Source organism: Mirounga angustirostris, unplaced genomic scaffold (assembly GCF_029215605.1).
Source record: "Mirounga angustirostris isolate CCGP_5_RB_7025 unplaced genomic scaffold, mMirAng1.0.hap1 SCAF_5, whole genome shotgun sequence".
In the NCBI taxonomy this organism is placed as follows: domain Eukaryota; kingdom Metazoa; phylum Chordata; class Mammalia; order Carnivora; family Phocidae; genus Mirounga; species Mirounga angustirostris.
Window position 1 is genome coordinate 30210886 of NW_026991713.1, and position 144179 is coordinate 30355064.

Here is a 144179-nt window from a genome sequence, read left to right on the forward strand (position 1 = left end):
CAGTGGCTTGCCAAGAGGCAGAGGTTAGTGGGGGTAGAGAGGGTGTACACAACTACTTTTTTTCTTTGCAAAGTACAAAAGTTGCCTTTTCTTTGGGCCCAAATATCAAACATGTTCCTAATAAAAAATAAAGCCTCTGCTTTGAGATTCTTCTCCTAATAAAGGAGATTTCACAACAAAAGCAGTAGGAGAAATAGCTCACTCATCTAAAATTTCTAAATTTTTAAAGGAAAAGGTGTATGAGAGGAAAAAATTGGCAGAAATGCAAACATAAATAATTGGGAATATCAACAGCTCAGAAATAGAATTTTATTAATGCACAAAACTAGTAGGGCAGACTTAACATGTGTACAAAGAACTATATGGAAATATAAGCAGATTTTCTTTTTTGTCCAAGTGTATTTTTAAACAAAATTTGACCATGTTCTGGACTACATGATATAAAGGAAGTTACAACACTGTATTCCATATATCCAGAGAGCAAATCATAAAATTAGAAATAACCAAATAAAATGCTTAATCACACAGAACACACGAAAAAGAAAACTTAAACTCCTCAATAATATTTGGGCCAGTAAAGAAACCCCAAAATGTAGTGCAAATAGAAATGCAACCTGTCAAATTAGATGGAATACCACTGAAACAATGAAAGCATGAGCCAAGGATCTTCCTAAAATTGTAAGAAGCAACCGTAATAAAGTGAAAGGAAAATATAACAAAAGTTCACATAAAAAAATATGGAAAATAGTTTGCTCTTCGAAAATTTTAAAGTTAATCATTAGCCAAAAGGAGAAGAAAACTTGTTTTAGTTCAAAAGTAATTAATAAAAATGTGGCTGACTTAGAATTTGGTCCTTCGGGTTACCATTCACTGTTTTAAAGTAAACGTCCGCCACTAAGCGGAGTGGAAAAATCGGAGAAACAAATGTAATAGGAATGTGATTCATGTAATTGCTTATTTCAAGATTCTTTTCGTGGCTCTTGAGTCGAAATGTATGTATACTTTTTATCTAGCCTTGTGTTGACAGGAGATGGGTATGTCAGGCTTTGACACAAATCCTTTTCTTGACATACTCCAATCCTTCTGCAGACTCCTGGTTTGGCATAAAAAGCGTGGCTAGGAGAGCAGCACATGGGCCTCTGTGAGCAGGAAGGGTATTTCTTAAGAGCATTTCTCTTTTGTCACATACTTGGTACAAATGTATCATTAAGAAAATTAATCATCTGCCTTGTTCTATAACCTCTGTTCCTTTCAGTGACTCAAAAACATGACCTGGCAGGATGAGAATGGCACTTACTGATTTTTAAATATCTATTACAAAATGATTTTGTGTTAACAAAAGGATACCTGTAAAACCTTTTGAAAGATACAAAGGGGAAAAAAAAGGCAGCACGTCATTACTTTGGGATGAGACACCTCTGTGTTTGCCCAGGATCTTCCTGTGGCCTGGAGAAAGATCAGTTTCAGATGGGCAGGGGCTGTGGAGCTCTCAGCTGGGTAAGAGGGAGGAGGCCCAAGACTGGGGTAAAGGGCTTCTTGCTCAGTTAACTCCAGGATACCTTTGCATCTCATAATTCTAATGAAACACTAATCACCACCTTAGGTTGTTTCCTCTGCTTAATCCCCAAAGGAAATCCCTTTGCTTTTCAGAGATAAAAAGTTAGTAGAACAAAGAGAAAGTCAGGGGAAGCGCCTGGGCCCTTTGCGATAGAATTTCACTGAAGCCTTTCCAAGCCCCAAGGATAGACCCCGAGGGCTATACCGTTTAGTCCTACACCTGGATTGAATATCAAGGTCTGTGAGAAGATGAATCATTTAGAAACCTGATGTCCTTGTAGGGGACTGTTGCCTTTTTAGAACTCATTTAACAACAACTGTGCCGAAGGCAAAAATCACGTAAAAAGTTCAAAGTCGTTAAATCCTCTTTCTGCCCTGCTTTCAGCGAGTGAGAGTCAGAACTGCTAAGCACAGGGGCTCCCTGTCACCCTGATGTTGATCATTCTTTCTCTGAAAAGGAGAGATTAAAGACCCAGCATTAGCAGCATTGAAGAGAACAAACTGTTTAAGGTGGCAGTTTTTACCCCAGGGAACACCTGTTTAAGACTTTCATCATTTTCCTTTCCGGTTTCTCCATAAACCGCATGAGTCAGGCAAAAAGACGCAGGATGGGGATTTTGGACCAGGTAGGATCATGAACGATATAAATATGAAAGGAGTTGTGGCCAAGGAGGGTCCTGACTCATTGTTTCCAACACAGCACATATTCAAGAGAGCACCTGTAAGCTCAGGGGATTTGGGAAGAAGCAATGGGAAGTCCTTATCCTGCCGATGGGAGAAACCAGAGGCGATAAAATCCTAATATTTATTCACCATTAAAATACGCATTTGATGTCTTAGACTTATGGCAATAACCTAGTCGCTGTATAGCCAAAATGTCTTAGAAGCAGCTCCCCAGAACGCCCTTGTCTATGTCCTTGAATCTGGCGTTGGTCAGGTTGGCCGCTGCTGTTGCTGGAGTGGCCAGTCGGCTCCGGGCAGGCCTGTTTTGCTCCTCTGCGGTATTTCGAATTAAGTACCGACATTTAAAAATGAAACAAGTTCACATGAAAATCCAGGTTTCTGGGTTCTGTTCAAAAACGGGAAGATCTGGTACTCCGTGATGGTCATTTATCATGTATTCTATGTTCTGTTATTACGTACGGCACGTCCCGTGCCCAGGGCAGCACCTTCCAGTCCCCCCTGTCTGCTTGTCTCTGTGACCGGTCGCTGCTCCGTTGAATCGGTGTCTGAACAGTGTGGCTTGTGTGTCTCAGGGCACAGCTCTCATGATCCCGTGGACTCGGAAATGGTAGAACTGAGGAAACAGCTCTTTCTCTTGAGGAAACGGAAATGCAGGATGAATGTGAGCCAGGACCCAGGCCGTGGCCAGCCCTCTTGGCTCCTGAGCCAGGCCCTCCCCTAACCCCCCACCCCCGCCCCCGCCGCCTCCACTGTTCTCTGCTGCCTACTTGGTATTTTCGTTCAAGACAGTAAATGTATTTCAAAAACCATCAAGCTTTAAAATAATCGTATGTTAAATGAGAAAAAAAACAAAGAAAGGCAAATCATTCTCTATGTACCATACGATTAGAACAGTAGTACATCGTGCATTGGGAGAAGACTTTGGGTGGGGGCCTTAGGAAATGTTTTTTCTTCTGTTTTCCAGACTTCCTTTAATAATGACGTATTAATTTCCGTAATAAAATAAAACTCTCATTTTAAGCATTCTAAGTGCGTTGAAGCAGATGCCTTGCCTGGTCATGACAACCCCTCTTCCCTTGGCCAGAAACTCACTTCCTTGCTTCCCTTAGAGCTCAGACTGGCCCAAGTGTCTCTTTCCTGACTAATGAGATGGCAGGGGACGTCTTCTGGTGGCTCAAGATTTTCAGGACTTGCAGTCTTAAACATAGTTATGTGAAAATGTCAAGCAAAATTCTGGAGGAAGAAATACAGATTCTAATCTTGAGTACTGGGCAGGGAACAAGGTGGGGGGGACAGACCCCGAACCCAGTTTTAGATACTGCAGTAAAGAATGTCCTATAGTTTATGTAATTATTAGGTTTTCTATTACTTGCAGCCAAAAAAGTGGATACACGTAAGAACACTTATATTTTTTTTCAGATAATCAATTTAAACACATTATCTGGAGTTCAGATTTTTTTTTTTAACTTCTTTTCCCAGTACTACCTAAGTAAATTGAAATGAGAGCCAATACTTTCGATAATCTCATCCAGCGAAAAGGGGTAGTCAGGAGATGAATAGAAGGCTCCACACCATATTCCCTTTAAGAGAATGCAGATAATCATCCATTTTAATTCAGTTCACAGGTTTGGTTCTAACAATCCTTGGGTTTCATGGGGCTGATAAAGTAGGGAAATCTTTCCACTGATCATTCCAAAAATGGAAAGAAGATGGACATTTGATTTCATACAAGTATTTTGCTTATGCTGGAGACACACAGGACACACTTAGGATGGGCTGCCATTTGATCTGCTTCATTTGTGATGCTGGCTGTTGGAGGTGAGGAGGAGGGACTGAGAAATTCAGAGAGGGGAGATGGGGCGGAGAGAAGCTGAGAAGCGGAAGAGATTGGAAGCCATTCCATAATGATGGCTTAAATGTTCAGAGATCTTTATCTTGGAGGAGAGAAGACTTGGAAGATGTGAGAACTCTTAGTTAAATTCTGTGGGTTCAAGGCTTAGAGATTCATTTGGTTTATTTTAGGTGACGCAGAAATTTTTAGAAGACTCTATGTGAAAATACAGAAGGCAAGAATCTCAATTACAGTGCCGGGCAATATGGCAACCCAGGAAGAATCATAGTCAAGTTTGTTGGGAAAGAGAGGAATTACGGTCTAGCCGGGCCTACCTGAGCCTAGTACTTAAGATCTAGTGCAGGATATGAACTGTATTGTTAGAGTCCATCACAATTATAGGTAACCCGTCGTACCATACCCCCAACAGCAGAACTCTGATTCTGGTGCTTCATCACTAACAGGAATTGGCGATTTTTGTTTTGTCTCTGCTTTGCCGATGTTACCTTCTGACTGACCTCTCCCCATTTTTCTAGTCCAGATGCTTGAGAGAAACAATTTCATTGATGAATTAAATCATCATCATCCCTAGCAAGACAAACACTTGTGAGGCGCTTCCCATAGGCCAAGGATCAGCCCATAGGTAGACCAGAATGGCGGCGCCACACAGAACATGGCCATTCAGGTACCGGGAAGTATGTTGCTTCCCTCGGCTGGGCATGGTGGAGAGGGCAGGCCCGCCTGCTCGAGCATACGATTCCTTTATACGGAATGGCAGGCTCTGGGTATAAGCTGCTAGAGAGAAACCCTGGGCATTTAAAAAATTCTTTCCGAAGGTAGAAGGAGGTGGAAACGACAGAAAGGTAGGCTTTAACCAGATCTAAGGAATACTTTCAAACAATTAGTACTCTCTGAAAGCAAAATGGACTTCCTTGAGAAATAGAGAGTAGTTCCTTCCTGGAGGTGTTTCAGAGAAAGCTAGATTACCCCTTGGCAGGGAATTTGTAGCTTAGAACAGAGAACAGCACATTGAGGATCTGACCCTGAGACTCTGATCCTGTGGTTTACCTCTGCCGAACTGGTAAACGCAGAAGGAATTCTGGGACCGAAGGAGTCTCACACATCGGAGGCGGCCTTGCAGAATTCTGAGTCTCAAGAGACTCTCAGAATTGTAAGGCTCCGAGTCTTCTCTGAGGCAGATATTTGACAAACTATAGGCTGTGCAGGGTCACTTGTATAAAATGACCCTAAAAACTCTCCAAGCAATTCACCTCTAGGGATGATTTAAGAGAGGAGCAAGCACTTGGTGGTGAGGAGAAAGCCTGGGATTCTCAGCTCTTACCACTATTTTGCATTGAGGTGTCGAGGATCTCACATTAAAAATGTGTGTGTGTATGTGTGTGGGGGACATGACATCCCTTACCACATAGTCATTTATCAAATGAATTAGGCAGTGACCTAATTATAAGGGGCTGATGATTTCCAGAGGGGCAAAAGGAGAGCGACCTGTAGGAGTAACTTGTTACATTAATTTATTAATTTTCAGTGAGTTCTTGGATCTCTTCTTCTGGGACAGTGTTCTGGGGGAAGGAAGAGACAGGAGAAGCAAGGGGAGAAAGAACACCTACCTGAACATCTGTTGTGGGTCAGGCACTGGGCACTTTCCTGTCTCTCATCTTTGGGTGATGAATGAGGGATGGCGCACGTTCAAAGCCAGCCAGAGGCGTGTGAAAGCACCGTACTTGTGACATTAACTGTGTCACAGGGAAAGCAGGGAAGCTTGACCTGTGTTGATTTCTGATCCTTGTGTGCCCTCGCTCAACTAAAGCTCCAGCGGTAGCCTCACGTCGGAGCGTTCTTAGCGGCGGCCTGGCTGACCCACACTAAGTTACTCACAGATACTTGAATTCACCCAGGCTCTCTGGAAATTACTGCCAGCCAGTGTAAGAATGACACATTGTTCAGTTCTTAGCACTTGGTGAGAACCTGTCTCGAGAAGGATTTTGCTTCAAAATTATGAGGCAAAAGGTTGAGATTAAGGCTTAAAGGAAATAACCTTTGGAATTCAACATGCAGAGGGGGACCTGGAGAGCAATCTGCATTCAGTAGTCTTTTCAGGAGTGTCCTGAAAAGTTGTGCTCCTAGGGGCCAGGGCTTGTGGAAATCTGGGTGGCGAATTGTGGGAAAGCATGGGAATAAATAAAGGCAACAAAAATGCACAAGGCACCTCCATACACTGGTACGCTTATCCTTCGCTCAGGGAGCAGCACCTGGGTGGGCCTATCTCTGCCCCTGGCCTCCACCCTGCAGCCTGCGGAGGAGGGGACTACACACGGGTGCCCCTTCTTCCCCACCCCTGGGACAGCCTCACCTAAGGTATAGAGCTGCCTGAGAAGCTGCTGGTCATCTGGGATGCTCGGGGTAAGGAGAGGTTTACCTGAGTGGGGCACAACGCCCTCAGCTCTCTGATGTTGAAATTCCACTTTGTGGAGAACCTTCTGATACCCCCCACCGAACATCCATCCTGTCCGCCTCTCCTTCATGTGGCCCCCAGGTAGGAGTTGGACCCTCCCAGCCACAGGGGTGAGCCCTGGCTGATTTCCCAAGATCTGGTGATGGATCCAGGGTCATCTGAGCCAGGCGACTATAATCTGTTCTTTGCCTGGCTGTGAAGCGAGGAGCATGAGACCAGTTGCCACTCACGGGATCTTGAAATCGCACGAGTTGCATGAGGTAAGTCACCCTGTGGATAAAATGGACACAGGCTAAAAGGCAGAGCTGTGAGAACAACAAATGTCCTGAAGCCCAACTACCTTTAGGTGGTTCCCTTCAGCCTCCCGAATGGCTCACACAGCCTTGGGGAAGAAGTAAACCAGGAGAAACACAAGTGTCACCGGATGTCATGGGATCGGTGTTAAATGGGAGGGAAAGCCTTCCATGGCCAAAAATGTCTGCAAAATATCAAGTTACACAAAATGCAGTCATTTATAAAACATTTATAATGCATATTGTAAATGTCCTGGAAGTTTGTCAACTATACTTAAAACAAAAAAACAAAACAAAACAAAATCTACTTAAAATAAATAAGTAACTGTCCAGGAAGGAGCTAGGGTAGGAAGCATGATATAGACTCCTTCAATCCAAGGACCAGATGGGGTTTTGTTTTTGTTTTCATAGAACACGTGAGTCTTTTGAGGAACATAGTTTAGGAAGCTCTGCTGAGTCATTCATTTTCGGGTTTTACACCTTAGTGAGTGAAACAGCATGCGAGAGAAGACAGGAAGCCGAATTTCTTCCTTCCCAGACCTACGCAAGACCTCCCAGAACTGGCAAGACTTGCTTAAAGGGGGATGCACCATGCTGGCTGTGAGCCATCATCCCCCCTGGAAATGCTAGAAACAGCCCCGTGTTCTGATTCAGCAGGTCTGCTGGATCCCAGGCCAATCACACACATCTACATATATAAGATAGATAGAAAGAGATAGATAGATGCTGTCTATATCTTATATAGAATAACATAGATACAGATATTTGCCATTTGTGTTATGGTGATTGTGAACATTCTCACTTTAAGAGTAATAGTAAGTAACCTAATGACTCTTGCTTTACAATACTCTTTAATATTTCTCTTTTTTTTGCTTTTTATTTTGAAATAATTTCAAAAGTTGAAAGAATAATAGGAAGCCATATACTTTTTTTAAGATTTTATTTTTGAGTAATCTCTACTCCCAACATGGGGCTCGAACTTACAACCCTAAGATCAAGAGTCAGGGGCTCCACTGACTGAGGCAGCCAGGCACCCCAAAGCCATATACGTTTTATCCAGGATTCCAAAGTGCTAACATTTTGCCACTTTTGCTTTATTATCATCTATGTATCTATCATTCTTTCTATATCTACCATTTATCATCTATCTATTCACCCATCTTCTATCCGTCTATCATCTATCATCTTTCTACCCCCCGCCATGATAAGGAAAATCTGTGTCCTAAGATAGCAAACTGAGCCAGCGAGAGAGTCCCAGTCCTTGCCCTGGGGCTCTTCCAGGTTCTTTTCCCTGCTCTGCTTCCCGCACGCACCAATCCGGGTCCTTCTCCCTGCCCCGCTTTGCACGCGCGCCAAAATTGCCAAATATGCGGAAATTAAAGTGTAAAAATTGCCCCCTTTGTTTGTGCTCAGGGCTCAGTCCTTTGGAGACCACTCTCCTCTGAGCCTGCCGCCGTTAAATAAGCCTCCCATCCTCCAAGATCTCTGGGTGCCGCTTGGTTCTTCCATCGGGCGATCCAGCCCAGGTTCTGTAACATTTGGTTACCTGACAGGGAAACCCAATTGCGCTGGGCCATTGTTGCCACCAGTTTGGGGGCAACAGCGGGGTGGTGATGGAACGAGGGATTGTAATGGAGAAGGTGCGCCCTGCCTAATTTTCGGCAGTCTCCCGCCCCGGTCGCCTCGGGCCTGCCCCACTCTGCTGTTCCCACCGGACTCGAGGAGACTTGGCAGGTGAGGACCTGGTCCCGACGTCGGATTCTGGTAAGGCCTGAGGCCCCAGGACCCAGACAGGCCCACCCCTACTGAGGTGGAAGGGGAGCCTGATCACCTCCCAGAGACCTCTTAGAGGTCCCACAGGTAGGGATTCCCAGGGAGGGAATGTAATAACTTCTGGAATGAATGTGCGAATGAATGTGCAGTCCGACCTGGCTTGCTTAAGCAGACTGATTCTGTGACTCCACAGGCGAGCACCTTTAAGGTCCCCAGAAGCCTACAGAGTTGAGTGGGCCCGTCTGCGATTCCGTGGTGAACGGCATACAGTCTAGAGCGGCATCGGAATAGATTCTGATCATTAAGTCACAATGCTGAGACCACTACGGCTAAGTATCACCTAAGCTCCTTCAGGACACGGCCAGACGGGCATCTGATTGGTCTCATCATCTCAGGAGACACCCGCCCTTTGTCTGTCTCTGCACCACCACACATGGGGACATCACCATGGGGTCAGGGCAGAGTAAACCTACGGTTCTAGAGACCATGATCAGAAATTTCAAGAAGGGGTTTTGGGGAGACTATGGAGTCAGGATGAACCCCGGCAAGTTGAGAACCCTATGTGAATTCGAATGGCCCACCTTTGATGTCGGGTGGCCTTTAGAAGGGACATTGGATGTCCCAACGATTCGTCAGGTATGGTGAGTCGTAACAGGAGAACCAGGACACCCTGACCCAGTTTCTATACATTGACTCCTGGCTAGGAATTGCCCAGATCCTTCCCCCCCGGGTGCTATTCGCTTGCAATAGACAGGGACAGGCCAGAGTCTTAATCATCTCATCCAAGCGACCTAAAGAAAATCAGCAAAAGCCCCTGTCTCCACAAATCCTAGCCAGAGATCCTGAGGACGAACCGACCCTGCTCTCACCGTACATACCCCCAAGACTGCCTACACCTGGCCCTTCAGCTCCAGACACTCTGCCGCCATTGGTTTCACTAGTGCCTCCAGGCCCAGAGGATCCACTGGCACCCCAGACCCAAAAAATCCACCTTCTCCAGGACCAGCAGCTGGGCTACGGCCTGTGCCCTCCAAATGCTGGTACGAGAGATGAGAGACACGGGAACCTGAGAGACACGATGAAGACGGGATGGTGAAAAAGAAAGTCAGTGTCCTTGCTGCCACCCTGAAAGAAAAGGACAACACAAAGATGGGGAGGCCCCAACCAGCAAAAGGGGGGAAACCCAGAACCCCCTTGGCAAGGGATCAATGTGCCTACTGTAAAGAGAAAGGGCATTGGAAAAATGAATGTCCCCCCCGGGGAAAGGCTCAAAAGCCCAGCCACTACAAGGAAGAACCCCGAGAGGAGGACCTCATAGGCTGAGGGCGACTGGGCTCTTTCCTCCTTGGCCCCCATGAGCCCATGGTCAAAATGAATGTGGGGGGCCAACCAGTGACTTTTATGGTTGACATTGGGGCCAAGCACTCTGTTGTCACCTCCCCAGTGGCACCTTTCAGCAAAAGGACTGCGACCATCCTCAGGGCCACTGGGACACAGGCAATACAAAAGCCCTTTTGCCAGGCTTGCCAGTGCAAACTCAGGGGCCACAAGGTCCCACATGAGTTCCTTTATCTGTCCGATTGCCCCATCCCTCTCCTGGGCTGAGACATACTCTCCAAGCCCACTGGACACACTAGCCTCCGATTGAACCCAAGGCAAGAGGAGATGGGGTCTCTAATACTAGCAATTACCATGCCAAGGGAAGAAGAATGGAGGCTATTCTGTGCCCAGGCCCAACCGAGCAGCCCGCTGGAGTTCAGACTCGCCTTCCCTTCAGTATGGGCTGAAAACAACCCACCTGGACAAGCCCGGAATCGGGCCCCTATCATTGTTGAACTGATCCCAGGAGCCCAACCTCAGAGGCAAAGGCAATACCTGCTTCCACAAGAAGCTAAGATTGGCATCCAAGAACATCTGACCAAACTCAAAGAAGCAGGTATTCTAGTCGAGTGCCAGTCGGCCTGGAATACCCCACTCCTGGCAGTCAAGAAGCCAGGAGGGGGATACCGACCAGTTCAAGACCTGCAGGCCATCAATAAGATGACTATCTCTCTGCACCCAGTGGTCCTGAATCCATACATCCTCCTTGGCCAAATCCCCAGGTCGGCCAGATGGTTCACTTGTCTAGATTTGAAGGATGCCTTCTTCTGCTTCCGCTTAACTCCCCAGAACCAGCCACTTTTGTCTTTGAATGGTCTAACCTGATACAGGGCGCCATATGCAACTGACTTGGATGTGCCTCCCACAGGGGTTTAAACACTCACCAACCCTCTTTGGGGAGCGCTGGCTGCGGACCTCGCCAGCTTCCCAAGAGAGGAAGTGCACACAGTGCACCCTCCTCCAGTATGTGGATGACCTCCTCCTTGCCAGTGACACACAACACTGCACAAAAGGCACAAAGGCCCTCCTACAGCTCCTGTCAGACTCAGGATAACGAGCCTCATGGAAGAAGGCACAAATCTGCCAACAACAGGTCTGATACCCTGGTTTCCTCCTCACCCAAGGGAAAAGAGAACTAAGGCTGGAGAGGAAAAGGGTCATTATCTCCCTGCCAGAGCCCCAGACAAAAAAGGGCCTATGAGAATTCCTGGGGGCTGCAGGATTCTGCCGCATCTGGATCCCTGGGTTCTCGGCAATAGCAAGACCTCTTTATGATCTCTTAGTAGGACCAGAGGGAGAATCCCCTGCCTGGACTGAGGAAGCAGAAGCCGCCTTCACAGAGATAAAGACCGCCCTGGGCAGTCTCCAGCCCTGGGCCTACCAGATGTAGAGAAACCCTTCAACCTCTTTGTGCATGAAAAGGAAAAAATAACGCTCAGGGTACTCACCCAGACTGTTGGGCCCTGGCAATGGCCAGTTGCTTACCTGTCAAAGAAGCTGGACCCTGTGGCAGCCGGATGGCCACCGTGCCTCAGGGCGCTGGCAGCCACAGGCCTACTCATCAAGGAGGCGGACAAACTTACCCTGGGGCAAGAACTTAATGTCAAGGTCCCTCATGCAGTTGTGTCCCTCATGAACGCACAGGGACACCGCTTCCTTTCCAACTCTTGGCTGGCACAATACCAAGGTCTCCTCTGCAAAAACCCGTGGGTCACCCTCGAAACAGTAAGGACATTAAATCCAGCAACTTTCTCCCCACAGAAGAGGGGGAACCAGACCATACTGCTCCGAGGTGATTGATGAAGTCTACTCGAGTCGTCCAGATCTGCGGGATCAAGCCATAAAGAATCCAGAGCTCATGCTGTTAGCGATGGCAGCAGTTACCTACAAGAGGGTGCCTGGAAAGCGGGTTATGCGGTAACCACAACCACTGAAGTCCTAGAAGCTAAGGTATTACCAGCTGGCTGGTCAGCACAACGGGCTGAACTATATGCCTTAGTCCGAGCCCTCACCCTCATCGAGGGCAAGCGAGTCAACATCTACACCGACTCTCGGCACGCCTTTGCTACTGTACGTATACACGGAGCCATCTACAAGGAAAGGGGCCTCCTAACCGCAGCAGGAAAAGCTATCAAGAACAAGGAGGAGATCCTGAGACTCCTCTAAGCCATCTGGCTCCCAAAGGAAGTAGTGATCCTGCACTGTAAGGGACACCAGAAAGGAGACAACCCCATAGCGTGGGGAAATCATCTGGCAGAAGAGGCAGCCAAGACCGTAGCCAGGGAGGACATGGACAGAGCCCCTTTCCTCACCATGGCCCTGACACCCCCGGAAGAAGTCCCTCTGCCCAGTTACACTGAAAAGGAAAAGGAATGGGCCATGGCTGAGGGAGCCACCCTGACTGAAAAGGGATGGTGGATGATGCTAGATGGGTGCATCTTTGTTCCAACAGCAACTGGAGGGCATCTAGTCAAGGAACACCACCAACTCACTCATCTGGGAAAAACTGCATTAGAGGCCCTTCTCAAGAAGCACTACTACATCCGTCAGCTGCCAGCACTATGCCGAGCAACGAGTGAACAATGCACAACATGCACTAAAAACAATGCTCGGTCTGCACCGCGGCCCCTGCCAGGTGTCCAGAGGATGGGAGCAACCCCCTTCGAGCAGGGCATTCAGATATCTCCTAGTAATAGTATGCACATACGCTGGGTGGGTCGAAGCCTTCCCCACCAGGACAGAGCAAAGCCAGGAAGTAGCTAAAGTCCTCTTGCGGGAGATCGTGCCCCAGTTCGGCCTGCCATTAACAATCCATAGTGACAATGGACCCACATCTGTAGCAGACATTGTACAGGTCTTGACCAAATCTCTCAATATCACCTGGAGACTCCACACAGCTTACTGGCCCCAAAGCTCAGGGAAAGTAGAGCAGATGAATGGCAACCTCAAGGGAACCTTAGCAAAGTTTTGTCAGGAAACTAACCTCCCATGGCCGGATCTGCTACCCCTACCTCTCCTGCATGCTCAATGTATGCCCGGGACATCAGGTTTCTCCCCATTCGAATTAATATATGGATGGCCTCCCCCATGCTTGGGAAGCCTTCCAGGAAACTTGCATCAGGTTGGAGATAAAGGGATAAAGGAGCAGCTTCAGGCCCTGGGGGCCACCCTAAATAAATTACAAAAGTACACCATTCAGAGGGCCCCAATCTCCTTAGGGTCTCAGGTACATTCCTTCCAGACAGGGGACTCAGTTTGGGTCAAAGATTGGAAGAAAGACCCCCTCCAACCGCAGTGGACAGGGCCCCACACTGTTGTTCTAATCACCCCTACTGCCCTCAAGGTCTCAGGTGTCACCCCATGGGTCCACCACTCCAGAGTGAAGAAAGCTCATCATTCAGATGAGGAGCCACGCCAGTGGAGAGTCCAGCCAGACTTCGCAAACCCGCTCCGGCTTCACCTTCGACGAGACCCCAATGACTGATGGACACCTGCTCACTGTGGTCCCTGGCTCTCATTGGCATGATTTCCCTCATCTTGTGACTCGGACTCTACACTGTTGCCCCTCCTGACTGGACTTTCCCCCAGAGACTCACTATTGTCATTGCTTATTGGGTGACCCTAGGGTGTATTACTGCACTTACTTGTCCACAGGTTTCATCTGCTGTCGGGTTAGCCACAATGGCTCCCTCTAACTAAGGTCATAGAGCCCACTTTTACTGGCCCTCTGCTGTCTACTCCTGAGCACACTTCACCGTGGTTTTCCTGGCCCCAGTCAGTCCCGGTCTTTTGCTGCCTGGTGTGCTATTCCTCCGCACTGCCTCTAGCTTGTCCGGCCAGGCAAGGGGGGCAAACTCTCATATCACCGCTACTGGCAAATGGACTTTCCAGCTTATCCCCCTCAGTCCCGTACCGGCACCCCCACTGACTTCTTCCACCTGGGATGGACACCCACCAAAGGTTAACCTCCATTTTGATGGATGCCAGCCTTTTTTTTTTTTTTAAAGATTTTATTTATTTGCGAGAGAGAGAATGAGAGACAGCATGAGAGGGAGGAGGGTCAGAGGGAGAAGCAGACTCCCTGCCGAGCAGGGAGCCCGATGCGGGACTCGATCCAGGGACTCCAGGATCATGACCTGAGCCGAAGGCAGTCGCTTAACCAACTGAGCCACCCAGGCGCCCGGATGCCAGCTTCTTGATACACCCTGGGAACCTCACAGACGGTGCTCACTCAGGTTACCAGCTGGTAGATATCTCCATTTGTGGGGGCCCTACGCCTCAACAGCCAAACACCTGCCCTCAGTTCTGCTCACAAGCTGGGGGATGTGAGTCATGGGTGGCAACTTGGCCGGGAATGGAATGATGGTCCACCAGGTGGTGGCACCTCAAACAGCACAGTGACATCCAGATTTTCTTGTCTCACAACGCCACGTAACGCCACCCCATCCTCTTGCTCTAACAATCACATGTATGTCAGTCTTAGAACCCAATGCCACATCATGGGCTACAGGAATCGTTCTCCTGTTGGGCCAATATCACCCTATGGGAACCGACCCCATAGCCAAATTTATGATTAAGTCCATGTTCACTCCAAGCCTTACAGTCAACCCCCAGAGTCAGACAGAAAATAACTCGCCCTGGCACATCCCCGGGTCCCCCACCCACATGCAGCAAACATCTATAGCGCAACTGTTAGGTGTGATTAATGCCTCCCACCAAGCACTTAACCACTCAAACCACCCCTAGCGTCTGACTGCTGGATCTGTATAAAGCCCAGTCCCATCCAATACCTAGGTGTCATCCTCAACCAATCTACCATGTCACCTCCCACCTCGGCACTGGGGACCTCAGATTATCCCTTTCTGGCTCTGGTACTGCTGTATGGAAACTCTTCCTCTCCTGTCATGGGTCACAGTCGGGTCTGTGAGCCTAACAACACTTTTCTGGCTTGTGATCAAGGTGTATACATCTGCATCACCCCGCGCAATCAGTCATGCATGCTTGTCAGTCTCTTACCCAATCTTTCAATCCTCCCCAGGAGCGATGCCCCACTTATACGGAGACTTCCTAGCCGCCCTCGATGCTCCTCTGCGGCCATCCCTCTTATCATGAGCCTGCCGGCTGCATCAGGTGTTGTCCTCAGCACCACTGGCGTTGGGATGTCTCAGGTTCAGTACCAGGGGCTAACTCAACAACTCACAGAGGATTTTTCTGCCCTCACTCAGTTGGCCCTGGCCCTGCAGCACCAACTTGATTCACTGGCTTCAGTGGTCCTCCAAAACAGATGCGGGCTCAACTTGCTCACGGCCACGCAAGGGGGGCTCTGCCTCTTCCTACAGCAGGAATGTTTTTTCCTTGCTAATGAGTCGGAGGTGGTCCAAGAAACTCTGACCCAATTACAGGAATGAGTACATTGCCGGTGGGAATCACTCCAGCCCTTACTGGGTTTATCACTACTCAAACTGCTAAAATCAGACTCCAGTTACTCCTTATTATCGTCCCGTAGAAGATGAAAATGATGCCCTCTAATCTAGGTGTTTAAAGGGGCATCAAAGTGGGGGAAGATAAGCAAAATCTGTGTCCTAAGATGGCCAACCAAGCCAGCAAGAGAGTCCCAGCCCCTGCCCCGGGGCTCTTCTGGGTTCTTCTCCCTGCCGTGCTTCGCACACACGCCAAAAGTGCCAAGTATGCAGAAATAGAAGTGTATACATTGCCCCCTTTGTTTGTGCTCGGGGCTCAGACCTTTGGAGACCATTCTCCTCTGAGCCCACCGGTGTTAAATAAGCCTCCGATCCTCCAAGATCTCCGGGTGCCGCTTGGTTCTTCCTTCGGGCAATCCAGTCCAGGTTCAGTAACACCCACATCTATCTATTTTCCCAAAACAATTAAAAGTTGCAGACATGATGCCTCAGTCCCACTAGAAATGCCAGTGTGTATTTACTAGAAGACAAGGACATTACCTACATAACTACAGGTCAGCCCTCAGATGAAGGAAGCTGACATATGGTACCACCACGGAGTCCACCTGCCCCATTCAAATTTCACCTATTGTTCTGGTACGTACGGAAAAAAAATTTCTTTTCCCTTCTGTTTCTGGATCCAATCCAGGATCATGTGTCACATTTACTTTTGATGTCTCTGTAGTATTCTTCAACCGTTCTTTATCTTTCATGACTTCAATGTTCTTGAAGAATTCACACCTTTTTTTTTTTTTTTTTTTTTTTGTAGAATCTCCCTCAGTTTGGGTTAGAATGATGGGTTTCTTTATGATAGTATATGCATTTTGCCAGGAATATCACGGAAGTGGTGCTCTTCCTCTGTGCGTGTCATACCGAAGGGCACATAACGTCAACCTGTCCCGTTTTTGACAATGCTCATTTTGATCCCTGGTCAGAATCAGGCAGGTATACTTATAATAAGAAACGAGGTTATTGCAACCATTGCAGGCATGAGAGGTACCTTTGCTCCAACCCCTGCATGAGAAGATGAAAAAAGAATCCAGGCTGAAAAGAAAAGCCTAAGAAAGTGTGCTACTGAGGACAACCAGATTTTCTCATTTAGTAATTTCCTTGATTGTGAACGAGAAGAAAAATACGGTTTTCCTTTTTCTCCCTGCTAACAAAAAAGGGTGTGTTGTGGGGGCGCCTGGGTGGCTCAGTTGGTTGAGCGACTGCCTTCAGCTCAGATCATGATCCTGGAGTCCCGGGATCGAGTCCCACATCAGGCCCCGCTCAGCGGGGGTTCTGCTTCTCCCTCTGACCCTCTTCCCTCTCGTACTCTCTGTCTCTCATTCTCTCTCTCTCAAATAAATAAAATCTTAAAAAAAAAGAAAAGGTGTGTTCTGCCTGACACATTCAGGAAGTATCAAATTTGCTGTTAAACAGATTATAAGACATGTTTTTGCCATATCAAACCATGAGATTATTCTAGGTCATGTTTTTATTGCTGACTCAGTCATCCATTTGCATGAATCAATTTTAACCTCCAAACTTATCCAATATAATCCAAACATGAATAGTGCATAGGTTACAAATGGATCAGAGAAATGCCAACTTGGGGCTGGAAATCTGAATTCTGGAACAGCTGTTTCAAAGAGAAGTGGCGCATTGTGGAGACAAGGCAGATGGCCTCTGAAGAGTCCTCAGAAGCCCCGTGGGGGCGGGGGGCAGTGCCAGAGTCCCCGCAGAACAGGGGTCCTGGGCAGCAGTCTGGTTAAAATGGGTGGCTGTGGGTTGTCTTAAACCTAGGTCATAGGCAGCTCACTTTTAAAACGTAAAATATGTACAATAGGTCCAAAAAGTGGTAAAGTTCTCTATGCTTTTATATCCACCTTATGTACTACTGAGAAAATATCTATTATATATATCAAATAAGATGATTATTTTTATTTGTAGCAAATGGCCCCAATCAACCTGATCAACAGAGATTATGAGGTTCTTCCTGGTAGTGCAGTTTCTTCGAACTGGCCAGTCAGCATTATTTGAGCCCAACCAGTTGGTGGGTCATGATCCGAGCAAGTCTCAGAACAAATAGGTCAAACATATGCACACAGGGGCACCTGGCGGGCTCAGTCAGTAGAGCAGGTGACTCTTGATCTCAGGGTTGTGAGTTTAAGCCCCATGCTGGGCATAGAGTTTACTTAAAGCACAAAGCCAAAGCCAACAGATGCACATATTTTAGCTAGCTAGCAGGCAGGCAGGAGCACTCATGGCTTTGGACTGCTCCCTAGCTGTGGCTCTCCGGGTCAACCAGCATCCTACCAGAAAAGCATCTTACCTGGGGTCCTCTTCCTGACATACTCACAGGAGGAGTGTATAGGTAACATTTGAGTGAGACCAGGCAGGAAGGGTCGTCCGTGGAGTGGAGGGACCCGGGGCTAAGAGACCCCAGATCTGAGTGGGTGTGGACTGCTGAGCCCATGAGCACGTCACCCATACAAGGTCAATGGGTCCTGTTTCACCACTGCTAACTCATAGACAAATGTAACTCCAGTCCCGGGCTCCTTCTCCTGTCTGACCCCTGAACTCCAAATCCCACTGCCCCTTGACATTACAAATACAACATGTCCAAAACTGAACCCCCAGTCTTCCTCCCGATCTGCTCCACCTATCTCAGTCAGTGGCAACTCCAACTAGGCCAGAAACCTCGGAGCCTTCCTTCATCTCTCTTTATCTCTCAGAGTACCCATCCAAACCTGCAGCAAGTTCCGTCAGGCACACTGTCAGAATAATTCTAGTCCCTCACCACGGTCACCATCTCTCTGCTCTGAGCCCCCAGAATGTTTTGCCTGAATTATTGAAATAGCCTCACAGCTGGTCTTCTTTGTGCCCTTGATCCCCTGCACCACCAGAGTGATACCACTGAAGAATGTGCCAGGTTCTAGAAGCCTTCTGCTCAAAATCAGACGATGGCTTTCCATCTGAGAGTAGAGCAAACTTCTTGAAAAGACCTTTGAAATCTCACATAATCAGTCCCATTTTTTACAGCAGGGATAGATCTTGATGGCATTATGCTAAGTGAGATAAGTCAGACAGAGAAAGATACTGTATGAGATCACTTATAAGTGGAATCTAAAAATGCTGATAGAGGGGCTCCTGGATGGCTCAGTCGATTAAGTGGCTGCCTTCTGCTCAGGTCATGATTTCAGGGTCCTGGGATCGAACCCCACATCATACTCCTGGCTCAGCGGGGAGCCTGCTTCTCCCTCTGCCTCTGCCCCCTCCCTCTGCTCATGCTCTCTCTCTTTCTCAAATAAATAACATCTTTAAAAATAATAATAATTTAAAAATAAAAATGTTGATAGAAGAGGGGCTAGAGGGTAGTTACCAGGGGCTAGTGGGTGGGGGGAATGGGGAGATGTTGGTCAAAGGGCACAAGCTTCCAGTTATAAGTTCTGGGGATTTGAGGTGCAGCATGGTGATTATAGCTAATAATACTGTGGTATATACTTGAAAGTTGCGAAGAGAATAGATCTTGAACGTTCTCACTCCCCAAAAGAAATGGTAATTATGTAACATGATGGTGTTAGTTCAAGTTCTACTGGTAATCACTTTGATATATATAATTTTGCAAATCAACACGTTGCACCCCTTAAATTTATACAATGCTTTAGATCAAGTATATCTCAATAAAGCTGGGGAGGGGAAAATCACCCATAACCACACTATCCAGAGAACCATCATTTAAATGCATATAAACTCACCATTCTTTCTCCTGTAGTCATATGTATTTTTGGTGGGGTCACTGTAGACATAGTTTTAAAACCTGCTTTAAAATTATTTGTATGCATATAATTTAGATTTTAAACACATAGCCCCATATAGCCTTTAAGAAATACCAAGCTTGCTGGGAATTTATGAGGGTCCCTTTTGATATCTTCTCCTCGAAAACTCGATCTTATCAGATTTGTTGTATATATAATCCAACCAATATAATAAGTTTGACCCTGATCTTGAAATCTTTCTTAGCTGACGACTTTCAGTGGCTTCCCGGATTCCCCTGTCACCTTAATCGTTTGTCACTATAACACACACACACTTCCTTCATCCCTAATAATTACAGGGATCCAAGAGAATGAAAATTGAAGTCTTGCTAGAGAAAAATTTCAGAATTTGAGAATCTAGCTTGCTAAAAACTGAAAGAGCCTAATAGTTTGAATTAGGATGCATGGGTTAGGATGCATGAATTAGCCAAATATGGACACAAGCTATTATTTCCTCGTGGGTATTTAGGCAACCGTCATAAACCATAGCTGTGTAGTCAACGATTGTGCGTCATATGACTCCAGAGGGTTCCATTTACACGGGCAACACTGAGAGGTCGCCCCTTGGAGTTGGGCAATGTGGTGCCCCCCCCCCAAATCTGGCTGGATTACACTTAATTCAGTTTTAGGAATCATTTCTAAGATGTTTTCTTTCTCTGGCTCTGCCCCCTGGCCCAATCATCATCTATTCAGCATTTGTCTAAGGAAAGCAGATTTTCTATTATGATAGCCAATTTTTAAAAACTCTCCTTTTAGACCCTTTCTTCGGTGGACAGATAAGGGGATGCAAACTACACAGTCCAGTTAAATGACCAGACACGTCTGTCAAATGAGTCTGCTAACAGGGTGCTGTAGGAGAGTTGGGTGGAGAGCTAAGAGCTGAACTCTGAAACCTGTCATCTCTAGCAGGTCAGTCAGCATTTGGTAGGCTCCATGTGTTCCTTCTCTCGCTGGGGACTGGAGGCCTTGCCTGCTTCTCCTGTATCCTCCATCCTTCAACCCCGAACTCGGGCCCTGTGATGGATGTGATGGGTCTTCTGTATTTGAACCTAATCTTTTCCCCTTGCTGTAAGAACTTTTTTTAGACCTGAAGATCCTTGTCTACCAAATTAGGAATTTGACAAGCCCTTACACAAAATGTTAGCAAACAAAACAGGTCAAGGCTGAGCTGCTCTGGCTGAAAATGTCCTACATCTCCCCCGATGGGGCTCTTTTTGAATCCGTAGGTCTCAAGGAAGCAGAATCTGAAAACCTTAGACCTCTGCTGGAACTCCCAGAAAGGACCCTCCCTTTCCTCCCATCCCCACTCTGGCTCTGCTAGATTCCCCTGGAGGCTAGAGTGAGGCTCTTGCCCAAGGTGCAAAATTTTAGAGGGGGGCACCAGAAGAACTCAGCCATCGACATAAAGATTATTTTAATGTAATATTTTAAACAACCAAAATGAATGCAAAAAAATCCACAGTTAACAAAATATTAACACGTTAAATAAAGAGAGAAGCTGCAAGAGTGCCTTGCTGAGCCATACTAGAGTCTGAACCAAAGGGAAAAGTTAGTCATAATGATACCGTCTTTAGCACGAAAATATTCCTCATCTCGGTTACTGACATTTTGGTGTCCTTTTGATTTTGATCCGCAACTGAGTGCCTCACTCTTCTTGCCTGGCTTTCCTAGTACCCTTTACTTCCATTACTCCATTGTTGTATGACCGGCTGTTTTTCTTGTTCCTCATCCCCCTTAGACTGATGCTCCCTGAAGAGAAGGATCGTGTCATGTTCGGCTGTACCCCCAACATATTAAGCACATGGTAGACATTTAATCAACCTTTTCTGAATAAAATGAATGGAGCTGGAAACTATTGGCCATGGGTTTTCTTTTATCTAGCTCAATCTCCAACGAGCCTATAATCTTGGGCAAAACAAGGTCTCCGGCTTCAGCTTACTCACCTGTGAAATGAAAGACGTGGCACTTTCAAATGTCCTTCTGTACCTGTCTCTAGGAGGCATCAGTCTGTAGAAGCCCACGTCTCCCAGACAGTCCCTGCCCGGTGCTTGTCAGCTTCAATATAGCAGTGGCAAGAGTGCTGGTCTTTCTCAAAAGATTCAAGAGCAAAGCTGTGAAGCTTTCTGTAAACTGCCCTTTTGGCTAGGGGCGCCTGGGTGGCTCAGTCGTTAAGCGTCTGCCTTCGGCTCAGGTCATGGTCCCAGGGTGCTGGGATCGAGCCCTGCGTCGGGCTCCCCGCTCAGTGCGGAGTCTGCTTCTTCTTCTGCCAGCCGCCTCCCCTGCTTGTGTGCTCTGTCTCTGTCAAATAAATAAATAAAATCTTTAAAAAAAAAAAGATGGGACTTTTTTGGTGCAAAATGGTGTTTTTATTATGGCAGGGGGCAGGACCCGTGGGCAGAAAGAGCTGTGCTGTGATTGTGAGGACTGACTGATTATATATTTGGGGGAAATCTCTAAAGGGATTCCCCTACGTTCAAGAAGACTTAGAGGATCCTGTTTGTCTGGCTATTGTGGAGCTAAGGTTGCTTTAGTCTCTAGCAAAGCATTAACATTAAGGCGGTTATGAGCCCCTTGAGGAATGTCCTGCTCTGCTGGTCTCTGGTATTCATCAATGGCCTGCAGGTTGTAAGGAAATTTAATTTTATCTACATTTCTCTTGCCTTGGCTCTCCTCATCACCACCACCCTTGCTATGTTATTGAGAAGGAGGAAAAGTCACACAAGCATGAAGCAGGTCATCGCAGGTACAGAAACACATGGCGACCAGCACCTACGTCTCTCTACTCTGTCAGAGGGATCACCTCAGGGGGAAGCGTATCCCACGTGGTTCCTGTCCTCACTGAGTTTTCAGACCGTTCCAGGAGTGAAAATGTGAGCCAGCAGGTGCCCTGAGTTTGTTATGTAATCAACTGCCAAGACGGTAAGAACAGTAGGAGTCAGAAAGGTGGGAGAAAAGGAAGAAGCCTACTGTGGGAGGACTTGAAAAGCTTACCTCGTGTAGTCTTGGTAACTATCTCGCTGAGTTAGGTGTTAACCTCTCTAAAGTACTGATCAGGACACTGAGGCTGAGAGCAAAAGCCAACCAGAAAGCATTATTGGCTTTCCCTGAGTGTTCACGTACAAGGTCTAATGTATTTGATAGGAATTACTTGACCTGGGAACGGGGAAGTTTAACTAGATAAGGAAACGTCTTTCTCTGCCTTTCTCCCCCTCATGATGCAGGCCTTGGGTGAGCACCTGGCTTTATTTATTTCACCATCTCATTCGTGAAGTGTCTGCCTGTTGGAAGATCACCTGGGTTTGCAAAGTCCGGCTGGGGAACTTAAAACAGTCCATTAGTTTGATTTCCATACTACGTATGACCTTGCTAGGGAGCCATCAGAAACAAAGGTCTCCAAGCATCATGTGGTCATTCTGAAAGCTCTGGTTTCCGTGGCCAAAATTCCCCCACCTGGCTCCAAGCTCCAGGATTTTTCTTTCTTCTTTCCAGAGGCAAGCTAGCTTCTGGCTGTTTCCACCAGAGTGCTCAGGTGGAAAGATGCCTCCTCTGTCATTCTAAAGCCATAACCTTGAAATGACAGCTTTGGAGTGGCAAAGCCTGTAAAACTTGTTTGGTGCTTTCTCCCACTCTCTCCATTTTTTTTTTTTTTTTTTTTTAATGAGTTTGCCCTGTTGTTGCTATTCTAACTCTCCTCCCTCCTCCACCCTTGACCCCAGGCAGTGGGAAAAGGGGTTAGGATTTAACCATCCATGAACAATGGCAATTTTGCAGTCTTGGAATGGGGAGGTCTTTTTACCTAGAGGTCAAACGGGAGGCCAGAAGCAATACCCACAGCTCGTGCCTCAGCCTCCCTCTGAGGCATCCAACCTGCCCGCTGGGAAGCAGGGGGACTCCACAAAGCTCTCACAGGTTTGTAAGATATTGGCCTATGTGCCCACGAAGTATTTCTAACTTTAAATAAAATCAAATGGATCAAGAGACAACAGTGACCACCCAACATTTGCGATGTTTGAGGTAGCTAGCAATCACATCAACAAAAAGGGTGCTTTTAAGATCCTACTTTGAAAAAATGATGACTTTGTTTCTGTAGGATGATGATTAAAACTTCTATTCCATATTGCTCAGTGGATTTTTTTTTTTATTATTATTATCCAATGAAACCCTGATGGAATTATTGGGGCAGGGATTTTGAATATAAAAGGCAAATTATCATCACAAAGGCTAAGAATATGAAATAGCAGAAAGCTGGTATTTAATGAGGACTGTGGAACTTTCCTGGAAAGTGCTTTGGATGGTTCCTCCATGGAAGCAGCACGTACGTGCTTTGAGTCAAAGGCATGCATGTCTGCCTGGGTCTCGGGTTGCAGCGGAGAGCACGCTGCATCTGTCTACGGCCACACGGTCTTGCTAGTGCTGGTGGACAGAGCGCGCGGGGGCTGACTAGTGAGTCAGCAGTGTAGCCCAAGATGGTGGAACACACTCTCTGGAAACACTCTTTAGTGCTTTAGCAAACACTAGGGACAATAGCAGACCTGTGGGGAAGGAAGCAAAATAAGTAGAAACTGTGGTCCCTAGAAGAGCTTATAATTCAATTGCACGAAAAGAACCCACATTCAGAGACCTTCTTATCAGCAGGTAGAAGATTCCTGATAAACCAAGCACGGGGGGGGGGGGGGGGAAGCGGGGGGGCCAAGGGGCCCGTCGTATCTGTCTCTGACCTGCACCACCTCTTGTACAAATCGGCGTGCCTCTCCCCACCTCCCTTTACCTGCGTAACTCCCACTTATCTGAGCTTTTCCAGGAAGCCTCCTGACACCCCAGAAGATGACAGTCTTTGTGCTTCCACCTGTCTATCTCCATCCTTGCCCTTAGCGCCTTCTATTAGGCTATCTTTTGTGTGTGGACTGTGACCTCCATGAGGACAGTGTCTGGGGACTTACTCACCACGGAGCCCGTGGGACTGAGCCTCCTGCTGAGCGTAGGAAATACCCAGCAGTAAGAGCGCCAATCAATGGGCAAACAATGGCTAAGGGTTTGCAATGACAAGGAAGAAGGACAGGGTAATCAGGGGACGCTTCTCAGAGGAGTTGAGCGTTGAGTAAAATTTTAAGGGTGTGGAACTAATTGGATTGGTGAGAAGAAGATAGAGCGGAGCATTTATGGGTACTGTCAATAGCTGCACTGTGCCACTCTCAGGGAACAGGGTCCAGGGCATTAATGAGAAGAGGATCAATACACGAAGGAGGAGGGTAGTTGGAGGACTTGAGAGCACTTTGTATTCTGGATTTGATGGGCAGACCGTGTAATTCTTTCTGCTGCCGCAGAGGAGAGGGTAGCCACTACCAAGCAGTGCCCTGATCCGATTCTCACCAGAGTCTATATTTGGATTATTTAAATCCCACTGTGCCTTCAGTTTAATGCAGCATTTCCTTCGTTTCCTGCCCAAAATCCTTACGCATATTTCAGTGGTGGCTGTGGATGGCTTCCCTGCCTACAGTAAACTATCTCCAGAGAGGTCCAAGCCGACTCAAGTTTTTCCTTAAGGCTACGCGTTCTTTATCAGCAAGCAACCTTAATCTCACATTTACTATGACTCAAGCATCATTTCTCATGTATTCTCGTGTCATGAAAGCCTTACTTGAGTCCTGCAATCACAAGGGCGCCATCAGAAAGAGGAAATGAGCAAGGTTGTGAACCAGAACACGCTGTACCTTTTTAAACATTAACCATCGTTCAGGTCTGCAGACGTGGCTGCTAAAGGAAACGAGGCAAATCAGGAATTAAATGCAAAATAAGATTCTACCTATGGAAAATTTTAGAGTTCTCAGATCTGCCTTGATTCACTAGTTTTATTTTATATATATTATGTGTAATATATATATAACATATATGTTATGTATAATATATATAATTTATATATTGAAGAAATAAAAGTATAACTAAATTGACCTCTTCTCTGAAAATAGCTCTGTCTGACCCATGTCATGTTCAGAAGAATAAAGTCATTCCGTGTGACCGCATTCAAGCTAGGATGACATCATGGCATTAGAACATTACTATGGAAAGAGCTTTTGTTCCATGAGGAACTTTGTTTTAGGAATTAGAAAGAATTTGATAATCTTCGATACTTGCCAGCATAGGCTAAGCATATATATTGGTTATCATTGATTTTCATAATTCAAGGAGCATTTTTTGGTGCTGTCTTGCTTTTATTTATTTTTTCTGTAAGTGTGAATCATGGAAACCAGTATTTAAAAGATTCTATCAGCCATGTGATGGCTGCAATCATCATCATGGTTGTCATTTCATTATTGAGCGTTTCCTACTCTGTGCTGGATACCATGCACATGATTTTAATGCATTGGTTCACAGAACTTGGTGCTTACTTCTGTTATTGTATTTCTCAAGGTGAACTAAAATATGCTGTATAAGCATCTGTCTCCACCCTATCCTGCCTCCACTACAGTCTTCTGAATACAGAGTCTGTATCTTCTTCATTCTGGTATCCCAGCACCGTGCACATCCGGGTCACTTACATAAAGCAAAACAACTGAGGTAACAAAATCATAGTGTTTCCAGGATCTTAAAAAAATTTTTTAGGGTTGTACTACTTTGATACAGTGGTATTTTTAACAACAAAATCTGGAAACAAACTATCTTCAAGCTATAGGGGAAGAGTTAACATATAAGCAACAGTACAACTAGTCTGTGACATTAGGGTGACTTTAGAAATAAAGATTTCTGGAGAGAAACCTTTAACCCTGAAAAACTTGCGGCAATGTCAGGTAAAATGTCCTGGTACTCAACTGTACATACAGTTTGTATACAGGTTGTATATATGCAACCCTGGGAAAGAAGGAATATTATTCGTAGAGATGGAAAAAGTACCTGAAATAAAACCCCAGAATTCTGATAGTCAAGGTTGCATAATTATGGACACTCTCTTCTTCTTTTTCACGTTTTTTATTAAACTTTTATATTAAAAATGTAAACAGCTTTTTTTTTTAAGATTTTATTTATTTGACAGAGAGAGACTCAGCGAGAGAGGGAACACAAACAGGGGGAGTGGGAGAGGGAGAAGCAGGCTTCCCGCAAAGCAGGAGCCCGATGTGGGGCTCGGTCCCAGGACCCTGGGATCATGACCTGAGCCAAAGGCAGGCGCTTAACCAAATGAGCCACCCAGGCACCCCCCTGACTACCTTTTTTTTTTTTTTTTTAAGATTTTATTTATTTGACAAAGAGACACAACGAGAGAGGGAACACAGCAGGGGGAGTGGGAGAGGGAGAAGCAGGCTCCCCACTGAGCAGGGAGCTCAACACCGGGCTCTGTCCCAGGACCCTGGGATCATGACCTGAGCTGAAGGCAGACACTTAACTGACTGAGCCACCCAGATGCCCCTATAAACATAGTTTTAAAAGAAAAAGAAAACAGCAACGTTATCATGGGTTAATGAAATAACGGGTGATAGTTATTTAGCTGGTCCTCACTACCTAAATCTTTCACCGTAAACATGTATACCTGTTTGATTAAAAAGTTTTCTGAAATAACACAGCAAGGACACTTGGCACTAAAACCATTAAAATCTAAGACCCCTTTGGGTCATAAGTATCAACATCTCTGTAGAATCCCTCAAGATCAAGTTTGGTCTACATGATGGCATGCAGACCGTGATAAATAACACCACCGAGAGTCTGGTTGTTTAATTTTAACGCCAGTTATAGGAAGACAGGAGCTTTCTTCTGTCCGCTGGATGCAAACTGTAGGGTGCAGTTGGCCACGCTGCAGAGAAGAGGAGTTCCCAGAGGACCAACACCCTGAGACGCTTAGCGTGACAGAAACACATTTACCGAGAAAGTGGCCACCAGGCAGAAATATAAATGGCCTGTGTGTTGGGACAGCCTCCCCTTCTGAGCCCCTAGCAGGGTTTCAGGTCAGAACTTTCTCCAGGCTTTGCCCCTTCAGATGGTCTTTGCATTGAGCGTTCTTTTCTTGTTCAACCCGCCCAGCCACTTGCATTTTATTTTATTTTACTTTGTTGTATTGTATTAATTTATTTTATTTTTTTTTTATATTTTATTTATTCATTTGACACACAGAGACACAGAGAGGGAGAGAGAGAGCATGAGCAATGAGAGAGGCAGAGGGAGAGGGAGAAGCAGGCTCTCCGCCGAGCCAGGAGCCCGATGTGAGGCTCGATCCCAGGACCCTGGGATCATGACCTGAGCCGAAGGCAGACGCTTAACCATCTGAGCCACCCAGGCGCCCCTGTATTAATTTATTTTAAATATATATATTGTTTTGCTTCTTTCTCCCCACCACTCTTAGCCTTCCTAGGTACTGTGCTTCCTGCTTATTTGTTGCCACAGTTCTACAGAGAACAGTGTTATCGTTCCCAGCAAGGTGTCCTGTTAGCAGACAGTCCCTGTCTTGGTTTGAACAGCCCTTTTTTGTGTGTACTTTACATAGCTCCTGGATTCAGTTGACCCTCATTGTCCAACAAGAGAGCTGCCCAGACAATTTTTGGTGGGATAAAACTGGACCTTCCCACTGCGTAACAACAAAATAATAATAAATACATGCACACCCTAAGGAAGCATTTGCTTGGTTCTGCACAAATCAGAAGAGATTATTTGCACCCCTCAGGATTAATGATCAATGAATTAGCAGAATTCCTGATCCTATTAGAAATGCTAGTCCTGTGAGAACAGAGAGTGCCATTTGTGGAAGGGGCTGAGCTGTCCAGGCTGTGCCTGTCCCCATTGTCCTGGCTGTGTGAAAAAGGAAGGGAAAGGGGAGCAAGAAGAATATTTGTTCAGCACCTACTCTATTCCAAACTTCAAGCAAGGGGCTCTTGCACACTCTGTGTGGTTAATCCTCACAGCAATCCTTCACAGCAGGATAATGACCAGTCTTGTTCCTGATGAAAAACCCGAAGATCAGTGAGATTAAGTTACCTGACCTGGACCACACAGCCAGGAAGTGTCAAATTTGGATGTGGGGACTTGAACTCGGGATTTATGAGTCCAAAGTCTATCATATCCTCATGGTAGCAGTTGCAGACGTTGGTTAGTTAGCTGGCGGCAACATCTCAGGCTATTAAAGACCAAAAAGCAAGGTACAGGTTGACTCTTCGAGGCTGACTCCGGTCCCCTGCTGTCACGGACTCCAGGACTCACTCCCACACTGACTGGCTGGCACGTGGCAGGATGAGAAGTCACGTTATCCCTGACAGACTCCAGGCACTCATGACCTTAGGAGTCAGGATTTATGGCCACTGCCCTAATTCCGACTGGTGGACGTCGTATCGTTTGAGAAGCGGCCGGCCCAATGAGTAGAAAGGGCTTGAAGACCACTGGAGCCATTCTTTATTCCTAACCAAGTGCTTCTTGTTTGGGGAATTCTACTATTATAAAATCACCCCTTAGGATTCCAAAATATCCTGTTGAAAGACATAGACCCTTAAAAAGGTATCATCTGAAATTCCTTTATAACCCAGCATCCTTGCAGGAGGTGTAGGATGAGGCCCATAACGGCTGGTGCTGGAGTGGAGAAGCAAAGAGAGGAGTTCTAGAAGAGAAATTTCGCCTTTACCACATGAACCCTCACCTCGTGTTCAGTCCTATATGTGTCAGTTTTCCTCCTGGTCAAATATCAGTAATAATGGGACATTGGGATGAGGAGCTGGAGCCAACCAAAGTGGAAACCTGACATGGACTCAGATGATTGCTTTCACAGAACTATGAGCCAAACTAACTTCTAACATTTATTTTTTAAGGAGCACTTAATTTTGGAATAGTTTTAGAATTATAGAAAAATGGTGAGGATCGTACAGTGAGTTCCCATATTCCCCATTTCTGGTTTCCCCTACTGTTAATATCTTTCAACAGCATGGCACACTGGTCACAGCTGTGCAAGCAAAAATGATACACCATTATTTACTAAAACCCATACTTGATTCAGATGTCCTTAGTTTTTGCCTAATATCCTTTTCTGTTCTTGGGATCCCACCCAGGACACCATATCACCTCAGTTGTCTTGTGTCTTTTGGCTTCTCCAGACCGTAGCAGTCTCTCAGACTTTGTTTTTGATGACTTCGACAGTTTGAGGATTACTGGTTAGGTAATTTACAGGATGCTTTTCATTGGGTTTAGCTGATGTCTTTCTCATGGTTTGACAAGGGTTGTGGGTTTGGGGGAGGACGCCTACAGAGGTAGAGCGGCCATCTCGTCACATCAAAGGTACATGACGTAGCACTATTGACTTAACACTGATGTCGAAAGAGAATATATCACGTGGTAAGCCAGTCTGAACCGGAACGGGACCTGCACATTTTCTAAAATGATCGAACTGGTGCCAAATCAAAAGGAACCGATGTTTCATTCAGTCCAAGTCCCTGGTAGCGCGGTTTATGCAAGCTCCTTTTGCAGACAATATATGAAGCTCCTAAGGAAAAACAGCTGTCTCAAATATAGGATGTAGCTAGGATGCCACGTAGGAAGAATTTTGCTGAACTGAGAGCCAAGTGAGCACTGCCGATCCAGAACACCTGCTGTGGACCCTGCCTGTCTAACCTCCAGGACTCCAGTCCCTAGAAGACATTAGCAATGAACCAGACTTCCACATTTCCTGCCTCCCCTTACTTGGAAACATTTCCAAACGGCGGGGCTGCTCTGAGAAGCCAGTGCCTTTACTTTGTAGGGAAGGCACTGGCAGATTCAATTTTCATTTGTGTTACATAAGAACATGATCATCATTTCAGTGATTTAACCCTGATTAAATTTAGCTGTCAGCCTTGAAAGTTCTCTGAGAAGCTTTCAAATTCGGGAAGGGAAGGGGCCAGCCGGCAGGTTCTCTGCGATCGCTTCCCTCTTACCTTCCTGCAAGCTCCTTTCCAAGCATCTGGGCGAGGCTGGCGTCCTTCGGAAAGCAATCCTGTGCCTGGTGGGAATGGATTCTCCCACCCAGCAGCCCTGCGGGAGAAGGGAGCCCTGTGCTGCCTGTCACTTTTACATTGTTCTACTTTTTTTTTTTTTTTCAAGATTTTATTTATTTGACAGAGAGAGAGAGAGTGAGCGCGCACAAGCAGGGGGAGCGGCAGATGGAGAGGGAGAAGCAGGCTCCCTGCTGAGCAGGGAACCTGATGTGGGGACTCTGGGATCATGACCTGAGCCGAAGGCAGATGCTTAACCGACTGAGCCACCCAGGAGACCCATACATTGTTCTACTTTAAATTGCCTCCTTTGCTTTCTTGCTTCTCAGGTAAATGCCTCCTGTGGGTTTTGTATTGATGTGATGTGTATTTTCATTGATTTATTTTTCTGCTCTTTCCATTTTTCCTTTCTTGGCCGAGCCATCTTCTGTGTGGGTCCCCCCACCCCCAGCCTCATGCTTTCACTGAACACACAAGGACTGTCCCCCCGCCCCCAGGAGTGCCTTTCCCATGCTGTCCGATGCTGCCGTCCTGCCATCCTGCCATTAGGGAGAGTGAGGAGGCGGGACAGGAGCGGGGATGCGGTGGTAGCTCAGCCTTCCTTGCAGGAGAGGGCCGAGGCAGCCCCATCTAGAGGTGGCACACACAGTGCCGCAGGCCTCCTCCCACACCCCTTTTTATGTGTGATTTTTTTTTTTTTTTAATAATCGCAAGGGGCCTATTGCTGCAAATTGCATGTCAAAAAAGTCAGTGTTCGCATCTTGTGCTTTCTGTGCGCTGACCATGTGGAAAACTAAGCAGAACTTCAGAATGACCTGAAAAGAGATCCTAGCAATCCTTGGAGGGGACTGTGGCCATTACGGACAGCCCTGCCATCCACTTAGCAGCGTCCTAAAAGGATGTGTAAGAAGGTGTTTGTCATCAGGCCCATGGGCTCCGGGCTTGACTGATGATCAGGACAGATTGTAGATGGTACACAGTCGACAACTGCTTTGATCTTCTCCCTCCTAGTCGGTATACCCAGCTGGATAAATAACATTAGTCCAAGCGCAGCTTCCCGGACAAATGATTAAAACTGATAATGTCCTACATTTTTTTTCCCAAAGCGCCGTTGTTTCGGATCAATGGGGCTAATCTTGTGGAAACAACTAATACTAAGCCTTTTTGTAAGACAAAGAGCTTTTGTGTTTACAGGTTCAGATTTGGGAGGTAAAATGAGTTTTCTGGGAACTAAAAATGTTCCTTTTAGAGCTAATGGATTGTTAACATCCAGTGTGGTTATTGAGCTCCTTTTAAAAAAAAAGAAGAAGAGGAAGACAGCCCAAACAACAAAAGTAATAAAATCTGCATTATCATCATCAGCTTATTACAAGTTAACTTTCTGCTTATGAGTTTTTCAAAGACAACTCCCCTGACAGCTTGAGAAAAATATACTCTTATGAAACAGATAATCCTTCTCCAGGCTCGCTCTTCTCAGAACGCATCCAAGTGGGATCGGGACTCCTGCTGGAAAACGGCCCCTTTATGGTTGTTTAGAAATATTTCTTTTAATTGAGTAAATGACCTCATCATTAGATTCATGAGCATCGGTTTGTCAGAACCCCACTCTCCATGGCATGGACTCAACTCCCACTCTCCAAAGATATTCCTCTGGAAATTTGCAGGCAAATACCGAAGACTCTTTCTAGCTTTTCTTGAGTTGGGAGAGGCCACGTGGAAGCAAAGTCTCATTCAGTTGGTGAAGACCTATTGTATGACTTTAAGCAGACCCTTCCTCTACCAGGACGTCTGTTGCCTTGTGCCTAAAATAGGGAGTTGGGTGAAGGTCTGACTCGAATAGTCTGTGCCCGTAATTCGAACGGCTCCATCCCTGCGTAGATTTGTATTGTTGAGCACACAGGTCCCCTTTGGAACCCCAATTTCCTCATCTGTAAAACTGTTATGATAGTAGTTCCAACCTGAACAGGTTGGGATAAAGATGGAATGAGAGAATTACATGAAACACTTAGCATAGACCCCGGCTTACAATAGGTGCTAGATAAACGTTACCTTTCATTAGTAGAGGCCATATGATCATTCTGTGTGCTGCGCAAGCGAGCACAGTCGAGGCCATGTTATCACAACAAAGGTTTACCTGCGCGTGGTTTCTATCCTACTCTCATGAAATTAATCAATTTTTATGGGGATGGATGAATCAGGCCAATGGGTCATGGAAGGCCAGGACTCTTACTGTTACAAATTCAGAGGAAATGTTGCTGCGATGAATAATTCTAGTGTTTGATGCAAAACAGTAATTAGGTTCGTAGTGTCCTCTCTGGATTGCTCTGTGTGACCATCCCTGCTGGGAAGGCCAATGCCCCACTGGCAATGGGGTTCTTTTCCTCAACTGTCCTCTGAGCCAGGCAGAGAAAGGTTTAAAAGTAGTAATTTTTGACCAACGATGGTAGCAGATTACTGGGTTATGTACTTTCTAGGAGTGTGTGCATGTCGGGGGACATGTTCTATGTCCCAATCAAAATACCGTGGCTGATCCCGATCAAACCCACACTAGCAGAGGACTTTGTGCCAGATGAAAAAGATGGTGACGAGAGAGGCAGAAGAGAAGTGAGGACCGTGGCGCAGGCCAGGATGGGGGGCAGTCCGGCTGCAGTGAAGCTGGCTGGAAACACTGGGAGAGCTGAGTGAGCCTCCGTCTTCTCGTCTGTGAAATCAGGGTAATATGTGTGCAGCCCTCCTCTCATGACCAAATGAAAGGGCTCTGCACAAATCACAGATCATTCTACAAAGGCAAGGCGCTTGCTAGATTCCAAATGGGCCAAACAAAGAAATACTGAAATACGTCAGTGGAAGTAAGACCTTCCCTGAAAGTCTTTCTTTGAACTTACTTGCCATCAACAGTTGCCTGGTTTGATCGTTTCTGGCCTGAAGCGTTTGTCCTAATTGCTCCTTCACACAACCATTTCTACCTGGAAAGTCAGGACATCAGAGTCCCCTTAACCCACTGGCTAGACCCAGGGACTGCCTGGGCGCCAAGCAGGTCTGAAACTGTGTTTGTTTACGTCTCCCTCCATCGGATTAGAAGCTCCCCAGGGCGAAGCCCCTTGCCCACCTCGTTTACCAGTGCCTGGTACAGATTATAGTGCTTGGCACGTACTAAGTACTCAACAAATGTTGACTGAAAGAATATACGGAGACCCTGGGCACTGGAGTAGCACCTGCAGTGAAAATAAACAAATTTTATAAAGAAGAAATTTTACCCGATTGAGGAGGGCTCTGGTAAATGTTTCAGGAGCCTCCTCTCCTATGCACGCCTTCCCCCTTCCTTCCCTAACCTCCAGGAGGAGAAGGTTGGGTTATTGCTAATCTAGGATACTTCGCAAACCCAAACTGAAAATAACTCCAAAAGCATGTGACATCTTAGGGATACAAAATGCCAATGCCAGGAGATGTTGCTTATAGGAAAGTAAAATACAGTCTCTTTTCTCAGTTTGCTGTCGTGCAGAAACCGTGGTTCCAGCTGACTGAAATTGCTGCCTAAATGAAGGACTGAGGATCTTCTGGGAAATGCAGGTTCCTAATGGAAGGTTGCGGTTTGAAAAGGTGCCCACACAGTGATTTTTTTTTACATGCCTCTTGACCTAACTGCAGTGGCTACTCTTCCATCATAATCTGTTATATAATTACCATGCGGCTTTGGCTCTGCCTCTTACAAGACTGATTTAAACTTCCCACCTAGACCAGCACCACTGACCTTTTGCTAGAATCTGTGGGGCTTATTGGAATTACACTGGCAGAAGTAGAGAATCCGGTGATTTCAATCAGATTAATCCTGAGAAAATGGGGTTCCTTTGCCTTCCCAGGCTTGTGAGAATTGTCATAAAGCCAACATGGGATGTGAATGGCTTGAGAAAAATTGAACTTGGTGCCTTAGTGAATGTTTGACCCTAAGTGACTCCCCCCACCTCCCAAATTTTGACCTTTAGCATTGCATATTGGAGCCTGTAGCATTTGAGAAGCTATTTTAGTCCAAATTCTGTGATGGAAATAACAGAAGCTAAGTCTGGATATCGTAAATAAACAAATGAATTTATTAGAAGGATATAGAGTAGCTCACGGAACAGGAGAAGCTGAGGATCTTCATAAAAGTGTCAGGGAAGCTCTAGGAATTCCAGTGTTAGGAATAAGGCAGTTTTCTTTGGCCGATGCTACCAGAGTAAATGATCTGGGACCATTCTGAGTTTTTGTGTCATTTCTCTTGACATCAGAATTCCAGGTCAAGAGCATCTGATAGACCTACTTTCAATCATGTATGCATCCTCCCCTTGGCCAGGTTAAGGGGAGGCACCATGATTGATAGTCATTTCTCCTATCAGGGAAGAGTCCTTCTCCAAAGAAAAATGAAGCCTCTCTGTCCTCAGGCTACTATGGCACCATGGCTCCCCTTTGGCAGGGGAAGAAGTGGTGTAGTTTTGCAGGGAGAGGTGTGGAGGTGGCTCACACTATTTGTAGCTCACCGTCTTCCGGCTCTACCCCATACCTTCTCTCTCCTCCAAACCATGAATTAGCACACTCAGCATTCCCACACCAGGAGACCATATGCACAATCTGCCATGTGTGAGCAGCTTAGAATTTGGGAGAACAAGAAAAGTGGGCAAGAGGAGTGAGATTGGAGACAGAAGTGGGGATCATGCCCTCCTTTTGAGCTGTCGAGTTGATTTTATGTCTCCTCAGGTCAACACGGTTCTTTAAATTATTATTATTATCTAATTTGAGAGAAACTCAAATTATCTTTCTACTGCAGTACCTTGAGTTTTTTGTGATTTCTTCAATGAGAAAACAAAAATACAGTCATTGTCAATGTTTCTTTAATTCCTTTTTCTAGAACCAACCTTACTATAATTTTTATTACATCACATAATTAATTATACCATACCTAATTTAACATGTTCTTTTATTGATGAGATAAATTTAAAAAAAATTGAGCATTCCAGAGGAGTGGAAAAAAGTTAATGAGCAGAGAGAGCCCCCTCCCCTACCCCCACCCCCCAGGCAACGTGCTCATTTGAATGCTTGCTGACTCTCCAATCCTAGATCTATTCTCTCTTGGGGTTTCCATATGAGTGACCTCTCTGCTGGTAGTAGCTAGCAACTTAAAATACACTCAGAACTTCATCCCAGTGGAACAAAACAACGCCACACTTTAGAGAAGAAATCTCTTCCAATGTTATGCCTGTGCAGGTTCCAATTTGTGGAATATCTAATTCTGTTGTTTTAGAAATATATATGGGCTTGTTTCTCCCTTAAACCCACTTAAAATTTTTTAAAAAGATTTTATTTATTTATCTGAGAGAGAGAGAGAGAGTGGGAGGGTGAGGTAGAGAGAATCTGAAGCAGACTCCATGTTGAGTGCAGAGCCCAACTCGGGCTTGATCCCACAATCCATGAGATCATGACCTGAGCCCAAACCAAGAGTCAGACGCTCAACTGACTGAACCACCCAGGCACCCTAAACACTTTTTAAACTTTGCTTTGTTGTATATAGTTTGGTGAAAAGCTAATAATTGAGTTTGATTCATGTTAGAGCAAATCATTATGTTCATTCGGCTTTTCTCTCTTTTTCCTTTCAGTTCAAATTACCTATTCTAGCACTGCAGATTTCTCTCATGCCTCTGTCACTGTAAGCCACCAAAGCAGAATGGAGCTGATGTTCACTGAACACCTGTCACGTGACAAGCATTTTGACAAGTGTTTTTGCATGTATTATTTCATTTACCCTTGTAGTATCTTCAGTGAACATACATGTAACCCAAGATCCAGAGCAGTTAAAAAAAAGTATCCAGGGTCACAAAACTAGTAATTGGTAGGTTCATCTTGGAACCTACATCTGTTTGATTTCAAAACACATTCTTTCCATTCATTGTATAATCTCAAGTAAGATAGGTATCAACTTATCAAGAATTCCTAAGCATCCCAGGAACAAATGCTTGTTACGAGTTCCTGAAGATCAAATGGTGACAGAAAAGATGGCTGAATGGGAGCAGAAAGAATCTTGTATTTGACATATAGTCTCTTGGTTCTCTCTCTCTCTCTTTGGGAGCACCCAGAGGGTGAGTGGACTGAGTACTACTGAGTTCAGTGTTGAGCAGGTTAGGTCAGGAAGAAGGATCACTGAAGGCTGGGGGACCATAAAGTAATTCCAGAAGCTTACAGACTAGACAAAAACAAAACTTTCATTTAAATGGACGTTGATTCATTCTTTTGTACAATGTATAATGAATATTTACTGTGTGTATCTGTAGGAGGCCAGGCCATACAAAAATGAGTAAGACATGGTTCTTCCTTCAATGACTTCAGCGTCTATTGGGGAAGAGAGATAAGTTAACAAGCTAGTTAACAAAGGGATAATAGATATATTACCATTGCACTTGGGTGCCCCTTCTATAATCAACATATAGTGGGCACATGCTGATTTTTGAAAATTCATTATCTACTCCATTTAAAAAAAATTTTTTTTAAAGATTTTTATTTATTTATTTGAGAGACAGAAAGAGCATGAACGAGGGGCGAGGGAGATGGAGAAGCAGACTCCCCACTGAGCAGGGAGCCTGATGCAGGGCTCGATCCCAGGGCCCCAGTATCATGACCTGAGCAGGAGGCAGACGCTTAACCGACCGAGCCACCCAGGCACCCCTATCTACTCCATTTTTATTTCCTTTTGAAGGATTACATCTCCCTCACTGGAAAGTGTGATGAGACTGTTAAATCTGGGTGCCCTGAGCCCTCTACTCACCCACAAATAGCCACCTGACCAACTTGGAACAAATGTTCACTCCTTAGAATCAAAATCTTGAAAAGAGGATAGAAAGCTAGAAAACAATTCCCCAGAAATGATGGAAGATCATTCATTTTGGGGCAGGGCACGGACAACACTGTTGAACAGCTCCTACACCTATTCTATCCCACCCCCCACCATTTTCTATCCATCTGAGTCTTCTGGTCTATCCTGAGGGTTGATAGAAATATTCCCAATAAATTTCCATTATTAAACAATAAAAGATCCCCTTGATGAGATATGGGTTGTTGGGGGAGGGTGGAAAGCAGGAAGACCAGTTAGGAAACTACCGCAGGAATTCAGGTGAAAGATGGTGACAGATTGAACTCAATGGCTGGAGAAATGAGAAGGGGAAGATGGATTCCAGACTCAGAGAAGACAGAGCTAGTTGGACCTGGTGCCTACCGATGTGGAAAGCCAGGAATATGAACAGTAGGATGAGGAGATTTTCAGTGAAACAGAGTAGGACAGCTCCCGTCACCTCTTTTCTGTTGGTCTAGAGGGTACATTCTGAGTCAGCCTCGGTTTTGGCAGCATTTTCTTACTCGCTAAGGCTGTCTTCTTCTCACCCCATCCTCCCAACCCTGGGATGAATATCATTTCCTCTTAAAAAAAAAAAAATCCTCCCCATTATCTAGAAATCTTGGCAAGGACACCAAATTCCTCTTTTCATCTTATCTCCTAAGCCCTGGGGGTACATGTTCAGTAGATTCTTAGAAACAGTCCTGGATGGCACGTAGTAGTCTAACATCAACAAGCAAACTGTAATGATGACTATATGTCACAAGCATACTTACTATATTTGTGATCCCATTTACATTCTCATCTCTGCAACCACAGCCCACGTAGTTCACACAGCCTCACCTATGGGGATTCCCAGACTGCTCTGCGCCTACAGGCTTTGCTACAGAGGAAGGGTATTCAAGAGCTTGTGGTCATGTGGAAAGAATCCAACAGCACTTGGGTGTGCAGAGTTGGACTCGATGGACTGTCTTGTCCCTTCCAAAGGGACAGGCAGATGGCAACCTTTGTTGAGTCAGTGCCCTCTCTGCCTGCCTGTCCTTTGTACCAGTCTTTTGGACCAATAAATACAGTGACACCCATAACTACAACCTCTTATCTGCAGGAAAATAAACCAGTAGGAAGTTGTGCAAGACACACAACATCTACAAGAACTAAGGACTTCTCCGTCCCTAGAAAGGCCCTAAGCCCTGGATTTGGGGAGGCTCACTTTTGAGATGGAAAAGACGAATTGATAATAGCTCTAGTTGGATCTTTCTCTAGTTTCTCTTATTGGAAGATACGTTGGAACTTGAGTATCTTCAAACTAACAAACGAACAAAGGTAACTAGCATTTCCACAAACATGTTAGTGGAACTTGAAATATCCCATTATTTCCTGGGCAATCTTCTGAGAAATAAAAGCAAGGGTTTGGTGTGTTCCAGTAACTTTCTGAAGCCCAGCATTTTCAAAACCGTATTATTGAATAGCTCCCATATTTAATGCTAAGTAAACAACATGCTACAGACACCCAGATTATAAAGGAAATCTTGATGGATGGGAGAAGGAAAAGAACAATGTCTCATGTACAATTTATGCTCCAAGGCAATTTCTGCTAGATGATTAGATTATTGTATTTGTTACAGCTTGATCACCTGTATTTCATTTCAAACAAATTTTCTTCAGTCTCTCTGCCAACAAAGCACATTTGATAGAAATGCCTCAAAATCAATTTATACTACTTCACCAGTTTTATGCATTTTAAATTTAAGGAAACAACAATTAGGATATTTGCCATGATGAAAAGAACTCCATTAAGCTGCCACAAATGTCAAAAGTTCCTGGCTATGCTAACGCTTATGTAATTGTTCTGGAAACCCCACGCACCGGAATAGACCTACAACACTAGGCATGACTCACTGAATATTTCTATGCACATAGAAATTTAGAGCATCTCTCTAAAATGCTCTCCAGTTGGGAAAAAGACAAAACATAAAAACTCCCAGAGAACATGTGGATTCCCCAATTTCCAAATGGCCCTCATTTCTTCTCGTGACTTTATTCCCAAGTTTGTTTTTGGAGAAGTGGTGGCTGGTAGCATATGACTGGTGTCCTAATCCCCTGAGCAGTGTCAAGGAAGATGACATAATGCCATGAAGGACTCAGCAGTATGGGTGGGCCTGGGCCCACAAAGTCAAGGCTCACTAGCAACATATATTCTGATCGTTTCTGTTGGACTCCTTGCGCAAGTCCAAATTCTTACGGGGAATTTACAAGAGCTTACGGCATACCTGTGTCCTCAAAAGCCGATGTGTGGTGGTACTTTTAATACCGAGGTAACGCATTCATCATTGGCAGTAGTCGCGGCATTGGGCATTCACTCAATGGTGAACCAAACCAGTTTTGTGGATGGGAAGGCTCTGAGGGCAGTTCCGCCAGGCAGTTGAAACAGGCTGTCGACGGGAGTTTTTGTTTGGGCAGGGAAGAGGCAGGTCAGCCATTTGGAGGCCATTGGCAGGCCACCCCAAGAGGAGGAATCTGGCAGGCAATTGCCATCGATGGACCAAACAGCCCGGAGTGAGACCCAAGGCCAAGGACAGGGCTTGAGAAGAGACCCCAAGCGCTGGGGAGGGCTTAAAAGAAAGGGCAGAATTCCGGTTTCAGAGAAACTTAGAGGTGAAATGTGGAAGAATGACTGAGACAAACTCAGTTGGTAGGACTGGAACACCAGGGAGAGCCTGGAATAGGAATAAGGTGGGCACCTCACAGCCGTAATGAAGGAGCTCAGAACAGACTCCAAACAAAGCCCAGCTGACTGGAGAATGAGCGAGGTGGACTTGCGTATCCTCCACCCATGAGCAGGCTTGGGCCCAGTACCTGGGCTGGGGCTGCGCTGCAGGTGGGGACCTGCGGCAGCCGAAGGTCGAGCCTGAATCAGGGCGGGGCGCCAGGCAGATGGTGGGGCACCACCCACACCAAAGTCCTTGTGGCCCCTAGCCCTTTGGTTTTCACAACTTCAGTCCCGTCTTTTTTTGTTGTTGTTGAACTTTTAAGATATATTCTCTCAGCATCTTTCTTTTTTTTAAGGTTTTATTTATTTGACAGAGAGAGAGCACAAGCATGGGGGAGCTGCAGGCAGAGGGAGATGCAGGCTTCCCGCTGAGCGGGGAGCCGGATTCGGGACTCGATTCCAGGACCCCGGGATCATGACTTGAGCCTAAGGCAGATGCTTAACCGACTGAGCCACCCAGGCGCCCCTCTCTCAGCAACTTTCAAATATACAATACAGTATTATTAACTGGGGTCATCATGCTGTACATGATCTCTCCATGACTTATTTATTTTATAACTGGAAGTTTGTGCCCTTTTTGCAACCTGAAATTCACAGCCCAAACTCCTCAGGCTGCTCATCTTTCAGGATCCAGTTCAAAGAGCATCTTCTGTGTGAAACCCTTCCTGGCTTCTCTGGGTTCCAGGAACACCTTATACAACTCTCTGTTGTGACACTTAATACACTTTGTTTTGTCCTGTTTTTCTTTACTCATCTCTCTCCCAACTAGCCTTCAAATTTCTTGCCAAATGAGTCTTGGCATCTCCTCAGCCCAGCATAGTACCAGCACACTGTAAGAGCTCAATAAATATTTGATGATAAATAAATGGGGTGAACAAGTATTTATTAAATCCAAATCGATCAACTGATAAGGTAATGAATGAAGTAATTGTTAACAATTCCATATATTGACAAAAACCACAAAATATTAACAGTCGCTAACATTTGTGCACTGTTTGCTGACTGTCCTGGGCTTCTGTGCTCCATCCTTCACGTAGATTATCTTATTTCATCCTCACAACTACCCAAGATGTAAGTGCTATTATAACACCCATTATACAGATAAGAAAATGGAGGCATTATGCTAACATCTTTAAGAACTGGATCTCGGGGTGCCTGGGTGGCTCAGTTGGTTAGGCGACTGCCTTCGGCTCAGGTCATGATCCTGGAGTCCCGGGATCGAGTCCCGCATCGGGCTGCCTGCTCAGCAGGGAGTCTGCTTCTCCCTCTGACCCTCCCCCCTCTCATGTGCTCTCTCTCATTTTCTCTGTCTCAAATAAATAAATAAAATCTTTAAAAAAAAAAAAAAGAACTGGATCTCATCTGGGATCTGTATATTCTACTCAGCAATAGAATTCCTCATTCCTTGGGCCTTCCACTTGCCACAGGGGATGTGGTGGCTCTTGACAGTTGGGAGGAAGGTGTGATCAGCTCTGCTTGTCTCTCTGCTTCCCTCCTTCTTCCCCGTGTCTTCCATTAACAAGGAAATGATGTCCCATGCAGTCCTACTGGCAAGTGCCACATTGGAAAGCGCCTTTCCTGATGGGTAAAGACTCACTGGAATTGGCCAGAGTTCCCTACTCCTCTTTTGAGTTCTTTCCCTTGCTAGCTGTAAGGTGTAGGATGTGGTGGAAATTGAAGTGAAATGACAAGGAGTTTTCTGCTGCGTCTGAAATGTACGTATCTACCTTGTTGTGAGGACTACACAGGACTTTACATACCTTACCCTCTTCAGTCCTTACCCTACCCTGTGAAGCAGGTTTCTTCATCCCTCAGCGTACATGGGGGCCACCTGAGATTCCCAGAGGTTTAGCAATTTGCCTAACGTCCTAGAAGCTAGAAGCAGAGCCAGGATTTGAACCTCCAATCTGATGCAACTCAGCAAATATCTATGGATCACCTCTGTTTGGATGCGCCATCCCCTTCCCACACAGCATGTGGCCACCAGTACCCGTTAATGTTGAGGACGTGGCCATAATCACCGTCTCTGGCTATTGGTCAGGGTATCCTTTAAAGCCTGTCATGGAGGCAGTTTTTTAATCGACCTATTTAAAAAGTCACAGTGCTAAAAAAAAAAAAAAAGTCACAGTGCTTGCTGTGGCAGCACATACACTAAAATTGGACCTGTACAGGGAAGACTGGCATGGCCCCTGGACAAGGATGGCACACAAACTCATGAAACGTCCGTATTGTTTCAAAGAGCACACTTGCTGTGGTGAGCGCTGGGTGCTGTGTGGAAGTGTTCAATAACCATACTGTACTCCTGAAACTAATATTACACTGTATGTTAACTAACTGGAATTAAAATAAAAACTTTAAGAAAGTCACAAAGATCCAATTCATCGGTGGAAAATTAGCAAAAATTCGAGACTGAAGCCATGGATGACAGTGGGTAAGATGAGCAGCGTCTCTAGTTAGAAAAACCCCACATCTCTCTCCTGACTTCTGCCCTTCTTTTCTGCTCGCTGGCAGCTCCCGGGCTCCTAGTTTACACGCAGGCACTTCTGTTGACCTGTTCATGATGGGTGGTGATAAGCTCTTACGAAATGATGCACCAGTGGGAGAGAGCAGATCCAGAGTCCACGCCTGCACTGCTTGCTTTGTGAAATTCCAGACTGTTTAATCGGCTCTACCTCAGCCTAAGAACTCCGGATTCCATTTTTCTTAATGACTTTCTCCTCCTTAAATGCCTACACAGTTATCTTTGAAGAAGGAGAAAAAGAATAGATGAATCACTTGCAGGAAACAGGGGGCAGAGACATGTGGTTGGAATGGCAGATGGCTGTGTGTGTGGGCACATCGCTGTCTCTGTTGTTCCTTCCACCACCCTCTGGAAATGAAGCCTTTGGAGAGTACATTCATTCCAGAGTGGGGGCTGCGCCCGCTTTCAGGTGCTGACATGCAAACCCACATCCACACGGCTTCTTCTCAGACATCGGAACTCCGGGGACAGTAGAAAACTCAGGCTCTGGCCCAGATTGGACCATTCATCCTCTCCTCCAAGTTTTGACATTAAACCTTCTAAAGATAAAGTAATAAGCTACATATAATTAGTGGCAACGGATTTCTCATGCTGTCTTTTTTGTCCTGCAGGATATGAAGTAAGTACATAAATATTCTTCCTATGTGTCACAGCGCAAGCTCCTGACCTCATAAGGGATTGGCAAACGCCTATAGGGAAGCTAGAGGGAGATTTACATTCAGATAAAATAGGCATTAACCAGGAGAACACAAAACTGTTCTTGGTGGGGCTTTTGGTGGTGGGGGCGTGAAAAGGACATAAAGATAGTGTCCATGTGTTACTCCCCTTAACAAGTTAGCTTCCTGCTGTATGTATGGAGATGTCACCAACCGTGGTTGTTTCCCTTGGATAACAAATAAGTTTCTAGAATCCCAAGTATTCAAGAGAACACACAGTTTGATACACTGTTTTTCAGAAGGCTTCATGGAGGCCCTCCTGTCACTTCTACATAAATTCGCAAGTGTCATCTGGATGTATATGCTAAGATAAGTAATTGTTATTTTATTTTTAGATGTATGAAACTCACTTCACTGACACTCTTAAGAGAGTCCTCAGTCACTGCCATCTGCCCTCCCTACCGTAGACCCATATGCTACAGGACCTTGTTGTAAGCACACAAATGTGCAGAAAGATAAGAGTTTGTCACCTTTTTCCTTGGTGCATTAGAAGTTTTGGTAAAATATGCATCTAGAAGTCGAAATATATTCCTGAGCACAAATTAAATACTATCTGGAAACAAAGCATTGAGGTTAGCAGTTTTAAAATTAATGAACACTCCTTTAAAAATTAACGTTATAATACAAATCATCTGATTAAGAATGAGTAAACTCAGTCCAGAAACCAATCTGAATAGCCATAAAAAATATTTCATCAATCATAAATCCCATTAATAACAGAATTTCTACCCCTATACTCATTATGATTTGATGACTCATTTATCTGAAAGTCGTTCATCTTAACCTTCACGAAAGCACTAATTCTTGAATCCTGAAATGCTTTAAAATTATCTTCCGTAATTTTAAAACATGACCATACTGGACTAATTTTTGTGCCTTTCAACATCCCACCTGTTCCCTGGGCTTCGGCCTCCTCCTGAATGGACAGACTCCTGAGGGTGCAGCTTTGGAAAGACCACATCTCACCTGCTGCATCAGTAGCCAGGGCCTCCAGGACCCAGGTCTGAGCTGATGAGGCTCTTGGACCTTATGGATGGCCAATCCCCTCCCACATCTTCCAGGCAGCTCAGCACCATCTCCCTCCTGGTGAACTGCTTCAAGGTAACTTGTAGGACAAGCAAGGAAGTTCGCAAATTTCTTTGTGAAGTATTATCAGTTCCTTAACACACCACCTGGTATCTGCATTCCTTCCTTCCTGGCTTTATTCTTTTTCTCTCATTTTTTGAAGTCTTGGGATTGCACCTTCCAACACAGTCTTAACAAGAGATCTTTGCCTCAGGTTTTATTTTTTAGATAATTTGACTAAGACAATGAGTTTTTTAAAAATCACATGTTATATCTTCAATCTGGCCTCCTGCCTACAGTCTGTTTTCTTCCCAGTTAGAATGATGAATGGAGATCTATAATCCCTGTTAAGGTTAACTAGAGCTGCTCCAGTGAAATGTCTCTGGGTTGAGAATATGTTTCCTAAATCTCATCTAACTTTCCTCTAAGTGAGTTTTTTTCTCACCAAAATAGGATTGGATATAGTAGCTCTTTGCTCAGATTGACTGCTTCTGCCCAGCTTGGTGTGGAGAACCAGGACAACAGACAGTGGCCTTTCCTATATCCACCCTGCTATTTACAAACCTACCTCCTGATTGCCGTTTTATTGTCTCTGATGCTATCTTCTACCTTCATGGAGTCCTTACCTCCCTTCTCACTTACAGCGAATTCCTCCTATGTACTCGTGATAAAGCCAGTTCAAAGTAATATTCAAAATCCCTTTGACTCGGGATATTCTGTTTTGTGTAAAATATGTGTCTTTTAATCAGCAGCTAAACAGCATCAGCTGCCAAGAGCAATGTGGTACGTGGGGATTGTAAACAAGGCACTTCGGTGTCACAAGTCTTTCCCAGACTGAGAAAGAGAAGTCAACGGACTTTTTCACTTCTCTGTTTAATGGGCCAGATCATCTCTCATGGAGGGGGCTGGGGGTGAGGATAAACGCTTTTAGATATTTGGTAGTATCACTCTTCCTGCCTGAGCAGGAGGAGGGTACTGTGAATGCCTGGAGAGTATATTAAGGCTGTTATTTTAATGAGTTAAAATTCCTTAGAAGGTTTGCATAGATAATAATGGCTGAGGCAGAGTTTAAGACAAACAACCTTTCTGGGATTAAAACTAAACAAAAACCAGGGCTCCTTAACCCTGAGCAATTCTAAGGAGTGAGAGCAGTTTTAATTACAGCATGAGATTTAGAATGAGTTGAGAAAGGAAGTCAGGCATCAGGGAGTTTTGTATCAAAATGTGCTTTGGGATTATCCAGTGCCTCTACATGTTTTCTGTTCGAAACCAATGATTGAGGGATGCTTGGGTGGCTCAGTTGGTTAAGTGTCTGCCTTCGGCTCAGGTCATGATTCCGGGGTCCTGGGGTCGAGCCCTGTGTTGGGCTCCGTGGTCAGCAGGGAGTTTGCTTTTCTTGCTTCTCCTTCTGCCCCTCCCTTGCTCTCTCTGACAAATAAATAAATAAAATCTTAAAAAAAAAAAGAATTTATTCTGCAGATATACTCACGCGTAAAGGGGATAAATGTGTAGAAGACTATATTCATTGCAGTCACTACTTGCAATAGCAAAAAAGATTCTGCACAACCTCAGTACCCATCAATAGTTAGGATCAGGTAAATAAATGATGCGTGCCCACACAACGGAATACTATGTAGCCATTAACACGAATGAGGAAGCTCTATGTTTTCTGATACGAACCCATCTCCAAAATGTGTTCAGTGAAAAAATCAAACTGCACCCCTGTGTGTTTAGTCTGCCACCATTTTGTAATGAGAACATCAGTAATACTAAATGTATACGCTTATATATGTGTAGACTCTCTCTGGGCAGCTACACAAAAACTAGTTAACAGTGGCTGCCTCTAGGGAGAACTAGGTAGCTAGGAGAGCCTATCTTTACTATATATCCCTTCTTTCCTTTGGAATTTTATTCCATGCACAAGTTATTACCTGTCCATATATAACTCAATAATGCTTTATTCTTTAAGAGAAGAAAAAACTCTGTAACACGTGCAGACATTTGAAAGAGGGCTCTCATCTAATGCATGGGAAAACTACATTCTGTAGTTCCAAGTCTGCTGACGGTAGCATACCCGTTGTTGTTTTTTTAAAACAGACTTTATTTTTTAGGGCAGCTTTAGGCTTATAGCAAAACTGACCAGGAAGCACAGAGATTTTTTTTTTTAAATATATATATATATATCCCGTCCCCACACATACACAGCCTCCCCATTATCCACATCCAGGACCAGCATGGTACATTTATCATAATTGATGAGCTTATACTGACACATCATTATCACCCAAAGGTCATAGTTTATGTAAGGGTTCACTCCTGATGGTATACAGTGTATGGATTTTGACAAATGCACAATGACATGTATTCACCATTGCAGTATCATACACGATAGTTTCACAGCAGTAAAAATCCCCTGTGTCCCTCCAGTTCATCCCTCCCTCCCTCTAACCTTGGGCAGTCACTTGATTTATTATCTCCATAGTTTTGCCTTTTCGAGAGTGTCCTATAGTTGGAATCACAGACTATGTAGCCTTTTCAGATGGGCTTCTTTCACTTAGCAATATGCTAAGTTTCTCCCATGTCCTTTCATGGCCTGATAGCTCATTTCTTTTTAGTGCTGAATAATATTCCATTGGATGAACCACAGTTTGTTTATCCATTCACCAACTCGAGGACATCTTGGTTGCCTCCAAAGTTTTGGAAATTTAGAACAAAGCCCCTATAAACATCTGTGTGCAGGTTTTTGTGTGAACACGTTTTCAACTTTTTGGGTAAATACTAAGGAGGGCGATCGCCGGATCATACGACCAGAGTATGTCTAATTTTGTTAAGAAGTTGCCAAACTGTCTTCTAGAGTGATTGCACCATTTTGCATTCCCACTAGCAATATATGAGAGTTTCTGTTGTTCCACATCCTCACCAGCTTTTGGTGTTGTCAGTACTGTTCTGGATTTGGGCCATTCTAATAGGTTGCTAGTGGTATCTCATTGTTCATTCAACTCACATTTCCCTGATGACATTGGATGTGAAGAATCTCTTCATATGCCATCTGTAGATATTCTTTGGTAGGTGTCCATTAAGATCTTTGGTCCATTTTTAATCAGGTTGGTTCATTTTCTTTTTCTTTTTTTTTCTTTTTAAGATTTTATTTATTTGAGAGAGAGAGAATGAGAGAGAGAGCATGAGATGGCGGAGGGTCAGAGGGAGAAGCAGACTCCCTGCCGAGCAGGGAGCCCGATGCAGGACTCGATCCAGGGACTCCAGGATCATGACCTGAGCCGAAGGCAGTCGCTTAACCAACTAAGCCACCCAGGCGCCCAGGTTGGTTCATTTTCTTACCACTGAGTTTCAAGAGTTAGGTAACAGTCCTTTACCAGATGTGTCTTTTGTAAATATTTTCTCCCAGTCTGTGGCTTCCACATTTTTTTTTAAAGAATTGAATGTAAACTTTGAAGACTGAAACAAATTATCAAATGGCTAAGTTAGTAACAAATGGATAAACTTTTATTATTTTCCCTTTATAACTGATTCTTTGTTGTTAGCACTGCCATGTTTCTAGATGTTTCCTGGAGCCTTTGTAGTAAAGGAATCTAACAACTAATGGACGAGCAGGTGTAAATGCAGACTATGATACTATGGTATTTCAACTGCCCTTAAAATATGATCTAATTTGTGTAAGGATTAAAAATTCTTCTTCTGTAATTTGTAATCTCTCAATTTCTTCATGAGGAATTTTACCAGTAAGCTTTCCAAGAAGTTCACATTAAAAGAGAATAAATGAATTAGAATAATTTACTGTACCAGAGCAAGTATTTCATTAGAGAGAATTTATCATTTATTACTTAGGTGAAGGTACCTCAGGAAGTAGCATATATTATCTTCTCTTTATGTGTTCCTGGCATGTCTCCTCACTCTATCACTCTGTAACCACTTAGTTGCCATATACAAAGTGAAGGACTCTGGATGGGAGGACTCTCACGTCAGTCATCTAACATGACCATCCTTTTGGATCTAGAATTTTGAACTGTCCTCATAGCATGCCAGATGCTACCTTTGTAATATTCTCTCTTATGTCACAATCCCATGTGTGGAGGGGAGTGTCCCCATGTGATTTATCTTTTTATCCCTCAGAATACCTTGCATCAACTCGCAGGTATATTGAGCATGGATTTTTTAAAAGGTAGAAGACAAAGTGATTTTGGCAAAATTTAAAGCATTTTCAGTCTGTAGTGCTTTCTGTGATAGACGCCCGTGTTACTTTTCCAAAGAGAAGAGAGAGTTCCGGTGTGGTCCAGGGCAGTGAATTGGAGATTTAGTTCTGAGAAAGGGTCAGGTGGCAGATGGAAAAGGCATGACCAGGTGCCCTTAGCTTTGAGGACAGACTCCAAGACCTAGAAGGCGAGCACAATCTGAAAGCCTTATCCCAACTCTCCACTTAAGTGACTGTGTGTAACTCCATCTCTGAACATCGATGCTCCCCACCCCCACTGCTGCAATAGGAACCATAGGAGTAACACTCCTTAAACTCTTGTTTGTAATGAAAAACAATGAGGTGACAGACTTTCTTTACAAAATGTCACTTTTGCAACCAAACATGTTGCTGTGACATTTTCACCCTAAAGGTGATGGACCCTTTTATCAGAAATACTACTTCCTGGGTGGTGAGCACCTGAAACTTCTGCAGCCTCCTCCCTCCGTGGAGTGTTTCTGAGGCTTTCACTCAGCTTTCTGCTTTTCTGTGGGGCTGGAAAATTTTTTTTAAGTAGGCTCCACGACAGGGCTTGCACTCACGACTCTGAGATCAAGACCTGAGCTGAGATCAAGAGTCAGACGCGTAACCAATTGAGCCACCAAGGCGCCTTGTGAGGCTGGAATTTTTATAACAAAAAGTAAGAGGCAAAAGGCAGTTTTTCTCCTGGAGCAGAATTATACCACTGGCATTTAGAGTAACACTGTCCCCTCTTCCCTGGCTACAATTATAAGCATCTCACATACCTCCCTATGTGAGGTAAGGTAAGTATTTTGTCATCTTCTATTAATAGGGAGGGATTCTGAGTCACAGAAGGGCTAAGTGATTTTTCTAGCCCCAGAAATAAGAGGAATAAAATGAAACAGGATGATGAGTACGTTATTTTAGGAACGTGGTGGTAGCATCATTTTCATGGACAATTGCAACTGCTTCCTAATTGGCTTTCCTGCCCCTGGTTTTTCTCCCCCCTGCAGTCTACTCACCTCTTTGTTATCAGAATCATATTCTGAAGTCATGTCACACCCTTGTATAAATATCTTTGATGACTTCTCGCTGCCTAATGAAAACTTCCGAACTCCTTAGCATAGCATCTGAAGTCCACTTCCATCGGGCTTTAAACTACCTTTCTTACATTCTTTGACGCTCTGCGCCCTCCATACAGTTGTCACGCATGCGCATGGCTCCAAACCTTTGCTTCATCTCTAGTGCCACCTGTCTCTCTAGCCTAGATTGCCTTTCGTCTCCTGTCCCTCTGGGATGAGGGAGAGGGCAAATCTGCTTATCCATGGGGATCTAACTCAGATACGGTTTTCTCTGAGACACTTTGCAACACCCAAGGCCCATGAACCATTTCCTCCTTTTGCTCCCTCCCACAGCACTTCCTTTCTGTTGCCATGATCATATTTATGGTTACATTCTAGCTACCTGGACAGGAGTCTAACCTACCCAATCAGACCGCCTTTTAGTGACAGCGGGGTCTGAAACCTGACTGATTTCCACATGGCCTAGCAATTATTTCAGTTCCAGACACACGACTGGTGGGTGCTCAAGAACCCGATGCTGCTTTCAAGAGAAACCTTCTTTTAGGCAAATCCACAGGCAGTTTGGGGTACAGTTTCAGGCCTCATGAATCGAGTTTTCAAGGACAAGCAGATTAGTTATGTTTAACACTACATTCTTCTGTTATGAAGTTCTGATGTTTGTGGGGAGAGCATGCTATTTGATTCCGGGTAACCAGCCGAAACATTTCTGTACTTCCTGACTAGAGCTGATGGGCGAGCAACATGGCTGTCTGGGATATCATTGGGAGCTTTCCAAAGTCTGGACCACCCGTATGAGCCACTCCTGGCTGCTAGATTGCAACAGTTGCCTGGGCCCCTCTCTAGACATTCTGAATCAGAGTCCTTGAGTTAGAGACCTGTGAGGCCTCTGGACTGAGAGCAAGTACCTCCAAGGTGTTTCTAAACATTCGAGACCCCTGGTCTGGCTGGAAACCTCTCCCGAGGCAAGGGGATTGATGGGGCACACATGTTGTGGATCCGTGCAAGCCAGTGGTTCTCAGCTTAGGTTGCATATGAGAATTCCCTGGTGGATTTTTGAGACCTACCAACTCCTGCCCGCCCCCCTTACATCATTTAAATCAGAACTACTGAAGATGGGATTTGGGCATCTATGCTTTTTTGAAACCTCTCCTTCTGAGCCAATTTGATGGTAGAATAAATGTCAGATTCCTTTGACAAAAATCATAGGTCTCTAGTGGTTAGAGCTCCCATTTATGTTGCACTCCTCACTGCACTCAACCTCACTCTCACTGTAGAAGTAAATCTCATACCAAATTTAACAAGTAAAAAAAAAAAATATATGTTTCAGCAGCTCAGTACAGTTATGCAAACTGTGTGTGGCTGGGAAAGGTCTTTCCCTCTACCCTCAGTGCTTTGATTAACAGCATCCTGCATGAAAGGGCCATCCCAAAGGAAAGGCAGCAGTACTCCAAAATCAAAACCAGTGGGTTTCGTCATCTCATGGGGGCAGGATCCTAGGCGATATGGGGATGTGGGGGGAGGTCACAGGACCCAGGGCTGGAGGCCACCCACAAGTAGGTGGGCTGCCAGATGGAGGGTCCCATCACACTTCCTCTAACAATCACCAATTTCAGCAATAGAACTAATTTTTTTAGAACTAATTTTTAAACACTTTACCCTAAGCTGAAACAACAACAACAATAACAAAAACAAATGAACTCCTCTGGTCACTAAGCAGAAGGTGTTGATACATATTAAAGAATGTCCCAGCTAAGTATCCACTCCCTCAAGCATTAGAGTCCTACAGTTCTTAGTTACTTTAAATTAAATTACCATAAGGACAATGGAACAGAAGTCAGAGAAATTCCATCATAAAGGCTTTTCCCCTGGGAACTGGTTAGGCAAAATGTCGGAGAGAGGAAAGGGGGGAAGAGTGGGCATGACTTAGCAAGCATTTAGACTTTTGGGGTTTGGGTAAAGAATCTAAAAGTTCTGGTAGGTCCGGAAAAACCTGATGGGAATACATCAAAAGATGCACGCTCGTCAGATGGTTAACAAAAATAACCTTGGAATCATACACGTGCAAAAATCACTACAGAAACTGTGCTAAGCAGCTGGTCTGCTTACTTAGGGCTAGGAGTGTTTCCATAATGTGTCCTCTAGCAGGGCATCCTTCCCCCACGAATGGAAGATTCCTTTCCATTTCACAGGACAGTGGCTCTCGTACCTGGCTCGGACCCACCCCCTTTTCCTTCCACCTCTGAAAAGCTCCTGCTGGGCAGGAAATCAGAGAAAGGAAGGAAGTTCCCATAAGATGAGGTTTCTTTTTATTATTATTATTTTTAAAGATTTTATTTATTTATCTGATAGAGAGAGAGAGAGCACGTGAGCGTGCAGGAGGAGGAGCGGGGGTGGAGGGGAAGAGGGAGAGGGAGAAGCAGACTCCCTGCTGAGAGCAGAGCATAGTGCGGGGCTCCATCCCAGGACCCTGAGATCATGACCTGAGTCCAAGTCAGATGCTTAACAGACTGAACTACCCAGGTGCCCCAAGATGAGGTTTCTTAGATGTAAGGAGGTCTTAAAAGCATAAGGCCCCAGTATATAAATGGGTGTTCCCATCAGAGACAGAGAACCCAGATTACTGAGAGAGAGTGGTTACATCGTTTGGGCGATAAATTCCCAAGTCCCCTCTTGCAGAACATGAAGTTAACAGGACTGGCTTGAGGGGCACCTGGGTGGCTCAGTCGGGTTAAGAATAGGACTCTTGATTTTGGTCATGATCTCAGGGTCCCAGGATGGAGCCCCGCATTGGGCTCTGCGCTCAGTGCAGAGTCTGCTTGTCCCTCTCCCTCTGCTCCTCCCCCAGTGCGCTATCTCTAAAATAAATAAATAAAATCTTCAAACAAACAAACAAACAGGACTGGCCTGAGCTGACAGTGATGGGGGGTGGGCTGGGAGACATGTTGCCCCTTCAGCAGGTCCTAGACTCTGCTGGGAAATTCCTCGGAAGCAAGCAGCAATCTCAAGGTCACCAATTTATCCAGGTCTTGACACATTGAGAAACTGTAATTTCTGGGGGGACTTACATCACCAGCGAAGGGGATGGTAAAGCAATGGACTCTTCTCTAAAATTTTATTTTTCAAAATCTTGTATGGATAGTTTTTCTATTCCTGAGAATAAACTAACACTAGTGTTTTTTACTATATAATCTCCTTTCAGCAGGGTCAATAAATATTTATTTATTAAGAACTCTCTGTGTGTGTGTGTTAATAATAAAAACAGGTAACTGTCAATGAATTATTATTGTTTCAGGGCTGCTCCTACCCCTTTACAAATAGAAGTCATCTATTTCAATAGCCCTTTAATATAGTATCCCCATTTTACAGATGAGGGCACTGAGGCATAGGGAGATTATATGATTTCCCTCAGAGTCACAGGATTAGAAAACTGCTGAGTCAGGATTAGACTCCAGGTTGGTCTGACTCTGGAACTCCCAGTCTTGAGCAGCAAAATAAAATTTAACAAGTTATGTCCCCGGGGTTCCCTCAATATATTTTGGAGGATCTGCAAGTTCTTAAATTCGATAAATTAAGCTGAAGCATGCCTTCTATTGTGGACACGCACAATCATTTTCCCTGATTGCTGAGGCAAAAAGGGCTGACAGGAAATAGTACCTACTTAGAAAAATAATCCGTCTCTCTTACACAACAGCTATTTGTATTGCTCACACCTGCGTAAATAAAGGAACACAAGATAAGGAGAAAAGTCACCAGAGGAACTGTGGCCCACACAAGGAGGCACAAGGCAAATATTCCGCATGTAGATGCAGCATGGCTAATGCCCAGGGAGCATCCATGATGCTTCATGACATGACTGAGGAGCTTCTGGAAAGATGACTACATATAGCTCCTTGCCTCCCTGGAAGGCAATGTAAGCCTAATTTCCCACTGAAGATATTGCTGGGCTTTGGAAATAATACAATGGGAAGCATTGTTCCATTTCCAAACAACAATGACAGTAACAAAAAATAGTTAAGTGGGGTTGGCTGTACTCACAGATGCTAGCTTCCTGAGGACTTCTTACATATACATTTACATATGCTTTTAGATTTCTTACTTTTTGAAAATAAAAGATACGAGGGAAGAATCAATGAATGTTTCCCCACTGGAAGGAAAGGGATGAAAGCATCCGAAAAAAGAAATCAACATTAGTATCTTTAAATGAATTTGTTAGAGCGTCTAGCTTCAAAGGAAAATTCTAGATGACGTCTCTATGGGCTCCTGAATGTACATTAATGTGCATTCCATTGGAAAAATACAAGAAAGTTGATGGAGACCATAGTTTTTAAAAGCTTAGCCTGGTCAGGGCCAAGGTCTGAATTTCACGATAGTTTATATTTTTCTTCAGGTCCTATCATTCTGGCAAGGTGTGACGGTGCCATCTCGTTTATAGGAAAGCTCCAACCACTCCCTAGATGTGACAGTGGCTTTGTCATTCTGGCTCTGCTGCTGTCTAGCTCCCTGTTGGTTGCTGTCTAATCTGGCCCGTCTCTCCCCCAACCTCCACATTGTTTGGGACAATCATTAGCCTGTGCTTAATAAATTAGACCCTGCAGCTCCTCACCAAAGGGCAAGCTGTTCGACAGCAAACCAGGGGCTCATATTTGAAACTCCCTTGGGCTTTCCCTCTGCACAGCCTAAAATGTGCAGAGGTGTTTCCTATTGGCGGTCCTTTGGTCCTCTTGGGTTCCACGGTTTCTGCTGCTCAGACATAACTTGCTGTCTTTTTGAGGCACCTGTCAGGAGAGCTCAGCTCGAGTTTTGTGAACCCCAACTGCCCTTTAAGTCAGACTACGTCAAACACATTTCTCAACTGCAGTGAAATTCTGTTCTGAGATTTAGCGGCTCAGAAAGCCACTGGCTGTCAATTTGAAGGCTCCCTGGGACTTCTAAAAGGGAATCCTGAATATGTCACAAGACCACGTTTTAAGTCAGACCTTCTAAAACACGCTCTCCTTATTAGCGGAAAACTGTTCAACTATTTTCACATGATGTGTTAATAAATGTGATTGTATTCACAGAGATTACCCCAAGAGGATTAAAGGTCATGCTGACCCTTCTGGGTCTAGTAAATCGCAAGTGTCCTCAAAACACAGGAAAATTTCTGCAGAGTTGAAATGCTTCTCCAGTAGGCAAGCAAACATTCCTAAACAAAAGACTTACTTTTAAGGAGCTTTCCAGGGGGAAACACCTAATGAAAGAAGGAAGAATTGAAGCACGGGTGCTTGGGGGTATGCACACAAATACACACACATAGAGAAGTTAGGATGTAGCACGTTGCTTCTGTGCACTTATGAGGAGTAAGAGATGACCTGCATCGCTCTCCAGTCTGGAAACACAGTTCTCTGGACATGAATGATACCCTCAGCAGGGAACTGGGGCCTCCGGAAATGAGGCGGCCTGTGGTCCTTCCTGATGCTAGCTAGAACTCTTCTTAGCTTTTTTCCTGAGAGCCTGGGCAACAGGGCCAGGATGATGAGGTTAAAGGCAAGATCACCAGCAACAGGGAGTCAGCTTTCTGCAGGAAGGAGGCAGTGAGTTTTAAAAACATCATCTTTTGAATACTCACTTGTGCCCTACCCCTTTTGTGTCTCTAGTCCTCCTCGTTCTGTAACGAAGGTATAGCTAGTCCTAATTTTACATACTGCTGAATTCCCTTCCTTGCTTTGTTTTTCTCCATAGCACTTTTACTTCCGAATATACTCTATAATTACTTTGTTTATTGTCTGTCTTCACTAGAATGTAAGCTTTGGCGGGGAATGGGGGGGTGGAGGTGGTATTCTTGCCCGTTTTATTCCCTGATTTTCTGGAACCCAGAATAAATGAGTGGAGGAATAAATGAATGAATGAATGGAGGCCCAGAGGAGCTAAGTGATTTTCCCCTATCAAACTACTAGTGAGTGGCAGAGCTAAGGTTGGAGCCCGGGCCCATGTGCTGTGCTGACACACTAGATTACAATGGCAGTTGTTAGGATTAGAATCTAAGACAAACTCTAAGGAAGAAAAATATGAAGCATTTAGGGAATGGTTGACTAATAAAGACGTGAGTGCAGAGAAAATCACCAGATGTAAAAGGAGCAGGGAAATAAATCTAACTTTTGATCTTTGACATTTATAGGGAGGGTGCAACAGGATATGTGAAGCTGGAAAAGCCTGGTGGTCAAAATTCAAAATGTAAAACTGAGTCCTTTGACTTTTGGCAGGGAACCGTGCGGTGGTGCATGGTCTCCGTGTTACCCTATGAGACGTGTATGAGGTAATCCTTAATGGTCTGTACAGGGTCTGGCCTCAAATCCTGACTCCACTGTTTGTAACTGAGTGACCTCATGCAAATTCCTTAATCTCTGTGAATGGGGATGATTTACATGGGTTTTCTGAAGACTGACCAAAATTATGCATGTAAACACAGAAACTGAGATGTAGCCTTCCATGTAGTAAATGCCCAATTTACATATTATTTCTACTCTATCAATTCGGTGTGGCTGGAGAACAGGGTGTTGAAAGGGAACCAGTTAGGGAGAAACGAGAAGGGTGGCTGGGTACACAGTGTTAACCATATTAAAGGATTTTGACCCTGGTCTGTAACAGCACCTCCTTTGACAGCTAAATTGGGATGGCTTAAACTGCCTAGGGCAGTTCCTCCGAGGGCTTCTCTGTAGACAAGGGAGTTCCAGGCGGGCTGTTAGGCAGGCCTCAAAGGGCATTTAGATAAGAACTCAGAACGGTAGGCAGTTTGGGAATTCAGAACAGTAAAGACCTCAACAGCTAATAGCACATCTACATCATGCTAGGGCACTTCACCCATTTAACCATCACAGAGATCCTATGAAGAGAATATTTTCATCATCTTCATTAGGCCACGTGGAAGATGCCGTTCACAACGGATTTAACCAAGGGCACACGCTTAGGAAGTGATAGGGACACAATTTTAACCCTGGCCACCCCGTTGCAGGGACCCTTTATGCCTCACCTCTTAGAACCGAGTGGTCAGAATGCCATTTTGATCTGCAGTGAACCAGACTGCCGTAGGGTTCAGAAGCACGGGTCAAACTGTCTCTGTCTTTAGGTTTGAGAAGTGTTGCGAGTATCCTCCCCAATCTATGCCCAGGCTCAGGTAAGTACACTTTCAAAATAGCGAAGGAACAACCAATTTCCCTCCCTGTCTCTTCTGTTGGGAGATCCTGGGCTGAAAGATTTTGCTCTTTGCAGCTCCCCTGCAGGGCGTCCTGCCTCGCCCCCAGGTCCCAGTGACTGAAAAGTCTCGGGGTGGGAAAAGCCTGTAACAGGTGGGGGCAGATTGGAGGCGTCAACTCCGGCGCAGGCCTCCTCCAGTTGGAACTAGATGATATCCAGTGAAATATGGGAATTTTGTTCCAAGGGATGCCCAAAAAAGGCGCGGGGAGAGCGCGCGGCAACCCCCACCTTCGTCAAACACGCTCCTCCAGGGGCGGCCTGCTTGCAGCAGAGCTCCAAAATTGGCAACCTGGGCCTCGCAGCCGCCTTTTTTTAGCCTACATTCTCCAAACCAGGGAAGAGGCGGGTGACTAAAAATGCAAATTGGAGCCGGGGCGTCAGCAGGCAGGCCCGCGGGTGCGGGGCGTCTGACTGGGGGAGACCCCGCGACCTCAGGTGCCCTCTGCTCGACTCGCGGTGGGCGCCGGGAGGGGCGCCGGGGGAAGACGCTCCCCGCCGAGCCGCTGCCCTCGCTTCCGCCTCCCGGGCGGCGGCGGGACAATGCGCGGCCTCTTTTCCGCCGGGGGTTAGGGAGGGGAGGCCGGATTAGGGCCCGCGCTTTCCGGCCGCAGGGCCGGCCCCCCCTCGCCCCCCCGGCCCCAGCGCCGCGCCGGCCGCACACAGGTGGTTTTCCGCTCGGGAGGGGCAGGCCCCGGCACTTTTATATAACAATAGAGCTCTGCGCGCCGGGAATGCGCCTCCTCGCCGCCGCGGCCCCCGCCCGGCCACGCCTCCATCCGGTGCCCGGCCAGTCCGCCCGGCGGCGCCTCGGCGGAACGCGGCGCGCTGGCCTGGCCGGCACTTCCCCAGTTACCTGCGGGCCCTGCAGAGCGGCGGCGACGTTCTCTGCGACTCCCAGCACTCCTTGCGAGCCGGGGGTCTCGACAGGCACTCCTCCTCGACCCTCACCCCGCCCAGGCCGTGACGGAACCCCAGAGTCGAGCGTTTGGCTCCGCACCCCTCCGCAGGGTCGCCCAGCACCCCGCACCAGCTGAGCCAGGAGGCGGGGGTGGCGGGGTGCTAGGCAAGGAACGCACCGCGCAGGCGCGGCTGGTCCTCCGCAAGGGCTCGGCGACCCGCAGGGGAGGGGGTTGCCGGGGTGGGACAGAAGGCTCCCCTCGGTCGGGTCTCTCTGTGCAACGTGACCAATCGCCGAGCCTGCGCGAGCTCCCGCAAGCCTCGCCGCTGGTGAGGACAGCCCGCCAGGCTCCCGCACGCCCTAAATGCACCTAGCCCTTGCAGCCCCGCCAGACCGGCTCCTCTGTCGGAAGCCGAGCTTGCTGCCCAGAAATGATTAACGAGCGCAATCCCCCAGCGCGCGGTGGGTGACCGCGGGAAGGCGGAGGCGGGGGGGGGCACTTGGATCCCCGGAACAATGGCTCATAACGCCCCAGGCCGCTGGAGAGGAATAAAAGCATCGGACTGTCCAACCAGTTTGTTTCTGCAGGCTCCACTGTTTAAAAACAAAATAAAGTAATTTAAATGCTATTAAGAAAAAATCCTTTCTTCCTATTATCTGAACAACCAGGCATTTGTTTGTTTGCTTGCTTTAAAATGTTTCAACAAAATCCTAGTTTGTTTCGAAAGATGTTGGATTAGCATTTAACACCTCATCGGTCACTAAAGCCCAGGCAGTTCACCAGCCCCAACACAGCCTCAACTAAAAGAACATCGGAGCAAACAGAGCTGGGCTTTTTAAACTGGCAAACAAATGCCACACACCGCCTAAAGGAGGGCGGAGGAGGGGGGTTAAGGCGAACTCCGGTCCAAATGAGTTTAAAGGGAATATAAAGGGAAAAAAAGCACAAGTTTTCTTAAAGCTAGCTTGCGAGCGCAGGCGTCACGAACAAGGGCTTTTGTGCCTGCTAATTGCACCATTTGTGCGCAAAAGTTCCGACGCAAAGTGTGAACTCTCAACAGAAGGAAACATGAGACAACTGAAGTGCCCTGGTTTATGTGCCCTGCTCCTCCTCCGCCGCCGCCTCCTCTTCTTTCTCCTTCCTCCCGCCGAGCCCGCTGTTGCAGCTTGTTTGCACTGGGGCTTATCCGGAGCGGAAATTCCTTTCCGTTTTTGTGAATGACAAACTCATTAACAATTCATCAACACAACCTGTTCCAGCCGGCCCGTCCCCACGGCAACAGCCCCTTCCGCAGCGCGCTCATTGGCTGGCCGAGAGAATGTATCCATTGAGACGCTCGCTGTTTGTATCCATTGAGGAGCTGCCTAGCGCAGGGGGTGTGCGAGGGCTGAGTCCAAGGGAGAGTGAGCAAATCGAGGTTTGAATAATTCGAGGAGAAAGACGCCCGGGTGGATTTGAGGTGCAGCCTTGAAGGGAGGGATTAGGAGCCGCTGGACTTTTTTTTTTTTTTTTCTTCCTTCCCTCCCCTCCTTAGTAGCAGGGAGTCCGAATTAATTGGATTTCATTCACTGGGGAGGAACAAAACTGTCTGGGCAGCTTCATTCAAAGAGATTCATTGACACCAAGAGCGAGCGGCTGCAGCCGGGAGCAGAGGGAACAGCCGGCTTCACTTCTGTCTCGCTTTCCCCAACCGCTAACCCGGTCTGGGAAGGGCAAGGTGGAATTAAACCCCCGCTCGCAGAGCGGCAGCTTCGCGCGGCGCGCTCGGCCTATGCCTGCCCCGAGGGGCGTCTGGTAGGCACCCGCCCTCTCCGGTAGCTCGACCCCCATGATAGATACGCTCAGACCCGTGCCCTTCGCGTCGGAAATGGCGATCAGCAAGACCGTGGCGTGGCTCAACGAGCAGCTGGAGCTGGGCAACGAGCGGCTGCTGCTGATGGACTGCCGGCCGCAGGAGCTGTATGAGTCGTCGCACATCGAGTCGGCCATCAACGTGGCCATCCCGGGCATCATGCTGCGGCGCCTGCAAAAGGGCAACCTGCCCGTGCGCGCGCTCTTCACGCGTGGCGAGGACCGCGACCGCTTCACCCGGCGCTGCGGCACCGACACGGTAGTACTCTACGACGAGAGTAGCAGCGACTGGAACGAGAACACTGGCGGCGAGTCGGTGCTTGGATTGCTGCTCAAGAAGCTCAAGGACGAGGGCTGCCGGGCGTTCTACCTGGAAGGTACGCGCCAGGGGAGTCCCGCGCGCGGGGCCGGGCGGGGGTCGCGGGGCTGTGGGGTGGGTGCGGGCGAGGCACGCGGACTGCCAAGGGCCCCTGCTGCGCTCGCCTGGCGCTTCTGAGTCGCGCTGCCGGGCTTGGGGGCCCTCCGCCGGCTCCCGGCTGCGAACCTCCGGCGTCCCGCACCCGCGAGCAGGCTGGCGCAGAATCCACCAGCTTCCGGCCACAGGCACGGGTTGTTTCTTTCTAACGAGTTGTCCTCCTGCTTACCCGTAATATCCTCCACCTGTCCCTGCGTTCTATCGTTGGATTTCGAATTACGATTTGCAGGACATTAGAGGTCACTGGGGGTGTAGATTGCATCCCCTAGCCCCTCAAAATATTTAGAAAAGTTGCCATTTTGTGCATTTCCGGATTTAAAAGAATAAGGGTTTCCAGGGAAGGCGGGCCTGTTCGTTCCCCTCCCAAGGGTACCCATTTAAGTGTCTCTCTCTTATAATTGGCTCTGTGTGCAGGGGGTTTCGTAGGGTGCTATGGTGTTTCCTGCGCCCGGTTGCGGCTCTCACAAGCTGTGAAAACTACTACGGGATCTCAGGTTACACGACTGCTTTTCTCGTCTTGGCAGGTGGCTTCAGTAAGTTCCAAGCCGAGTTCGCCCTGCACTGCGAGACCAATCTAGACGGCTCGTGTAGCAGCAGCTCGCCACCGTTGCCAGTGCTGGGGCTCGGGGGCCTGCGGATCAGCTCCGACTCCTCCTCGGATATTGAGTCTGACCTTGACCGAGACCCCAATAGTGCAACGGACTCGGATGGCAGCCCGCTGTCCAACAGCCAGCCTTCCTTCCCCGTGGAGATCTTGCCCTTCCTCTATTTGGGCTGTGCCAAGGACTCCACCAACCTGGACGTGTTGGAGGAGTTCGGCATCAAGTACATCTTGAACGTCACTCCCAATTTGCCGAATCTCTTTGAGAACGCAGGAGAGTTTAAATACAAGCAGATCCCCATCTCGGATCACTGGAGTCAAAACCTGTCCCAGTTTTTCCCTGAGGCCATTTCTTTCATAGGTGAGACTAATGAACAGTCCTTCCTCAGACTTCTAAATGCAAAATTCCTAGCCATTCCTAGAATTTAAGCTGTTAATCTCTCTTGCTGCTTGCTAGCTTGTCGGAGTGCAGGTCTCTAATGTTACAAGGGGGTTCTTAATTCTGGTTTATCCTCTCACTAAGAAAAGAAAAAGTGCCTTTTTGACATGGCTGCAGACCACAGGTGTATTTGAAATGGGGTTTCTTGAGTCTTTGAATTCAGTCATTTGAAAGCAGGCTGTACATGATCAGACAACAGGATTTTCTCACAGTCTTTGGACTTGGGACCGGCTAGATGGAAGTAGTACTCACTACTGACAGGAATTTTAGCATTGCTTTATAATTTTAAAAGATCTGGGAGTTACTTTAGGACATGGGGTTAGTTGTTGGAAAGTGCTGTGAATGCTAGATGGTGTAATCCAGTTGAATGTTACTGTGATACCGGTTAACAGTGAGACAGTGAGGGTAACCTGAGCCCAGCAGGAAGGACTGTGGGCTGGAAGCCTGGAGAAGCGAATCTCCAGGCATTGTAATGCATTTCCTATTACAAAGGAACTCATTTTCAGGCCATGTCGACATCCTGTTCCTCCTAATGGGCTGTCCCCTGTGACTTCCCTCTCTCTTTTAAAATGCCTGAATACCTCCATTGTTAGGGGCACAACAGTTGGAGAATAATTTAATAGACCCTTGCAGTCTGCTTGTCTGTATAAAAGGCATTCAAGACCATATTGCAGGGTTTCTGGTATTCACATGCTGAGGCAAAGAATGCACACATTAAGGATTTTTTTTTGTTGTTGGCAGAAACTTAATACAAAAGCTCCCTTTTCAGAAAATATCTGAACTATGTAATTGTGCCCAGTGTACATGTTTTATCGCAATGATGCATCTGCTGCTGCTTGTGGGGCTCAACTGCCACATGCGGTTCTTTTTCTTTCTTTCCTTCTTTTTTTAAAATTCAGTTTTTAGACCGATCGTTCACAAAGAGTGGTTTTTGGTCTGCTGAAATCTTGTTTTTCTTTTTGTGTTTACAGATGAAGCCCGGGGCAAAAACTGTGGTGTCTTGGTGCATTGCTTGGCCGGCATTAGCCGCTCGGTCACTGTCACTGTGGCTTATCTAATGCAGAAGCTCAACCTGTCAATGAACGATGCTTATGACATTGTCAAGATGAAGAAATCCAACATCTCCCCCAACTTCAACTTCATGGGCCAGCTGCTGGACTTCGAGAGGACGCTTGGACTCAGCAGCCCCTGTGACAATCGGGTCCCTGCGCAGCCGCTCTATTTCACCACCCCCTCCAACCAGAATGTCTACCAGGTGGACTCCCTGCAGTCCACGTGAAAGGCCCCACATCCCCTTGGTGGGATGTGTCCATTCCTTTAGCCGTTTCTCTTGGCAGCATCAGCTGGGCTGCTTTCTTTGTATGTGGCCCCTGGGGTCAAAACGACTCCAGTTGTCTGTATTAGACAAGGTTCCCACATGTGGAATTGGTTATTATGATGGGAGAGATTTGCTCCGCTCTTGTTGGAAGACCAGAACATGCTATGTAGATCCAGGCCGTAGGTTTGCTCCATACCTACGTGTACAGCCTACCCATGCAGGGACTGGAATTTGAGGGTTTCCAGGTATATAGGGTAGGACCAAATGGTAGGGGTAGGAGCGTGTGTTCTTTAGGGCCTTGTGTGACTGTTTCCTTCTGCATCTGGAACTGACTCTATATTGTCTTCAGTGAAGACTGATTCAATATTGCATATAGAGGAGCCAAAGAGAGGTTTCAGCTCTGTATTTGTAGTATCAGTTTGCAAAAAATAAAAAATACAAAACAAAAATAAGTAATAATAAATAAAATAAATCTGATACTCCATTTGATTATTGTAAATATTTGATCTTAAATCACTTGACAGTGTTTGTTTGAACTGTGTTTGTTTTTTCTTTGTTGGGTTTAAAAGAAATCATCCAAAGGGAGAAAGGGCAGTATGCCACTTCTTAAAACAACAACAACAAAAAATAGAAACATTTGCTCTTTTCTAATCCAAAGGATATATTTGCAGCATGCTCAACTTCACCAACTCTGAATGACATTTTCATGGACACTTATCACTGAGACCTTGGTATGGTGCAGCCTTTAATCTCTTTCATATATCTTCCTTGTGATTTTTTTTTCCCCCTCTTAATGTAGTTTGACTATGCCTTACATTTGTAAATATTTTGGCTTGTGTTGTCTCAAAGGGGATATCTTGGAAAGACACCAAAATCATGGCTCACTTTTTTTTTTTTTTTAAACATCAGCTGTGCTAAACAGTATATTACCTCTGTACAAAATTCTTCAGGGAGTGTCACCTCAAATGCAATACTTTGGGTTGGTTTCTTTCCTTTTTAAAAAAAAAATTTGTATAAAACTGGAAGTGTGTGTGCGAGCATGGGTCCCCGTCTGATGGATGAAGTAAGTGCATATGATTGTGAAAAGAGAGTTAGGTTGCTCCATATGTTCATGGTGTAAAGTTTTGAGCTGAAATTTATTATAAGAATGTAAAACCTTAAATTATTAATAAATAACTATTTTGGCTATTGAATGTGTGTTTTTTTTTTTTTAAATCTCTCCTTCATTGTACCTACATGTGAAATGATACTTTTAAGGAATCTTTGAGTGGGGGAGCGCCAGTGACTTGTAAAGTCCTGTAGGAACAGCGGGGCAGAGTTCCTGTGGTTTTAGTAACCCCAGGAATGTTTTTCGGTGTAGTTTATGAAATTGATCTTTTGCTTCAAATAAAGATGACCTCATAGAATGAACTGCCTATTATGTGTCCCGACAATATTTTATGAATACGGTTCTGGCTTCTTTAAGAAAATAGTAATGCTCTTGAAGAAAATGAAGCCGTAGAGCATACCTTGCTCAGGTGTAAGGTTTGGCTGCTCATGACTGGTCATAAAGGGGGAGGGGGGTGCCAGAATAAGAAGACACTCACCATGTTAACCTCTCTCCTTCCCTGCCAGGGTCTTCTACTCAATAATACACAGGCCAGGGAGGACATAGGGATACTTCTCTTCCCAGTTTGTTTCCATGGCAATTCCACCTGCAAATTATCCTGGTGTCGGAATACCAAATGAATCAGGGATGATGACTCCCCCTTGCCTTTCTCAGGCACGTGGCAAGGCAGAGCTAAGCTCATTGAGCCTGGATGTGGGCTTTAAAATTTCACGTTGGCACTTGAGATCACACTTTGCCAGTCCCTTTCTAATGTGCTTTGTGCTTCACTGGTTTAGAATGTGGGCCAGAAACCACTATTGAACCTATGTCAAGGTTATTTCGAACAGTGCCTTTCAAGGTAAAGGCTTAATACCCTGTCATTTTCCTTGGGACATCCCCTCTCCTTGTCCCAAGCGTAAAAATACACAAACCAAAACAAAAGGCAGGTGTATGAAATCAAAAGAAGTAGAACATACCTACATTCCAGGCTCTTTTCTTTTTTTTTTTTTAAAGATTTTTTTTTTTTTTTTTTGAGAGAGAGAGAATGAGAGAGAGCAAGCACACGAGAGGGGGGAGGGTCAGAGGGAGAAGCAGACTCCCTGCCGAGCAGGGAGCCCGATGCGGGACTCGATCCCGGGACTCCAGGATCATGGCCTGAGCCGAAGGCAGTCGCTTAACCAACTGAGCCACCCAGGCGCCCCTATTCCAGGCTCTTTTCAAATGAACTTAGTCCCTTTACCTGCCTCGAGGAGAAAGAGGAGCTTTTCACCCACGGGGTGCAAGTTGAGATGCCAGGGGGATGGTTTGGTGATCTACGTTCTAGGAGGCAAGCGGCTCTGAGTTTAGAACAATCAGATCAAACCGTCCAGAGTGACTTTGAGCAACTAAGCGTGCATAAAAAGCAAACAGAAACAGTGCAGAAAAATACCAACTCAGTCTTTCCCATTTGGGTGCCCCAAGTCAGCCAGAGCTTAGAAAGGAGAAGTGGGTTGCAGTTCAACTTGGCTCGTGTTAATCCAGTTCTGAACGGTTTCCGCTCCTGGCATTCCCTAAACTGCCTGTTCAAAGCAGGGATTTGCAAGCAGAGTTAGCAATTTCCTGTCCAGCTGCAGCTCAAGTAGCTGTGTGCTCCCCCCGCCCCCTTTCTTTTCTCTGATTTCTTTTCTCTTTCTTTTTTTCTTTCTTTTTTTTCTTTCCTCTGGGCGGCGGATAATTTTAGTGCATTTCCTCTTTGTGGATTATCATCTCCTTTCCTCCTGGAACCTGCATACATTGAGTTCCTACTGCTCTGCCCCAGCCGACAGCTGGCCTCCCCAGCACTTCCTCTCGTTTCACTGTGGGTTTGTTGTTTGTCAGTCCACTTCTGAAATTAATAATGTTTTCTGGCCAAGTGCCACAAGCCATTACCACAAAGGGGAAGTAACACATATGAATAGCAGGAAGCCATGCAGGGTCACAGTGTGAGCTGAACCTGTGGGGGGAGCATAATTGAGCCTGGCCCATTCAGCAAGTGTCTGACAGCGATTTGGGGAGAAGGAGCGCCCCGCACTTAAGCAGCTCAAGCTGTGAAAAAAAAGTTTCCAATAAATTGGTAGCAAATGGTCTTTGTCATCAGTCTGAATAAAGGAGCGGGAGCAAGAAGAGTTTAGGGCCCCCATAAAGTTGCAGCGTTTGGGATTTCTGCCCCCCGTCTTCTGGCATATTGTTTCATAAGGCTGGTAACAGAGGGGTGCCTGCTTCCCTCTACGGCCACAAAAGGACTCATATTAAATGGGTGGTTTTTACGGTTTACTCAGGCCAGAAGATTCAAAGAGCTATTCTCTTGCTTTCTTTTTCTTCTATGCGAGGTGGAAGGTTCTAACTGACAGCATGGGCCCCCACCTCGCCCCGCGCCTGCCTTTCTCCTGGCCTTACCTCCATCCCTTTGGCGCCGATGTGCTTGCAGGGGCTGGGGAAGGCAGTCTTTCTGCCTCTTGGAGTTGGGCTCGCTTCCTGAGCGGAGCCTGCACGGTTACTAGGGAAACCTCTGCCAACAGCTGCAGCTCCCCAGCCCCCCTCCTCACCTGCTGTCCCCGCTAGTGGCTTCCTGAGGTCTCTTCCTCAGGAGAAAGCCTTACCTTTCCTGGCCTTCTGCAGGGGCCCGGGGTGGGGGTGGGGGGTGCTGCCTTTCCAGAGAGGAGGTTATCTTCAGGGTTCATGGGGCTCTAGGAGACTTAGGGAATGCACTGCTTCATGGGATCAACTAGTCTTGAGGTTAACAATCAGACTGAGAAAGGGTTATCTGGGGATAGAAAGATCAGCACAGCCTCCAAAGGAGTGAAAATTGGACTGGACCCTGACCCAACAATTAGGAGCCTTGAACTCTAGCTCTTGCTTTCTCACTCATGCACGGGATAGCCTTGGGCCAGTCACCCGACCTCACTAGTTTCTTCTTTCTTGTCTGTAAAATGAGAGCCTTCCCCTTTCATTCTAGGATTCTCTTATAATTCCAGCCTTCTGGTCATGGATTGGGACACTTGTTTGATGACAAATGAGGTACAGAGCAGGAGGAACAAGTGACATTTACGGAAGGTATCAGATACTGTACTTCGTGCACAATATCAGCTCATTCCATCCTCAGAGGAGCCCTGTGGGGTGGTTCCTATTATCATCCTCATGTTGCAGGGAGGAAACTGAGACAGAGAGAGACCAACGGCGCCTGAAGTCATCTAATGGGAAGTGGTAGAACTGAGCTTTGAAGCTTTAGCTCTTCTTGCTATAAACAGCAGTCTTTGCTCATCTTTACAAGGTCTCCTGATATAGACTAGGAAGTGGTGACCCCATTTTATAGCTGAGGAAGCGGAGGAAGCAGAGATTAAGTGACCTGCCAAATCAAACCCAAATTCAACAGTAAAATCATGAGAGAGCCACAGGGTCCCCCGCGGATATGTCACCAGAGAGTTGTGGCATCTGCCTGGAGGCTTCTACCTTTTCTCTCTGTGGAGAACTTGCCCTATCTTGGGGCCCATGAGCACATAAATTACAAAACTGATTTACCTAAGGATCTCCAGCATGGTTAGCCTGCTGTCCAGTTGACCCAGACCCCTGCCCATGTACCCCTTTCAGGATTACACAGTGAACTGACCCCAGAGAAATTCATGTCCTCATTCTGATTCCTCCTGCAGGAAAGCTGGTTTGTGGGGGGCACACACACACACACACACACACACAGAGAGACGGAGAAGGAGGAAGAGAGAGAGGGGGAGAGACAGAGACAGGGAGAAGAAGGTGGGGGACAGAGGGGGAGACAGAGAGAGGAAGAGGAGGAGAGAGAGAGAGAGACAGGGAGAGGGGGAAGAGACAGAAGAGATGGGGAAGGAGGTAGCGAGAGAGGGAGAGAACATACAGCAAGGTTTGCAGACTACGAGAGGCAAATTAGAAACCAGTGGAGAAGTGAAACACAGCAAGCGCAGGTTATTTGGTAGCTGGCTGTTAAGTATTCTTGAAAATTCATCCTAAAAAATCATTCTTCAGATTAAACTGCTTCAAAAGAATTGCTTTGGGTATAAATTTGTTTGCAGGTGCTCACACAGTAATAATCATCTTCCGAAAGATCCTGCAGACTTTCAAATACCCTTACTCTTGTGTTCTTACTGCAATTGGCCCTGAATCAGTCTAGTTCTGCAGTTGGGATCTTCAAACTTCTTTAAAGTCCAAAACTGATTTCCTAAGAGTATTTAGGGGCACAGAACAAAGTTCAAACAATCCACAAACATTTACTCAGGCTTTGATCTGTGTTGTACTGATTCGATGAAACAAGGTTAAAATAGAAGGCAATGGAAGACTTACCAAGCCCTTGAAGGCTGAAGGCAATCTCATTTTATCCCCCCTCCCTCTTTTAGAAGGAGGGGGGGAGGGGGGGCAGAGGGAGAGGAAGAGAGAGAATTGCAAGCAGACCCCACACCCAGCATGGAGCTGAAGCAGGACTCGATCTCACAACCCTGAGATCAGTGACCTGAGCCAAAATCAAGAGTCAGATGCTTAACCAACTGAGCCACCCCAGGTGCCCTGGCAATGTCATACTAAGTGTGATTGTTTAATCTTTCTGCTAGTGTCCCAAATCAAAGCAGAACCCCCAAGGAACTATGGGGCAGGCCCTTGTATGTCCCTACGTGCTGCAATAGGCAAAATAACATTTTAGACATGGTATTTTACACAGGAGAGTATTAATAGGCCACATGTATGCAATTTGGCCCACCCACCTCCCTATTTTGTCATGGAAAATGCCTTTCGAGAGTGTAAGTGTATCTATCGCCAAAGCTTCTTAGGAGAAGTTTTGGACCACCGTATCTTCAAAAATGAACCCTCGCACACACAAAGGAAGAAAGAGAAAATATCATTCATGATTTGATAACATCCTAAAAAGCATCAAGCAAGTCTGAAAAAAGTTGCTTCTTCTAAGCTAGAATTCCCTCTTTACTGTTTTTGGAGACAATCTAGGTATTTATTAGATGAAGCATTTTTCGTTAGGTCCAGTGTAATTCCTACAGCAAATATTAACAGGAGAAGGAAGAAAGAGGAGAGGGCGAAGAAGGGGATTTGGGGGAGCACATAGCTCCCAGGACAATTACAACTAAGCGACTGAGCCACCCAGGTGTCCCTTACCAGGAATGCCCCTTTAGCTTATGTTCTGGTTACTATTGCTCTGCAACAAACCACGAACAAAACTGAGTGGTTTCAAACCATGACAATCATTTATTTTGTTCCTACGTCTGCATTGGAGCAGACCTCTGGAGGGAAGGCTGATCTCCGCTCAGCGTCTTATTATCTGGAGCAGCTTGACTGTGGGCCAGAGCCTCCATTTCCAACATGGCTCTTTCCCATGGCTGGCAAGTTGGTGCAGGCTGTCAGCTGGGAGCTCAGCCAGGGGTTAGGGCCAGGGACTCTGGTTCTTCTCCACGTGGCCTGAATTTTCGCACAGTATGGTGTCCGAGTTCTGTAGGTGAAACTCCCAAGTGTGAGAGCCAGGTGGAAACTGTATTGATTTTTAGAACCTGGGCTCAGAATTTACTTCTGCTGTATGCCAAGGTCTACCTCTGTTCAAAGAGGAGATGAAGCAGGGGCAAGATTCGGGAAGAGCACACGGGATGGGAAATATTGTTGCAGCCATTTGGGGAAAACACAGTCTGCCACATCCTTTGTGGAAACTGTTTGAATGTAAGACCATAAGAAGCAATAGTGAGACCCCCAATTAGTCTCAGGACCCCATCTTAAAAACATTATAGTTGTCAACAACTGCTGAAATTATTTTTCCAATCCAGCCCTTTTTTCATCTGCCTCTAACCTTCACAGCAGAGCGATACCATCAAAATAATCACTAAGATTGATCCGTAAAATAGAATATAAAATAGTTTTTGAAAAGAATATTAATGTTTTCCTTTTGGCAGAGAAAATGTTGTTTGAGATAGATCCACCAAAGTTATGGAGTGCGGTGGTAGTCCATTGTTTTCAAGCAAAATAGTACTCTATTGTATTTTATAGTATTCCATTGTAGTAGACCATCCTACTTGGATAGACGTTTGGGTTTTTTCCATTTTTAACTATTATAACCATTATGAAGACTTTGGTGTGCATACCCCAATGAGGTACATGTGTACATGTTTCCCTGGGGTATAAAAGAAGTAAAATTGGTATAAACTGTGTAGATCCCCAACTTCAGATAATGACTAATTGTTTTCAAGGTGGTAGTACCAATTCACATTACTAGCAACAGTATTTGAATTTCCGTATCATTCCATATTTTTGTCAACACGTGATACTGTCAGACTTTTTAGTTTTTACTTATCTGGCGGATGTGAAATGATTATTTATTATGATTTTAATTTTCGTCGTCTGATTCCTCAAGAGGGTGAGTCCTTGTCTTATGTGGATTGGCCAAAGGATGTTTTTTCTTTTTTTTTTTTTGCATAGTGCCTATTCAAATCTCTTGCCAAGTTTTCAGTTGAGTTATTTATGGGTTTTCTGGTTGATATAAGGAGTGCTTTGATATTCTAAAGACGGGTCTTTTATTGATTATATGTATTGAAAATATCAGTGCAATGCTTTTCAAACTTTGTTCCTCTGTTCCTCTCCAGGGAAGGGTGTCGCTGCATTTTGGGGCAGGTTGTACCCTGTACAATTCTAAAAGGCACCAATCAGGAAGGCAATGACAAAAATGCATGGCCAACCTGCATAATCTTACGTGGATGTCTTAGAGGCCTGTGGTTTTTGAATCAAGGGACTTGTGGCTAAAAAATGTGTGAAAACTATTGATTGAAACTATTTAATACACATGGAAACAGTGAGAGAGATTGAGTTGAAAGGATAGCTACGTTGGATGATTTAGACTAGAGTGGGGCTGGTGTAGAAGTGTTTTGGGGTGGACTAAATCTTGAAAAGTTTGGAAGGCAGGGTGGTTTTTCACAGAGAAGCAAAAAGGACGCCAGAGTTGTAGGTGATGAATTGTGCCTAGCTTTGGAAGAGTGAAAGACAAATTCCTCAGAAGGCCTGGCAAAAGTATTTTTCAAGGTATAGAACAGAGAGCAAAAAAATAGAATGCTCAGGGCTGTGGGGGATGACATTTAAAGAGACTTTGCAGAGTGCAGAAATACTTGGGGTTTTGGTCAGCCTCGCCTCTCAGTTACATCCGGACTGGAAACACTCCAGTTCTTCCTTCCTGTGAGTCTTTCTTCTATGTATCTCCTTGACTACTCACACAGAACACTTCTCTTCAGACACTTCCGGTCACTAAATGTGTGGAGGTTTTTCCCACGTAAAGCAATTCTCTATGATGCCAGCTGGGTGTCCTACAATTTAATTCAACTCTAACACCATCTACATGGAGATGGTGTCCGATCCCACAGGTTAAGCGCTCAGTCCCCCAAGACTGCTTCAGATGTCCACAGCAAGTAGCAGGTCCCCAAGTTACACACAACTTCTGTCCAACTTGGCTACAAATCAGAGGTGCCCATAGCCCTCTCCTCAGGTTTCATTAATTTGCTAGAACAGCTCACAAAACTCAGGGAAACGCTTATGTTTACCAGTTATGAAAGGATCTATTAAAGGATACAGACAAATGAAGAACTACACAGCCAAAGAAGAAACAGACAGGGCGAGATCTGGAAGGGTCCCGAGTGCAGAAGCTTCTTTAACCACGGAGCTGGGATGTGTCATACTCCCGGCACCTACCTGGAAGCTCTCTGAACCCTAAACTATTGGGATTTTTCATGGAGGCTTCATCACACAGGCATGACGGATCATTAACTCCATTTTTTTTTTTTTTTTTTAGCCTTTCTCACTTGTCAGGGGAATGAGAGGTAGAACTAAAAATTCTAAGCTTCTAATCATGACTTATTTCTTTGGGGGACCAGCCCTCACCCAGCAGCCATCCAAGAGCCCACCCAGAGTCACCTCATTAGAATGAAAGACACTTCTATTACCCGGAAAATTACAAGGGTTTCAGGACTCCTGTGTCAGGAACTGGGACAGAGACCAATACATCTTATTAATCGCAATATCACACATCTGGTCACAGAATCCTACAGTTTCAGAGAGAATTAGGTTCAGAAGCTTAAAATAGGGAACAAAGACTAAAAAGACATCAAAACTAATGAGGGTTTATTGTCTTCTGTAAAAGTCAGGAGGTGGGAAATCCTGGCCTGGTAGGACACTGCATGGGATCATTTGAAACTCAAGCTTATTCTAGCTTTGATTCCCACAGTCAGAAGATGGTGGCTCCATGCTAGTCATCATATTCACATTTCAGTCAGTAGGAAGGAGGAAGGAGAGAAAGAGAGTGCACTTCTCTGTAGAGTCAGTTCCCTTAAAGAAGCTTTCTGGAAATCCTATACCTGACTCCTATTCTATGTACTCAGTGGCCAGAATTAGCCACATGGCCGTAGTTACAGAGGCTGAGGAGTATAAACGTTTAGTTGGGCATCTACTTCCCCTAATATAATTGAGGTTCTGTTACTTGGGAAGAAGGGGAGAATGAATGTTCGTTACCCACTTTCCTTCCTGGGGAGAACCCTACTCCCACCATACTGGAAGATACAGGACCCAGGCCAAGGCAAGAAGAGGGTCTCATTTTCCCCTCTCAGTGATTGGTTCAGGGATGAGACATGATTCAAATCCAGCCAATCAGATTACATTCTGGATTTTTTCAGGGAAAATATTTTCCTCTTAGAGTTGCCAAGTCCCCCATCTACTGAATTAGACCTGGGAATCTGGTTTTTGTTTTGTTTTGTTTTGTTTTGGCTTGGTTTTTGTTTTCAAAGATCCACGGGTGATTCTTTTGACTCATCAGTTTGGGAATTGCCAGATACGCTGTATGTATTAAACCAGTAGTTAATTTTATGTAGCATCTCCTGTCTTGGGGTCTACAAAGAATAGAATGAAAGGGAGCTTGCTGGATGTCTTTCATAACATGGACATCGAAAGGTTGAGCATATAGTTTAACTGCATCAGAAGTTATTACGTGCTCACTGCTATAGGCTCTCTTAGAGTTAAGGGTTTTTTTTTCCTAGTTTATTAGTAATCTGCTTTATAAAGTAGCATTTGAAAACATAAATTGCCCTAAAAATACTTTATTTTAATTTCACCAGGGCTTCTAAGTCTGCTTTGCTGGGATTCGGTGTCACAATCTGTGTTCGCTCTATCAGCACCCTCTATGATTTTGTAGACGCTGGCCCACCAACTCTCATATTTTGTCTTTTCAGGCTGAAGGGTTTTAAAGTCTCTCTAGTTTCTTTGCAAACCTTAATACTTTTAAGTGACCTTCTTTGCATATGTTCCAGTTTCGTTATGACATTTCTGAGGTTGAATGACTGGAACTCTATCCAGTGCTTCTGGAGCAGATGAATTCTGGTGTCTCCATGTGTCTATGTGTGTGCGTGTGTATGAGCACTCGTAACACTGTGCTTTCTATTTTGTTTTTAACATCCTTCCTGATGATGCTTGCTTTTGTAACTGCCACAATACTTTGGACCGACTTCTTCAGGGAATGGTTTGTGATGATGCCATCATCCTCTTCCTGGATCACGTCTGCACTCAGAAGCTTGGTCTCCCGAGAACAAGGTGGGTTCTCTTTCCTGTTGGCATTATGTGAACTGCCTCCACTGAGCGTAAATGTTCTCTGCCCACTCACACAGCTCTGTGAGATCTTCTTGATGTTTATTCTTGTCAGGTTGGTTTTGCCATTGCCAGAAGATCTTGGTGTCTTTTATAAATTGGAGACTTCACTTTATTGATGTTTAAATCACTTTTAAAAGTGGTAAGCAAGACTGGTCCACACACAGATTCATGGAATACACATTTAAAAATATATCCTCAAACAGAAGAGCAATTATCCCTTTAATGTGCCCCTATAATATCCATTGGCAATCCACAAATAACACTAGAACCTGATTACAAAATAGTGAGCCTCCTATGAAAATATAGCTTTATGCTAATTAACAAAGAATCCTTGCCCTTCCCTCCCCCTCCACCTCAATTGCAATAAAATTGTTATTCCCAAACCCTTCCTATAAGGAAATTTGGGAATTCCCACTAATCTCTACCCCAAGTTTCACATCTTTAAGCTCTTCTAGCTCCTTGGCAAAAGCAATTAAGAGTTTAAAACGAGTTAAAAATTTATTTATTTATTTATTTATTTATTTATTTATTTATTTATTTATTTATTTATCTATTTATTTATTTATTTATTTTTAAGTTGGCTCATGACCTGAGCTGAAACCAAGAGTCGGGCGCTTGGTTGACTGAGCCACCCAGGCACCCCGACCAGGTTCTCGACCTCATTAAATTTTTCCTCTTTTTGTCTGTGAAAAACTGGAGATAATAATAGTACTAACCTCACAGTGTTATCTTGATTAAATGAAAAAAAAATGTACATAAAGTACTGAACACTGTCTTCGGCACATAGAAAGCCAGGTCACCTATTTCCCCAAAAGAGATGGAGAAGAAGTACGGCAGGAACTCAGAGGAGCCAGGGAATGGTTTTTCTGCATGGGAGAGGAAAGAATCATGGAAGACTTCCTGCTGGTGGCTGACAAATCACAGAAGCAATTTATAAATTACCAGAAAATATGCATTGAGCTATTACCATGAGGCTGGCCCTACTATCCTAGGAGATGGATTTTATACAGAAATTTAGAGTTTAAATGGAGTAACTTGCCAAAATTTGCCCAGGTAAGTTGTGGAGAAGCTGGTATTTGTTCATAGGTCTGTTTACTTCAAAAGCCCAGGTTCTTAACATCTGCTGTCCACCCCTCTACCGTGATGTGAATATTGCTCATCTCATGGGCCACTGCCTTCCCAGCACGAGGGCACGGGGAGAGCTGAATTCGTCATTGCAAGATAGCTGACAAGCATGGAATCAGAGTCCAGGGAGTTTGTGGCATACTTCATCCAGGTTATATTAGGGTCGACACAAATATTCCTGTTCTATGGTAAAACAAGAAAACAAAACAAAACCCACACCTTTTTAGTCACTGGAATGTTGGGGTCCATTGGGTGGTGCTGGATAATCCTAACAAATTTTTATCCGCTGACTCTCTTGTCCTTGTCCTTCTTCAGGAACTCCAAACCCTCCACACTGACTGTCAAGCTATAGCTAATTGAAACACAAAATAGTTAATACTACTTGTAGATTAGATTCCTTGTTCTGCTCTAATCCCTTGATGAAAGACAGGAAGCGCTCTATGTTCATCAACAGCACGTGGACACATCACATTTTTCTCATAGTAACAACGACATCTATTTTTTTTGAGCTCTTCCTTTGTGTGAGGCTTGATGCTATATCCAGATTTTCTCCTGTAATCTTTGGTACCCTCTTATGAGGTAGAGATGGCTCTCATGCAGTGCCTAGTGCGAGGGCTCCGGGGCTAGACTACTAACTTCAAATCCTGACTCCACCACTTACTAGCTGTTGGTTAACCTCTTCATGCCTTAGTTTCCTTATTTCTAAAATGGAAATAATGTAAGAATGTGGTGGGGAAAGAAATGAATTAATGCACTAAATGCTCTTAAAAACAATGCCTTCCTTATTATTAGTAGCTCTGTTGGGGAGGGAAAACTTTTTTTCTGATCTCTTAGGTTTAATAATCAGAGATCTGCAGATTAAACTGACCAAAAACAGATTGGCAAGAAAAAAGACAAACTCTTAGTTGTAGGGTTTTTTTTTTCTTTTTAAAGATTTTATTCATTTATTTGAGAGAGAGAGAACACGAGTGGGGGCAGGGAGGGGCAGTGGGGGAGAGACAAACAGGCTCCCTGACATGGGGGGGCTCCATCCCAGGACTCCGGGATCATGACCCGAGCCCAAGGTAGACACTTAACCAACTGAGCCACCTAGGCTCCCCAGAAAAGACAAACTCTTAATCATTTATGTTTGCTGGAATTCACAGAAAAGTATTACTCAAGAAGGTGGTTAGAATATAGGGTTTATATACCATCTTAATAGGGGAAGGGGAGAGGGTGAAGGGCACTTACGGAAAAGCAAATGACTTTTAGGAAAATAAATGGGTTCTTAGGAGAATAGATGGGAGGTATGATAATTTTGTGACAATGTCTGTTTAGGTGATTTCTTATCTTGTTGCTGATTTCTCTCCAGTGATAGGAGTCAATCTTTCCTGGTTGTGAAACCTCCGGCAAGGACACGTGTGACTGCTGAATTCTTTTGGGAGGCTCTGTTTTTAGGCAAATAAGAGGAGTTAAAAAAAACAAAACAAAACCAACTCTTCACATTGGTGTATTCTGGATCCCTCCAACTGTTATCATCTCCATTTTGTAGATGGGATGATAGAGGCTTAGACAAATTAATTGACCTAGGATCACTAAGGCAGTAAATGGTAAATCCAGGATTTGAACCCAGGCAGATCTGGCCTCAGAGCCTTTGATCTTCTGATTGTGAGAGATCAGAAAAGGAAAAACTCTAATCTTATCTCAAAATTTCTCAGGGAAGATAAATTCTTTGGAAGAAATTTAACATGTCTGGGCCTCAGCTTCATCATTTGTAAAATGAACTGTTGATCAATGTGACTTTTAAGGGCCTTTCTGCCCCCCTCAAATTATTATTTATTTTAGGTGTTTTAGCATAAGCCATCATTAGAGAAGAAATTATGGGCCTGTTTCTAAGAATGTATCAGAGGAGACATTGCAATGTGTATTTGCATGTGTGCATACACCTGTGTGCTTGTGCATGCGTGTTCATGCATGCACACCTGCACATGTGTTTCAGTTGCTCTAAAAAGAATGATTGTCTCTGGAAAGAAAAGGGGAGATCCCAAGATGTCGATGCTTTAGTTGTTTATTTCTGCCAAACAATCCCTTGAACTAGGATTCTGCACGTCCCCAGGGAGTGTCTCTCCCAGGCTTTTTCCAAAAGGTGATTGGCAAGGGAAGTCCTTCTGAAAGAGATAAGTGGCTTCTTAAAGTAAACTCAGAATAAATGGAGCGCAAATGCTGTTTACTGAATATTTCCTGGTTGATGGATACTAACGTGCAGCCCTGCATGGCATGTTCTTCAAGGAATGGAAGAGATGAGGCTGAATTAGCTTTCTCTATCATTTGGGAAAGATCATTATAAGCTGCCCCAGATAGAAGATTACATCATTTCAGAGCAGAAACTCAAATCTATAGAAATGGATGCTACCATTTTTTTTTATAAACCAACAGGAAAACATTTTTTTTTAATGTGAAAAAAAAAAAAGAAATGGGTGCTACCATGTGGGACGTTTGATTACTTTAGAGACCACTGAGAGATGTCAGGCTTTTGAAAGCTCATTATAAAATTTGTTACATGTATTCTTTGTAGTTTATGAAATTTGTAGAATTTTTTACACAAAGACAAAACTTTCTTTACAGTGTACTTCTTTTATGCCAAATACACTTGGCATTTTGCATGGTTATATTTCAGAATCACAGAGTTTTGCTGCTGGTGGTTCTTCTGTTCACCAAAAGCTTTTTCCTGACCCCTGTGAGGGTGGATAGGAAGGCTGCATGCTTGTGCCAACTGAGTCAAACATTTCCCAATTCTCTTTTTCCTCTTCTTTCTTTCTTTTCAAAAAAGATATATATTTTTAAAGATCTTATTTTTTAAAGTAATCTCTACACCCAATGTGGGACCCGAATTTACAACACTGAGATCAAGAGTTGCATGGTTTACTGACTGAGCCAGCCAGGTGCCCCCCAGAATATTTTCTTTTTTTAATATTTTCTCTTCAGATGTTGGGCCCTAGTAATGTTAATGTAATAACATGATGTCTGTATTGGTTCTGACTTTTCAAGATGATTTCTTTAGCCTAAACATAGTCGAATTTAATCCCTGATTGTCTGGTGTAAGGAGGCCTATAATTAAACTAAAAAACAAAGGCTCATATAGGAAGAGAAATCAAAGGATTACTAGCCGACACCCAAAGTCGTAAGATAGTGAAAGGAAAACACAGTTTGGCTTTTTACGCCACAGGAGAAGGAAAAACAAAACAACCAAAAACAACCCAACAAAACAAGGAGAACTGTAAATCAATCACCATGGGCCTCCAAGGAGCCTGCCTGCTCCGGAGGAGAGGCGGGTTATAACCACTGAAGGCCAGAGAAACAAGAAAGGAAGTGGGTGGGATTGCTAAATGAATATGGTTCTGAGGAACCATTAAAGCAAAAGGAAAAATAAATCCCATTGATGTGTAGATTTGAGGCTTGCAGAAGCCCTCACCAAAGCGGGTGGAACTCCCAGGTCATCAGAAGGTCACAAAAAGACAGCGGAAGCCCAGGCAACTCAAGTCCCGCCTTCTAAGGGAAACTAGAGTTGGGTCAGTTCTGACATAGCTTAAGGAGTGTGAGTAGATCCACTGTAGGGAGGTGCTGGGGAGAAGGGAGGTTTAAGCAAAGAGTTTTTTGTTTTTGTTTTTTTAACATTTTGGAATCTCTTCCCTAACTTAAAGTGATGATCAGCATTTTTTTAGGATTTGATGATTTTATTTCAGGTAAACCTATGATTTATTTTGATGGGAAGAACAAGGTTCTTGACATCTACCTAAATAAAAATTTTCTCAGTTTCTTTCCTAAAGTCATTCTTGCCCTTAGAATCCAGGACTTTGGACTCATAATTTAGAAAACTTGTCCAGAACCTACAGATCTTGGGAGTCAGGCTGAGCTGGGAGTGTAGCCCAGCTTCACTCTTAAGGAACAGGATGTTGCCAAACCCTAGGCAAGACCCAGCGGCAGTAGTGTTTATTGGGTGGGGTTGGGGGGGCGGCGGGGAGGGGGTTTCTGAACCACAGGGCTGTCGTAGGACCAATGGCTGTGAGATGCTTGGCACAGAACCTGGCATGTTCCATAGTGACCGTCTGAGCCTGAGCAAGTCCTTTCAGTGATCCTGACCTCAGTCTTCTCATCCATGTAAGAGCCATAATGGCCACCCTCTAGGGTTATTGTGTAGCTGAAATGTGTTGATGTGTTTGCCAGCCGTCTTGGCAAACTTTTCCTCTTCCTTCAAGTCTCAGCTCAAATTCCACTTCCTCTGGGAAGCTTTCTGAATTCCTTCTGTAGATTTTAACATGCTCCCATGACAATTGGTCTTTATCTCCATTGTACAGTACCTCATATCCTGTTATAAACATTGGTTCAACTGTGTCAGTTCATCTATGTGTTTTAGTGTCTTTTCATGTAGTATAGTTGAAAACTAGGCTTTGAGATGGGTTGAGAATCTTTGTTCAACCAATACTCTCTGATCCTGAGCTACTTACTTAACTTCTCTGAAACTCCATTTCCTCAACTGTGGAGTAGGAGCAATAATACCTAGCTTGTAAGTACTCTTGTTAACCCATCGCCTAGAATAGTGCTTGGTACATACCAGATGCTCAGTAGATATTTTAAATGCATGAACAAATAGGACTGTTGTGCATATTAATTAATGCAATGCATATGTAAAACATAGTGTCATGCACTTTGTAGATCCTTAGTAAATATTTATAATGTACATGTTTGTAAAGGGTCTGGGTGACTACATTTCATTAAATAGATATGTATACTTGCTTATGTTCTAGGGGGTACAAACAGTATATGAGTCTTATATAGTTTTTGCCTAGGACAAACATGCAAATCAATGAATGTTTGTGAAATAGAATGATGGGTCACCCAAACAGAGATAAGAAGAAAGTCTTTGGGAATCTGATATCCTAAAGGCACATAGAATTACATAACTTTTTGGAAAAAAGGGATCTTAAAGATCTTCATCCAATCTTTCTATTGTACTCATTTTTTCTTGTTTTGCATTTATTTGATTTCTGCTCTTATTTGAATCATTTCCTTCCTACTACTTACTTTGGATTTACTTTGTACTTCTTTTTCTAGCTTCTAATTTAGGAACCTGAGATTATTGATTTTAGACTTTTCTTTATTTTATGTAAACATTCAAAGCTATAACTTTCCCTCTAATCACTGTTTTAGCTGCATCCCACAAAGTTTGATAAGTTTTATTTTTATTATTGTGCTTAAAATATTTTCTAATTTCTGGGGCGCCTGGGTGGCTCAGTTGGTTGGGCATCGGCCTTTGGCTTAAGAAATGATCTAAGGGTCCTGGGATCGAGCCCCACATCTACCTAAATAAAATTTTTGACATCTACCTAAATAAAAATTTTCTCCCTGGTGCCTGCTTCTCCCTCTCCCTCTGCCTGCCGCTCCCCCTGCTTATAGTCTCCATCTGTCTCTCTGTCAAAGAAATAAATAAAATCTTAGAAAAAGTATTTTCTTTTTTTAAAAAAGATTTTTATTTATTTCTTTGACAGCGAGAGTTACAGTGAGAGAGGGAACACAAGGGGGGGGTGGTGGGAGAGGGAGAAGCAGGCCCCCCTAGGAGCAGGTTGCCTGACGTGGGACTCGATCCCAGGACCCTGGGGCCACGACCCGAGCCAAAGGCAGACGCCCAACGGCTTTTTAAATTTCCCTTGTAAATTCTTCTCAGACCTATGGATTACTTAGAAGTGTGTTACTTGATTTCCAAACATTTGGGATTTTCCTAGATGGTTTGTTATTGATTTCTAATTCACCTCCACTGTGGTTAGAGAATCTACTCATATAATTTCAAACTTTAAAAAAAAAACTAGACTCATTTTATGGCCTACCATATGGTTTATCTTGGTGAACATACTGCATATACTCAAAGAGAATATGTATTCTGCAATTGTTGGGTATAGTGTCCTGTAAATATCAACTAGTTCAAAATAGTTGATGGTGTTCAGATCTTCTATATCTGACATTTTGTCTAGTTGGTCTATTAATTACTGAGAGAGGTATGTTCAGATTTGCTATTGATTGTTGAATTGTCTATCTCTCCCTTTAGTTCTGTCAATTTTTGCTCTCTTATTAAGCGCGTACTCTCAATTCTTTTATTTTCCAGATGAGAAAGGTTAAACCTTTTAGCACCCTGAAGAAAACCAAAACATTTAAAAATTTTGTTTGGGGGGCACCTGGGTGGCTCAGTCGTTTAAGTGTCTGTCTTTGACTCAGGTCATGATTCCAGGGGTCCTAAGATCGAGCCCCATGTCAGGCTCCCTGGTTGGTGGGGAACCTACTTCCCCCTGTCCCCTGCTTGTGCTCTCTCTCTCACTCTCTAACTCTCTCAAATAAATAAAAATCTTTAAAAAACAAAGAAAAAGCAAAAATCAGAATTAAAAAAAATTTTGTTTGGATGATTATAAATGTGTAGAGGCTCAAATTACAAAATTCATACCATGCCTAGGTTTATAAAATATTTTTAAAAGTACTCTTATAATCCTCCCACCAAAGATAACCACTCAAAAGTTTGACAAAGCATAATTTAGGTTTTACAAATGGTTATATAAATATACATAAGAGCTTTTTGTATTTTTACATAAACAGGATTATATCCACATATTTTTCTGCAACCAGCTTTTTTCAACTTCAACAATTTATAGAGGATTTCTTTCCATTTCACTAAGTACAGCTTTATTTCATTTTTCTGAAAAAATTATTACATTGTATTCAATTGTATGAATGTACAATAGTTTATGTGATCAACCTCCTATTAAGGAACAGTAGCTTGTTTACAATTTTTTCATTATGATCAGCAATACTATAATGAAAACCATTGGTTTACACTTGCTTAATTATTTCCTTTGGATAAATTCCTGGAAGTGGAATGACTGGGTCAATGATCTCACACATTTTATATCTGATTCATATTGCCTGCTTGCCCTCTTTTAAGACTTGCCACTCTAATCTCATTGGACATTGTTACTCTTTTTATTCTTTCTCAGTTGGTAGGATAGCACCTGTTTTAGGAGTTGGGGTTCTCTCCATTACATTAGAAGATCATGCGATGTCAGGTTAAAGTTGTTGATGGCAAAAATAATGAAGATATAGAAAGTAGAGAAGAGGAGGACTTTTCTACCTCTACCTCTCACTTCTCCTTGATCTTGTGAGATGGAAGTAGAAGAAACAATTAATGCAGAGGGGAAAACACAATTCTATTAGAGATCTATGGGGTGCATAAATCCGGTTTAGAGTATTTTTTTTATTATGTTATGTTAATCACCATACATTACATCATTAGTTTTTGATGTAGTGTTCCATGATTCATTGTTTGCGTATAACACCCAGTGCTCCATGCAATACGTGCCCTCTTTAATACCCATCACCAGGCTAACCCATCCTCCCACCCCCCCTCCCCTCTAGAACCCTCAGTTTGTTTCTCAGAGTCCATAGTCTCTCATGGTTCATCTCCCCCTCCAATTTCCCCCCCTTCATTTTTCCCTTCCTGTTATCTTCTTCTTTTTCTTCTTTTTTTTTTTTTTAACATATAATGTATTATTTGTTTCAGAGGTACAGGTCTGTGATTCATCAGTCTTACACAATTCACAGCGCTCACCATAGCACATACCCTCCCCAATGTCTATCACCCAGCCACCCCATCTCTCCCACCCCCCACCACTCCAGCAACCCTCAGTTTGTTTCCTGAGATTAAGAATTCCTCATATCAGTGAGGTCATATGATATATGTCTTTCTCTGATTGACTTATTTCACTCAGCATAATACCCTCCAGTTCCACCCACATCGTTGCAAATGGCAAGATTTCATTCCTTTTGATGGCTGCATAATATTCCATGGTATATATATACCACATCTTCTGTATCCATTCATCTGTCGATGGACATCTTGGCTCTTTCCACAGTTCGGCTATTGTGGACATTGCTGCTATAAACATTGGGTGCGCGTACCAAATCGGATCCCTACATTTGTATCTTTGGGGTAAATACCCAGTGGTGCAATTGTTGGATCGTATGGTAGCTCTATTTTCAACTTTTTGAGGAACCTCTAAACTGTTTTCCAGAGTGGCTACGCCAGCTTGCATTCCCACCAACAGTGTAGGAGTGTTCCCCTTTCTCTGCATCCCCACCAACATCTGTCATTTCCTGACTTGTTAATTTTAGCCATTCTGACTGGTGTGAGGTGGTATCTCATTGAGGTTTTGATTTAGATTTCCCTGATGCCGAGCGATGTTGAGCACTTTTTCATGTGTCTGTTGGCCATTTGGATGTCTTCTTTGGAAAAATGTCTGTTCATGTCTTCTGCCCATTTCTTGACTGGATCATTTGTTCTTTGGGTGATTGAGTTTAAGGAGTTCTTTATAGATTGTGGATACTAGCCCTTTACCTGAAATGTCATTTGCAAATATCTTCTCCCATTCTGTCGGTTGTCTTTTGGTTTTGTTGACTGTTTCTTTTGCTGTGCAAAAGCTTTTTATCTTGATGAGGTCCCAATAGTTCATTTTTGCCCTTGCTTCCCTTGCCTTTGGTGATGTTTCTAGGAAGAAGTTGCTGTGGCTGAGTTCGAAGGGGTTGCTGCCTGTGTTCTCCTTTAGGATATTGATGGACTCCTGTCTCACATTGAGGTCTTTCAACCATTTGGAGTCTATTTTTGTGTGTGGTGTAAGGAAATGGTCCAGTTTCATTCTTCTGCATGTGGCTGTCCAATTTTCCCAACACCATTTGTTGAAGAGACTGTCTTTTTTCCATTAGACATTCTTTCCTGCTTTGTCGAAGATTAGTTGACCATAGAGTTGAGGGTCCATTTCTGGGCTCTCTATTCTGTTCCATTGATCTATGTGTCTGTTTTTGTGCCAGTACCATACTGTCTTGATGATGAAAGCTTTGTAATAGAGCTTGAAGTCCGGAATTGTGATGCCACCAGCTTTGCCTTCCTTTTTGAACATTGCTCTGGCTATTCGGGGTCTTTTCTTAACCATAGAGCTCTGTTCTCTTCAACCAATTGCTCTTCAGGAAACAACAGCCCCAATTTTGTGCCCTAAACTTAGAAGAAACATTGCAGAAGACAATATTTCAGGACAGTAATTCAAGGACAGAGTGGCAGCAGGAGGTAAGATGGGTATTTCTTGAGTTCCTGTGCACTATATTCCAGGCACTCTACATATACCATCTCATTTAATCCACCACAACAACCCTATGGGTTAGATGGTGATATTGCCTTCATTATTCTATATTTACAGAGGAGGAACCCTAAGTTCTTAAAGGGCAAGCACACTCTATTAGAAGAGGTAGAATCTGGATTAAGTACCGGGAAAAGCATGCTTTTCCATCCATGCTTTTCCATCTCTACACATTTGCCCCAGGGAGTGAGGGAGTAAGGGAGTGGGTATGGGGCAGGGTGGAGCAGGGGGAGGAGTCCTGAGGCAGATATCTGTCCTTTGGGGACAAATGCCTTTGTGAGCCTCAGGGAATCTGCAGGCTGTGTCTCCATGTTCATAGATCAAGACTTCGAATTGTCCTAAATTGCCCCTTGCTTTTGGCAACAGTAGAGCCTATGTTTGTTTCCAGAAATCACAGTAGTGATCACAATGAGGTTGTGTTCATATGTAATCGGGTTTGACAGAAATTAATTTTTAATAAGAGGTTCCATTCAGTCAAACAACTGCCCTTCGGGGGCCCATGTCAGACTGGTCACCCAGGGTCAGGCAATGGCAGTGTGTGCTCTTGGTTGTGGCCTGGGGAGTGTGTGTGTGTGTGTGTGTGTGTGTGTGGGTAGTGGGTAGTGGGTGTTGGAATGGGGGGACTGGGGGCGTGGTTACAGATTTAGTCAGATCTTAAGTCAGGACCAGGCACTGATCTAACCAGAAGTTGGAGGAGGCAGTTGGGGCATTTATTTGATGGCCAAGAAGAATCTGTGTGGTATCCTCCAGAACCCACCCCCCTTTTTGAAGTATTTATTCATTTAAATAGTCTCTACACCCAACGTGGGGAGTGAACTCACAACCCTGAGATCAAGGGTGGCATGCTCTTCTAACTGAGCCAGACAGGTGCCCCCAGGAAACCCCTTCTGTTTCCTCATAGTAATTGCCCTTTGGACAAATTTAATTTGGCAGGTGCTTAGGGCGTGTCCTTCACTGTTGTTTTTATTAAATACAGCAACCCTGCCAGGTACAATCATCAGCCCCATTTTATAGATAAGGAAAACCAAGGCTCAGAGAGGTTAATTAACTAAGAGTACACACTCAATTAAAAAGTTGGGGGGTGGGATTCCATAATCTCTCTGCCAAAACACTTTGCATCCTCGCTGTGGAGACGAATTTCCATCTTCCATTTCTCTAATATTAGAGTATTAGAGGGACTCCTGTTCAAATTCTGTCCTTTTTGCTCCATCTTTCTCATTGAAATTATATAAAACAACCACATTTATCTATGACCCACTACCAATTTTTTTCCATGTCACTCACTTAGAGTGACCCTATGGCCCTCACATCTCTTGCTTGTTATCAACACTAACAAGGTGATGTTCACACCAACATTCCAAGATCTGGGAGTTTCTGTGTTTCCTCTTCTTCTTCTTCTTCTTCTTCTTTTTTTTTTAAGATTTTATTTATTTATTTGAGAAAGAGAGAGAGCATGAGCAGGGGGAGGGGCAAAGGGAGAAGGAGAAGCAGACTACCCACTGAACAGGGAGCCCGATGCGGGACTTGATCCCAGGACCCTGGGATCATGACCCAAGCAGAAGGCAGATGCTTAACCATCTGAGCCACCCAGGCGCCCCTGTGTTTTCTCTTCTTAGAGGCTGCTTCCATTTTACTCAGAAAATGCATACTTTTAGTTTTCTTTCTTCCTTTCCTTTCCTTTCCTTTCCTTTGCTTTCCTTTCCTTTCCTTTGCTTTGCTTTGCTTTGCTTTCCTTTCCTTTGCTTTCCTTTCCTTTCCTTTCCTTTCCTTTCCTTTCCTTTCCTTTCCTTTCCTTTCCTTTCCTTTCCTCTCCTCTCCTCTCCTCTCCTCTCCTCTCCTCTCCTCTCCTCTCCTCTCCGCTCCTCTCTTCTCCTCTTCTTTTCTTTCTTCTTTGGTGCTGCGAAAAGGCAGAATCTCGAGGCTCGTACTCAGCGTGGGAGGCACTGCAGTTTCCAGCACTGCAAACTTATCTTCTAGCCGCCCCCAAAAGCTTTATTAGGAGATGTGGTAACTTCTCTCCTAAATTACATAGGTTGGTTTAAAAATAGAGTGCAGGGTTTCCCTGTCAGGAACGCTGTCAGGCTGCCCACTTTTGACAGCCACTTCTACCTCCCTTCTTTGTTCCATGTCACAGCATTTTTATTTTTATTCCAACACTGTTCAGCTTAAGTTATCTGGAGCCCTTGTCCAAAAAGGTTCATTTAAAGCATCTAAGGGTGCCTTAAAAAATGCTTCTGTTTCCTGATGAAGAATTCGCGCACGGTTTGATTTGCTATGCATCACCATCTTTGCAGGGGCACTGTTAGCATGAAAATGAATTTTAAAAATATATTCTAGCGGAGGCGAGTGCCCTGACGTGACAAATTCTGCTCTATATCGACGCAGACTAAACTGGGGGACGTGGACTGGCTCTGGTGCTGGGAATAGATCAGCTTACATGGTGAGGGCAGCAAAAGGAAATGAAAAATTAAACAAATAAATAAAAACAAAACAAATAACCAAAACAAGTAAAAATAAGGCCTGGAAGTAAAAACTAATTAAAACAGAACAAAACAAAACAAAACAAAACAAAACAAAACAAAACACCCCTGCCACAAAAGTACTGGGAAAGAGAATGGCTGGCAACTTGGGTAAATATCCCCTAGTTAAATCTTTTCCAGAATTACAGGATTTGTTGAAACATCTTGTCCTTTGTGTGGCGGAATGCGAAAGTCTCTTCATTTTTTTCCTGTAACCTTTGCCTCTCCTCTCCTCTCCTCTTATCTGCGCTGTCTGTTCCTCCCTTATATGGCCGTTCTCGGAAGTCCAGGAATTTGAATGTTATGTGAAAGGGTAATTCTAATTGGGCTCAGTGACATTCGTGCCAAATGGGAGACGTATGGGGGTCGCCCTGTGAAAGGTCAGGGACCCGGCATCTGCTATTCTGCATTGCTTCTTTCATGCGGGTCTCTAAATTCCAGTCTTCGCTAAATGGCCCAACAATCCTGGTCTCCCCTCCGCAAACCCCCTCCCCCCTCCCACTGTTACCTTACTTAGCTGGGCAAATACAAGTCCCTAGCATTTCTTAACATTTCAGCTTTGCAAAACCATGCTTTTTTACATTTATTGTCTCATTCATCACACGCAAAAACCTGTGAGATAAAGTGGGCAGGTATTATTACATCATGTGCATTTTGTAGCTAAGGGACTTGAGGCTTTAGTAGGTTCTAGTTATTGCTTACTATGGCACAGCTCATTAAAGGCTGAGTCCATTGCCCAGCCCTAGGCTCTCTGGCGCCCTAGCTGGGTGGTTTTCTTTTCCCTAAGGAGAATGCCTCCTGACTTTGGATATCAGACATCATTTGTGGATCCATGGTAGAGATTATTTTGTAATATGAAAGCTCATCCAGCTTTATGTCTCCATATTTAAATAAGTTTTCTTATCTCAATCTAAATGACTTTAGGAAGTGTATTAGCCTTATTCATCCAACAAATATTTCTACTGTTCTAGTTTGAGTATATAGCAGTGAATAAAACTGGCAAGTCTCCACTCTCATGGAGCTTACATTCCCTTGGAAGAGACCAAGAATTTAATTAACTAACTAATTAATTAACAGACTCTCTACACCCAATGTGGGGCTCGAACTCACAACCTTGAGATCAAGAGTCGCATGCCCTACCAACTGAGCCAGCTAGGCGCCTTGAGACCAATAATTTAAATAAAGAAATAAATACATTATGTGAGAGGCCCAGTGGTGAGAGGTACTAACGAAGAAAGTAAAGCAAGATAAAGTAGTATTTGTTTATATGAGGTGGTCAGGGAAGGCTCCTTTGGCACAGTGACATTTGGTTAGATGCCTGAACGTGAGGAGGTGGATGCTCCAGATATTTGGGGGAAAAACACTCTAGGGGAGGTGATGGCATATACAAAGGTCCTGGGGTAGGAGAATGCCTGGCAGGTGGGAGAACACAAGTAGGATGGCCTGGCTGGAGCTGTGAGAGCTGGTGAGGGGTGGGAGATGCAGTCAGAGAGGTGGGCAGAGGAGGTGTTGGAGGCCATAGTGAGCATTTTGGCTCTCACTCTGAGTGAGATAGGACACTATTGGAGGAGTTTGAGTATGGGGTCTGGTGTCAAAGAGCTCATTTAGACAAATGTCTACATACTCCTGGGCTGTGGCCCGGCTCTGACACCCTCTGCCTGCCTGTGTCCCACTCAATCTCTTTTCACTCTTCACTGGGGACGGCTACGTAACTTGCATGGCCCAGTCCTAAAAGAAAACGTAGGGCCTTTTGTTCAAATATCAAGAAAAAATAGAGTGCTAAAGATACTAAAATATAATTTTTTTCCTTTCTTCTGCAGCTTCTCTTTCAATTTATCATAGTGTTTTAAATTTGCCATTTAATGCAATTCTAAGTAAAGAGACATTAACATTTAAAATTATTAGCATTAATTTTACCATTCATTTCTATATTGTGAGATGCCAGTTTTAAATGCAAATATAAGATAATTTTACTTGTATACACAATCACAAAACGACATTTCAGTGTTCTGTAGTTCATACATGCACATGGATTTTGTTCCTACCAGAACAGTGGAAACGCTGCGCAAAATGAACCCACCTGTTCCTATTTCTTGATATGCAACATGTACCAACACCCTACCTTTTGCTTATTGATGAGTAAGAAGGGATGACAAGGAAAGGAGCTATTGGTCGCCCTGTCTTTCCCTTTTTTTTGATGTCATCCTTTTCAGGGTAGGTGGTTGGGTAATACAGGGAAGTCCCAGGAGTAATAAAAGATATGATAGCTTCCTTGGTTGTCTGGGTCTTTTCGGACCCCATTGCCCTCCTGCATTTGTAGCAAGTTCTGGGTGGAATAGAAAGCATGGTCCCCAGGTGTGGCCTGCACCCCCACTTATGCAGCCACAGATGGAACTTGCTTGTACTTGCTCCCAGTCGTGCCGGACTCCCAAACATGATAGAGCCACGGGGATCCTGAGCTCGTGGAGCATTGCAAGCTGTGAATTGGGTGACAAAGCGGACAGGCACGCTACGTGTCCACCTCTGCTCCCATGTGGGCCCCATGATCCCTTTGGACTTCACTTAAAATCTCAAAGATAAGGTTACCATGAGTTTTAGGATGGTGACAGCTGAGCGTTAAACCAAGCACATGGTCCAGAAAGCATGGGTTGCATGTTCACGAAACTGGCCCTGTTTTTCACTCCACTCTTTCTAGAACTGGCCTGGTATTCATGGAGGAGATATTCCAGGGCTGATGGAAAGAGAATAAGCCTGCTGCCTGAGTGCCCTCCCTGTGCTTCGGCCTGGTGACAATTTCCCCTGCCCGTGAGGAGGGATCTTAATGGGTCCTGGTTGAGAAGACGGTACGTAGAACAGAGAGAGTTCTGCCGGGGTACCCAGCGGAGCAGGGGAGACCCGGACAAAGGAGAGTCCACTTAATGCGAGTGGGTGAAAGGGGGTCGAGCCGGCGGGGAGTGGCTGAGGGAGAGAAAAAGACTGATGGCAAAGGCAGCTGCCTGAGGGGTCTGTGATGGCCTTGTGCAGAGGGCTGAGGAGCACCCACTGGGCTCCGAGGAAGGCGTGCCAGACCCGTAACTTCGGTGGTTCGGGCTGAATTGATGTCAGTCCTAGGGCTACTGGGAGGAATAACCTGACAGAAAAGGGGGTACTAAGAAAATCAGGAAATAATCGGGGCCCTGAAATATATTATTAATTTAAAAGAAGGAACCAGGCATTAGTCTCCATATTTCTTATTTCTCTTCATTTCCTGCTTTCATGGGAAGCGAGGGTGGGGTAATGACTTTAAGACGGTCATGGTGCGTGTGTGAGGTATGTATCTCGTGATGTAGATAACGAATGAGCAGAATACCCTAGAGCAGGGTAAACTGTGAAGAAAAGATGGGCTTTCTGAATTTGGAGAAAATGAGAAAGTTGGGTTTCAGTTTTAGACTGAAGAATAATGTCAAAGGGGTGACGTTAGGAAGAAGCCTGTTGCTTGACATTTGTTTGTGATTTATGGCAGAGGTTGTGGGAGCGGAGGTGTTACCTAAAAGAAGCTCAAGTGCGGGGAACTTCCACAGAGGCTGTATGTCCGTGGAGGAAGGTGTGGGGGACTCTCCCTCGTGGAACAACCCCTGGGGCTAAGGTCTGAGGAGATTCTGAGAAGGCTGTGGTCTCCTCAGTTTTGCTTCCAGGACAAGGCAAGACGTGCCTCCCGCCTGAGCCCCACACTCAACGGGTCTCATCTGGTTTCTTTGGGATAGACTGAGTAAGGAGTCTGAGAGGTCGAGGGGATATACACCTGCCTGAAGTTTATGCTCTTGGGTCCCTGAGTGGCTCAGTCATTAAGCATCTGCCTTCGGCTCAGGTCACGATCTCAGGGTCCTGGGATCGAGCCCCGCGTCGGGCTCCCTACTCAGCGGGAAGCCTGCTTCTCCCGCTGTCCCTCCCCCCACCTTGTGCTCTCTCTCTTTTTCAAATAAAAATAAATAAAGTTTATGCTCTTTTTAGAGACCCTGTCCCAGATGCCCAGACCTCTTGTCCTCCTCAGGCCTGACCCCAGTGCCTGTGTGGGCATCTGCCCTGGGTTTGCCCTCCTGGCCAGACTGTTGTGCACTTTTAGGCCTATGTGGTGGCCGAAGGCCAGCTGGCAGAGGGAGTTTGAAAGACTTGGATATATGCGCTCGGCGAGCCCCAAATGGGCCTTGGGCTGCTTGTGCTGCTGGATAGAACCAGGAGACGGAGAAGGGGTGGGCAGGGGTCAGGGGATGGTTCTCTCCGGGTCACCACGTGTCAGTGTGGAACTCCAAATTGCAACCTGGTCTTCTTTGTTAATAAGGGTCTAGCTGTCAAAGCAGGAAAATAGAGTTTATGTTATTTACCTATTTCTTCACCTGCTTTTAGAGCTTTTAAGTATTTATTCATACGGTATGTGGGCATTCCTTCATTTTCCTGCCTTGGCCCTGCCTCCGTATAAATTCTTTCTTGGGTCTACTGGCTTAGATGAAGGGGGAGGCGATGAGATTGCCCCTGGCCCCCGCATTGCTATTGTTGTTTTGTTATTATCCTTCATAATTCCAGCGGAGACCCTTCAAGATTGAATAACAGCCTTCCTGCCTGAGTCTACTCTCGATTATTTCTCATTTTGTGCATGATATCGTTTTTTTTTAGGGGAGGAATAAAGCTATTTGGATATTTTAAGCATTATTTGTTCCTTTGATGCCCTGTACACAAGGGGAAAAATGGAGAGACCAGAATTACTGGTTCGACTGAGTATCCTGTTTCAAGCAGATGCCTGGAAGTTAAAGATACTCTGGGAACTGGGGCTAGGAGATAATCCACAAATCAGGGCAGAAGTCAAAGTTGTCTGCACAACCTGCTTTTTGCCTCTTTAAACTCAGACCCTGAATCTCTTTTTCTTTCTTAGACTCTATATTAGTTTTTAAAAAGGGAAGTGAAACAGCTTGGGCAGGGAGAGCAGTGGTTCCAGAATGTTCTGTTGATTTTGGATAGTCAACTCCTGCTTTGTCTCCAGGACATGCAAGCAGAGCTGAGTTTCAGGCAGCTGTGAGGGGGCAGCTTTAGGATTCCTTTGTGGAACATGTGACCCTGATCGACCTGATCTATGTCTTTTATGACAGTGAGGGCAGGATTAACAGACATGGTGTAGGTTCTTGTCAGCAACATGAAGAGCACTTCCTAATATGCCAGACATAGGCTGAATATGTGATATGCGGTATCTCATAATTAGCAGATTCTCATACAATTCTTGTTCTCATTTTACAGATGAGGAAACTGAGAATTTAAGACATTTGCTCAGGATTCTACAGCTCGTCAGTTGCTGAGCTGAACCTGAAACTGGTTCTTTTTGATAATAGAGTTCATGTTTTTGACCACAGTGCTCTACTGCCCAGCTTTCCAATATGAGCATTTAATTTCTGGAAGAACAACTTTCAGGCACATCACCTAGTCTGATCCTTTCAATTAATAGTTGTGAAAGCACAGACCCAGAGGGGTCAAATGACTTAGTTGACGTTCAACAGCTGCTGAGGGGCAAAATGAAAATCTGGGCGTCCTAATTCTCATCGGCATTTATTCTGTTACATTCTGATAGAGGACTAGTTTGGAAACACAGTTTGAATAATGGTGGGTGGGAAAGTGGGAATGTTTCCTTTTAAAATTCAAACTTACAGCCGAGTTGCCAGCCTCTCTTTTTTGCCTGCTTTTTCTTTGCTGTGCAATCTGTTCTATGAATTCTGAGAGCTTTCATAAGGAAATGCATTGCTTATGGTTTGGCCTTAATATGTCATATTGAGGATGAAGGCACATGGTGGTTTCTCCTACGTCGTTTCTTAATCAGCTGTGTGTTTTGCTTTTGTGATGGTTCCATCAAACCCTCTCTCTTCCTTCTCTTCATTGGCACATTGGGTGCAGAAGGGGCAGGAGGAGGCTTGCCCCCAATTTCAACTACCAAATTTATACTTGACTTCCATGAGCGAACAACCCTTTGTTTTCCAACCTGCCTAGTAGAAAGTGCAGGGGAAAGTCACGTGATGTCTCCAAAGTCCTTTAAAATAGTAAAAATACTAAAATATAAAAAATACTAAAAAATAAGAAGAGTTTTAAAAAGGAAACTGAAAAACATTTTGGAACTTTTACCTACCTTAATGGATTCAGAAGTTGTTTCAGTTAGCTTTTGCAGTCGAACCATATTCCCCAGATTTTGTGGCCTAAATGGCAATCCTGTATTTGCTCATAATTGCATGGGTCAGCAATTTGTGTTGGGCTCAGCTTTCACTGTGGCCAGAGAGGGAGCAAAATGGATGGTTTGCCAAGATGGCCATGACGCTCACTTCCCTCCCTTCACAGATGCCCCTGTGTAATGTGACTTCTCCACTCTCTCATCAAACGGGGGAGTGTATTCCTCTCCTCTTCGTATTTGAATTTAACCTCGGGACGTATTTTGCCCAATAGGACATTAGCACACGAGACAGAGGGGATGTCTGAAGAGTACTTGTGCACTGGGGTTTGGTGTCTAGCCACTGGGAACCAAGAGACCACCTTCTGAGGAAGCTGGAACAAACTTCCTGGGGAAGGAGAAAGCACCTGGAGAGAGGCCAGCCATCTCAGCTTTTCTGGCTGAGACCTCAGACGTGTGAGGCCATTGGCTTAGACCTTCCAGTCCCTGACAGGCTGACCCCCATCAGAAGAGCGGAGAGAAATAATAAATTATGGGCCCTATAAGCCACTTAATAGTCACTTTTTAGTGAGTTTGTTTAAAATGTCACTTTTACCACCCGGATCAAAAGGCTTATATACTACAGTGATTTCTAAAAAAAAAAAAAAAAAAAATGTTTTTGCATGCTTCAATGATCTGAACGATTAGCTAGCAATCCAAGGCAATTTTAATACATTTTGTTCCACAAATGGTGTTATTGATATTGTTGCCTGACGTAAAGCCTGAGAAACTTGTAAGACAAAAAAGTCCCGTTGGCGAAGAAATTTAATCAATGAAAGGGAAGTTGGGAGTGATCTGCTGGTACCAGGGATGACAGAGAGGCTCTAAGCAAGCTGTTCTATCTCCCCCTCACAGCAGAGGGGCTCAAAAGCTAAACAGACCTGTAAAAATATCAAGTGGCCCCTGCAACACCTTTCTAAATGGGTCAAGGTCAAGTTTGTAGACTAGATTAATAGTGTTCACGCATGAAAATTAAAAATGAAGATGCAATTTGGTGAATCTTTTCATTAGGCCTAATCACATCAATGTCTTGGCAGAAACATTCCCTTTTACTTTCGACAGATGTTGGTGCCATAAAAATCCACCAAGAAATACTCTCTGCTGTTATGCCCTTGACTGTGGGCAGAGATCTAATGAGAAAGTGTTTGTTTTGCCTAAGGTTTTCCAGCTCCCCACTATTGCTCCCATTTCTGTTGGGCCAGAGCGGTCTGTGGTGGCTGCCGAGCTTCCGGAATCAAAGCCATGCCCCAGGCACACCACGCGTGGCTCGGGTCTGAGGCAGCTCCCAGGACACAGAAGGACCAGGCTTAGGAAACAGGGGTCACAAAGATTAGAAGGACTGCAGGGATAGCTGTGGAACTGGTGGGTCAGTAACCTCCTGGGCCACAAAAAACTTAAGCCATTCAGTTTTGGAGTGGTTTGTTTTGAAATAAAAACTAACTATATAGAAATAGAGCAACTTTACAAGACTGTGTGGGACAGTCTAAGAAAATATTACTAAGTTATGACTGAGGTAATTATGAAAACAATGCCTACCAGATAGGAATAGCATAAAAATTACCATTATTATAATTTTTTATTGAGATTAATTGACATATAATATTGTATTAGTTTTCGGTATACAACATAATGACATATTGTGAAATGATCACCAAAATAAGTTCAGTTACCATCCATTACCACACATAAGTGCAATTTTTTTTCTTATGATAAGAAGGTGTGTGGAGAGGAGTGAGGGCGTCAAAGGTAAATTCTTTGGCTGGCCTTCATTTCTGAAATTGTGGAGAAAACTTCCTTTTCTTCTTCCTTTCTAGTCCTCAAAGCCTATCAGGTTGGAGTTCTTAACATAGTTTGACATACGATAGTATTTTCCCTCATGTGTTCTTTGTAACATTAGTTCCTCAGGACGTGTAGGATGAAAGAGATAAGGGTTTAAATACATTCGACACATATACTAGATTAGATCTCACTTTTTGTCATAATGCACATTAGTGTAGTACTTTGAGGACTTTAATAAATAAAGAAATCATTCCCTTTTTAAAAAACCCAGTGCTTGTCAATCCTACTTAAAGGTAGAATTATTTCCCTCCATAAAATGTTTTAACATCCCACGTAAGTGGCGTTCACTTGGGAAACACTGAATTGGTTGGCTCAATTCAACCCGCAGTTATGTTTACGTATACAGATGTATATTGTAGGCACCCCGGGCAGATACAAAGATACAGTCAAAGGTATAATAGGCAATATAAAGCTGATATGAAAATGATATGAAGTAGAAAGCGATAAGGACTATATCAGTAGGATAATTTCATTGGAGGTAACAAAAACCCAACTCAGAGTGGCCTACATGACAGGAGGGAATGAAATTCTTGGTTTATGTAATTGGAAAGTTCAGAGGTAGGTCAGGCTCAGGGAGCTGGTTCTATCAGGATTCTGGCTCCATTTCTTTATGATTCCCTCATTTCTGCCCTCCTCTGGGTATCGACTCATGTTGGCTTCCTTCATGGGAACAAAATCCCAGCCCACTGGAGCTTGAGCCGTATAATCCCCAACTTTCAAATCCAGGAAGAGAATGTCCCCACCCACAACCATTGGTCAAAAGTCCTAAGATTTGTGCTTGTGCTGATTGGACCTAAACCAATCCATGTGGCCAGGAAAATGCCAGATACCTATTGGTTTAAGCCTGGATTACCTAGACCAATGTCGGTCAAGAAAGATGGGATTATCCTTGTTGACATAGACCCTGCTCCAGGAAATGGGGATGGGATTGATCTCACCAAAACCCTGTGATTGTTACCACAAATTGAATGGGGTGGGGGGTAGAACAAATGTTGGGGGAAATAACCACAATGTTTACTACAGAAGGACCATGAAGAGGCCTTTAGTTCTGAGGATCCAGTGATTGGTTCCATCTGTTGAGAATCTTTTTTTTTTTTTGATTTTTTTTATTATGTTATGTTAATCACCATACATTACATCATTAGTTTTTGATGTAGTGTTCCATGATTCATTGTTTGCATATAACACCCAGTGCTCCATGCAGAACATGCCCTCTTTAATACCCATCACCAGGCTAACCCATCCTCCCATCCCCCTCCCCTCTAGAACCCTCAGTTTGTTTTTCAGAGTCCATAGTCTCTCATGGTTCATCTCCCCCTCCGATTCCCCCCCTTCATTCTTCCCCTCCTGCTATCTTCTTCTTCTTCTTCTTTTTTTTTTTTTTAACATATAATGTATTATTTGCTTCAGAGGTACAGGTCTGTGATTCAACAGTCTTGCACAATTCACAGCGCTCACCATAGCACATACCCTCCCCAATGTCTATCACCCAGCCACACCATCCCTCCCACCCCCCACCACTCCAGCAACCCTCAGTTTGTTTCCTGAGATTAAGAATTCCTCATATCAGTGAGGTCATATGATACATGTCTTTCTCTGATTGACTTATTTCACTCAGCATAATACCCTCTAGTTCCATCCACATCGTTGCAAATGGCAAGATTTCATTCTTTTTGATGGCTACATAATACTCCATTGTATATATATACCACATCTTCTGTATCCATTCATCTGTCGATGGACATCTTGGCTCTTTCCACAGTTTGGCTATTGTGGACATTGCTGCTATAAACATTGGGGTGCATGTACCCCTTTGGATCCCTACATTTGTATCTTTGGGGTAAATACCTAGTAGTGCAATTGCTGGATCGTATGGTAGCTCTATTTTCAACTTTTTGAAGAACCTCCAAAATGTTTTCCAAGTGGCTACACCAGCTTGCATTCCCACCAACAGTGTAGGAGCGTTCCCCTTTCTCCGCATCCCCGCCAACATCTGTTATTTCCTGACTTGTTAATTTTAGCCATTCTGACTGGTGTGAGGTGATATCTCATTGAGGTTTTGATTTAGATTACCCTGATGCCGAGCGATGTTGAGCACTTTTTCATGTGTCTGTTGGCCATTTGGATGTCTTCTTTGGAAAAATGTCTGTTCATGTCTTCTGCCCATTTCTTGACTGGATCATTTGTTCTTTGGGTGATTGAGTTTAAGGAGTTCTTTATAGATTGTGGATACTAGCCCTTTACCTGAAATGTCATTTGCAAATATCTTCTCCCATTCTGTCGGTTGTCTTTTGGTTTTGTTGACTGTTTCTTTTGCTGTGCAAAAGCTTTTTATCTTGATGAGGTCCCAATAGTTCATTTTTGCCCTTGCTTCCCTTGCCTTTGGCGATGTTTCTAGGAAGAAGTTGCTGTGGCTGAGTTCGAAGGGGTTGCTGCCTGTGTTCTCCTTTAGGATGTTGATGGACTCCTGTCTCACATTGAGGTCTTTCAACCATTTGGAGTCTATTTTTGTGTGTGGTGTAAGGAAATGGTCCAGTTTCATTCTTCTGCATGTGGCTGTCTAATTTTCCCAACACCATTTGTTGAAGAGACTGTCTTTTTTCCATTAGACATTCTTTCCTGCTTTGTCGAAGATTAGTTGACCATAGAGTTGAGGGTCCATTTCTGGGCTCTCTATTCTGTTCCATTGATCTATGTGTCTGTTTTTGTGCCAGTACCATACTGTCTTGATGATGACAGCTTTGTAATAAAGCTGGAAGTCCGGAATTGTGATGCCACCAGCTTTGCTTTTCTTTTTCTACATTCCTCTGGCTATGTGGGGTCTTTTCTGGTTCCATACAAATTTTAGGATTATTTGTTCCATTTCTTTGAAAAAAGTGGATGGTATTTTGATGGGGATTGCATTGAATGTGTAGATTGCTCTAGGTAGCATTGACATCTTCACAATATTTGTTCTTCCAATCCATGAGCATGGCACGTTTTTCCATTTCTTTGTGTCTTCCTCAATTTCTTTCATGAGTATTTTATAGTTTTCTGAGTACAGATTCTTTGCCTCTTTGGTTAGATTTATTCCTAGGTATCTTATGGTTTTGGGTGCAATTGTAAATGGGATCGACTCCTTAATTTCTCTTTCTTCTGTCCATCTGTTGAGAATCTTGATGGAGTAACATTTAAGCTGGTTGTCAAGGGTATGAGTTGGCTTTGGATATGAGGGAGAGGAGGGGTAAAGGACATTCCAAGAGGAGGGAACTGCATGACTCAAGTCAGAGGGGCAGGGTTTGGAGGAGCATGAATGAAGGGCCGTTAGGCAGACCCCTTTGGATGAAATAGGCACAACAATGTTGCCATGGGAAAATGCATTCTGTATTCCAAGTACTTAAAGAATGAGGTTTTGTAATCCAACCCGTTAGTAAATTGGGAACTCCTTGTTCTTTTGGTTATAGTGGTAGACCTACTATAATTGAGGATATTTATGTTCCAAGAAGGGTGTAGTTGGCATATCCATGAAAAACCTTTCTAGAAAAACTACAGACTTGTTTGAAAAGATACAAGATTAGTGCAGAGTTGACCACTGACATATTTTATTTTATTTTATTTTATTTTATTTATTTATTTATTTTTAAAGATTTTATTTATTTATTTGAGAGAGAGAGAATGAGAGACAGAGAGCATGAGAGGGAGGAGGGTCAGAGGGAGAAGCAGACTCCCTGCCGAGCAGGGAGCCCGATGCGGGACTCGATCCCGGGACTCCAGGATCATGACCTGAGCCGAAGGCAGTCGCTTAACCAGCTGAGCCACCCAGGCGCCCAGACCACTGACATATTTTATATCAAAATATTTGTCGACAGGAAGACAAAGCATTCTTTTCCTCTCTCTAAGGACTCTTTGCTTATTGTAGAAGCAATAATTTAAATTAGAGGTAAAATGCAATTTTAAAAGTCAGATTTTGAAAGGCATGCTATGAATTTTCCTGACCTAAGTGTTTATCATTTTGAGTAACTAAAAAGACCATCATGTTCTTGATTTAATGTAAATTGCCTGGACAACATTTCAAAGCTGTTGATAGACTGAAGTTCATTAACCATGTGAATTAAGAAAAAAAGAAGAAGGGCATGAAATTCTGTATGGAGAAACCAGATGTGCAGTTACCCAGAGGAAGACAGACCAGTGGATGCTCCAGGATATTTTGGGCCTTTTAAAATGCCTCCCTGACCTTTTCTTTTCATTTCTTATTCATTTAAATGTATACATTTCTCCTTTTCTTTGAAAATCTGGCCTAGGGTTGTGTGTAATTTCTTGTGTAGCAACAGTAGGGCATTTTTAAGGGACTCGAGTCAGTACCGATCATTCCCTTTGAGGCATAGTTCAATTCTTCACTAAGTAGCTCCAAGCACTGGTAGTGGTCATTCTGCTTCCTTGCTGGTTGATTCAAATTACTTCTATGTCGAAAAGAGGATTAACAGATCTTACCCTAATTGCCTGTTTTTGTGGGGTTGTTAAAAAAGACCTGGGCTCCAGAAACAGAGGGTGTAGCCAGACAGAAGGCAGGCTGGAGTTCAAAAGTCTTGTAATCTTTGGCTCCACAGGCCTATAAAATTGGAGTGTTGACTGAATGCAAACAGCCTGTAGTCTGGAGGCTGAGGACCAAGAAAGGACAAGAGGCCCATCAGTCATTTGAAAAGGCAGGGGTTTCATAATAATTCTGGACTGACCTGTTAATGGATGGCCCTGTTTGATTTCCCCTTCCCATGAATGCCAGATCTGGAGCTTTCTGCCACACAACAAAGCTTTTCTTAGCCCCCTGTGTTCCTGGAATTTGGGAATAAATGAGGCCTCTCACCAAGGCCTGGCATGAAAGGAGTAAATTGGAAATATTAAGGGATGATGGTGCAGTAATAATGCACGCTTGTTTCCTGGTGCCACTCTTGAGGTAATGGTTATAGGCTTGTAATTTGTGAGCAAGAAGATTGAGTTCAATATTAAAATGTTATTACAGACAAGTAGGAGCGCGGGGCTCTTTTGGGAAAGTGCGAGTGATCCGTCACCTCCTCACCTCTAAGTAGTAAGGGTTACCAGAGGTTATAAGATTTAACAAGTATGGAAGGTTTTGCTGGGTGAAAGGGTGTTTTTAAAAACTTAAGCTGGAAGCTCTTTCAAGTGACTTACTTGACAACAGATGATGTTTTCTCACTCTCCGTGGAGTTTGTAAGAATTCATTGGCGATCTCCACAGAGGAAAACTGTTAATTGGGGTAGCCTACATGTTACACCGGATTGGTTTCTGGAATAAAAGACAGATAAATTATTTTATTTAAGAAGACGTAGTGTAACATCACATTAAAGTGGTTATAAAAAGATGTTAGAAGAACAATGGAGACAGACTTTTTTCTTCAGTGAGGCATAAATAATAAAGGAACAACGGTTATGAGTCTGTTTTCTTTTCTTTCTAAGGTTCATTTTGGTCAGCAAGCCACTCTGCAATTATTTTAAGAGAGATCTGTTTCATACAACTTTGGAAAAAATATAAATGGAAATACATATTTTAAAATGTTCTTAATGAACCTGCTTCTTTCTCTCCTCCTCTTCAGAGGAAGAATCTCTTAGTTTTAGAAAATCTTTGTTTTATGGCATTTTCACATTTTGCTTAAGTATAGGAACATTCACCTTATTTTATCTGAGTATTTGGACTTTCATTGTCAGATTTCCTAACATCACACCTACGTCGCTAACCCTTATTCGTTACTGCATTTACATTTCTCTTAAAAAAACACGACAGGGTTTGATTTGAGAGCTTATTTCTTATTTATGTGTTGAACTTGCTTGTGATCTTTTAAAACCAAGAAATGAAAATAACCTCAGGTACAAATTTATGAAAAGAGATACTTGTTATGGGAGCACTGAGTATTCCCATCTATTTGTTCTTATGAACAAGTACTTCTGAATCTACTGTATTTCCTTTTTTTTTTAAAGATTTTATTTATTTATTTGAGACAGAGAGAATGAGAGAGAGAGAGCACATGAGGGGGGAGGGTCAGAGGGAGAAGCAGACTCCCCGCCGAGCAGGGAGCCCGATGCGGGACTCGATCCCGGGACTCCAGGATCATGACCTGAGCCGAAGGCAGTCGCTTAACCAACTGAGCCACCCAGGCGCCCTGAATCTACTGTATTTCTAGAAGGTGCTGGCTCTTCAATGATGTACAAAGTCCTAACTTTCTGATCTCTGGAAGAAGTTTGTCAACACCTGTTAAACAACTAAGCTTCAGAAAGTAGTTCCTGCCTTATGTATGTAGAAGGAATTTCTTAACTTATTTATGAACAGAATGATTGACTATCCTGCACAGAATTATGTCACTTCTGCATATTTTGGACCCATGTCTCCGGCAGCAGCTCCTTCTCAAACTGCAGTATATCAACCCCACAGGCTGTCAGAGGGAGAGGTTGGGCCAAATGTGTGGCTTGCGTGGCAGGGCTCCAGATTTCAGTCACACGACAATTTAGATGTGCAGAGAAACGTAGCTCCTTTATTTTGTCTATAGCCTGTCTCCTCCAGCAACTTCTACCTGCTGGGTTGAGGGAAAACTTGATTAAATTTAAAGTGTGTTTTAAAATTTGATCCAATCTGACAATTTAGAAAATCTCTCTTTCTCTTTTTAAAAGATTTTATCTATTTATTTGAGAGAAAGACAGAGAGAACACAAGCAGGGGGAGTGGTAGAGGGAGAGGGAGAAGCAGACTCCACGCTGAGCAGGGAGCCCAACATGCGACTCGATCCCAGGACCCTGAGATCATGACCTCAGCCGAAGTCAGCCTCTTAACCGACTGAGCCACCCAGGTGCCCTAGAAAATCTCTTTGGGTTATATACTCAGTGTCTCATATGAATAAAAATACTCAGTCCCGAGAGTTTCTATTTCTTCTTGCCCATCTCTAACATTGAGTTGCTGTGAATGGGGAGGTTAGTGTTGCTTAAGCTGAGGCAAAGGAGAGATTTGGGAATCTTTTATTGTGATGTTTTCTGGCCTCCAAGGTCACGGTCATTGATTGTTGAATTTTCTTCCGGCTATGGGCTGTTCTTTGGCTCAGGAAATGCTACCAGGGTGAAATCTGGCTGCTTTATGTCAACCAGCACGTCTCTAGCAGCCCCTCCATCTGGTCTGTTGTTCTGGGGGGTCCTCCTTCGCTGTAGAGTCCTTATGTTTTGCAATGGTGGGCTCCATGGTTGGCCGAGTGGATTTCACTCTGAATCCAGGCAACAGGGACATTTGGGTACTTTGGAATGCTGACTCTGAGGCTTCTTACCACATGGTACTGTGTGGCTTACTTTGAGTGGCTGTGCCTCAGATTGGATGCTTCGCTAAGTGGCAGAGTCTCCTCTGGTACCACATCTGTGAGCATATTGCCTCCTTTCCCAGTAGAAGCAAATATGGGTGTATATTTACTTGTTGTTTGTTTCCCCCCACCCCTTTCTCTTTTCACCAATCTTGTGTCCAGGATAAACTTTCCTTTACTTCCTTTATGACACAGCCTTTGTCTATAATACAGATGACTTAGCTATGATAGAAGGACAGACATCTCTTTTATACTAACATGGCTGACTCAATTCTTGATATACTAAAGGAAAGAATAAAGGGATCTAGAAATTCTTTTCCCAGTGTAATAATATGTCTGGTAAGGCTGTTGTCTTGGCACTTTATCTTATTTGGCATCTCAGAAGCTAATTACTTCACCTTGAATTTGTTCTGCAAAAAATACTAGTCTTTACTTTGCATGAAGAGAATAACAGGCAGCTGTGACATCCCTTTGAGGACTGGGGAGTCTTGGACAGTTGAGCTGAGACATGTTGGACCTGCTCCTTCTTCCTGTAGCCCCCTTGCTTCAGCAATATATATATATATATATATATATATATATATATATATATATATATATGTAGGCTTCATGCCCAGCATGGAGCCCAATGTGGGACTTGAACTCACAACCCTGAGTTCAAGACCTGAGCTGAGATCAAGAGTCAGACACTTAACTGACTGAGCCACCCAGGTGCCCCTGCTTCAGCAATATTCCTGATCTTTTGCTAATTAAAATGGAAACTGAATGTAACCTTATAATTTTCTATCTCTCCCAATAAAGTATAAACTCAAAGAGAGGAAAACTTTACATTTTTTTTCCACAATGTTATTCCAATGCCTAGAAAAAGATATATTTATATTAGGAATTCAATAAACATATATTGAATAAATGAATTTATAAATAAATGGAAAATGAATGAATCTATATCCAAATTTTGTAGTCAATTAACTTTTTGCTCTTCCTTCTAGGTTCCAGGTCTCTGCAGAATTTGACCTTGCATAGGGCTTATCAACAATTTTTGATTGTTACTAATATTACTATAGATAGCTAAGCAATCATATTCATTGACGTTAACTCTGAGTTGTGTCTTTATTTCAAAATGTTTTTGAGCCTGAAACATCACATCAATAAGAAAAAGGATAAAAACCATATGATCATTTTAATAGATGCAGAAAAACATATGACAAAGTACAACATCCATTCATGATAAAAACTCTCAACAAAGTAGGGTTAGAGGGAACATACCTCAACATCATAAAGGCCTTATATGAAAAACCCACAGCTAACATCATACTCAATTGTGAAAAAGGCAGCGCCCCCCCCCCCCCCCCCCGCCAAGTTCAGGAATAAGACAAAGATGTCCACTCTCATCACTTTTATTCAACATAGTACTAGAAGGCCTAGCCACGGCAATCACACAACAAAAAGAAATAAAAGGAAATTGGTAAGGAAAAAGTAAAACTTCTGCTATATGCAAATGACATGATACTATATAAAGAAAACCCTAAAGACCCCACCAAAAAACTGTTAGAACTGATAAATGAATTCAGTAAAGTTTCAGTATATAAAATCAATGTACAGAAATCTGTTGCATTCCTATACACTAGTAATGAAGTGGCAGAAAGTGAACTTAAGAAAATGATTCCATTTACAACTGCACCAAAAACAATAAAATATCTAGAAATAAACTTAACCAAAGAGGTGAAAGACCTGTACTCTGAAAACTATAAAACACTGATGAAAAAAATTCAAGACAATGCAAAGAAATAGAAAGACAGCCCATGCTCATGAATTGGAAGAACAAATATTATTAAAATGTCTATACTAGCCAAAGCAATCTATACATTTAATTCAATCCCTATCAAAATACTAACAGCTTTTTTCACTGAACAAGAACAAACAATCCTAAAATTTGTCTGGAACCACAGAAGATTCTGAATAGCCAAAGCAATCTTGAAACAAAACAAGACAAAACAAAACAAAACAAAACAAAACAAAACTAGAGGTATCATGGTTCCAGCCTTCAAGTTATACTACAAAGCTGTAGTAATCAAAACAGTATGTACTGGCATAAAAATAGAAATACATCAGTGGAACATAATAGAGAACCCAGAAATAAACCTACTATTATATGGTCAATTAATCTCTGACAGCGGAGGAAAGAATATACAAGTGGGGAAAGGACAGTCTTTTCAACAAATGGCGTTGGGAAAACTGGGCAGCCATATGCAAAAGAATGCAACTGGACCAATTTCTTTCACCACACACAAAAATAAATTCAAAATGGATTAAAGACCTAAATGTGAGACTTGAATCCATAACAATCCTAGCAGAGAGCACAGGTAGTAATCTCTCTGACATTGGCTATAGCAACATTTTTCTAGACATGTCTCCTGAGGCAAGGGAAATAACGACAAAAATAAACTGTTGGGACTACATCAAAATAAAATGCTTCTGCGCAGGGAAGTAAATAACCAAGAAAACTAAAAGGCAACCTGAAAATGTCATTGGTTTGTGAAGAGCCTGTTTTCTGGGGTTGGAAAGGTGGTATCCTGATTGTAAAATCAATGGAAGATAAACTTGTGCAACATTCACCAAGGGCTACATACTTTTCATTACATTATGTGTTTACTCTAAAGGAACACAAAAGCCAGGATTGTGAACCCTAGTTTGCTTGATTTTGTCTTAATTCAGTCCTGTTGTTGAGCCACTTCACATCTATTTTCTTTGGATCTTTTTTCTTTCTTTTTTTCTTAATGTGAAAGTACACAGAAGAAAATCCTATCTGTCAAGTTTTATTTTATCCTTTGCTGAAGCCTGTATGGTTTTCAGATTTCCTTTCAGTTAATAAGGATGATAATTTTAACTTCAAACTCTTGATGATTATTTTTATTTCTCAGGAAAATCCTTTCTTTCCACCCTTCTCTCCTGCTCACCAGCAGAAAGAATACAGCACCTTATAAGTCTCTTTTCCCTCCTATGGCATCTTTATAATGCTAGTGTTCTTCACTTCAGCTCAGCTTCCAAATTTAATTCATTTGTTAAGCCTATTTTTACCTAGAGACATGAAATCTGAATGTGTTGCTAAACTATCAGAGAAAGTGCTTTTCTTTGTGCCTTCCATCTAAGGCAATGTGTGCTTTCCTAATGGTATTATTTATAGCTGTGGGCTGTGGAATCAGAGCACAGACAGGCTGCCTACATCCCATGTCACACTTTTTTTTCTGGTTGGAGTAGTTAGTCATTAGTACTGAATTGTTTGGTCACGAGCAGGGAGAGAGTGAAAATGTAAAATTCAGTATGTTTCATTTCCATGGTTCTGGTGGGAAAATCTGTGGGGGAAATTCCTGAGTCAGGTAAGCCCCAGGTACTTCCCTGACCAAAGGGTTATAGGTAAATGGTGGTACCTGGCATTTCTTACCTCATCCCTTCTGCCCTGGAAGTTTGTGCTTGTGAATATATTAGGATAGGTTCATCTGTGCTGCAGTAACAAATAACACCTCTCCCACCCCCAAATTTCAGTGACTTACAGGTGGGTTTATCTCCTACACCACATCCTTTCCAGATTGGCTATTGTTCCACTCCCTCTCTGTCCTCTGAGGAAACAACCTCTATCTGGGACATGCGGTCATTGTAGCAGAGGATTTATGTTACATGGAGAACCATTTGCCAAATCTGAAAGCTTCATCGTGGAGGTGATACACATTATGTCTGTCTGCATTTCATTGGCTAAAGCAAGTCACACGGTCACTTTTGAGGTCATAAGAGCAGTGATATATATTCTTCTCTCAGGGAGAGACACTGCAGGGTTGGGTACTGGCATATTTGGTAAACAAGCTACTACAGTGAGGAATCGTTGACTTTCATTTGACAATACGTCAAAAGAAATTTCCAGACAAGGACTGAATCTTGTAACTGAATTTGGCAAGGAACTAGTATCTTCTTTTTTATTTTCATTTTTTTCTGGGGGGCTAGAAATAAGGTAGAAGTTCTCACTGTTTAGAACAATAGGATTTTGGAGGCCACTTTCTAAGGTATATATTATTTTCATATTCATTATGCTTGTTGTTTGATCTACTCAGTTAAAAAATTAACTTTAGGGTGTTTTGAGTTCTTGTGACTATCATTTGTCCTTGACTATGTATCCAGGCTCATCTCTCACCATACTCTTGTCTCCAAGTCTAGGCTCTGGCTGCAATTACCTATTTGATATTCTAGAACTTTCCTTGGAATGACTTATAGTCTTGCCTTGTCTGGCTCACTCCTCCCATCTTTTAGGGCTCAAAGTCAATATCAGTGTTCCCAGTTTTGGTTAGGTGCGTCTGTGTTCTAATAGGAGGCTGTCCATATTTATCTGTACCATAACATTTATCCCTTGGAAATATTATTTCATTTGTTTATCACTTTTTCTCACTACATATAATTCATCATTGCTCTGGGAGGCTCACAACTGCAACCTCATTTCTTACAACGCTCCTCCTTTGACTAGGTTATTCCAGCCAACTGGCCCTCTTTCTGTTCTATGAATAAGCCCATTTGACCACACCTTAGTGCTTTTCCATTATCCATTCCTGCTGCCTCTCTCATCTTCAGAACACTGGCCCTTTCTCCTTCAGGTCTCAGCTTAAATATCACTTCCTTAGAGATGCTTTTCCTGACTACTCAATCTAAAGTAGCCACCCAGATTCTGACTATCATATCACACCATACTCTTGCCACTCTCTGGTACTTTTCTTACTTATTCATTTGTTTATCATCAGCCTCTCCATTAGAATATAAGCCCCAAGAAAGCAGAATTTTTCTGTCCTGTTTAGTTCTGTTCTTACCAAGGACAGTGTTAGTTATTAGTATTCCTAGTCAGTTGATTTTTGGACGAAGTAAAAAAATTGTGATAGTTTTTCAAAATTAAGGTTAAAGCTTTCATTGCAGTTAAATACTCAATAAATATTAATTTTTAAAGAAATTAATAAAATTCTAAATGTTCTTCAAAATTCAGGTAAAATTTCCTCTTCCATTGATAATTTCCACCCATACTACTAATCTTCTCTTGCACTTATTATTTTATAATCCAGCTACAATCTCTTCCCATATTATTCTCTATTGATCTGTATAACACAGATCAATAATCTGATGACAATATCTTTTACTTTAGTTTCCCCTGTGACACTTAGCAAAAGTTTGGAAAAATATATTTTGGAGTATATTTTATTCCATTGGTGGATTGTAAAGGAAGACTGGTATTATTGTCATAGATTACTCATATCTAAAACGAATTTACCAAAATTCGAAGATTTCCACAAAGATCACAAATCACTTAGACCAAATTTTCATGGCCTTCAATGATTTAAGCCTGGAGAATTAATTTCTATGACTCTATGGAAATTGCTTAGGATGGACTATTAAGAAGATTTCATATAATTTGTTTAATCACTGAAGAAAATTTTCCATAACTGATTTCAAGCATAATTTCTAACTCCTGCAAATGGAAGTTGCATCAGATTATTATTTTAATCTCTCTCTTTTTTTATTTTTTTTTTATTTATTTATTTTTTTTAAAGGTTTTATTTATTTATTTGACAGAGAGAGACACAGTGAGAGGGAACACAAGCAGGGGGAGCGGGAGAGGGAGAAGCAGGCTTCCCGCGGAGCAGGGAGCCTGATGCGGGGCTCGATCCCAGGACCCTGGGATCATGACCTGGGCCAGAGGTAGACACTTAAGGACTGAGCCACCCAGGTGCCCCTATTATTTTAATCTCTTTCCACATCACTTACAAGGTGTATGACCTTGGATAAGTTAGTTGACTTCTCTGTGTCTCAGTTCCTTCATCTCTAAGTGGGGAATAATAATAGTATTGACGTCTCACTGTTGAGAGACTATCTTGATATATAAGTACAAGAACATTGTCAGAAAAAAAAGAAGGTGCTCTATAAATGTTAGCTATCATTATTTTTAATAATCTGAATTAAAAATCCATGGTGAAGGGACGCCGGGGTCGCTCAGTCAGTTAAGCATCTGCCTTTGGCTCAGGTCATGATCCCAGGGTCCTGGGATCGAGTTCCACATCAGGCTCCTTGCTCAGCAGGGAGCTTGCTTCTGCCTCTGCCTGTCCCCCCACCTTGCTTGTTCTCTCTCTCTCTGAAAAATAAATAAATAAAGTTAAAAAAAAATCCATGGTGAATCTTAAAGAAATATTTAAGATTTAAGTTTTTAGCTAGAAAACAAAAACAAGCAAACAAACCCTACAAAGTAATAGGTTGGTTCACTTCTGCGAAAGCAGAGGCATCTTTGTCCTTGCAGAATTTACCCAGAATCCTATAGTTTTAGAATTTACCTTCAGAGATTCTAGAAAACAGCATATAAGGCCTAAGCCGGTGGAGTTCAACTGGGTTCTGTGGGACTCCATCTGAGGTCACTGTTGGATGTTGGAGTGGGGAGGAGCAGGGAACCTGAATGTGTGGGACCCACCACCTCCACAGCCCTGCTTCATTCATTGCCCATTATAGCTCCAGAGCAGTCACTTTTCCTGTTTAAAAATTAGGATTTTACCTAAGATTTTAAGAGTCTATACCTTCAGGAAAGGGGTGGGAGTTTTGAATATGATTGGTCTAAGTTGTAATCTGGAGCAGTAAAGCTAAATATGTGGGGGCTGGGGACAAAGAAGAGCAGAAACCAAGAACTTTCCTGGGTCTCAGGGTGGCCGAGAAAAGTAAATGTAACAGGGGGATACCATCCTTGTTTTCATTTGTTCTCCCTCATTGTACTTTTCTTCCTTACCCCTTCATTCACTTCCATGCCCTTGACCCTTACTTGAAGAACAACAACCAGCATTTGACTTGTTATCTTGATTTTAGCTTTATCTTTGATCTCCTGGAAATTACTATATTTTATTTTGAGAGATGCAATATTAGGTATTCAACAGAACCTCTGTGCATCCCAGACTAATGTAAAATACCCAGTCATTTTGATGAACAACTTCAGGCTAACTGTTTAGCACGTAGAGGATACAGTATTAAACATTACATATTTCTACATGGTCATGTAGAAAGATCCTTAGCTGATGTGGCAAACTCATTGTTTCCCTGATGCAGATCAGTGTATAGGGAGGTTGAAAGTAAGAAATATAGGAATGTTCTGCAGGAGTCGTTCAGGAATTTATCTGTTAAGGGAAAGCATTAGTATGATTAAGCTTGAAGAGATAGTGTTATTATATTTTAGTCTTATCCTACCCCACCATTTTGATCCCACTGTTTTGACTCTTCAGATGTGTTAATCTATCTTTGTTTCCCTTTTCCTCATTCTCTCTTGCCTTCTCCATTCACGTATTCTCTCTGCCATTCACCCATCCTCTCTCTTTGACCTCTTTCCTTCTCTCTATTAATTTGCTTGCAATTTTCATATTGAATAACCAAGACATAAATGCAACATTTGCATTAAACATTACTGGTGCAAATAATCTCCATGGAGAAAACTGACAATGTCTTAAATTGTACATGGCAAATTTTGTTATTGGCTAAAAATTAATGAAAGAATAAGATCTTGACAAAGTTTAGATCAGTTAAATCTCACCCAGGAACATTGAACTTGGTAAAAATAATGACCACAAAGGAAACTCACAAGGATAGAAAGGAATCCATAAAAGTTGATATTGACAAAATCCTTACTTATGAATGAAATATAATTTTTAAATTCAAATGGGAAATAACAAATGCCAATGAAATAATTTCAGTTGAAGAAAATTGAAAAAAATATTGTAAATGGTTACTGTACTATTTTGATCAAGGAAATATTTTGGCTTAGTGATAGTTGCTCTGGGAACTAATTTCTTGATGAAAATTTTATCAATACAGGCCTAATCTGATCAACATGTTTGTATTATAAACATCCTCAGGGTCAAAATTTTCTCAGAGACAAAAATAGCTGGGTCAGAATGGTGGGGTTGAAATGTCCTGTAAATATTATTTTGTAATTTGATTTGTATGTAACAATTTATCTTGTAGAACTTTCCATATGATTAAATATTTTTTCCTATAACATTTCAGTGGCTGCATATTCCTTTAACTAGTCTTTTATTTCTATATATTTAGATTGTTTTGAGCTTCTTGCTATTACAACTCTGTGAACAATATCTTTATAAATGGATGGCAAACTTTTCACAGGAGGAATGTTTCTTGGATCTTTCTATTTCTGTATGGGTTTCAGAAATAGATATTGTCTGAAAAACTGCTGTGAAGAAAAAGACTGTCTTTTTTTTTTTTAACATCATTCAAGTTTTGATTATCTGGCATTAAGACTATTTATTAAATAAGAGCCTTTTGGATTAAATTAAAGCTTTTCTTTAACTTCCAGTGTTGCCTAAAACTGACAAAATATGAGACAGCATCTGATCTTGGCTTTTAAAATAAGAGAACCTAAAATACCTCAACACAAATAGCTCGAAAACAGCATGGTAGGATTGAAATGTCATATAGGAGCTGCTAGAATTTGATCGGTGGGAATTTATTTGACTTGTGCTTATTCCAATGCTATTTATAGTCAAAGGTAAATATAATTTTAGGTCTCCTTTAGAAACCACAAGCAGAACCAAATGTAATTTGTGTAAGAGGCTAGGAGAAATGAATTGGGGATAAACTAATTTCATACTCATTGCTTAGCATAGTGAACACAAGTCATGAATAGTTGTTGAGTGAATAAATATGTTAGTGAAAAATGAGTATTAATTTCATACTTCGTAACAAGCAAGATGTCTACGAATTCTACCACTTAGCACCTAGCACTGCAAATTCAGGTATTTAACATGAATTCTTTCTGGATGAATAAGAAACAAATACACTCTTCTGCTGCCTTGGACATCACTGGCTGTTTTAAAATGTCTGAGACCAGTTGATCATACCGTAGCACTGGTTATGTGGAATAGCCAATAGTGTGGACAGGGCATATTGTGACATTGTGGGTCACTTGTGATAAAGGCTATCAATAATGCTATAAGGAAATTAGTTTACCCAGTAGAAATAACCACAGTGTGTAAAGCATCTAGTAGGTTCCAGACACTCTCCTGTTTTGCAGATGAAGAAACAGAGGCCAAGAAAGCTAAAAACAAACAAAAGGAACAAAAACTCTTTCAAGGTTGAACAGATAAGAGGTTTAGCTGAGATATGTACCCATTTCCTTATAATCCCAAAGCCTGTGAACTCCATTACATCCACTGCCTCTCAAGTTCATAATCCAATAATGCTTCTTAAAATCACTTATGATCCCAGTACCCAGAGGGAGTAGCAGGAATCTTCTGCAATTTTAGGAATCCCATCCGTACTTTCAAAGATATTTGAGATTATACTTTCTGTTCTGTAATGTACTATTTTTTTTTCCTTTTTCTCTTCTCAATGTATTTGAACATTTCCTCATGATATTAAATATCCTTCACCATATGCTTTGGTGGCAATTTCCCCCAACCCCAGGACCCCAGGTAAATTATAAGGTCTTTGAGGACAGAGACTTAAAAAAATACCTCTACCACGGTATTTAGGATAATATTGGACATAAAACAGATAATAATAATAATTATACAGTATTTATTTTGTGCCAGGCATTGGCACAAAATCAAACATAATGTGGATTAATTAATTTAGCTTTTAAAAAAAGATCTCTGAGGCAATACTGTTATTCTCCCATTTTCCATATGAGGAAATTGTCTAGGTCACTCACAATTAGTAAGTGGCGAGGCGGGTTCAAACCCCGGGCAAAGGCTGGCTCTGGAATCCATGCTTCTAACCACTATGCTCATCTACCTAAAATAGATACGCAGTGAATACTCGTCAACGCTAGGAAATGGAGAGTAAAGGTAATTATGGGTATGCTTTGACATTTCTTATGTGTAAAAAGCCCACAATTCATCCCCATTGCCATACTGCCTGAATTCTAGACTCCTTTGTTAGGCTTCTTAATGAAAAACAAAGCCATATGTATTCCTCTTAATTTCCCTTTGGACTTCTGGTCTAGGGAGCCTGAAGGTGTGACCACACCATCTTTATTTCCATTTTTTCCCCCTAGTCTTGATTCTATCCCAATTCTGTCCCCCACTGTGAGACTAGTTCAGGTCCTGCATCCTCCAAGAAGCATTCCTTGTGCCTGCCAGGCTTTGATGCTTATCTCTTTGAACACTCCTGGTCCTACCTTAAACAAGGATCCTTCAAATATTTAACAAGTCTTATTGATCTTTATATTTCTTCGTGTCTCAGAAAAAATGCTCAATTCATGGTAGGCAGGAAGCCGATATTCCTTTGTTGAATGAGCAAACGCCCAAATGAATAAATGAGACTTACACTGTTTTGCAACAGATTGCGTCTATAGTCCTCTCCAAAGAGTTGATGAGGTCTTGGTAAAGAAGGATCAGCTTTGACCACTTCTCCATCTCCCACAGTGCTTGGTACAATCTGAATAAGCACGAGAACCTTAGCCAAAACTTGTAGCTGTTGTGGCTCAGCTTGGAGTAGGTACAGTAATTTTAATAATTTAACTATAGATTCTTTTGGATTTTCTATTCACATAATCATATTGTCTGAGAACAACGCCAGCTATGTTTTTTCCTTTTTATTCTTGAAGCTTCTATTTTTTTTTTTGCTTTATTTTATTGGCTAGAATATTTAATTCAGTGTTGAATGAAAGTGGTAATAGGAGGCATCATTGTCTTGGGTCTTGCTTCAAAAGGAAAGCTTTTATACTGCATCAATTAAGTGGGAATTCTTGAATCCTTGGTTTTGTGTTTTTAGACATTATCCTTCAAAATATTGCTTATGTCCCAACTGTCTGTATCTTTTTTTATGAATCCTATTATATGTTAGAACTTCTCACAGCCTCAGCTGTATCTCTACATTTTTATGTCTCATTTAATTCTGAATATTTCATTTGATCTAAGCCACATTTCACAATTTTCTCTTCCTCTCATTTTATCTGTTGTTAAGCTCATCTACTGCATTCTTAAGTTCAACTGCTGTGTTTCTCTATGAAGTTTATAGAGCTTCTATGTGACTCTTGGTTAATAGTTTCCAGTTCCCTGCCAAAAATCTCAGTCATGGCGTTTATCTTCTTCATGTAAGTATTGTTATTTTAATATCTGTGTCTGGTAAGTCTAATACCTTGGTGTCATTGTTACTTGATGTCTATTATCTCTTTTTTTCTGCTCTTTTAAGTTTATGTTATTTATTTCTCTTGTGCCTGGTTATTTTTGGTTGTATTTTGTTGTATTTGTGTGCAACTGTTTACAAAAATAGTTTGAGGTTTTAGATAATGCTACCTTCTTCTCTTTTGATTGTGTTTGTAATATGGTAAGTTTTAGGTGTGGGGTGATGTACAGGAGTGCTGCACTTCTTTAAAGGCCTATCTGTTCTGGATTCATCCATAAGATGTGTCTTTCAGGGTCTTAATAGAAAGCAAGGAAGGTTCACCTGGGCTCTCCTTCTTGGTGGACCCTGGCCCCAAACTTTGTCTCCCAAGCTCTGGCAGATTGGCAAAAGCTCTCGGGCTCAGTTTCTCAGCTTCTCAGTCACTTTATCTGGAATCGGCACAAAAAAATGGCCCCAATGCAGAATTATACTGAGTTTCTGCCTTCTTTTGTGTCCTTCTTCACTGCTGAGTTCGTTCCTCAATGCCTTTAAGTAGAATCATTTGTAGCGTAGAACTTGGCTTCATAAAGTAGTCTCTCATTACTGAAATCAGAATGCCCCTGTGTTCCTGACTTTTGACTTTAGGGTTCCTGGGCTCTGTTTTCTATACTGCTGGAAGGAATGAAAAATTTTTGAAATTTACTCATATTCTTGGTTTTTTGTTTGTTTGTTTTTTGTTTTGTTTTGTTTTAGCACTGCAAAATAAGTTGCTTGGATATTTAAAATCCTAACTATTTAAAGTGGACAAAATGATGGCGGTTTGTTGGAGAGATCGACTGGACATGTTCATGCATACCAAAATATAGCTGGAAAAACTAGTTATGAGTGGTGAAAACAGGCTATTAAAAAGAAAAGAATCCTGTCAAATTTGACTTTCCTGTATCATGGAAAAGTTTTATTCCTTTTCACTGCAAAATAGGTGCACTAATGTTGGTTTTTCTACTTAAAAAAAGAAGGCTGTAATATCATCATATTTGTACTCCTTAGCAACTCTAAAATAACAAACCATAGCATATTAATGGAGGAAAAAAACCAAATTGATGAAGGGACAAGTTTGGGCTTCACATTTCCTTTGGGTTTTTTAAAAAATAACAGCCAGTGGAGAAAAAATATTTATAACATTTCCTTGACAGTCCCTTTTAAGGTTTTAATCAGAAATAACTATTACAGGATTTATGCCAAATAGAAAGATATCTTGCTAATTGAGAGAGATGTTAAAAACAAAAATAAATACTAAATAGTGAAAATAAAATAATTGACTGCTTCCTTAAGACAAGTAATGCATTTATGTTTTCAGTTATAATCAACAAATACAGATGAGGTGTGATTAAATACCACTCATAATACAGCATCCAGAATGATTTTTTTAAAAAACAATGCAGGGGCGCCTGGGTGGCTCAGTTGGTTAAGCGACTGCCTTCGGCTCAGGTCATGATCCTGGAGTCCCGGGATCGAGTCCCGCATCGGGCTCCCTGCTCAGCGAGGAGCCTGCTTCTCCCTCTAACCCTCCCCCCTCTCATGTACTCTCTCTCTCTCAAATAAATAAATCTTTAAAAAAATAAAAAATAAAAAAAAAGCAATTCTAATCAGTCTTACAACGGTCACCAATTGTACCTAGAAACAAACAAAAAAATCATTGTCTGACTTATAAGAACCCACATAACCTCCATGATCTGACCTTCATTTTTCCTCTTTCTTCCTTCGTTGGACTCAAGCACCACTTGGCTTTCTTTGTATTTCTTGAACACACCAAGATTGTTTCCACCATAAGTTTTTGCACCTATTGATCCCTTTACCTGGAAGCTCTTGTCTTCACCTTTTCTCTTAACTGGCCTCATTTTTGTCATCCCCCTTACAATGTAAACTCCTCAGTGAGAACTTGTCATAAATAATTTAAATTAACTTCCCCTCATTTTGGCTGCTTCCAATTCAGTCCTGTTCAATCAGCTCGTTTCATTTTCTTCATAGCATGTATCATTACCTGCAACTCTCCTGTCTATTTATTACTATTATTTAAAGATTTTATTTTATTATTTTTTTAACTTGCTTAAACTGTCCTTTAGAAAATAAAGATCTCTTTTCCAGAGCCTAAAACAGTGCCTGTCCCACAATAGGTCTTGAAAATAATTCTTGATGGGCTTTTGACTGTGATATTTGAAAGGTTTTTGCAAAGTATGCTGCTTAGTTTAATAGAGAATTCCATTGCTTACATCAGCAAATTTTATGTCAGAGAAACTTTGTTAGAGTGAGATTCCCCATGGAGAGGTAATTTCGGCCTAAGGGGTGTTAAATGTCTAACTTAAAATGAAGATCAATCCTTGAACAGTGTTCAAACTTGCTTAGAAAATACATATGTACACACACACATACCATATACCCTATACATATGGTATATAGAAAATATTTATTTATATCTTCATATTCACATGGAGAGTGAAATCATTCATATTCTCTGAAGAAGAAATGTTGAAGTTAAACATTAAAAATATTATCCGAACAATATTTGTCTCCTGTCAAACAGTTGGTGATATATTTCTGGTTAATTTTAAATAGCAATGTTTCTACTTAGAAAAATACATCCCCTAACCCTCACTGCCCCCACCCCCGCAATGGTGCACACACACATAAGCATACTCTCTCAGGATTGGGATGATAGAGGGGAAAAATGCTGGTACTAAGACTATAATGGAATTTCCAGTTACCATGTCTACCTTTAATTAAAGACTACATGTATGGGAGCTCCTAAGTCTAGCTAAAAATATGTAACAATGGTCATCTGGCATAGTATTTGGACAAATAATTAAATCCAGCTGTGATTACATTATTGTAATAAAAATCTATCACTATCTATCAAGAGAAGATTTAGTCTTCACTTGTGGCAGGCAAGATTCTAAGATGGCCTCCAAGATTCCCAGCCCTTGGAGTACATTCCCTGTGTAATCCCCAAATCTTGCAGGCAGGTGGGTTTGTGACTATGATGGATTTTACTTCTGTGATTAGGTTACATTATATATGTCAAAAGTGAACATTAGTTTCTTTAAATTACTCACAATGAAGATTATCTTGGGTGGGTCTGACCTAATCAGTTGGGCAGTATGAATGTAGGAGCCCATAACAAGAACACAACCCACTTCCACACCAAACACTTCAGGGACAGGGGTAGCACACATATTTAATCATTTTAATGTTGTGATATTAGTGAAATAAACGCTCCCAGAGAAATGAGCAGCTTAAAATTTAGTAATTCCTTCCTTATTTTGCTTTTAAAAATTTATAGTTTTGAATGTAACACAAATTCTATTTTTGAATATAATATTACCTCAGAACAGAGTTCCCTCAGGTTCTTTATGGTAATTGTAGTCTGCCAGGACCCCTCACACACAGTAAGGTCTTAGTAAGCCTTATGCGATGAGATCGATACGACAGGGCTCCATAGAGCTGGGGCATGCAAAATGGTAGACTAGCCAGAATCAATTAGGCTGAAGATAATTATGAATGTTTTTGAATGGTAAATGTGTTGATGGCAAGATTTTTGAAACTGTTCTGCTGATACAGTCACATGTTTGTGTAAGAACCAGCAGCAGGTGGGTATGGTGCTAACCATTAGGATGTGTTATGTTTAAAAGGAACATTAATTCTCTCGTTTCTGGTTTGAGGGCAAACTACATCCACACTGCGCGCTGAGATTTCATCCCAGCCTCTGCAACACTCCCATTCTTTAAGTACTTTGTTGCCTTTTCGCCCCTTTCCCAAGACAGGGGCTGACTCCATAGCACCCTTCAGTTGTTCATCTTTAAGAAGGGGCTCATTTCCCTTTGTTTTGTGTGTTTTCTTTGCCGGTTCCTAATTATTTTACTGCATTAGTCTAAGCTGTTAGCCAAGTAGCTCCAAGAACAGATTTAATGAGAGTGACAGATTTTGACTTTCATATAAAATTATAAACTTGTGTCCATGGAAACGGAAGGGAACGCAAAACCTGAGATCCCCTTCCTTTTTTGTAGGGCACAATGCGTGTGCCACAATGAAAAGTAGCCACAGCGGAAATAGCTGAGAACAATTACATGTTGCAGCAAATCCACCATCCCAGGCGTCAGGAAGGCACGACCTGGGGATTTTTGTCTATTACAAAAGGGAGGCGCTCGAAGAGGGCTCAGCCACCGTACATCTCAGTACGTGAGTCCAATCTACCATAGCCTGAAAGCATGAAAACGTTTGGTTTAAAGAGATAGGCGTGTGGATAGGATTACTGTCACAGCTTTGAAATGATGAAGATGTGTTGGTCTGTGAATATTGTCCTGTGTATTTATCTTACCTGTATACTGCTGTGATGGCCGTGGGAATGTGCCACTGGCATGTCCTTCAAGAGCACCTGCCACGGGGAGCGTAGCGAAGGAGAGCCGCCTCCACCCTCCCTGAGAATCTGCCACTGTGCCACCCCAGTGTCTGCCCCAGCCAGTAGCTGCGTGGCAGTGGGATCTAGGACCTTTCTAAAGATGGGTTTTGGCTCAGCAACTCCCCACTCATTTGGCTGAAACTTTCACAGAACTGCTTGCAGCCGGAGACTCTTTTTCCCCAATGCACATTCCTTCTCCCTTGCTTTCAGAAGTGTCCAATGGGCATCTTACAGTGGAAGCCTCTCCCTGGCTCCTTCCGCTCCCCGCTCTTTAGATTTCCCCAGCATCCAGCCCCGGACAAATCTCTTGCCCGTCTAATCACATCTTGCTGTCTGCTTCTCAGAGGACCCCACCGGGCACAACTGCTGTTTTCCAGAAAAGAATGGAACACGTTTTACACAGATCCCTGCAATATGATGAGAGATTTAAAATAGGCATAGCCAATTAGGAAATGGGAAAATAAAGTTAAGAAAGCAGAATGAAGCCCAGTGGGGGTTAATCTACACGATGAGTATTATATATGGGTCATATATTTAGTTCTAAGAATAAAGTAGATCTGCCAATGGGAATTGGAAACATGAATAAGATGATTGTTGTTTTATGGTTTAGAATAACTCAGAACTGAGAGGACCCAGAAGATAGTGGAAAAAGAAAAATTTCTTACCATCAAAGCCATTTGGACCTTGTTTTGATTATCTGGGTTAGTGACTTATAGGAGTAGTATGGATATAGCCAGCTCATGGGAATTTTGAGAAATCCATTCCATCTGGTTTTGGAGACACAAGCATGGAGCGTCCAAAACTGTAATATATTTTAGCAGGCTTTCTTTTAAAATATTTTTCTTAAATTAATGTCAGTATTAGTTGGTATATATCCTAAACTGTAGAACGTGTGATAGTAGGTGGGCAGAGCTTTATTCTGGGATTAAAATTTCTTTCGGCTCTTTCCCAGTGTAAGCCTCATGATATGCATCGTTCAAGAATGTGTTGTGTGCCAGGACGCCCACTGTGTCCTCATGGCTCTTAATAGAAGTCAAAGTGGTCTGTGTCATCTCAGTCCCATGCTAGACTGCAAGCCATATCTGAATAATAGCAAAGTACGTTCAACAGTCATAAAAATAAACTACAAATTAATTCCCCTCATACCCGGTACTGCATTCTACTCTGATGACTAATTTTTTTAATATTATTTTTTGTGGAAAAGTAACTTTCTGTCAGAAAAGGATCTGGCGTTCATTGAACATAAGTTAAAATTGCAGTGTTGTTGAAAAAGGTCAAACATGACACACTGGGATATATAAATAGTAAGTGTGGACTCTGCATGGATAGAATAACACCCTAGTGCTGCCTGATGGGGGGTCAGAATAACAGTGGATAAACACAGGCATCTGGAGTTAATTAAGTTAGCAATCATCATCATATATCCGTTCTCACTTTTATTTATCAACCATTATCCTCTCAACCTTTTTGTAGGGGAACATAATTCAGGAAGTTTTGGCCAGAAGGTCGACTCAATCTATATGTATGATTGCTATCCCTCTAATATTTATTAAATACAGTATAGCTATGATGATTGCCTTCTCCTTCTCTCCACTTAAAAATTATTAGCTCATTACCATATATCATCTTTACTTTTTAGTACCAGGCATAGTTTCAAGCTTGACTTGGGAAGTCAACTGATATTATCTAATGATTTTTATTAGTTAGATTCAATGCTAGTCAGATCATTCCGAGAATAGATCAGATTCTGAACTGTGTAATTTAGGGAGAATTTAGAAGTTATTCAGGAGGTAAATGAAGTTTATTCAAGGGCTAGACCTTGAAGATCTGCACAAAAGGATACAAAGAGCATTTTCTTACAGTGGAGAAATCAGAATCCAAGCTAATATGGCTTTAAAAAAAATCAAGGTTTAATTTACATACAGTAATAGGTACAGTGTTAAGGTCTATGAATTTTAGAGAATTAACACAGGCAACCAACATTTGGTTTAAGATATACTGCACAACCAATAACCCAGAAACTTCTTTCATGCACTGTTGCTAAGTTATCCCCCAAAATAACTGCTACTCTGACTTTTTATCTTCATGGGTTATTTTTGCCAGTTTTTGAAACTTCTCTCTTCATAATATTGTTTTTGTTTGTTTGTTTGTTTGAATCTAATACTATGGTTGTGAGATTCGCCCATGTTATGTGAAACAATAACATCTTCTAATATTTGTATAATATTCCACTGTAGAATTTATCCATTCTGTTGATGAAGGACAACTGGGTGATTGCCAGGTTTCAGCTATTATGAACAAGGTTGCTATGAACATTCTTTTACATGTCTTTTGGTGCAGATATATGTTCATTACTGTTGAGTGTTTATGAATACAATTCTTGGTCAGGGAGTATGCATATGCTCAGCTTTAACAGAGAGCTACATAGTTTCCTAAAGTAGTTGTACCAACATGCACGATAAACAGAAGTATATGGCATCTCCTTTGCTCCATGTGTTTGTAAACATGCGATATTTTCACTTTTCACCCTGTGCTCAGCTCCAACACATACCTTTCTTTCTTTCTTTTTTTTTTTTTTTTAAAGATTTTTATTTATTTATTTAACAGAGATAGAGAGAGAGCACAAGAAGGCAGAGCGGCAGACAGAGGTAGAGGGAGAAGCAGGCTCTCCGCCGAGCAGGGAGCCCGATGTGGGGCTTGATCCCAGGACCCTGGGATCATGACCTGAGCCGAAGGCAGCCGCTTAACCAACTGAGCCACCCGGGCGCCCCCGAACACATACCTTTCTACCATCTGCCATGTTCATGAGACATGGCGTTCTGAGATCAGTGAAGATTTGAGAGATAGAGAAGATGGAGATGGAGAAAAAATATGAAAAAAGGTTAGGAAGAGAAGATAAAGAACGAGGCAAAGGAAAGAAGGGAAGGATTATCTGAGTGAGCTGAGGGAATCTTGATGCATTCTGATCCCCCCTTACCCCGTGGAGAAAAAAACAAAGTGAAATTCCATTCCTCTGGGAGGAAATCTCCTCCACCTGATTTGAGGCTCTGATTGCTTGAGTTATGAAGATATGATGATGGGTGAAAGGTAAGTAAAATAAAAACAGGAAGCAAATATAGAAAAAAAATCAATAGAGCTTTTGTAAGACCTAAACGTCATTTGAAAAGTCTAGAAAGCAAGTAGTAAGCATTACATCCTTTGTATATACTCTTGCATATCTTCACTGTCTGGTATTTCCATCTAACACATAAATGTATCCTCATGACATATTTTTGATATGAAAAAGAATTGGAAATGGAAGAGGAAAAAAGGCCATGTCAGATTTCTCCCTCCTCTTTGCTTTGTTCTTTCCCTTCATACTTTCTTCAACCTTTGCTTAACACACATTTTCCCCGGGGCATGAAGTAAGGGGGACAGAAGTGGTTCATCACCCCACACAATCCCAAAGGCCTGAGATAGGTCCCTGATTTGAGGGGACACAAGCCATTCCTGAGGAGGTAAGTACTGGCTTATAATGGAGGAGAAGGAATACTAGATATCTTCAGGGCAAATGATTTTTTGTTGTTAATTCTGTCCACCTAATGTTTTAGCTTTGAAGAAAAAAAATCCTCTAGTTTAATGGCTTTATGAAGGCTACTCCCTAAGGGGTTAAAACCTTCCACATACTTAAAATGTATTGTTTATCTGGGTAATTTCTGTTTAGCAAAGTTAACCTAATACAAGCTAGTTGGGAGCGAGACATTATTGAATGCATAGGAACTGTGTCTCTTTGGGTTTGCTTGCTAATCCTCCCTCTTTCCCCCCAGCCATCTGGAAGAAGGGAACAGGCTTGAAGTTAAATTTGGAGATTTATGAGGCATGGGACGCATAGTTGCTCTATTCATTTGAATTGAAAATTTGATCCAATTCTGGAAACTTCCCAATAAGCATCAACCTTCTGGGTTAAGCTATAAATCTGGAAATGACTCCATAACATTATTTGCTTTGATTTAACAGGGCAAAGCGTTGTCTCACACCTAGCAAAAATGCAATGGAGCAGTAACACTTGAATTGCTGTACTTGTCAGCTAAGGATACTGAAGAGCTTTAAAAAGATAATTCCATGTCCAAATTAGCATTAAGTGGAACTGGTCCAGTAACCTGGAATTTTTTTCCAGGCAACTTCACTCTTCATTGGTGCTGTCCTCATTACGTTAGCAAGGCATTGCCTCTTCACTGTCCTAGATCAGCTGAGGTCATGGTTTATGGACTGAAAATAAGGAGAAAGAGAGGCATACTGCCATGAAGCAATGACTACATCATTACAGAGAATGCCAAAACACACACCTTCTGCTGTTACCAGGACTCAGTTGATCTCCTGTTAATATGTGTTTTTCTATCTACATGTAGTAAAGCCTAGAGAACATTAATGATAGTTTCAGTAAGAGCTGGATTTTCACCAAGAGCATTTTTATTTTGCTAAAGCAATAATGCTATTAGCTAAAATAGGTATTTATACTTCTTTTCGGCCTCCATGGAGAATTCCTCTGGGGCTACAGTTGTATCAGATATTCACTTCCCGGGTAAAAACCTGCCCAAGTAATTAAGAAAATGGAGCTGATCTATGAAAAATGGACCCACAGGCCAGTGTGAGTTTAAATATTGGCTGGCCAAATGATCTTTCCTTCCTGTGTTTTTTAAGGTGATGCAGACAACATGGTACAATTGTAATTGAGCTGAATAATTTTTTTTTTTTTTTTTTGAATTAGGTAACAAGCTGATGTTTCTCCTATTTTGGCTTTGCTCTTGCCATTTTAAACCAGGTACAATATACCTTCCTTAATAGAACACTTCAGAGTGGAGGTTTATTGGGATTATGTGATTTTAACCTACACACTGTATGACGTTCGGTTCTCCACCATCCAGTGTCTACTAGCTCAGAGGGACAGTAGAGATTGTCTACTTGAATCTCCCCTTTGTACAAGTGGGGTAGTGTGTGGTTAAAGAAATTAACTGGGGTTGAACCACGCCACCCTTCTGATCTCTTTTGATCATCAGATTCTATAAATTTATGAAATGAGTTGAACTAGAGATGAAAAAACATTGGTAGATATTAGGCCCGTGTTATAAAAGGATATTGTTTGTTAAGAGGAGTGGTTCTGGGAAATCCTTTTATTTCTGATTTCTTGTATCTTTTACTACTATGAATTAAGGTCACATTACTGAGTGTGAAAAATACGGATGTGTGAATGAGACTCAGAGCTTCTCACAATGTATTACTTCACAACGACCTATCTGCACGGCCATCTGGCCATCTACTTACTTATTCATGAAATATGTACCATGTGCTAGACAGTGTGCTGGTTGCTAGGCCTGCAGAGTAAACAATACAGAAATGGTTCTTGCCCTTGAGTGTGACACTTTTGGCCACAGAGAGACACAGATCCTTATGCACAGAGATGATGCCCCATCAATTCTAAGGGACACATTGTTTCCTCTATGTTTTAATACAGTCTGATATCAGGAAACATCCTAAAATTGAGAGAGTGTCAGAGCTTACTTAGCACCTTTCTCCCCCCTTTGCGATATGTAATATAGGGGCATGTCTAACAATGGCTGGCATTCTAAATTTGATGAGATGTTGTACGCATACATTATGCCAAATACAATGAAGAAAAAGTGCTATTGCAGAGACTAACCGGAACCTACTTTGGATCGATTGGTGTAGGAAGACGTCGGGACAAGATGATGTTTACACTTGAGGAAAGAGAAGGTCCCAGATCCGGTTGGGTGAGCAGAAGGGATAGGAGTATCCTAGGAAGAGAGAATAGACTGTGCATGCCTCGCTGGGACAGAGCGGGGCCTTATTTGAGGAACAGACGGAATGCCAAATGCCAATGCTGCTGGACTATAGCAAGCAATAGGGGCTTTCAAAAAGCCTGATTCTAAAAAAAAAAAAGCCTGATTCCTTTTAGCTCTTTGCAAACGTTTATTCTGGAAAGACTGTTTTCAGATCAACAGTGTAGAAGACATTTCTTTTGTGTTTCAGGCACTGTATGATGGAGTAAAGGCCCCCCAGGTTCTGACACTGCTTGGGAATATCAGTCCAAACTTGACATTTTTATTTGAATGATTTTTAACCTAAGTGTGGGAGCACGTGCAATTGTAATTGAGCTGAATAATTTTTTTTTTTTTTCTTGGAATTAGGTAACAAGCTGATGTTTCTCCTATTTTGGCTTTGCTCTTGCCATTTTAAACCAGGTACAATATACCTTCCTTAATAGAAACACTTTAGAGTGGAGATTTATTGGGATTATGTGATTTTTTTTTGTTTTTTGTTTTTTGTTTTTTTTAAAGATTTTATTTATTTATTTGAGAGAGAGAATGAGATAGAGAGAGCATGAGAGGGGGGAGGGTCAGAGGGAGAAGCAGACTCCCTGCTGAGCAGGGAGTCTGATGCGAGACTCGATCCCGGGACTCCAGGATCATGACCTGAGCCGAAGGCAGTCGCTTAACCAACTGAGCCACCCAGGCGCCCGGGATTATGTGATTTTAACAGAAAAATAATTTTGCTTGAAAATGCATACATATAAGATAAAGTGTTACTAAAACATGGTGGTTGTTTGTTGCAGCAGCTGAAATTCACAGACCCTGGAGTATGAGTGTAACTTTTCTGCATAAAAACAAAATAAAAAGTAACAAATAAAATGAAATATTTTTAAATGTAAATATAACCCCCCCAAAGTCTAGAATACAGTTTGCTCCTTTAAGTAGGGAAACATATTTCCTGAAGGCTAATTTATAGTTAAATTTGTTAGCAATTATTAGATGCTAACAACTCCAGGTTGAATGGCTACATATAGTCAGAGAGAAATCCATGCTAATATAGTTTTATTGTAAGAACATTTTAAAAATACTTCTCCATTATAAATTACATGCCTTCTTCCTCTATGTGTAATCTAACAATGATTAGTGCATTTCAGGTGTATTTAAGTAAGTGTGTAAAACCAAAAGAAAATACTTTTCAATGGCCAGATTTAAGGAGCACTTCCCCCAAAGAACCACAAAGCATGGCATTACTCTGGCATAGTTTAAAAATTGATTCTGATGTTTTTACACTTCCGAGCACTACCATGGCCACTACCATCAACAAAACCTCCACTACAATAAGTGCAAAATCTCTTTTACATTTAACTTTCATCATTTTTGTCATCATTGCCTTCCAGGCATCTGTTTTGTGTTCCTTTTTGTTGTTGTTCAAGGTAATTTTATATAGGCTTTTCTGGCTGGTGGATCCACTTTAAAATCCAGGTGTGTATTTGCATGAAAGCATTTAGAGAACATAAAGACAATCCTGTGACGTGTAGGAGCGATTGAGATCTTTAATGAAAACAGTGAGGTTTCTTAAAAGAGCTGTGCTGCCAAATTAGATAGAGGTGAGGTCACGTCTAACTCCATGTGTTCTGTGCTGAGGCTGTTGAGAAGAAATTGTCCCCATCAAGATCCAACAATATTTAGAAGTTGGATGTAAACCCCGCTGTTTGCCAGGAAGTGCACTAGTTTAAATGAAAACTCGCCATACTGCTGGGATTTAATTGACCACACGTGGTGGAGAATGCAGGGGAAGACCTCGGCGGAATACATTTAGTTCCTCTAAGTGAAAAGTCATCCAACTTAAACAGGAAGGAACAAAATTTGAATGCTAAAGGATGGAACAAAATTGCTCTAATTTCCAGGGTGGAAAGACTCAGATGACTTTGTTTTTTCTTTACATTTTCACATAGAAATGGAAAAAGCAGCAAAGCATAGCTCAAAAGACTGCATTTAGAGTAAGACAGGCAAAACTTTAAAAACAGAGCTATGACAATGAAAGGGGAAAACTTGGTCTCTGAAATTACATACTTCATAATTCATGCTTAATTCAAACAGCAGTGTGGAATGTCTTTGCTTCTTGTGCAGTGACCACTTAAATCCTTTGTGAACCACATCATATTCGCTCTTGGATTTAGAATCAAATTGTTTGTTTATTTAACTAATACGTGTGCTTTTCACTGAGTGCTCTTAGCACTGCAAAATGGCGTTAATAGACGGCGAAACAAAAAAATTGTAAAAAGAGCTCCCAATGAGAATTGAAAAAAAAAACAACAAAAAACGAAAAACAAAACAAAAAAAACCCCCAAACAAAACATAAAACCAAAAGGTATTAAATTGAAAGAGGTAGTTACCTCTACAGAAGTAAGCTGCTGCTATGATGGAGATTTTATAGATTTAAGGACACATATTCATACATATATGTAACATTTTTCCCTTTGGTAGGTAGAAGGTGAAGCAGAATACCACTGTAAGAGTAATATAATTGGCTTCTAGTCTTGTATCTGCCTAGCTTGTGACCTTGGGCAAATCATCTGAACTTTCTAGATCTCTGTTTTTTTCATTTAAAAAAGTGGAAAGGAATAATAGTATTTCCCCTGACACTTCCTACAAAAGTCAGATAAGAAGATGTGTATCAGCATATGGTAAATGTACTGGTAATATACTAATATCACTTAGGAAATAATTTATCACGGGGAGCCTGGGTAGCTCAGTGGGTTAAGCATTTGACTCTTGATTCGGCTCAGGTCATGATCTCAGGGTCGTGAGATGGAGTTCCGTGTGGGGCTCCGCGCTCAGTGTGGAGTCTGCTTGAGATTTTCCCTCTCCCTCTTCCTCTCCCTCTGCTCCTTCCCCTCTCTCTCAAATAAATGAGTAAAATCTTAAAAAAAAAGAAATAATTTATCACTATTATTACTGTTATTGTGCTAGAAATGTACAGTGATAGGCAGAAATGTGTTGGTCTACAACGCCGTCTTCTCTTGCCGAAACAATTCTTTGTTCCTTTCGAGGCCTCAGTGAACTACTGAAACTTAATTGTTCATGTTGGCCTTTTCTAAAAGGTAATGACCCAGTCATTTAAGTTAGACAGTCAAGACTCAGTTTTGAGAATGAATTTTGGACTATTGTACTTGACATATTTAAGACTGTCAAGAGTTTTTGTTCTTCCAAATGTTTAATCAGGTCAGGAGTTGAAACAGAGAGATATTTTCTTGGTACAGTCTTCCCTTCGGGAAACATCACTTGGCCTTAACTGCTTTAAAGTGGAAGTTGGCAGGGCTTGCAGGTTTGGGAGCAAACAGAAAAAAGTCCCTCCCTGAATCAGACAGTATGGAATGAAAGCCCTGGTGAACTGACCACCACCCCCTCTCCCCCATCTCAAAGGCCAGATGGGCTCCAGACAAACCCTGAGAGTGTGGGCACTCAGGGGGGCAGTGGAGGTCAGCTGTGGTTCTAGGAAATTCCCTCCCTGAAAGACATGTGGGAAACCTGTTTGGGTATTCAGAGTGATACCAGAATGGTCAGAAATGGGACTAATATGGCGGACTTCGGCTGGGTCTGTAGAGACAGAAGCATTGTGCTTCCTGAGGAGCCAAACCCTCGGGGTCACTGATCTGTGGGATTCAGCATACAGGGTATGGTTGTTTGTAGCTTTGGTCCCCATAACCTTTGTTGAACATCTTAGGTTTGTGAGAAAGATCTTTTCCAACAATTTAATCTCGTTGGGGGATAACTGTCAGGGAACTGAACATGACAGGGAATGCAAAAGAATTTTTGTTTACTCTAAGGCCAAAGATGCAAGCTAGAGAGGATGTGGTGAGAGTCTACTTCCTGTGTATTCAAAGAGTGCTAATAGTTTGCATAATAGAAAATTCAGTAGACTCACATGTGGCAAATTATACAGCCTTGTTTGCAAATAACAAAAGGTAAAAGGCCTATTTGAAAACCTAGTAAGCTCACAAAAGTGAGCAACAATAAGAAAACGCTAAAATGCAATTCTTTCTGGTGAGGCTTGTGTCCTGGCTGTGCTCTATGGTGCAAAGAATGTTGCATTTGGTGAAAACTGAAATCTACCTGAGACTGTGGCCCCTCTGAAGCTCAATTATCTTCTCATCTGTAAAGCATGAATGATAGCTATCAATCTTACAAGGTTTATAAGAGGCTCAAATAAGTGAATAAGATATCTTTTAGTGGTAATTCATTGCATAAATATAAGTTTTTCTTCCGGTTTTTATTGACAGATTAATAAGAAAGATGACACATTTCCATTACTTTGTATCTTTTTCAGAAGCAAGTGGGATATAATTTATGAATATAGTAAATGTGTTTAGCCATTTCACGTGTAGGCATTGACATTGAACTGGCTAAATAAATTGTTTCAGAAACAGTGAGGGAATAATTTATTATTAAAATCACAATTGTGTGGACTCTATCTGTACATTCACATTAAGCTCACCTTCAATCATGGTCCACTCATTTTGTGGGTGATTTCGCCTATGTTAGCATAATTTTATCCACAAAGCAATCTTAAGAGGCAGATATTTTTCGTGTTTTCAACATGGGGAAGTGAAGGGTGCCCAAGTTCATTCAGTTAGCTGATATTTACATAAATTTAACTGAAAAAAGCTGAAAACAAGACAGTGTATGAATACTTGAAATAACATCACATATGAATGTATCTAAAGACCTTAAAAAGAGTGGGAGATAATTTAAAGAAATATAAATGGTTCACAAATAATACTTAAACATTTTTTTATCATGTCTTTTTAAAATTCTAAGAAAATTTCCCTCAAGGGAAATTTTGTTGGTGTGGTTTAAGGACAAAATAAAACAAAACAAAATAAAACACCATTACGCCAGGGAAAATTAGTTTAAAAATCATTTCAACTCTGAAAGATATTAGTATAATTTAATGATAAAACCAATCTTGCCACAAAAACAGAGACACTTTGACTTAAACCAACACTTAGGCGGGCAAGGGGAGTGAGGATTATAAGCTCGCTGAAAACTCAAAAAAAAAAATGGTACTGGTGATTAATAAGTCACTTATCATCTCCTAACAAAGACAGGAACACGATCCTGGAACATTTTCCTGTGTCAATTAACAGTTAATATGTTATCTGCTCAGTGACATTAAGATGTGGTTCCTAAAGCCCTTTACAAAGACATTGGGCTTTGATGAGTGACAGACAACAAGCCCAGACAGACTGCGAAAGGAAATTTAATTATATTGCTTCTAAATTGTGCATCCTCTGGGTTGAACTTAGAGATTCAAATACCAAAGACTAACACTAGACCCCAGATTTTCTTTAGGGAACGCTGAATGATTTCACAATTTTGTGTCTGCTAGGGAGAGATACACTTCAAGGCAATCAGGTGGCAGAACCCCCAGGAGAATGAATGCCCTTGAATGAGGAGTGCAAAACCTGGCATTTGTTGCTTGAGAGGCATTTCAGAGAGAGCGGCGGGTCACTCTGGGCCTCAGTAATTCTACACACTGTAGGACAAGGTAGAGACGGCTTTCGTCTGAGAAGTGATTCGAGAAACAGCTGTTCTCTTTATTTACTCAAGCAGGTTGGTCTCCAAGTTGGGGGTTCACGCATCACAGAGGTTGGCTAAAGACATCATCTGGGGGCTGGGAAGAAAACACTAGAACTCTTATTTACTTTTATCTAAAAATGTAAAAAAGGGGTTCAGCTTCTTAGCGCCTACAGAATGGTTGTTACTGGTAATCCCCGTACCCTTCCTGGGTCTGTATGTTGGACGGCCTTGGATCTTGAGCAGTGTAGAAGTTTTACCAAGTGGGGAATGGAATGCCACAAAAGGGTGATGGGGGGGGGGGGCTATTATTCTCACTCTTCTGTCTCCTTCCAGAATATTTTGAGGTAGGATCTAGTAAGCGGCTCTTCAGATTATATGATCTTGTTTTAACTTAATGGATGCCCACTAACTAGGTGGCTTGAAAATGCCCCTTGCGAAGAAACGGCAGATTAAAAAATACTACTAATGTAGGCACAGTGAACAATGACAGTGTTGGCAGAGGTGGATTTTTGCCTTCTCCTGAGAGGAGCTACCATGACAAGGGAAAATGATCATTTCAGATCTATTAAGAATTAAGGTAACTTTTTTCCATTGATCATGAATATTATTCAAAATGTGGACTCGTAGCCACTATTTTTCAGCTTTATTGAGTTATAATTGACAAAATCATGATATTAAAAATGTACAAGATGATGATTTGATATATTTATCCAGTGTGAAAGGACTCCCCTAGCAAGTTAACTGACATATCCAGCCCCTTGCATATTTACCATTTTTGTGTGTGTGGGTGTGAGAATGCTTAAGTTCTATCTACTCTCTTAGCAAATGTCAATTATACAATACAGTGTTATTATCAGCTATGGTCACCATGTTCTACATTAGATCATCAGACCTTTTTTTTAAAGATTTTATTTATTTATTTTTGTGAGGGGGGGAGGGGCAGAGGGAGAAGCAGACTCCCTGCTGAGCAGGGAACCTGATGTAGGACTCTATCTGAGGACCCTGAGATCATAACCTGAGCTGAAGGCAGAGGCTTAACCTACTGAGCCACCCAGGCGCCCAGACTTTATTCATCTTATAACTGCACTCTTTGACCAACCTCTCCCCATTTCTCCCGCCCCCAGTCCTTGGCAATCACTTTTCTACTCTGTTTCTTTGAGTTCACTTTTTTTAAATTCCATATGAAAATGATACCATAAAATATTTGGCTTTCTCTTTCTAGCTTGTTTCACTCAACAACATAATGCCTTCTAGTTTCATCCGTGTCAGAAATTACCAGATTTCCTTCTTTTTTTTTTTTTTTAAAGATTTTATTTATTTATTTGAGAGAGAGAATGAGAGAGAGAGAGCACATGAGAGGGGGGAGGGTCAGAAGGAGAAGCAGACTCCCTGCCGAGCAGGGAGCCCAATGCGGGACTCGATCCCGGGACTCCAGGATCATGAGCTGAACCAAAGGCAGTTGCTTAACCAACTGAGCCACCCAGGCGCCCAACCAGATTTCCTTCTTTTTAAAGGCTGAATAGTACTACATTATGTGTATAGATCCCACATTTTCCTTATCCAGCCATCTGTCGACAGATACTTAGGTTTTTCCATGTCTTGGCTGTTGTGAACAATACTGCTATGAACACAGGAGTACAGAGAGCTCGTTGACATCATGATTTCATTTCCTTTGGATATACATGCAGAAGTGGGATTACTAGTTCACACGAGAGTTCTATTTTTACTTTCTCGAGAAACCTTTATGCTGTTTTCCACAGTGACTGCACCCATTTGCATTCCCACCAACAGTGCACAAGGGTTTGCTTTTCTCCACATCCTTGCCAACACTTGGTATCTCTTGTCTTTTGTTAGTGACGGTCCTCCCCCCAAGTGTATATGTATAATGGGTATTTGTGCCTTCGTAGGGTACCATTCTTAGCTGTGTGAACCATCTTAGTGTTTCAGGGCTGCCATAACAAAGGCTCACAGACGGAGTGGCTTAAACAACAGAAATGTATTTCCTCACAGTTCTGGAAGTTAGAAATTCAGATCGAGGTATCTGTGAGGTTGATTTCTTTGGAGGCCTCTTTCCTTGGCTTGTAGATGGCTGTTTTCTCCCTCTGTCTTCACATGGTCTTTTCCTGTGTGCGTGCATGTCTTTGTCCAAACTTCCTCTTCTTATAAGAATACCAGTCATAATAGGGGCGCCTGGGTGGCTCAGTCATTAAGTGTCTGCCTTCGGCTCAGGTCATGATCCCAGGGTCCTGGGATTGAGCCCTGCATTGGGCTCCCTGCTCCGCGGGACGCCTGCTTCTCCCTCCCCTACTCCCCTGCTCTTGTTCCCTCTCTCACTGTGTCTCTCTCTGTCAAATAAATAAATAAAATCTTAAAAAAAAAAAAAAGAATACCAGTCATAATAGATTAGGACCCAGCCTAAAGACCTAATTTTAACTTCATCACCCTTTTAAACACCTCTTCTCCAAATATGGTTACATTCTGAATTACTCGTGTGTGGGGGGGGGGGGCGCGGGGGGGGGGTAGAATTTTAACGTATGAATTGGGGGGCATAATTCAGCCCATAACAATAGCCATTAGAGTCAACTATTAAAAATAAACAACGTATAAACAGATTTTCAAATCACTCATCACATTTTTAAACCAAGATTTTATTTTATTTTTAAACATTTTATTTATTTTTTTGACAGAGACACAGTGAGAGCAGGAACACAAGCAGGGGGAGTTGGGAGAGGAAGAAGCAGGCTTCCTGCAGAGCAGGGAGCCCAATGTGGGGCTTGAGACCAGGACCCTGGGACCATGACCTGAGCCAAAGGCAGACGCTTAACGACTGAGCCACCCAGGCACCCCTAAACCAAGATTTTAAAAAGAAGCATATTTTTCAAAGTTTTGTACCAATAATAAATACAAACTATTTAACAATATCCTGTATTCCAACTTCACCTTATCTTTAGAAACTTTTAGTTTGGGTTTATGTTCTATGATACAATAATTTATTACATTAATTTATTAATTTGACAAACACAGTGAAGTCCCCGTTATGTGCAGGTACTCTGTCCTAGGCACCTGGGCCCCATCAGAGGAGAAACCAGATCCTTGCCCTTTTGGAGCTTGTATTCTAGTGGACGAGAGACTGACGCTGTCAAGAGCATCATAATAAGATTGAAGGACTTACCTCCAGCTGCTGGGAGCATTGCAAGCTGTCTGCCCTCAGCTGTCAGCCCTCTTTGGGAATTGCCCTTGGCTGAAGAGAGCTACCTCACCCAAGGTCATGGATTCTTCCTAGTGCAGCCTGCATCTGAAGACCATAGAGATAAAAAGGCCCAGATGCTTAGACTCAAGGCCATTCCATCTGAGGGCTCCCTGCGGGGTCGGCTGAGGACTTGGTTCAGCCTGATTCACAGTTCAGCGTCTCCTGCTGCCCAGTCCTGCTTTGATTTCCCCCACTGTCTCAGTCTGTTTCCTGCAGAACGCCACATGAAACAATGTTGTATTGTACTATGTTATGTTAATTACATTACCCTATATTATATTCTGTTGCATTGTTATATTAATCACCTTAACTTACATTGCAGTATAGGTTATATGATATTGTATTTTTTTTTCAGCATTTTAAACTTTTTATTATGAAATTTTCAGACATACACAAAAACAGAAAGACTAGAACCCATTACCAAGCTTCAACACCAACTCTTGGCCATGTACACTTCCTCTATCCCCCAATCTTTTTTTTTAACAAGAGTAAAGCAAATCCCACTTACTAGATTCATTTCACCATATGATATTGTATTATTTATGGTTTGTCTCCCTCTTTGGAATGCAACCTCCGTGAGAGCAAGTTCATTATCTCTGTTGTTCACTGCTCTGTTCACAGCTCCCAGAATGGTGACTGAAAGTATTAGTCCCCCAATAAATATTCGTTAAATCAGTGAATAAACTTGCAAAGTGGGAATAAAAACAGTACTGACTTCACAAGCTTATACTGTGACAACCCATGTGGAGGCTTAGCACAGAGTCTGTCATATTATAAGTGGTTAATAAAAGTTGGTAATTATTATGATGTTCCTTTTGAAGATGATTTATCACTCTCATTTTTTTCAAAGCCTGTGATTCAACTCTATTTGTCCATATATTAATCAATCAGACCTTTATTGCCAAGTACGGCATTAGGAACTGGGGCTACAGAGAGGGTAAGAAACATCCCTGCCTTGGGCACCTGGGTGGCTCAGTTGGTTAAGCGACTGCCTTCGGCTCAGGTCATGATCCTGGAGTCCCGGGATCGAGTCCCGCATCGGGCTCCCTGCTCAGCGAGGGGCCTGCTTCTCCCTCTGACCCTCCCCCCTCTCATGTACTCTCATTCTCGCTCTCTCAAATAAATAAATAAATCTTTAAAAAAAAAAAAGAAACATCCCTGCCTTTAAAGAGAATCCAGTTTACCGGCCCGGTCCCAGGTCACATCTCATTAGTGATTTCGTATTTACCCACTTATAAAGGAGCTTGTTTGTTATATTCTTTCCTTTCTCAAGCACTCTGAGATGTGAGCATTAGTACCTGTTTTCCAAGTGATATTTTCTTTTATAATTATGGGGGCAACTGAAATCTGTTCCCATTATTCACTGGCAACTAGCTAGAAATTGGACAAAAAGATTGTTTGAACTGATGTGATCGAATTCTCTTAATTTGCTGGCTGTTTCTTATTATTATTTAAAAATCAATGAGGGCAATTGGAAAGGATTTTATTTGCCCACATTTGGGGTGAAATTTTTTTTTGGCTAAAAGGTTCCCAGAACTTTCCCATTTACTCATCCTTGAAGACCGTCCAGTTATTCCCTTCTCCAGAAAGCCTTCCCAGGTTGCATTAGCTATCTCACCCCCCTGCCCCCACTATACCAGTGGTAGGTTAAGCCTTTGTAGCACTTGGCATATTTTGTTGGAATTCTGCTTATGAATCTGCCTTCTTCACTAGCCCAGGAACTCCTCTAGGATGAGAAACCTTGCCTTATTTATTATTGTGTCTCTTGTACCTATCATGTTGCCTGGAAATTAACCACAACTGGAATAATAGGTAACTCTTGTGGAGGCCGGCACTCCTGTAAGTGCTCTACAAATCCTTTTACAATCTTCTGAGGTGGGTATTACGATCATCTCCATTTTACAAAGGAAGTGAGGTCCAGAGATCTTAAATAACTTGGCAGGATCACCCAGCTAGTAATGATCCACATGGAATTTGAACATAGAAAACAGGGTTGTGGAGCCCAAATGCTTACCCTACCGGTGAATGCTCTTTGAATTGAACTATGCGTAAAACTATTCTACATAAGGAAAGAACCATGACAGGAAACTTTAACCACAATTTAAGCTTAATACTTTCTTAAGTTCAGAAACTTTCATACGTACGTATCGGTTCTCAGAAGTACAGCTTTTTTGTATTTTCTCTTTTTAGAGTAGAAGGCTCCCTGGTTTAACAAAGTCTTGACTTCTATATTGCTATCGTCTTCTGAGAAAGGTCACGTATGATAAGCTTTGGCCCTGCTCCATAGCCTGGGACAAGATCTATACTCAGGAGGAATAATAATGCGAATCAACCTTTAGTGGGCATTCACTGTGTAACTGTGTGAATGTGGCCAAACACACCGAGCTTGTCAGTGGTGAGACAGGGATTTGAACGTGCAGCACTCACTGCTCTTAGCCATGAGATCATCCTGCTTCAGAGGGGACCTTGCTTTGGGGACCCTCTACCCACAGGCTATAGCTCCATAGCCAGAGAGCTGGGCCATGCTCCTTCATGTTGTGGCCATCCTTCTTTCTCTGTCCAGCATTCCGATTCTTCTGGGTCTGGGTTTGTAGGTCTTAGTCCCTGTGGTTGAGTATCTAGAGCATATTCCTGCTGGGTACTGTTTTCTAGGACTCTCAGCAATGGCAGGTTTTTAGATATCTGCCTCTCTCCATACTCCCATTGCCTATGGAACCCTGATGCACGCATATAGATGTGCTGATTGTTTTAGGTCGGGGAGGGACCCCAAAAGTCACCGATTACAACTACTTGGCAGATACTTGGAAACAACTCAACATTCCTGCCAAGTGGTGATGTCAATGTTCTTGAAGAAATCGGTTCCATCTTTTGATTATTCTACTAGAACATTCTATGTTGAGCTGTCCTCACAACTTCCACTCCCAGTTTTGATTATCCAAAACCGAATCCATTTTCTCAGTAACAGATTTTATAATATTTAAAAACAAGGCTATGTTGGGGCGCCTGGTGGCTCAGTCATGAAGCGTCTGCCTTCGGCTCAGGTCATGATCCCAGGGTCCTGGGATCGAGCCCCGCATCGGGCTCCCTGCTTGGCGGGAAGCCTGCTTCTCCCTCTCCCATTCCCCCTGCTTGTGTTTCTTCTCTCGCTGTGTCTCTCTCTGTCAAATAAATAAATAAAATCTTTAAAAAATAAAAACAAGGCTATGTTCTCATGAGTGTTCTTAATATCCATCCCCACATCATTTTTCTTATTAGATATTGTTTCAAGTCCCTTCCCTCTGCGAATACAGGAAAGGGAAGAGAAGATTGTTTGGAGTCAGACACACCCAGCTTTGAATCCTGCCTCCTCTACTTAACTGGCTTTATGTGTTTCAGTTTTGGTTTCTTCATTCGTCACATGCTGATAATGACACAGAGTTTAAAGGGGGGTTGTAAAGATTAAAGAGGTGAACTACAACACTTGACCCAGAGCAGACACTCAAATAAATGGTATTTGCCGTTATTTTTGTTATCATCCTGCTTTTACAAGTGGGGTTTGAAGAGTCAACACTGATACTCAGGTGGGATCTAACCATCACCAAACACAGTGAGACTGTCATCCTCCAACACCAATGGTAAGGATGATCCTAATAAAAACTGTGGCTTTCCCTTATTGCTTCTCCCATGCCACACTTGGTACTGATGTTGATCCTGAGATCCTTTCAACCACCCTGGAAGGTAGGTCGTATTCTCCTTTTACAACCCAGAGACAGGTGACATGACCAAGGTGACACAACTGGAAAATGAAAGGGTTGGAACACACAGTTGTGTCTGGCACCAGAGAATTTGCTGCCTATAATGTTTGACCTTTACTAATTGATCCTGTGGTTGGCCGTCAAACACATGGCGCTTCCTCTTCATGGAAGCCTCTCTTTCTCCCCTGCCATTGCACATTGTGAAGCAAGATATCATCCATCTTCTACTCAACAGGCATTTTTGTTTTTTTTGTTGTCCAGATGCATGTGTATTAGTTTCTGATCGCTGTCACAACAAAATACTATAGGCTAGGTGGTTCAAACAATAGAAATTTATTTTCTCACAGTTCTGGAGGCCGGAGGTCCAAGATCAAGGTGTCGGTATATTTGGTATCTTCTGAGGCTTCTCTTCTTGGCTCTCAGATGGCCTGGCCACCTACTTGCTATATCCTCACGTGGTCACCCCTCGGTCTCTGGGTTGTCTGTGTTCTAATCTCCTCTTCTTCCAGGGGTACCAGTCAAGACTGGATTAGGGCCCGCTCTAATGGCCTCATTTTAACTTAATCCCCTCTCTAAAGGCCCCATCTTCATATATGTCATATTCTGAAGTACTGGGAATTAGGGCTGCAACTTATGAATCTTGAGGGGACACGATAGAGCTCCTAACAGCCAGCTCCAGCTCACACATTTATATCACTAAAATTCCCCTTTTGTTAGATTTGATTTATTGTTCATTCATTGAGAATTTTTTTCAATCCTGATTTTGTTCACTGGCATTCATACCCTCCTTTTAAACTGGTGCCATCTATAAACTCAATATACTTTTTGCTCTACATATCCCCACTGATGAATACAAATGTTGGAGAAAACAAACGTGATCATGAAGCTGGACGGATGGAGTAAATGACTTCACCCAATTTGATGCCCTCTCACTGCCTATCTGATCCCTGTGGGTTTCTCTGGTCTCCATTTTCCTGGATATCCATGGTTTGGTCTGTGTGGCCATTCCCTGCACACTGGTTTCAACTTAATAGATGAAATGCAGGTACGGTGTTTAGGCCTATTCTGAGAGCTTCACTCAATTTGGTAGTTTCAATAATAGAGAAAACATCAGACAAGGAGTACACAAGATGAATTCTAGTCCCTGTTTTAATTATAATTACCTGTGTAATAATAATCTCTTGAATGCTCAAATTCTCACCTGAAAAAAGTGGGATAATACCTGCCCTACTTCAGGCTTTACAGAGTTGGTATCAGTTGGTGTTCCTATGAAATGTCTTTGTGGAGACTCCATAGAGGCAAAATGTTAGCACTGTATGACAGATTGTTGGCAGGCATTTGAAGATTCACATCTGTTAGCCTATTCTCAGGCCAGCTGGTCCCAGCACCAGCCAGAAGATGCTGAAAGCAACCACTCCTTGAGGTTGACCATTCTCTCACCATTTCTTTGTGTTGGGGCTTTTTGCAGGAGAAATATAGTACAAATTTATTTTGAAAAATTAAAGTGAATTAAAATAGAGCTGCTTGAAAAATTCAGAGTGGACCTAAAATTATAAATCATTGACCTAGGACATGCAGAGCAAGTTTAATGTCCTGAACCCAACAAAATTAGGAAGATAATTCTACTTTACAGTCATCCTGTGATGCGTTTCTAAGCCAAATAGAGGAAACATTTTGGAATATACATCTGCATTAGCTGGATAATCAATATGTAGAACAGGTACATTCTTTTTTTTTTTTTTAAAGATTTTATTTATTTATTTGACAGAGAGAGAGATAGCGAGAGAGGGAACACAAGCAGGGGGAGTGGGAGAGGGAGAAGCAGGCCTCCCGCGGAGCAGGGAGCCCGATGTGGGACTCGATCCCAGGACCCCGGGATCATGACCTGAGCCGAAGGCAGACGCTTAACGACTGAGCCACCCAGGCACCCGAACAGGTACATTCTTAAAACTTCCTGGAAAATGAATTTCTGAAGGGTTAATCTTATTTTACTACTGATTTCTACTGTAATATGTAACATATAGTCTCCCTGAGACTATATGTTACATCATCAGATTGTAAATAAGCTTCCTGAGTCATCTGACCATTCGGGATAGAACCTAGTCTCCCTAAATTGTGTGGGGCCATAGGTAGACACCCATAAACCTTAAAGGGAGTTAAGGTAGGGGAAGAAGATGAAGAGGGGACTTGCATCTATTGAACATCTACATGTCAGATTTATAGGCTCTTTACATTCTCATTTAATCTTGACAACAATTCTGAGGTAACACAAATACAGCAGCTGGGGGGAGAGTATATATAACCGTTGGAAATGTCAACGTACTCAAAATCAGCTTCCTAAATTGTGAACCACTTCTGTTGATTCTATTTGTAGCATGTAGCATTGAAAAAAAAACTTAAATTAAGATTAAAAGGAAAAAGCTCGCTTGCTGTTCAGGAGGAGGGCTTCTGTCTCGCTGGGTAGCAGGCCATGTCAACCACCTGGTGATTGATGCTATTCTGTGTAAGGCTGTCATTACCATCCCACTGCTTCAGATGAGGAAACTGAAGCCCAGAACAGCTAAATACTTTTCCAGGCCACAAAACTGGTCCGTATGTATTGGAGTTGGCATTCAAAGCCACATTGGCTTTTCGAGTGTGCACTTTTGCACCATGCCTTGAAAATGTTGGACTAGCAGACCTCGACTCTCCTTTCTGCTCTCAGGCGCTGATAGATGACTTACTCACTTCCCTAGATTTCGGGTTTCACATTCCTTCACCACAGTATGGGGGTAATTTTAGCATGGATCAGCTAAATAATCTTTTCCAGTCTTTGGAAAACACAGAGGGTGATACAAACGTAAAGTAGTATTTTCCAAAAAACTCTGAAACATGATTATATATTAAGTTCTTTTCCTCATGTAGAAGCCTTAGAATCTAAGAGTGCTGTCCGGTAGAACATTCTGTAATGATGGTGTTCCAAATCTGTGCTGCACAGTGCAATAGCCACTCAGTACATGTGGCTAGTGAGCAGTTGATATGTAGCTCCTATTACTAAAGATCTCAATTTTCAATTTTGTGGACTTTTAGGGACGCCTCAGTGGCTCAGTGGGTTAAGCATCTGCCTTTGGCTCAGGTCAAGATCTCGGGGCCCTGGGATCAAGCCCTGTGTTGGGCTCCCTACTCAGTGGGGTCTGCTTCTCCCTTTCCCTCTGCGCCACTCATGTTCTCTCTCTCTCTCTCTCTCAAATAAATAAATAAAATCTTAAAAAAAAATTTTATTGACTTTTACATAATTTAACTTTAAATTTAATCGCTATATATTATTAGTGGTTGCTCTTAATGCACGGTGCATAAGGTTGGATGATTTCACACACAGATGTGGATTCTGAACTAGTTCATTTTTATGTACTCTGCCTGATCAATAATCCTGGATGCTGTAGGTGGTCAACTAAAAGGGGTGTTTTATACTTCCCTTAGTCCTTGGATCCCCAAGTCATGAGTATTAGGTTTGTCAATTTAGTTTTAAGCAAACTCAGGCTATTTTAAAATATCCTGACTCCGGGTGGACTTAATCATTGAAATAGTATTTGTTCGATGAATGTCCATAATGCCGTTAGTATATGTTGTTCCCCTCTTCGTGTCTGAGCCTTTCTTATCTGTATACGGCCGAGGGAATCATTCACTACAGGCTTGCATTGAGGTTTAACGGCATCCAGGGAGTGAAAGCCTCCAGCACAGCGTGTAGTAGGGCCATTTAATGTTTTCCCTTCCCTTCCCCTTGGGAAGAATCGCTGCCTGTAAAGGAGAGAGTGTGGTAACTAGCGATCTGTCTACTCGTTCATCACAGCGGGGGCTCCTTGCCAGCCCATTCATTCATCCTTTGGGATGATCTTTAGCTGTGTGATTTAGCTCGCATTTGTTGTTGTGATTTTTTAAAAATATGAAACCAGAGGGAGTATTCTCTTCCCTCCACAATGCTATCTTCCCCCATCCAAAAATGACTCATTGCAAAATATTTAATTGGGAAAATCTTAATTTCTATAAATATGAAGAGTCCAACCGGTCTGAAATAACCATATGATTTTTTTTTTTTGTTTGTGCATTTTATAGTTAACTGGAAGAGGTGGGTACTCTTTCTCCTCACCACCTCAGTATGTGGGAAGCTGTGAATCAGCACAAGTATAAATCTTCACACCCAGCCCCCTCCAAAAAAAACTTATATTAGGACAGTGACTACAGACATCCTTAGCTTTGTGACTCAGTAGGACATTTTTCTTCAGCACTATAGTCTTAATCATCTACTTTCTGGAAATAGAGAGAGAGAGAGAGAAAACTGTACTAACAGAAGTTCTAACAAACTTAAAAAGGACTCCTTTGACCTTCTATCCAAACAGACTGTCCTTATCAATTTGTGGAAATTCCTGTTCCATTGATACAGAATGTCATGCTTTGATTGCATCTGGCGGAGTAAAGAACTGTACATTTGCTTTCTTCTAATTGATGAGATTTGGGGGAAGAGAACAATTTTCCCCAGAGATCCTGAAGCCCCTTGCGGCGATTTTGCCTTTGATCTTATCTCTCTGCTTTTCCTTTTTACTCAAAGTTAATCTTCAATTCAGGTCCTCCCTCTCTCTTCCTCAGAAAGATTCCATAATGATTTTCAAAGTGAGAGCATAAACTATATTTCCAAAGGTAATCATTTTGAGATCAACTTTAAAACATTGTAAAAGGAAATTAAAAATATTTCTCTTATATTCCTTTTACCCTGACAAAACAAGTTTTATTTTAGTTCAGGCATTGTTGCCCCTAATGGGCATAGCAACACATTTGTCACTCTGTTTTAAAGTCATTTTTTTAGCAAAGACAAAAGGAGAGGTTACAGCAACAAGCCACAACAGTACTGTTCAAATGGAAGAGAATTTTCAAAAATAGATTAAAATTAGATTAGAATGCAGTTTGGAATCTAAATGTTGCCACCATACAAGATTGTTTTAACACATAAACCTGTTAGAGATAGTGGAGGATTATTGTGAACCATAGTATAATGAAAACCACTAGAATAGGTATCAGGAGGAGTGGGTTCTTGTCTGAGTTCTGCCCGTCAAATACTTGTGTGATCTTGAGGATACTTTAGACTTCCTGGACCTCTTTTCTCAACCATGAAATAATACATTGGAGTTTCCAAATCTTATGACTCAAAGGATTCTATTTTGTATAATTCTGTGTACTCAGGCTTTTGTATATAGAAATAAAAGTGCGAGGGCTCCCTAGTCAGTAGGTCATGCTCTGGGGATTGAGCTGGAGGATCCGTAGTGGATGTGTTCCCATCTAGCTATGCGTTCTCTGATGTGATTCTCCTCAGAGCCAAGGGCAGATATTTCTCTTTCCTGCTTGTGATGAGGCATCCTGTCTGTGAGCATGTTAACTTTGGTCTTCTTGGCATTAGACTTGAACCAATTAAATGAATGATGTAGCAAGTGCAGTTGTCACAGAGTTTACACCCAATAACGGCCCCAAAGGGTTACACATGGCTGCTCCTTGACCCAGTAAAAGGCAGTTACAGAAATTAACCAGGAGATTGGAAGCTGCCAAAAGTCATTTCTCAATGAGTCATTTGTCACTGTTAACAAGAGAGTTAGGGACAAGTGGAAAATGTTATTTTTAAGATAACTACATTTCAATGGATGAGCAAAAAGTTGTCAATCAGCTCTTGTGAATAGCAGTTGGGTCACTTCGGAGCCAAGAATTCCTGCTTCTTTAGGAGGGTTTATGAATTCCTTTATTCAAACATCTTTCTAGTTACCAGTTTCCCAAAGCACATATAGATACACCACCCTCTCCTATTGATGTGTAGATGGAAAATGGGGGATGAAGGGTACAATCAGACTGGGGAAACCTAGCCTGGATTTCATCCTTTTTCCAAAATTTTTTTCCTCATTGTAGAGCAAAGCTGTTGTTAGATAATCTCTCAAGATCATGTCTGCTCTAAATATCAGTGACTTATGAACTCAATGGCCATAAGTAAGTGGTAAAATCACAGAACTTTCCTGTTGATCCTGAAATCAGGGGAAAGGGCATTTGTTTGTAATACCTGTGAGTCAACAAATTATACCTCCAAACTATGTAATTATGATATACTTGTTCTAGGCATTGTGATGAATGATAAACTCCTAAGTCATACATATTAAATTAGTCTTAATTAGCAATTTAATTTAAACACTTCTATTAGATAATTGCTTACTTTCAAGTCCTTATCTATGGAATGGTGATTGACTTGTTTTCTATTGGATATGAAACTTACATGTAAGCTTTCTGTAATTGTGAGATAAAGAGTTTATAGGCATGTAAATATTCTAAGAAAGAAAGAAACAAAGGGGAGAAAGTATCTCACAAAAACCTCCACTCTTTCTATACAAATAAGGATATCCTTCCTGGTGTAATACTCTAGAAACCTTGCTTATTTTCTTCAAAAGGTATTTGACTGAAGATTCAGAGGAAGCCATGGTGCTGTAACTGTTACTTGTAATGTACATTTTCCTGGGGAATGGATCAGAGAAATCCATTATTTTTAAAAAGGCAGTTTATTTGCTGGGTGTTATGTGTTTGTACAATTGTGAAGCATTTTTCAGAATTTAGATAATGAGTCCAACAGTTGAAATGATTACAGACAGCCTTGTCATATCTGTAGTCGAACGAACGCCAAGATCCTCGGGGGATGGCAGAACCACCAAACACCAGCCTGTCAGTTCAGCAAGCGCTTGGCGCTCTCTCCATGGTGCCTGGTTATCCAGAAAGACTGAGGCTCTTGGGAGCAACTGAAAGATAAGCCGTAGTAAGGGAGTTATCAGGTTAATAAACAAGGGATTCAGAGACAGGCCCTGAGATGAAAGGTTGAAAGGCAGGGTTTAAATAGCCACTTTATTTGTTATTGCTCGTAGGTCTGTCAGAGAAGAACATTCTTGTGCAATACTTCAGATCACAGTTTATCGTAAGGACTGTGCACCGATGGACAATGCCTTCTACTGATTAGCACTTCTTTTTAGTCTGAATGAGCAGATCATGGATGTAGACGATTTAAGCCGTAAGTTATCATGGGTCAGAGATTGTGATTTTCCTAAGTCCTTCACTAGTTCTTCCTCCTGGACCTCGAAACCTTCCTCAGGCAATGGTTTTGTTTGCTAGCTCGGTTTCTATGTGGGGAAGGCTACAGCCTTCTTAAATCTTGAGGGTACTTGCTAGGAGCTGACAATCTCTGCGTGACTTCTGACCCTTCTGACAGGAACTATCATGGCTATGCACCGTATTACTTAAGCGAGCCAACATCCGACCTTTTTCACCGCAAACATGAAGACAATTCATGAAGCCACGAATTGCTGTTTTCTTTTGCCAGGACACCTACCTGTGTATATCCAATTCAGAAGCCAGAGATCACAACAGTCCTAGTTCCACACAGTGAATTTCTGTTTAATAAAAACAAAACCAAAACCAAAACAAAACGACAACCGCAAAACTTCATCTGATTTATAAAATCAAGAATTTGATTTGTATGAACTCCAGAATTTCAAGAATCAAACCTTTGACAAAAGGTAGATGTAAGTAATATTTTGGATGTTGTCTATTCCAGAGTTGCTAAGAGTTTAATTGATGGGCAAGTATTTTTTGAGCATCTGTTCTTTCTGTGTGATCTGGAAGATGCAGGTGGAATCACAGAATTACGGATGATGAGTCAGATAAAAATATGGCAGGTATGTCAGAGGCTGTTAGAGGTCACCAAATATTAACTGCTCCTTTTTCTCCCCCCGCCTCCCTTGCAGGTAGGTTGGAGCCATATGAAGAGTCCTGGCTGATGAATGGTGAGCAGAAGTGCTTTTTGTGTGTCACTTTTGTGCTGACATCTAGGAGCTGGTATGCTTCCTCCGTTTTTTTTTTTCCCCTAAGAGTTCCAGATGGCATAGCGCTAAGATAGAGGATGGTGATAAGAGAGAGAAATAAATTCTTACTGGATTAAGTCACTGAGATCTGGGGTTTGCTATTGTAGCAGCTAGCATTAATTGCCTTGATTAATATAATAGGTGATACTCTTTTTTTTTTTTAAAGATTTATTTATTTGAGAGAGAGAATGAGATAGAGAGAGCATGAGAGGGGGAGGGTCAGAGGGAGAAGCAGACTCCCTGCCAAGCAGGGAGCCCGATGCGGGACTCGATCCAGGGACTCCAGGATCATGACCTGAGCGGAAGGCAGTCGCTTAACCAACTGAGCCACCCAGGTGCCCATAATAGGTGATACTCTTAATGTTAGAAAGTTATTGGACAAACTGGGGCCATTATCTAGACCAAGAAATCACAAATCTGACTCTGAATCAGAATCAACTGGGGGAGCTTTAAAAAATTCACATTTCTGGACCCACATAAGATTTACTAACAACCTTGGGGTAGGGCATGTCAATAAAAATTTTTATCAAGCTTCCTCAAATGATTCTAGATCCTTCCCTTCAATTCTGAATTCTTTTTTTTATTTTTAAAATTTTAAAATTTATTTTATTATTTTGGTTTTTTAAAATATTTTATTTATTTATCAGAGAGAGTGAGAGCACACAAGCATGGGGAGTGGCAGGCAGAGGGAGAAGCAGGCTTCCCACTGAGCAAGGAGCGGGACTCGATTCCAGGATGCTGGGATCATGACCTGAGCCTAAGGCAGGCACTTAACTGACTGAGCCACCCAGGCATCCCTGATTTCTTACTTCTTAATACCTAAATCTCTTTGATTATTTTCTGGAGTGACGAGATGGAAGATTAAAAATGGAGAGAATCAAAGATTTAGAGCTAAAACCCATCAGCTGTAGACTATAGACTCCAAGGGCCAAATCTAGCCTGCACTCTGTTTTTGTAAATAGAGTTTTATTAAAATGCAGCCACATTCATTTGTTTACACATGGTCTATGGCCGCTTGCAGTACAAACTCAGAGTGTAGTAGCTGTAACAGTGGAAAGCCTAGCCTGGAAAACCTAAAATAATTGTTACCCGGCCCTTACAGAAAAAGTGTGCAGACTGCTGATTTACATA

General features: G+C 42.8%; 1 protein-coding gene, 1 long non-coding RNA gene and 1 other non-coding gene across 8 annotated transcripts; 2 read left to right on the forward strand and 1 right to left on the reverse strand.

The window, feature by feature from the left end:
* Positions 1-289: 289 nt before the first annotated feature.
* Positions 290-58734, reverse strand: LOC123843449 (uncharacterized). 5 transcript variants are annotated; one of them, XR_010411422.1, is made up of 4 exons: positions 57488-58734; positions 21197-21551; positions 15008-16464; positions 290-7023 (listed from the first exon to the last, which is right to left on the reverse strand). It is a non-coding gene; the product is annotated as an uncharacterized LOC123843449 (long non-coding RNA). The 5 variants fall into 5 exon arrangements; XR_010411423.1 differs by having other exon boundaries at positions 290-6058; positions 6510-16464; XR_010411421.1 differs by having other exon boundaries at positions 290-2874; positions 5701-16464.
* LOC123845092 (U6 spliceosomal RNA) lies at positions 41935-42041 on the forward strand. Its single transcript, XR_006790937.1, has one exon. It is a non-coding gene; the product is annotated as a U6 spliceosomal RNA (small nuclear RNA).
* A 155-nt stretch (positions 58735-58889) lies between the features above and the next one.
* On the forward strand, positions 58890-63410 carry DUSP6 (dual specificity phosphatase 6). 2 transcript variants are annotated; one of them, XM_045872878.3, is made up of 3 exons: positions 58895-59761; positions 60384-60821; positions 61871-63410. In XM_045872878.3, exons 1-3 carry the CDS (start codon positions 59362-59364, stop codon positions 62176-62178), a joined length of 1146 nt encoding a protein of 381 aa, XP_045728834.1. In that variant the 5' UTR covers positions 58895-59361; the 3' UTR covers positions 62179-63410. The 2 variants fall into 2 exon arrangements, with proteins under 2 accessions (XP_045728835.1, XP_045728834.1); XM_045872879.3 differs by lacking the exon at positions 60384-60821 and having other exon boundaries at positions 58890-59761.
* The last annotated feature ends 80769 nt before the right edge of the window (positions 63411-144179 follow it).

Excerpts from the sequence above, each read along its gene's own strand:
- DUSP6 (XM_045872878.3), top strand. The coding sequence starts at position 59,362 with ATGATAGATACGCTCAGACCCGTGCCCTTCGCGTCGGAAATGGCGATC. Across the intron at positions 59,762-60,383 it reads CCGGGCGTTCTACCTGGAAG|GTGGCTTCAGTAAGTTCCAA; the intron begins GTACGCGCCAGG and ends TCGTCTTGGCAG. Across the intron at positions 60,822-61,870 it reads TGAGGCCATTTCTTTCATAG|ATGAAGCCCGGGGCAAAAAC; the intron begins GTGAGACTAATG and ends TTGTGTTTACAG.